The sequence below is a fragment of the Cupressus sempervirens genome, chromosome 9 (assembly GCF_028749045.1).
Source record: "Cupressus sempervirens isolate cs-2001-9-10 chromosome 9, ASM2874904v1, whole genome shotgun sequence".
Lineage (NCBI taxonomy): Eukaryota > Viridiplantae > Streptophyta > Pinopsida > Cupressales > Cupressaceae > Cupressus > Cupressus sempervirens.
This window is the reverse complement of record NC_143126.1, coordinates 386,011,658-386,155,836: the sequence shown is the minus strand read 5'-3', so window position 1 is coordinate 386,155,836 and position 144,179 is coordinate 386,011,658. Positions and strand designations below refer to the sequence as shown.

The 144,179-nt window shown below is 35.1% G+C and overlaps 1 protein-coding gene and 1 long non-coding RNA gene across 5 annotated transcripts; one reads left to right on the top strand and one right to left on the bottom strand.

Annotated features, from left to right (window-relative positions):
• Positions 1-42,144: 42,144 nt before the first annotated feature.
• Positions 42,145-102,112, bottom strand: LOC149538883 (potassium channel KAT3-like). The gene is given in 14 exon segments (XM_089800255.1): positions 42,145-42,249; positions 42,251-42,366; positions 42,480-43,250; positions 43,517-43,592; positions 43,677-43,871; positions 43,995-44,180; positions 44,452-44,484; positions 44,588-44,686; positions 44,963-45,202; positions 45,316-45,633; positions 45,781-45,838; positions 45,945-46,103; positions 46,333-46,548; positions 101,524-102,112. Coding segments are annotated over 14 exon segments (2,757 nt in total). The 5' UTR covers positions 101,757-102,112; the 3' UTR covers positions 42,145-42,192.
• Positions 102,113-130,739: 28,627 nt separating this feature from the next.
• On the top strand, positions 130,740-139,052 carry LOC149538882 (uncharacterized). Of its 4 annotated transcripts, none has more exons than XR_016355859.1 (4): positions 130,740-130,901; positions 131,036-131,280; positions 131,397-131,641; positions 138,658-139,052. It is a non-coding gene; the product is annotated as an uncharacterized LOC149538882 (long non-coding RNA). The 4 variants fall into 4 exon arrangements; XR_016355857.1 differs by having other exon boundaries at positions 131,397-131,651; XR_016355860.1 differs by lacking the exon at positions 138,658-139,052 and adding an exon at positions 132,018-132,383.
• Positions 139,053-144,179: the final 5,127 nt, after the last annotated feature.

The following is a 144,179-nucleotide window of genomic DNA, read 5'->3' as shown; positions in this document are numbered from 1 at the left end:
CTTAAATTAGGGATTTTTGTGGATTGGGATATTTAGCACAACTGCTACAATCATATGAGGCTCCATATCGACTATGTTGTGTCCATGTAACCAACCATGTATTTGGACTTGCTAACCTTTTTTGTAGGCTTATGCACTGTAACTTGTGCTCTGTAGGTGTATAGGGCTCATTTGTTACTGTATTGAGTACATGCTTTTGGTAGATTCAGAATACCTATAATGTATGATATTATCATATTTTTGATTTTAGTAGATATCTACTAGTAACTATGATATCTAACATATATTTCAGAATTATTGAAGAGAATAAGAGAAATGCCTTCCTCTTCATTCTTTGGAACATGATGAACTTAAGCGTTCCATGATTAAATCCTTCCATTGAAACTTGCCTTAGAGCTAGGCTTATGCATCATAACTTGTGCTCTTTAGGTGTGTGTGGCTCTTCATCACTATATCATTGTATTGTGTATATTCTTTTGGTAGATTTTGAATGCCTATAATGTATAATATTATCACATTTTATAGTTTAGAAGGTATCTACTTGTTACTATGATATTTAACATAAATTTCATAATTACTGAAGAGAATAAGAAAGTTTCTAGCCTCTCTAGTATTTGGAGCATGATGAACCTAGGTATGACGTGATAAAATCCTCTCATTAAAACTTAGTGTAGATCCTTTCCCATGATAAATATTGGAAACCTAAGTATCATGAAGGTCTAGCCTCTGGAGTCTAGACATAATGTTATTTGAAGCATAGTGTTATTGTTGAATATACAGACTCCATTGGGAGAATAATGAGGAATGAAAGGTTGCACATAAAAATTTCTAAATTCTATGATCTACTACCACTCAATGAATGACTACACTCACCAATTGGCAGGAGAGAAGTTGAATGAATGTAATAGTTTAAATACACTAAGATCTGCTTACTCTTGTATAACTAAGAGATGTATTCAAGAAATATAGATAACTGCAATATTGGTAAAGATTATCTTTTAGTTTGGTCCATTTAGCATCATCAGTAACCTCTAATAGTTAGGTCACATCTCTAAGAATAATTTCTCTTAGCACATAATATGGGTGAATTTGAGTGAGTTGACCAATTTTTTCTTTCAAAATGATATGTGTAGATATATATATTAAGTAAAACATGTCCAATAATTTTGCAGATATATTTTCCTATGAAGAAAGACTACACCTGACAATATGAACCCATAACAAAATAATGAGACAATTGCTAGATTGTGGTCTCAGTTCCAAAGAAAAGTTGATAAATGTACTTTTCCTTGCAAAAATTGTAAGGGCTTAAAGAATCAAAGAATTCTAATCACAACAATCTAGGGTCATTGTAGGAAACATGGTCACATTGAAGGAGGCCATGATTTTTGTCAATTGGTGAATGTGGATTTTCAACTGGAGGACCATGAAGGTGTGAATATCCAAGCTGAGGATAACACTCCCATGGAAGAAGATGATAATGTGCTAGAGAACATGATTGAAGAAGATGGTATTGGCACAATTAATGAAGATGTTCATGATGATGGTACTATCACATCTAATAATGATGAAGAAGATGGTCTTGATATACCTATACTTGAGAAGGAACACATGCCCCTACTTGAAGCTTATGAATGGTTTATCCAATGTAGCAATGTCACATATGCTTAGGTATGCCAATTTTTGTCATGTTCAATGTTAGCATACCATTATGAATCAAATTAGAATGAAGTATTAGATAGTACATGCATGTCCCAATGATCACATTCTATATATATCATAAACAACATGAATTTGCAATAGAATGCCCTAATTATCATATTAGTAGATATTAGTTAAGATCAAATAACAAAAGAGGCACCTCACAAGGTTCTTCAATACATTCTCATTATTCCATGTCTTGAACAATTATTTAAGCGCACTAGCTTGGCACAATGTATGGATTACCATGCACGCAATAGAAGTCAAGATAGCATTATATGAATGCTTGTGCATGGTTGTACACTTAAAGAGATAGAAGAAACATGGCCACACTTTAAAGAAGAACTTCATAATCTCAAGCTTACTTTGGCAGCAAAAAATGTCAATCCATTTAAAGATATGAGATTTTTTTACTTAGTGTCACCTATTTTTGTTATTAAATAACATTCCTCCTTGGATGTCCATAAAGAGGGAGCACATAATGTTGTCAATAATTGTACCAGGTATTTTCATTTAATCTAAATTAATTTATAAATAGTGCATCAAAATAGTCATAATAATTATGTAATGTTTATATTCATTCAATTACTAGGTAAGTACCAAGTTAAAGATACGAACGTGTATATTGAGCCCCTTATTGATGAGTTGTTGAAGTTATGGAATGGGGTCACTATGTATGACATATCTAGACCAATAGGACAAAGAGAATTTTAATTCCATGCAATTCTTGTATGGATAACACATAATGCCCCTAGGCTAACTCATTTTTGTAGTATGTTATTCTTATCTCTAAAAGTTGTGCCTTGACTAGATTCTAAAATTTAGTCACTTCGAGTAACATGGAAACACTCCTAGGTAGTGAGTGAACCATGGTTAGGAGTGAATATTTGGGTTCTAGGCCGGTTCCTTAAGATACTTCACCTATTTTTTATTCAAACATGAAATTAAAACCTGGGAGGGAAAGGGATAGAAGGATTTGCATGATGTAAATGCTAAAAAGTAAACTTGAGGTGATACACCAAAACATTAAGATTAGAATATTGTTGGCTTAACATGATGAAGCATTTTTGAATAGTTAAGGTGATACCAAAAAACTCATACATAAATATTTCACATGACACCTATATGAATATTCCAAAACTCCACTTGCAAATAAAACTGAGACATAAACTCTAGGATTTAAAATAAATCGCAAAAGTTATATTAGACTAGTAATTTAAGAAGCAAAATGAAAAAAAAAGAAGGGCTTCTAAATTGTTCCTTTATTCAAACTTCAAAGGTAGTTCCACAAAATTTATCAAGACTGGTTACAAAGTAATATGCAAAAAATGCTATGAAGGACTCTTAAGAAATCATGACAACACTATTTTTTGTGTAAAACTCCAACCTTACTGTCGATGCTCAAAAATAGTTTGCATCTATGATTTCATCACATTTTCATACCAACTCATCCCATTTTCTCATTTTACCAATTCTGATCTTTTGGCCAACTTGATTATATCTCAACACTATTCTTCATCATTCACATCTTCTTTCATATCAATTACAGATCATTTTGGAACCATTTCAACATCATCAAAATCATATCAAATCAACTCAAAATCATATCAAATCAATTTGAAATCTACCTAAAATCACTCATAATCAGTCCTAATCAACCCATAATATGTTAAACATCCCAAATATACCATTATTTGTCCAACCTTAGGCATTGCCATGTCTATCAATGCCTTGGAAATCTATTAGCCTATCAAACCTATCAATCTGACCTTAGCACTATCATGGCTCTCAGTACTAGGTCAAATTGTCATTCATATCATCTAATCTTCAACATTTTTGAGTCTCTCAGCATCTAATTGTCACATTATCATATCAATTTAATAACATTGATAGTGTTCGTCAATATTATTATGATCAACCCTATCAATCAATCTTGATCATGTAGCATTTACAATGTTAGTTAAATGTTACATTTCCTTAATCCATTCATGTGTCCTTTGCATGTTATCAATCCTAATTAGCCATTCAATCTAGCCATGGCTTCTGTCTACCCATCATCATCCTAGTTGATCTACATAATCGCCACATTTCATCAAAGGATATTGTCGCACTTATCTAATTAAATTGGTTAATTATCTACTAATTTTCTCTATAGTATTAAATAACCCATGATTTAATCCTATGTCATTAAAATAATTTTTTCATCTCACATTACTAATCATTCTTCTTAACTAAAATTTTAAATTAATTGATATTCATTAGTTAATTGATTCTCTGCAAACTATGGAAATTCTCAATTTCCTAGGTCACATTTTCCATCTCTAATTTCCAAATTACTAAATTCCATTTGTGTGAATATATGAATTTTTAATTCAAATATTCCACATAATCTTGAAATCATCATGACACATGTACATCTTATATGATGGATTCTATCCTTACACTTGGCTAACAATTGTCATAATCCATGTATTCTTATTCCTTAAGCATATCTAAATTTAGCCGCTATTGTCATAGATTCTTGGCTTTAAGTGGCTTTGAGGTATCACATGACACATCATAGATCCTCCACCATTTTTAGCCATGTTGACTTCTATGCATCATCCAATCTTACATTTGGCATCTTGTGTCATACGTGTCATGGATTTCCAGAAGGAATCTCTTGCCAAGTTGCATATCCTAGGTGACAATTCCAATTCTCTCCTCTTGCATGATGACTATAAATTGAGCATTCTTTCTCTCATTTTTGGTCCTAATGCCTAACTCCATAATCATCAAGATTCAAATAACTCTTCTAGTACTCTCATAGCATTATCATATCATAAGCTTTTGCTTCCAATTGTGTGCATTATAAGCAATTGGAGCTACATTGCATGGAGAAGAAAGGACATGGGAGCTAGAACTAAAGAGGATATTTTAATTTATGTTGCTTTCTTTATTTTGGTTGGATTTCATGGTAGAATAGATGGGTTTTTAGTGTATTTTGATTGACTTTAGTGATTTGTCATTGTATGCTAGATGTTTAACCCATTTTACGGTGCTACAATTGGTCAACTAGATGTGAAGATCATGCTTAACTAACTTGGGTTTCTTATTTTTGTGCTTGTAGGTGCAAGGAAGGAGCTCACTTGGAAGGGTGTAATGGCTATCTTCTCTTTCTTATCACACATAGTTTAATTAAGGGGCATAGTAATATGATTTTAAGATTTCATTTATGCATTCTGTTAGAGTGCTACTATAGGGTGCACTCTGCTCTATTAGCGCACACTTGGGACATCTAGGAAGTAGTTTTAGGGGCCTAGGAGTCATCATAACCCCAATATACTATTCAAAGATTACCAATTGTGCCCTTCTAGGCCCCAAGTACACCATGGGCATAGTTAGCACTATCTAAGCACACTTGGGGGCTTCCTGAGTGCTTGTCCAAACTCTTTATGTGGTTTTTCTAGATTAGATAACACTTCATTTGGTGCACTAAAATGAACTTTCTATATTGTTTGGTGTCTATGCATTGTTTAGAACCCTAGGAGTTTCATGGATGTATCCTCTCCCCTTGTTATTCATGGATCTTGGGTGCAAGAGAAATCCATGCAATTTCTATAGAGGCCTTCCTTGGACCTAAGAGTCACCACTTGGTGAGCCCTAGGGGATGACCTCAAAGTGACAATGGGCCAAAGCCAGGTCAACATTCTAGCTGCTATAACAAAATCAATATGGTTAATACTTTGTCAGTGGTATTTCTATGTGATAGCTCTCCTCTAGTACCCTTGTGGTGTGTCAAACCCCAGTTCTCAGGACTAGGAGACCTTCTAAGGAAGTTTATCATTCACTCACTGAACATAATGCCTACACTAAATACCTTGTTTTAGGGGCCAAAAAACCTTTTTATCCATTGGCTTAGGGAGTCACCCCTGCCCGTGAAGACATCCCACATTCTCACAGTCCTTAGTAGAGACAAAAATCCCTTGGGAAGTAATGCCTCTTGGGAAGTGGATCTTGGTAGCCTTGAAAAGTGAGTGCACTATAAGGGGGAGCCCATGGTGCCAAAATTCTAAGTTCTCTAATCTAGATAAGCATGGCTAAACTTTAGTTCAAGTAGGAATTCAGTGGATATAGTCTTAAAGCCTAGGTTGTGGTGTGTCTTTTCACTTTTAAAATAGATGTTCTTGCTTACTATGTCTTATGTTTGTGTAAAACATTAATCAAGATAAAGCCAGCTTGCAAATTTACACCTTAGATACTATTCAAATCTTGTCAAAACATTATACATTTTCAAAACATTACACCTCTTGTCAAAATATTGAAAACTTTGTCGAAAAACATTCAAGACTTTGAAAACATGGAGAACTGTAACCTTAGGAGTGCTTGACATGACTTAGATTCAACCTTTGCATAGTATCCACTTGCATTAACCATATTTTGAGCTTCATACTTGCATCATCTAGGCCCCATATTGCATCACTTTAGTCCTTATTATGCACCCCTCATCTTTCATATTACATTCATTAGGGTTTACTTTGCATCCCTTAGTCTTTTCATTTCAACCCTAAAATATGCATCTTGCATCTTCCATCTTGCATCCTTGCATGACCAAACCTAATATTTCATACTTTAACCCTTATTCCATGTGTTCTAACCATCATTTTGCACCTCCATCCTAGTCTTAGCACTATCCTGTACCATTTGGCTCTCTAGAACATCAATATGGAAATAACAAAACCCAAAAACACCTTAGTTTCAACCCATCTTACCATTTGCTCTTTGAAACTACCAACTATTCTCTAACTAGCCCCAAGTTCACCATGGGTATATTTGGTTCTATCTAAGTGCACTTGGTAGTCTAAGAACCTAGTTTTGACTTCCAGGTAGCATTTTGGGACTTTAGGTGTGTCATTAGGTGCCCCTTTCTTAGCATGTCCTAAACTACATTCTAAATCTCCTAACCTTCATTTTATTAGCTTTATGATTCATTCCTTAGGTCATAACTCTCATTATACATCTTCAATCTTGACTTGACATCATCCCCAGTAACTTATCTCTCTATCATATCAATTTGACAATCACCCAGTCCAGAATCAACATACATTCAACCTAGTCTCCCAGCTGCACTCAAACTAGCCCCAAGTGAACCATAAGCATATTTGGTGTTGTTGGAGCACACTTGGTACTTTTAGAGTGCACTTGGTGACTAGAAAGACCATTTTGAGCCTCTAGATTGCATTCTAGGACCCTAAATCTGCATTCAGAAGCCTTTGTAGGTCCTCATTCTGCACATGACCCAAAACATAATCTTGCACCCCAAGCTTCATTTTTCATCTTAGGACCTTTTCATATTGTATATTCAATCAGCATAACCATAAATTTTATCACCCTAAACCTCATTTTGAACACAAAACCTTTGCACTTAGTCAAAAATCAGAACACAATATGAGTCCTAGAGTATCTCCTAGTGTTGATCGATGATGGATCTTGACTAGTCATTTTTTCATTTTTATCATTTTTCTTTGGTCAAAATATATCTATGTCTTGATAGATTTGACCTTGTCACTTTTATCAACTTGATCTTTTCATCTTTTATCTCTTTTTGGTCAAGATCCAAAGTCCATTTTCACAAGGTTAAACTCTTAGACAAAATACTTTCCAAAGATTTGATCCTAAGTTCAAAACCTTACATACACCCTTTTCATAGCATTATCATATTTCTAGTGTCCCTAAATATCATTTTGACTTACCCTTGTGGTATGTCCCTTTCTTGCATTATTCAAAACCCTAGCATTATTTCCAATATCAAACCCTATCAACTTGTCTTCCTGATCTCAAAATCTCATTTTGCATATCCTAAACGTCATTATCAACCTTATCAAACCATCCTTTGCATAGTCCACCTTGCATACATTAACCTCCAACATCATTCTCAAGTCTAAAGCCCAACCCTAATCTTCATTTTACATACCACGGAGTCATATTTATCCCCTTTAGTCAAAATTGAAAACATCATTTAAATTTGCATCTGCATAATTTCCCTAGGACATTTGCACCTTGCATATCAAAACCCTAGTTCATTTGGAACTTCCTCACATTGCATAACACCCCTTGCATACTCACTTCTAGATTTCCAATTTTTGTCCTTTTTTACCAACTATACACTTTAGGTGCACAGTAAGTAGTTTTAGAGCACACTTGGTAATTAGGGATTTCATTATCGGTTCTAGAACCCTACTCTGCACTCTTATAACTTGCATTGCATCCCTAAACCCTAGAAACCAACCAAAACACTCAAATCATTCACATTTTGCATATTAGTCACCTTAACACCTCTTTTTACCAACTACATACTTTTTGCTTACCAATTGCTTACTTTCAGGTCCCCAAGTGCACTGAGGGTGCAATTGATATTGTTTGAGCATAGTTGGTAGTTAGGTGCACACTTGGGAGGAAGAGTGTCCATTTAGGGTTTTCTCCATCACATTTGTATCTTTAGGTATCATGCCACCGCTTACAAGGACACAATCAGCTCAAAGACTTGAAGAGCTATATCAACCTTTATTTTTTGAGGTACAAATACAACCTAAAGTGCAACCTAAAACTTCTCTAAGACAAAAGAAGAACAAAAAACCCCAACAAACATTTAAACAAGACCAAATCAAAGCATCACAACCATTACTTGTGGACTCTTTAAGCATGTATCTGGAAGATCATAACCACCAAGGAATGACACCACCAACCCTAAATAACATGCCTACTATGAGATTTCCTTCAAATACTTCCCCATGGAATGGTTCAACAAAGTCCTAATTTTGAACCCATATTTGTATATATACCACTTGGATGTGGAAGTGTATGTACAACTCCCAAAGATGAAGAAACTCACCCATTCAAATTTAATCAACCTAGCACAAGTACCTTCAACACCTATAACATAAAAGGTATTGTACACCTAAATGATGACTTTGACATAGATTACAACATCACTAATGAAGAAATGGGTAAGGCTTTCCAAGATAAGACTTTTCTCAAAGAGTTTAAACTTTTGACAGCCTAAGAAATTTTCAAATTTAACCCAAACCTAGAGGGACCTAAGTCCAAATATCAAGACACCCCAACATTCAAAACCATACAACCCATGATTAATTTGGACTTGGACAAGGGAAAACAACCTTTTGAATTTTCAAACATACATATGACACCTAGAAGATCTCACCAAGAATCAACCTTTGAAATCCTCCAAAATAATTTTGAACACATCAACATAGATCGCTCGTTTGATGAACCTCCATCTATCAATGGCAACAAGACTCTTCCTAAGTATCCCAAGAGAATACTAAGAATTTATCTTAACCAAATAATTCAACAACAATATGTGTCTAAGGGGACTTACACTCTAGGGATGCCAAACATACCTCCTTTGGAGGAGAATCAACAAAGCACACCCTTGCTCCTAACTTTACCAAATGTTATGACATCAAATATTATGGAGCCTCCTATGAGCACACCATGTGAAACATCCATTGAAAAAACCCCTATTGACATACAAAGGAAGAGCCTTACCAACATTTCACCCATTCCCAAAAGAAACACATCTCATTGCCAAATCAATATGATGTCCCAAGGAGAAACATCTAACACACAAAAGTATAAAACCAAAAACCCAAACATGGTGTTCAATCCTCAAGGGCATAACAAAATTCAAAAACAACAACAATTTGTAGTGGTACAAGGACTTAACATTTCGAACACACAACCAAGTCAAAATCCACTTAATATGCATACAACATATCAACAACAACAACAACCACAATAACAACCTCAAGTGTTGCAAGGATCCAATGTCCCTAATGCACAACCTAATGTAAACCCACTTGACTTACATGCATTGTACCAACTACAATTCCAACAACAAGAGCAACTAAAACAATAGTTGGCATACCAAAGATTCCTAGAGAAACAAATTGCCTATCAACAACACTTGTTACAACAATAACATATGCTATAACAACCTCTACAGATACCTCTACAACTACAGTCACATACATGGTCTGGCATGCAATTGACAAAGGTATGACAACAACAACTATAACCAATGGCACAATGACAACCAGAACAAGTACACCAACATGTACCACAACAAGGACCCTTTTGTCTTCAAGGTACTAACATACCTCCACCACCTAGTGAAACATCACTTGACTCTTTAGATACATACATGTTAGAACCAAGTAGATATATTTCTCACCATAGAAAATGATCTACTCATAGACATAAAATACTCAAAAAGAGGATTATCACTCAAAACCCTAATGAAGAGTTACTACAACAATTCAAACAACTTACTAAAAAAGTCAAGGCATTAGGAGTCAAGAAGAAATAGGCTCTATACATAGAAAGGGACTTACATCCTAATCCATTTGATAAAAGTCTATTTATGCTTCCATTCCCAAAACATTTTGAGGCTCTAAGATTCAAAAAATACCAAGGAAAAGGAAACACCATTGATCACATCAAGGAATTTCATGCCTCTTGTACTGAACTTAGTGATAAGCCCATCCATCTCATTAGACTATTCCATCATTCTCTAAGTAGGCCCACACTCTAATGGTACTCCAAACTTCCTGGTAACACAAAATCTTGGTTAGAATTAACAAAAAAATTCATCTCCCACTTTTCCTTCAACATTACAAACGAGGTGACCCTTTCTAATTTGTGCTCAACTAAAGAGAAGATGGGAAAACCATTTTTCACATTCTTATTATGCTAGAGAAACTTAGTCAATCAATGCTCACTAAACATTCCTAAAGAATAACAAGTCAATTTGTGCATTGAAAATCTAGTCCCTGGCTTTATATATGAACTCAAGATCAAAAGTTCAAGCACCATTTCCAAGTTGATGAAAAAGGGGGCTAGTATTGAAGATGCCCTCATCTATAAGGGTATCCTTAAATCCAACAAGGAAAACACCAACACCAACCCATTTAATGATAAGGAAAAAAATTTCTCCAAAATCAAGAATGTAACCAATGATGTTATTATGGATGCATGAACAATTAGCTCAACACAACCTCAATTGACTCTAAAAGGTTCAAACCCTACAAATTCACAAAATCCAAATTAAACAACACCTCAACAATAGAAATATGAAATTTCCATGTAAGATACACCTCAAACCAAAGATAGAAAATTCAAACCCTTTGGGATACCTCTTGAGACTGTACAACAATAATTACTTAGTAATAACTTCCTACAGTTATCCCTAATCAAAGGTGAACCTTTAACTAAAGCTTCTTGGTGAGATGAAAAAACATTCTATGATTACCATTGCACCAAAGGTCACAAGACCTCATCATTCTTTCAACTAAAAATGAAATACAAGATCTTATTGATGAGGGTATAATTACCATTGATCCTTCCTTACTAGCACCCAATGTTGATCATACCATATTTAATGATGTTTTGGGTAATCATGACAAAGAAAAGGCCTCCAGTTCAAACTCAAAGTCACAAGCTAATGTGAACTACACATGCACTAGATATGACTACACCATCAACTATTTTAATGATTCTAACTCCTGCATATCCACATTCACCTTAAAAGATGAGGATCCTCATTGTACTGTCACTATGCATTATACCAAGATCACCCTACCTGGAGCTCCTTCTAGACCTAATGCCTCTACTATACCTACACCCCCTAGAAGACCTAATACTCCTACTTCATCTAATTATAGCCTTGTTGACCAACTCAGCAAGATCCCAATGCAAATATCCATCTTGGACCTACCGCGTGCATCCCCCAACATCAGAAGATCTTGGATCAAGCCCTCATAGAGTCAATAGTACTAGATAAAATTGATGTTTCCCAATTCTAGACCATGGTAGGGAACCTATCTTCATCAAAAAATATCACCTTTTCCCCTTAGGATATTCCTAAAGATAGACCAACCACAATGATCCCCTTCATCTCACAATCTTTATCCATAATGCCAAGGTCAAACATGTTTTGATAGATGGAGGAATACCCTTAAAGTTATCAAGGGTTTGGGTTACATTGAAGAAGATGTAGATCTCCCTCATAGAATGACAATAAAGGCGTATGATGATGGTGAATGCTTCTCCAAGAGCATCATCATATTACCCATAAGAGTTGGTCTAGCTATTGAGAATATATTGTTCCTAGTCCAAGATATTGAAATGAATTGCAACATGATATTAGGATGCCCTTGGATCCATGCTATGAAGCAGTGCCCTCTACATACCACCAATGCTTAAAATTTTCCTATAACAGTGTAGGGGTTACCATCCTTGGTGATCCAGACCCATTCCAATTCTATGCCAATGTTAGAGGAACTACTACATACCAAGTCCTAAAAAACCGTGCATAAAATCCACTCGAGTCCTCCAAACATGTTGGTCCTTCCAAACTCTCATCTGCATTCAAAGGAAAGCTCAAAACTAAAGACCAAGGTTGTAGTGAGTATTCTATGTCACATGCCTTTCACATTGGGAAACTCCCTCTTTCTCCCAAGTCATATGGTAAACCACAACTTATGCAGACTAAGCCTAAGTTCACATTTCAAAAGAAACCTTCCATGAATTTCACTAGTGGAGGTGGCCTACATGAAGAAATTGTTCATGAAAATACATCCACATGGATTGAAAAGGCTAAAGTAGAATAAGAACCTACTCCTATATCCTCATATTGGTATCGTCTTGGATTCACCATCATACAAAAAAAGGGATATGATAGATGTAGTGGCTTGGGACCTCAAAAAAAAGGTATTATTCAGCCTATTACTATAGAAGGATGACCTCATAGCCTAAGACTTGGATTCAAAGCATTTTTTTTGGGTCTTCCTAATACTGAGTCATCCTTGTCTAAGAATGTGAATGCTTCAACCAATGAAAAGGCATCTGAGAACACCACACCTAAACCCATAGAACTTGCATCCAACATTGATGACCTTGATACCTCCTTTGGCCTTGACCACATCTTTCATCCTGGTGAACTACCCATATAGGATAAGCACATCACTGGCAATTCTACTAGCCCCTCAATTCATCCAAAATCTTGTGAGGAAATGCATTGGGACCCAAGCCCTCTCTCCTTTGAGCCTAGCCTTTATGATCCCTTTGTAGTGATATGAGTATCCTTGCCTTTGACCAAAGCTTATACAATACCAATGATGGCATTTCCCTGGTTTACCCTAAACTCATTGATTGGGACCAACAAGGACCATTGACCTTTGATAAGTTCAAAAATGACAATGCCATTATAGAATTCTTTGAGCTCTATGTAGACCTACCACAAGGTGATCACAAGTTAGGATTAGCCATTAATTTAAACATCATGGCATACTTTGGGGAGTCAATTCCATCTTCTAGTCATAAAATTGAAAAAATAGAAAAAAAAGACAAATATAGGTCTCTTGGTGAAAACTGAAAGGCACCATTAGACCATGAAAAAAGTAAAAATAAAGGACATATCCAATGGTGAAAACCTCTCTAAGGTTCCTGAGGATGGAATATTGGACATACCCCCACTAAAGGAAAGATCATGATTACTTATGGAAATGACAGAAGAGATAAATCTGGTCTTATATAGACATGCCTATATTAGATCTTGAGCTAGTCCTTCATCACTTGCCATTAAAACTAGGATTGAAACCAGTAAAGAAAAAGTTGAGAAAGATGCATGCTCAAGTTGCTCTCCTTGTCAAAGCTAAATTGAAGAAATTATTGGATGTTGTCTTTATTAGACCCATTGGCTATGCAGAGTAGATATATAATCTAGTACTGGTAAGAAAACACTTTGGGGGCATCTAGATATGCACCAATTTCTGTGATCTTAACAAGGCATGTCCTCAAGATGATTTCCCATTACCAAATATAGACATCATCATAGACATGCCAACTGGATATGAGATGCTATCACTGATGGATGGATTCTCTAGTTATAATTAGATAAGAATAGCTCCTGAAGATCAACACAAAACAACTTTCACATTCCCTTGGGGAACATACTGCTGGAATGTCATGACTTTTGGCCTTAAAAATGCTAGGGAAACATATTAAAGAGCAATGACTACCATCTTCCATGATTTCATGCACATCCTCATGGAAGGTTATGTAGATAATTTACTTTGTAAATCCCCCAAAAGAAATGATCATTTGGGCATCCTAGATCAAATATTCAACAAAATAGAAAACTATAAGCTTTGTCTAAATCCTAAAAAGTGTGTATTCAGAGTTTTTTTTGGAAAGCTCCTCGGGTATATTGTTTCTCAACGAGGCATCAAAGTGGATCCTAAGAAAGTAAAAGCAATACTTGAAATGCCTCCTCCATGCAATCTAAGGACATTAAGAAGTCTACAAGGGAGATTACAATCTATCCATAGGTTTATTGCATAACTAGTAGACAAGTGCCACTCCTTTCAACATATATTATGTAGGGGAGTATCTTTTCAATGGAACAACTAGTGTGATGAGTCTTTTCAATAGATCAAAGACTATCTTCCACATCCACCAATTTTAATGGCTCCTATTCCAGGAAAACCACTCATTTTATATACATCTGCTACAAAGTCAGCATTAGGAGCTCTCCTAGCACAAAATAATGAACAAGGGAGAGAGAAAGCCATTTACTACATTAGCAAAATACTTTTGGGGTATGAACTAAATTATTCATTCATTAAACAAGTTTTCCTTGCTATCACCTTTGCAGCCCAAAAACTAAGGCATTATGTACTCCGTCAAAAAAAAATGCTTGTCTATAAGATTGACCCACTAAAGTATCTGCTAAGAAAGGCCACTCTCATAGAGTGCTTAGCCAAATTGGTTATGATCCTTAGTGAATTTGACATCAAATATGTCAACAGAAAGGCAAATAAAGGGCAAGAGATAGCAGATCAACTAGTAGAAGCACCTATGACAAATGATCATCCCATGTTGATAGACTTTCTAGATGAAGCCATATTTATTATGGACATAGCTAATGAATGGAAGGTTTTTTTTTTATGGATCACATACAAGAAATGGTTTAGGATATGGCATTATGTTTATCACTCCACAAGGAGACATCATCCCAAAGTCATACGAAAAAGCATTCAATTATACAAAAATCATAGTAGAATACAAGGCAATAATCATAGGACTCAAGCTTGCTATCCAATAGAACATAAAACATTTACAAGTTTTTGGTGATTTCCAGTTAGTCATCTACCAATTCAATGATGACTATGAAACCAAAGATGATAAGTTAGTGGCTTACAAGCAGATGACAAACTTTCTTAAATCTAAATTTTTCACTATCTCTTTTTGTTAGCTACCAAGAATACACAACAAGCAAGTTGATGTTATGCTTGTCATCGCTTCTATGATTGATATGCCTCAAAATGTGGAGCATTGTGAGTTCCTTTTCGAGTAACTTTTGATCCCAACATTTGAACTCTCTCAATCTAAGTTTGTGTGCAAACTTGTTTGTCCTAATTCCTCTTGGTATCAAGACATTTATGATTACTGACATGCCCAAATCCTACCCCCTAACTTATCCAAGAATGAATGTCGAGCCTTTATATGCCAAGATGCTAGATATGTCATTGTTAGTGACACCCTTTATAAGATATTCTTTGACCAAACCCTTCTTATATTTCTTGACTTGCAAGAAGCTGAAATTGCCTTATATGAGGTTCACGTGTTACAAGTTAGAGTTTTCATTGCACCAAAAGATCAACCTGTTAATGCCCGATACAACCACTAGACTTATAGAACACAAGAGGTGGTTAAGCTATGTCATGAATCCCAAAAGGGAAGGCTGGTAATTGTCCAAAAATTCCCCCCTCAACATTACTCAAGGGGATTCGAACCTATGATCAAGCTCTGATACCACTTGTTACAAGCTAGAGTTGTCATTGCACCAAAAGATCGATCTGTTAATGCTTGATACAACCACTAGACTTATAGAACACAAGAGGTGGTTAAGCCATGCCATGAACCCTGAAGGGGAAGGCTGGCGATTAGTCCAACATCATGAAGGTATATTGTGGAGGTCATTTCAATGGTTAGAATCTAGCCGAGAAACTTGTCAAAGTTAGATATTATTGGCCCACCATAGAACAAGATGCTTATGATTTTGTCAAAAAATGTCGTTAAGTGCTAGATACATAGTAATCTAATCCATGCACTAGCACAAGAACTGCAACTAGCCATATTTCCATGGCCCTTCTCATAGTGGGCATTTGATCTTGTTGGAGCTATCTCTCCTCCTTCCTCTGATGGCCATAAGTTCATCATCAAAATAATAGAGTATTTTACCAAGTGGGTAGAAGCTATCCCTCTAATTTCACCACTAGAAAGCAGATTTCAAGGTTTATTCTATACTATATCATATGTCAGTATGGAATTCCCTTGGCTATTATTACTGATCATGGTAGTTCATTTCAAAATAAGGATGTGGATAATATTTATAATAAATACAACATCTACCATGGTTATTATAGTATTTACCATCTACAAGGAAATGGCCAAGTAAAAGCATCTAATAAGACCATTGTCAATATTTTCCAAAAGATTGTCAATGATTCTAGTTAAGACTAGCACTTACAACTAAATCCAACTCTTTTGGCCTATAGAACAAGTGTTTGTGCTCCCACTGGCACAACACCATACTCTCTTTTCTTTAGAACTAAGGCAATACTTCCCATTGAAGTTGAAATTTCATCGTTAAGAGCATCCCTACAAGATGAGGTTGATAATGAAAACTACAAAATATCTAGACTCCATGAACTCAAGATGCTTGATGAGCGGAGGCAAGTTGCTTTGACACATATGTGAGCTTACCAAAATTTACTCAAATGAGGTTATAATAAGAAATTTTTATGTTGTCATTTTGAGATCAGTGATCTAGTCTTGAAGATGAACTACAAGACTCAACAACATAGAGAAAAACTAGGCAAATTTGAACCAAATTGGGAAGGACCTTATGTAGTTATTGTAGTAATTGAGTCTAGAGTATATCAACTTCTGACTCTAGAGGGTGAACCACTGCTTGTATCCATCAACAACATGCATCTCTACAAGTACTATACTTGAATTATGTCTAAAAGTCTTGAAAAAACTATTTTAAAAAATGGTAAAAAGTCCTTAAAAAATATCAAAAAAGGAAAAGGTCCTACAAAAAAAGAAACCAAAAAGTGAAAAAAGTCATGAATTAATGGATGTCTTGATGAAAACCTAGCAAATAGGCATCTTGGCACAAAAATTTGAGTTAAGAGAAAAATTTCATCTAAAAGTGAAAACCTGGCAAACAAGCACTTTGGACAAGTATCGTGGTGAAAACCTAGCAAATAGGTGCCATGCATAATTAGTTATTTCTCCTCCATCTATTGGGATTCCATCTAGTTTTTACCGCTTCTATCATTCCCTGATCATATCCTTCATATTGCAAGACATCCCTAGTTCTTGATCATGACCCATGAACTGGTTAATGTCAATTATTATCTTACCCATGTGTCATCTGTCTATACATACTCTATCTTTGGCCTTTTTACATAATTTGCATCTTGTCTTAGGGCATATCACCTACACAATGTGCGAGTTTGAACTTGAATTGGGGGCATCTCCCTAAGCACATATTATCCATTGGACTTATCGCATATCAAATTGGAGCTAACCCTTGTGACCCAATATGATCTTGAAAAGAATCCTAAAAATTCAAATATAATCCTCAACAAACTCCTAAAACAAAAAATTCAAATATGATCAAGAAAAAAATCCTAAAAATCCTAAAATGTGTTGAACAAATCTATAAAAATTGTAAAATGTCTTGAACAAATGCATAAACATCATAAAACATCCTACACAAATCACTAAAAAAATTGTAAAACGTCCTAAACAAATTAATAAAAATCATAAAATGTCCTAAAAAAACCACTAGACATCAAAAAATGTGCTAAAATAAACACTAAAAATCGTAAAATTTCCTGAACAAATGAATCACACAAAAACATCAAATATCCTCAAAAATCCTAAAAATCACAAAACCCACCAAAAATTTGCAATAAACCTTGTAAAAAACTCACTGTGGATAATCAACCCTTTTTATTAAACACTCATACCTTCATAGAATGAAACTCAAAGCACAATACTTCCATGATTTTCACACTATCTAAGCAATGTGAACCAACAATCAATCCAATGTGTCACTATGAGCCTATCAACTAAATCAACAATTAAACCTATCACATTATCAACCTGTCAAACACTATCTAGAAACCTAAAACACTAAAAAGAAATTAATAATGGTTCATAATAGCTGTTGGATCATGCTATTTAGTGAGTGATTTATTTTTGCTTTATTTTTCTTTGATCATGTTCCTATGTCACCCAATTATATGAAATAATCCATGAGAGTGGTCGGAATGGTTCATGGTCATATTTTCTTTTTTGTTTGTTAAACAATGTATCTTTGAGATTCTTGGGCACATATAATGCCTCAGGAAGGATGAGGTCATTTTCTATCTACATTGTACTTGTTTATGCAAAAGGTTTCCATTTGCGCTCTGGCCCTTTATGCCATGATGCATTACATTCCCTCTACCACATGAAAATAAAGCCTCAATAACATATAATGCACATTTTTAAAGAAAAAGTCCTCACCTCATACTAACTATTCTTCATCTCATTTCCTCTATCTTCTGCATCTCTTTCATCTGTCACCATGGTCTCATACTTTGATGCATCAAAAAAATTGTCATCCTGCATTCCTGCATATGTCAAAAGTCTAGAAAAACCTACAATAATGCATAGCTACATAAACATGGCATTCATATCATTGTACATTTCATTTGCATTCATTCCATATCATTTACATTTCATTAGACATTCATTCATGAGAAAAACATGTGGCAACACTAAAGATGTCATTTCCTAAGAGAAACATGTGATAAATCAATATATGATGTCATCATATAAAAGTCCACATAGAAAAGCATAAATGCATCCATATAAATCATATAAACACATACATAATCCATATCATATAGTTATCATAACATAGCTACATCTCATAATTTTTTCACAAAAGTATCAGAGTACATGGCCATTGTTTACATCAACACTAACTACCTATAGGCATGAACCATGAAAGAGCATAACAAAAGAAAAAGAAGCCCCTCTATACAAGAGCGTGTCTATGTCAACCTATGTTGTATTGAGCCTCACAAACTCTGTCCAGCCTCAAGAACGAACCCTCACTTGTCTATGGTGGCCTCATTAGACCCATCACCACTCCACTTCTTTATGTCATATGTGTCTATCAAGAGTGAGTCCTCATTGATTGATAGCTCTCTACTCTCTACCCTAGTGGCACTATTGTCTCATAGTGATCCCTCCAATAATATGGTTCTATATGTGTTGCATCCATCATCATGGACATCTCTTGGAAGTTTGGATCTTTGATGTTGCTAATAAAATCCTATGACTCTTGTACTTCCCTCTCTGCCATGTGCTCTGCTACATCTTTCTCTACAATATCATGATCCCTCTCTGTCACCACTACATCTCTCCCTGCTATCACCACATCCCTTTCCACTACAACCTAGTCTAACTCTAGAGCCCTCTGATCACATCTATAAGCTCTAACTAGCTAGGCCCTTCCTATACTAGAACCAACATCCCCCCTGTGACATCCACAAGACCCCCCTTAACATCCGTCACTGTCACATCCACACCTATGTCATCCTCATCATCTCCCCCATCACCATCCCCAACAACATCCTCCTCCCTACCATTTTACTCCTCTTCTCCCTCATCCTCATCTCCCTCATCCTCTCCCACATCATCCTCATCACCACCCTCCTCCTCATCATCCTCATCCCCACCCTCTTCATCATCATCAACTACATCATCATCCCCCACGTCAACATCCTCCTCTCTATCCTCCCCCCCCCTTCCCCTCCTTGTCCTCATCTCCTCCCTCATCATCATCTCCCTCATCCTCCTCCTCCTCCTCCTCCCCATCATCATCCTTACCCTGCTCTACTTTTGATCTCGCTTGTGGTACTAAAAGTGTCGGATCTGTCAATGGCCTCAGGCAATGCTGCACAAACCACCTATTATATGTTGTTGTCATACTTGTGTCCACTACATCCTCTTCTACTCCCCATACCCTCAACTATAACTCCTCCAACTATGTGTAATCCACCTGTGTCCTGATAGGCACTCCTCACTCCCAGATCTCTGCTCTAGACCATGCAAACAATGCTAGACTTGTCAACACCTCATGTCTCTCCCCAAACTATCTGCATACCCACTCTAGTAGGTACATCTCTATCATTAGGTGACTAATCACTATGAACCATATTAGATAGTGCTCTTTTCTATAATATGGTAGGTGGATCTCATCATCATCCCACCCTGGGAAATTTCTATATGGTCTCTAGATGAGCTATGTCATGGTATCTAGCTAATGCTTGAAGAACTAAGTATACCCTAGTAGTCCTAATGCTGGTATGCCTCTGTAGCTATATAAATAAGGCATATCCTTGACTAACTCTCTCTTTACAAGTGTTCTAAATACTACAATATGCTCATACACCCTGGTCTATAGTAGTGTACCTCCAGTACTGAATGTCAATCCACCTCTATACAAAACTTGATGAAGATAGTAGTACACCATACCCAACATATACAATCCCCCAGGCAAATATAATCATGTCTATGACCATCTTCTTGAGCAGCCTGCCCCATGCGATAGGAAATACATGTCCATACCAATCTAGTATCACTAGTCTACCCACCACCCAATAAATTACTGGAATAAAAAACTCATATCATTCCACCAGTAGCTCTCATCCGATCTCATAATCTCAGACCCAGCTTCACATCTCCACATCCAAAAAATTGGTATAGTGACACTTGCCCAATCACTAGGTTGTACATAGCTAACTCTCCATGAATTAGAATTCAAAGGATGAACCATATATCCTCTAGGGTCATAGTAGCCTCCTCTGCTAGCAGATGGAAAGAACTCTCAATTCTATCTTTTTGTCAGTGCTATTAGTAGGGCTTTGTTCCCTCTCATCTCCAATATAAAAGTAATAATATGGTACAATTCAAGTCATGCCAAGATCTCATGTTCACTAGAATTCATCTAATGTCACAACATCAAGCTCTGAGGCTTGTGTCACCTCATCCACAACAAGGGCAGATCCTCCTGCATAACCATGTAGCTTATGTCAACCTTTTGTGCCTTTATACCCAATTTATCCTACATTTGACCCAAGTTTGACCTAGTTTGACCTTAGTTTGACTAGTTTTGACATTTCTAGAGATATTTGACTAAGTTGACCTATGTTATCAACTCTTTCTAGGGTATTGGACATGTCTACCAAATTTTAGGTTAGTTTGAGCTCATTTGCATCATTCTGACCCTATGCCTATCCATCTATCAAAATTTCCTTCCATTTGAGCTAGGTTTGACTAAGTTTGACTTTTTCTTACAATTTTTTTCCTAAATTAACCTATGATTTGAACTTCTCCTTGGATTTTCAGCATGTGGTCCAAGTTTGGAGTTATTCTAAGTTCATTTGCACCCTTTTCGGCCCTATCCATCTCTTCGTCTTCATCCACCTATAGCTGATCTACATCTACCCCAAGTTTAACCAATTTTGACCACTTTGGCCATGTTTGACTAAGTCCTACCCCTTTTCTAACATCAACGCAGGGTTTTCCTAGTGTGTCTCAAGTTTTGGGTCAATTCAGGCTCATCCAGACCCTTTTCAAAGCTCTGAAGCATCCTAGGGTGTAGTTGGGGTCCCTAACTATGCTAATTATGCCCATGGTGCACTTGGTCATGCCAAGTGCACTCACTATATAGTTGGATGCATTTTGGGCACAATTGGGGTGTTATGATGCCCTAAACTAACTCTGAGACCTCGAATTGGCCCTGTTTGACCTCTGATTGACCCTTAAATGCATGAAAAGCATAGCAAAGCACAAAAAGCACAAAGACAACCTCAATGTGCTCACTAGAGGTCCTACATCTTCCCTTCATTAGTAGATATGCACTCATTCACCACAATGTTGCTCCTTGGGTAACCAATCCATTATGCTTTCTCTAGAGCTCTTTTCTACCAAATGTGAGGGTGAAAATGGCTTTCAAACCCCCTCCAAGACCTTTTATAGTTTTTTGATGTCTAAATGGATGCACAAGAGGCACTTTATATATTGGTCACGATTCCTTGTTGCACTTTGGACCCCATAACTTTCATATTTTAGCTCCAATTTGCAATCTATCAGTTGCTATGATTTTGTCTTCTCATTGTTGACAAATTGACCTATCATATGCCCATGTTGTTCAATTTATCGAGGGGGCACCCATATACACCACCCCTACTAGGGCATGCCTTTATTTTTTTATTGTCAATGTTCTTTGACATGATGCTCTAAATTGCATTGTATCAAAGAGGAGAAAAATGTAGATGCTAAAAAATGGTTTGTGTCTATGATTTCATCAAATTTTCATACTAACTCATCCCATTTTATCATTTTACTAATTCTAATCTTTTGGCCAACTTGATTATATCTCAGCAATATTCTTCATCATTCATATCCTCTTTCACATTAATTGCAAATCATTTCAAAACCATTTCAACATCATCAAAATCATATCAAATCAAACTAGAATCATATTAAATCAACTCAAAATCACCCCAAATCTACCTGAAATCACTTAGAATTAGTCCTAGTCAACTTGGGATATGTCAAACATCCCAAATATACCATTATCTATCCAACCCTAGACATTGTCATGCCTCTTAGTGCCTTATAAATATATCAATCTATCAAACCTATCAATCCAACATTAGTACTGTCATGGCTCTAATTGTCATTCACATTATCCGATCTTTAACATTGTTGAGTCTCTTAGTGTCAGATTGTGGCATTACCATATCAATTTAATTGTATTGATAGTGTTTGTCAATGTTATTATGATCAACCCTATCAATCAATCTTGATCTTGTAGAATTTAAAATGTTAGTTAAATGTTACATGTCCTTAATCCATGTCATGTGTCCTTGGAATGTTAGCAATCCTAATCAATCATTCAATATGACCATGGCTTTGGTCTACCCATCATCATCTTAGTCAATCTGCATAATTATCACGTTTCATCAAAGGATATTTTTGCACTTATCTAAAAAAATTGGCCAATCATCTACTAATTTTCTCTATAGGATTAAATAACCCATGATTTAATCCTATATCATTACAATCAATTTTTCATCTTGCATTACTAATCATTCTTCCTAACATTCTCAATTAATTGATATTCATTAATTAATTGATTCATCTTTCCAAACTATGGAAATTCTCAATTTACTAAGTCATATTTTCCACCTCCAATTTCCAAATTACTAAATTTCATTTGTGTGGATATATGAACTTTTAATTCAAACATTCCACATAATCTTGACATCATCGTGACACATGGACATCTTACATCATGGATTCTATCCTTACACTTGGCTAATAATTGTCATAATCCATATATTCTCATTCCTTATGCATATCTATATTTAGTTGTCATCATCATAGATTCTTGGCTTTAAGTGGCTTTGAGGTGTCACATGACACATCATAGATCCTCCAACATTTTTAGCCATGTTGACTTCTATGCCTCATACAATCTTACATTTGGCATTTTTAGTGTATGTTGATTGAAATTAGTGATTTCTTATAGTATGCTAGATGTTTAACCTAATTTCTAATCCTACACTTACCAGTCCCCTTTTCCACACCTTGGATATCCTTATAAAAAGAAGGATTGTAACACGCTTTAGATGGGAGGGCACATATCGAGAAAAGTTACATTTGTTACATTTTTTGTATTCAAGTAAAACTAAGAAGATGGTTATGAGATTGGCCAGGTGTCAACTATTGTAGGAGCCTTTAACTAATTTTGTTAGTCCTCTAATGCCTTTAACCATGTAAACCTTCAACTGACTCTGCTGATAGAACTATAACATCCTCAACTACTTCCACTACTTCATGTCTTTTCTAGGGCCATCAAAAATATCTGATTTCATCTAGACCTCTCCTTATACTTTACTCCATTCAAAATCAGACCTCCACATCTCCTTGTTCTAGCTCTACAAATTTGAAACTTGATTCCATTAGTTTCTGCCACCTTCAATCAATATCTAGTTGACTACCTTAGTAAGAGCCATGTGTCACTATTTGATAGGCTAGACTCACACCTTGTCACTTTTTTGCATTTTTGAAACTATATTTCCTTGTTGACCAAGTTCACTTTTGATGATGCACTTACTCTTCATTCTAACCTTTATCATGTCTTCACTATTATTTATCTCTTTTCTTTATTATTGGCTATGACTATATGAAATGGTTAAATATTAACCTCTCACAGCTTCACACATATTTTCTATAATTGTAAAAGTTCAGCTTGCAATTTTGTGATCTCCTTATTTTCATGCTCTATCACTAGGTCACTGACTTCCTTTCTCTTGTGCTTCTTAACCACCCAACTAAGTGAACAAAGGTTTTCATGAATGCTTATGGCTTATTCACCAGGTTGTAGCTTGTTTTAGATGTCATCTTTTTAACATTGCAACCCTATAACTGCATGAAAAATACATTTTACATTGTCATCATAGTTTGGGCTTAACAACCCTCTAACCGTGTGAAGTTCCAAAACCATTCAATTACCTTTGTCACACCTTCATAGCTTAAAGCCAAGTGTGACATGAAATGCTTTCAACATTACAACCTCTTAATAAACTTAATCGCAAGCATATCTTTCACACTATCATGGCTTAAAGCCTAACTACATCTTTAATACCTAAAATGGTGCGCCCAATTTTGACCTCCACTTCCTTGACCCTTTTGTAAGCTTGCAACTTAATCTTTAACTTGACCATGTACTCTTGCAAATGATTCATCAAAGCAATCACTACATCATAGCCTAAACTTCAGTTAAGCCTTATCCTCCTATGATGATGTGATGAGTCTTTTCACTATGTCACCACTCTGATTAGCTTGACCCTTAGTGACATTGTGATTCACATGATCGTGAATTAAAATCTTTGAAGCCCTTTGATTGAATGCATTGATTCAACTAATCTAATTTCATTTGATGGATTCCACTTCAAAATTGACCCTTGCAATTCTATGACTAAAGGATTTCAAAAGCACTTGTCCCACTATTTTGCAAGCTCACAGCTTAATATTTAACTTGACCATTAACTCATGTGAATGAGTGATCAAAGAAATTGCTGCATCATAGCCTAAACTCTGGTTAAGCCTTATCCTCTTGCATTGATGTGATGAGAGTCTTTTCATTGCATCACTACTCTGACCCTCTAGTTATCTTAAGCACCTACGACTGTGCAAAAATGATAACCTTGACTACTAAGAAGATCACTTTGCAACATCACCACCCTTTTGACAGTTAGGCCAAAATCAATTGCAATCATGTGAACAAGCATGAAACACAAGATAACAACTTAGCTTTGTTTAAGCATAAAACATGCAAATATAAGGGGTTAGAAGACTTAGGGATATAAGAGTTAAATTAAGACCAACCTTATATGTATCCCTCTCATGCATGCATGGAAATTATGAATAATACAAGAATGTGGGTTAGGGCTACCACCCTAGATGTCTAATACTGGTCAACATTTCTACCAATTTGCACAGTGATAAAAATTGGTAACATTTTTGGTGACTTCTACTATATAGCTACCTGCTAGACATCAAACCAGGCTTAGATAGTCTATTGGGGATAGAGTCAATTTTATGTGATAATGGGTTTCAAAACTAGGTGCTCATGTTTAGATGTATGCATTTGGGCTTGTACATGGGCTACAAAAATGGCTATGAATTTGAGGACATTGTTACACTAGTATGCATGAAACATACTTTGCTTGCTTATCTCTTTGGAAACTTAGGAACCTTTTATTGAAAGTAGGAAAACTAAAACTAAAGGATACCTATGCTAGAAAAAAACTTAGGGAAAAATTAAAGTAGGAAAAATATATACAGGAAGAGATCTGTAGATCATACCTCAAAGAAAAGCTTGAGGTGCATACCTCAAAGAAAAACTTGAGGTGTATCCCATTCATAGGGATTGGGAAAAAATCTCCCTCCATAGTTGATAGTTGGTAGGCATTGTGCTATTTACACACTGAAATTATGAAAATGGCCCTACCCACATGTGATTAAACTTGTTATGGTGACCCAATTTTCTTTTCAAGACATCCTAGCATAGAACCATATCTCCTTCCTTAAAAATTTTAAACTTATATTTCTTGTCAAAAACCTTCTTGGTTTAAATCTGTTGGTACTCCATTATTTGCAATGATTTATTCCTTTCTTCTTCTAGCTCTAGTAATTTAGTATACCTTAGCTTTAATGGATCATCCTCTTCAAAAAGCATTAGATTATTAGGCAACTCCAATGAGGGAAATTCTATAGAAATATGTAGATTGGCTTGTTTCTCGTATACTAGAACATAAGGTGAATTGCCAAGAATTTTTTTAGGAGTGATTTTATCAAGCCATAAGGCTAATCTCAATTTAGAATGCCAATCATGTTTATTGTCTACCAAAGTCCTTTTTAGTATCCTAAACAAGTTTTTATTTGTGCTTTCAGCTAAACCATTGCCTTGGGGATAATAATTCAATGAATTATTGAGGTAGATTTGATTTTTCAAGGCCCATTCAGTTATTCTTGCCCCCCCAAATGCTAAGGCATTATCAGATATAATGGAGTCAAGAACTCCAAATCTGCAAACTAAATCATCATAGAAGTTCAAAATAGTAGTTTCATTGGCCTCCATCAAAGTTATTGCTTCAGTCCAGCATGTGAAATAATTTGTGGTAGTTAGGACCCATTTGTAGCTAGCACTAGAATTTAGATTTATAGGACCCACAAAATTGATACCCCATTTCAAAAATTGCTGATCAATTAGAATAAGATGCAAGGGTAAGGTAGCCAACTTTTCCTTTCCAAAAAATAATGCACATTGCTTGCATTTTCTTCCCAGGCATGAGCACCTTAAGACAAGTTGGGCCAATAATATCCAACCCTCATAATTTTATAGGCTATTGTCTTTAGAGAAAAGTGACCTCTTGCATCATGGAATTGCTCCAAAAACTTATCGATTCAGTTATTGTTGATACACCCGAGGAGGACTCCATTCATATATTTTTGAACAAAAGGCCATCAAATAATATGTAAGGTACATATTACAACCTAAAATACCTTTGCTTGGCTCTATCAAGCATTGGAGAACATTCTCCAATTTGTAGAAAATGAACCATCTCTTGTAGCCAACTCTTTGATTGGTCTTATTCAAGAATATATTGATTACAAAGGACAATTTCTACTATATCATATGTAGTTTGAGCCTTCTCATTTGCTAGTTTCTTGTATAAGCCTTTTTCCCTAACAAGCTTGGTCATCTGAATATCTACATCATATTCCATAACTTAGGTTATCCAACCAACCCTTGTCTCATTAAGATCCTTTCTTAGCAAAAATTCCTTCATGCTAGGATGAGCTACCATAAGATGAACCTTGTTGTTAGAAACCAAATGTCCAAACTTTTTTAGGCTTTTGACCACAACAAGCACATGTTTTTTAATGAAGTTGTATCTTTATTCATACCCCTCTAAACATTTACTGAAGAAAGTAATGAGTTGTTCTAAACATAGATCATTTTACTGAAACGATATTGCAGAAATTGTATCCATATTACCATATGCATACAATATGAAGTCTTTTGAAAAAATAAGAATTATTAAGGTAGGAGCAGCTGATAATGCCTCTTTTATTGCTCTAGAACTACATTTGGCTTCTTTTGACCAGCTAAAAACAACATTTTTCTTAAGCATTGATGTCAATGGTTTCAATAAGCTAGCAATATCTGGAATAAAATGTCTTACAAAATTGATTCTCCCAATGGAGCTTTGTAATCTCTTTTTATGATGTGTCAAGGGAAACTCTAGAATGGCTACAACCCTTTTAGGATCAATAGAAATGCCCTACTTGGATATCATATATCCCAATAATTTACCCCCATGGACAATAAACACACATTTTTTTGGATTGAGAGATATACCAATTCCATACATTTTTCTAATATTTGCCTAAGATGTTTGATGTGATTTGTAACATGCTTGGAGAAAACTATGATATCATCTAGATAGATTAGCATGAATTTGTAAATCAAATTACTGAAAGCCATTTCCATGGCCTTTTGAAAAGTTTCCCCCACATTAGATAAGCCAGAAGGCATCCTTCTATATGCGATAGTACCCCACTTCATGGTGAATGCAGTTTTGAACTGATCTTCCTCCTTAACTAAAACTTGATTATAGCCAGAGTATCCATCAAGAAGTGAAAACCTCTCAAAACCTGAAACATATTGGAGCATTTTTTCCATAGATAGAAAAGGGTGGCAATATTTGAATGACACTCTATAAAGGTCTCTAAAGTTAACACACAATCTCAACTTCCCATTCTTTTTTCTAACAGGAGCCAGATTTGACACCCAACTGGTATGCTTTATAGGGAATATTATACCACTCTCAATGGCTTGAAAACCTTCTTTTACATTAAGGGTTCAAGCTTTGGGTTGACTTCCCTTTGCTTCTACCTTATGGGTTTGGAATTGGGTTCTAACTCTATAGTGTGTTGGGAAAGGTGTGGACCAAAACTCTTACGATCTATATATTCTCAGGCAAAAACATCATTGAACTCTTGGAAAAGATGCACCTTGTGCATTCCAACGTTAAACTTTTAGCTCAAAAAGCTCAAGATTTAGGGTTGTCTCCTCCTGTCACTAATATAGAACATTCTTTTGTTCCTTTCCCTAGTGTTCTTACCTATACTCCTTCTTTAGTGACTATGACGGTTCCCTCTATTTCTATGAATGTTCCTCCTATGTCTCATCCTACTTCACAACCTACTTATCATAATTTTCCTTTTTCTTATTCTACTCCTTTTCAAACTGTAGTTCGTAGTGTTCCTCTAGTTGTGTCTTCTATTCCTGTAGCTTTGTATACTTTACCTAGTGTTTCTAATGTTTCTTCTTCTCCTATTTCTTCTCATGATTCAATAATTATCAATTTGGCTCAAACCGTGTCATCTTTACAACAACTTGCATCTTTGACTCAAAACAAGTTTGGTATCCCTACTTGTGACATGGAAAGTCCTTTATCTCAGGATATTATTCGTATTCTCATTCCTCGACAAGTCGATATGCCTCATCTTGAGAATTATAATAGTAAGGGAGACCTTGTTCATCATGTTAAAACATTTCAAATCCTTTGCAGTGATTATGCTCATGATCATAGGATTTTCTCCAACTGTTCATGACAAGGCCTTACAATGGTTTTGGTCTTTGACTCCTTATTCTATTCATTCATTTCCTCAACTTGCTAATGCTTTGTTTTTTAAAATTTTAAAGCAACATTGGCTCACAAGTTTCTTTGACTGATTTGAAGCATTGTAAACAAAATTCTAAGGAAACATTGATTGAATTTATTGGTATATTTAAGCATTTGCATGCTCAGATTTCCCATCATGCTCCTAATATTGATAATCAATGTATGTTTATTTCAAATTTGCAAAAGGATATTAGAGATAAGATTTTTCTTATTGAATTCACTTCTTTTCAATAACTTTATGTAGCACTTCATCATTAGCAATTACAAGTGAGTCTATTTGAGAGCACCACTCCAATGGCTCCTATTCGTGTTGATAAAAGTGATGCTACTCCTAATCCAAATAAATTTAAAAAATGTAACAACTCTGTCAAGATAAATAAACACGCAAATGCAGTTGTTGATCAAGTTGTTGTTGCATCTCATAATGCCACATCTGCATCCACTGCTTTTTGATTGAATCATATATTTACTCCTCTCTCTAAATCTTTACATTATATTATGAATAGGTTGTTAGCTTCTAATATGATTACTTTACTTCCTATTTGGCATCTTTTACCTGCTACAATGGCAACTAAATCTTTTGATCTGAAATCTTTTTTTCAATATCATCACTGGAATGGTCATGATACTGAGAAATGTTATTCTTTAAAACATAAGGTTTAGGACATAATTGATTCTATTGCTTTATCTATTAATAATTTTGATGGTAGTGAGAATAAGTCTATTTCTCCTCCTAATCAAAATTTTCAAATCTATACGAATCCTTTACCTACACATGATACTAATACTATTTCTCAACCATCTTCTATGGATATTGTGTATGATTCGAAGATGGATGATCTTAATCTTGTTGTTGATCAAGTGGAGCATGTGGTTCAATCTATATCTCCATCTCAATCTCAACCTCCGCTTCAATCTAAAGTTTTAGCTCCACCTCAACTGAAATCTAAGCCTAAATTGAAGTGTCAACCTAAACCTCAACAACAACCTAAGAAAAAATGACCTCAAAAACTTTTGATTACCTTCGATGATTTTGAGACTGTTAAAGCTCCTGATGGTCCCTTTTATATTTATGCTAAGGTTTTTGATATACCTACTCATGGTTGTTTTGTTGATCCTACCTCCTTAGTAAATGTTATTACAGAAGAAAATATTTTTATAAAAAGTTTCCAATGTGATTCTTATGATAAATTGGATGTATGGATTCAAACTTTTAATGGTTTTCTTTATTCATCATTTGGTTTTATTGATATACTAGTTGAACTTTGTGGAAAGATTGTGAACACCACTTTTGTTGTTGTTCCTACTTCTGATCAATTTTAAGTTAAGTGTGGTTTACCATGGTTAAATTCCATGCATGTTGTTGCTTCACCTATTCATAAGTGTCTTAAGTTTTTTTTATGATGATGAAGTGAATATGGTTAATCATAGCTTATACCATCCTTGTTGGTCTAGGGATGTTTCTACCATTGACTTCTTTTGGCCTTCATTACCCAATTCATGTCCTACTCGACCTGATCATATTTTCCATTCATATCAAGTCTATAAGCAATGAAAGATTCTTGAGTTAAGTTTACCTCCTAAGGATCTTAACCACGGTCTTTTTCCTATACCTTCTATACCTCCTTTATCTATGTCTTCTACATCTATTAATCAAGCTCCTCGTGTTGCTTGTCAATTTTCTAGTAATCATATTAATCCTTCTGTAGAACCTATGAAGAATCATGTAATTTTTCCTCCTAGTTCTCAAAAAATTTCAAGTAAGAAAAAATGTAACTGATCTTCTATAGAATGTTGTACAAAGTGTCATTCTCAACCTAAAGCTTGTAATTCTATTCTTCAAAAATCTTTATCTTCTTTGGATACAACTATGCATGATGTGATAGAAGAAGTTGTTACTAATAATGATGTTAAGTTACTTGATTCTAATGATTCTATTTATATCTTAGATCCTATTTTGATTAATCTAGATGATGAAGATACTCTTGATGATTTTAATGATGAATATGAAGCTATTGACATTGATTTTGATTTACTTAATATGCTTTCCTCACAATTAACACTTACACCTAGTATTGAACATTGTGATTCTGAAGAGGATCCTTGTTTGGAACTGGTTATCATTTCTACTATGTTGGATATAGTCCCTCTTGCGAGTTACCCACCTTCCCTAAATGATAAAAAATGAGATGGGAAAGTAGGGAACACGCTTGATTGTCTTGTCTTTCATGGTAGTCTCTTTTGTGTGTTTGTTTTTTGTATCATGCTTCTGCTGTAATATGTTTTCTAAATGTTGTTAGATTCTTTTATATGATCTCTATTGCTTTGTTGGTGCAAGGTGATAAAGGAATTGAACCTATTGTATTATTCCTCTATATGTATCTCTATTCTTCCATATGTTGTTTTATGTTGTACCTATGCTATTGTTCGTACATGTTTCCTTGTGTAATTTGCTTGGATTCACGGCTTGGTAGCACTGATTCTTTTTTATCCCTAGGTCATGGTCTAAAAAGATTCTTCTTTGTATTTCTTATGTGATCTTTCCTCCTTTGTGATTGTAGTTCTACTTTCTTTGGGGAATGATGTTAATTAATTTACAATAATATCATATACATACATACATACATACATACATACATACATACATACATACATACATACATATATATATATATATATATATCTTATGATCATACTAATCCCATAGTAGGTAGATCCATTCTATGTTCTCTATATGTTTATGTGGTATTTCCCTTGATTTGTCTTCATCTAGGGGCATCTTGTAGTGGAAACATAATTAGTGGAGTTGTTTATGTTTTCATCAAATTCATTGCTCATGTTAAAGTGTTAGCAATGACTTTAATGTGGGGGTGTATGCTCTGCTCACTTATTGCGCACACACACACACACACTTTTCAATACATATATATTATTTTGCAAGATAACTTTTCTCCCTTTTGGATTATTGACTAACCCTTAAAGCATAGATTTGTATTTTAGGATCTCTTGATCCCTCTAGTTTCAAATATTGTTGATCCCTTAAGGTCAAAGGTGTCCTTAAGATTGAATCTCTTTTGCTTTTTGGTTTTACTCTTATAGAATAGAATATTTTTAAGGGTGAATCCTTGATGGGTTGACTAGTGAGTAGCCTCATTCACCAGGCAGTTTAATTCCATCTTTCCAGTTGTATAGTTTCCTTGTGTGGTTCACAATGGGACATAAGTTCTCATTGGGAAATATAATCACACTCTTTTTCTTTTTCTCTTTTTTCTAGAGATGTCTCTCTTATTGTGATCTTGGAGTTGATGAAGACTTGAGTCTCTGGGGGCTTCAGGATTTCTTTGTCCCTTTGACTTTAATAAGATTATCTTTTCATTATGATCTACTTTACCAAGAGTTTGTATCAAGTCCATACTCTTGCTAAAGTGGGGGCTTAACACATCATTTTAAAATGGAAGCACTTCCATGTTAAGAGTTCTTAGCCCTCTGAATAAGTGGTCTAGGGTCATGTCGAGTGCCTTGAATGGGTCTTTGCATGGATCTTACTGTTTCCCCCTATTTTGCTTCTCTCTCTCTCTCTCTCTCTCTCTCTCTCTCTCTCTCTCTCTCTCTCTCTCTCTCTCTAGCCTATTTCTGACAAATTACTTTGTGAAACTTAGGACTTTGGCCTCTGCGTCAAGGAAGACCTTTTGAATCACGTTTAACCTCGAACCTAACCTAGGTCAAGGATAACCTTGACCCTGACCTAGGGCAGGGTTGACCTCATCCTTGACCTCGGTCCTATTTTCAATTTCTAGGAGTTTCAGGATCTTAGACTTCAGAAAGTTTCTTTTCCAACTTTCGAATCAGTTGTTTCAGGTTTCAGAATGGTAGACTCCTAAATTATATTTAGTCTAGGTCCATTTCTAGGGGTTAATGTTAAATGGGATTTAATGCTCCTATGTCAGCCTTCTCTAAGAGTTAGTGCCCTAGATCTCTATATAAGGAAGCCTCCTTCCCTCATTTTGACATCTACTTTTTCATCCATGCATATCTACAAGCCATCTACAATCTACTTATGATCAACTAAATGAAGTTCTATCAAGCATTCAAGCATTCAAGTGTTCAAGCATCGAATTCATCAAGGAGGTCCATTGCTAACCATTAAAGGATTCAATCTCTATGGAGCCCTCTTGTTGAAGATTTCTCCATCCACATTCATCCAAGCCTTCTTTTATGCAAATATGCATTCAAGATTGGTGTTAAAGATCTAATGACATTGATTTGAGACATCCTACAAACATTTCTATGTACATTTGGAGCATCTATACTTATGGATTCAAGGATTCGAATCCTCCACAAGGATTTCCACATGAGCAAGGTGAATAGCTCCATTTACTTTTTTATGCATATTATAATCTCAATTATCTTTCAAGGTTAATTCCAAACTAGGGTTTGACTGAGGCAAACCCTCCATCCAACAAACAAAACCATTTTTTCTTGCAAATACAGGTGTGGAACAATGAATTGGAGAGCATAATTGGATACCCTTTTCATCGAACATGCAAGATCTGTGAACAAAAATTTTGTTGGAGTAGTGCAGGTCAAGGTCAACTTTTCAGGGTACAATTGTGCCCCACCAACAGGGTCAAGGTCGACCTCCCTTCAAAAAGACAAAAGACTTTTGGGTTTTCTCCTTCTTGACATTTCCACTTCGGAATAGATTACAATAGATTGAAAATTTTCCAGAAACTACATACAACCATTAGAAAATAACAATTTCTAGATTCAAGGTTAGTATTTGTTTTTTAATCTATTTCAAGATTTAAGCACATACCCACCTCATTATAGAAAGATTATATAACCTCCTTTCTCCCTATTTTTCATCACTTGCTCCATTTCTGCATTGAACACTTTCTTGTGCTTAATAATTTTGGATCATTCCTTTTGGAAATTAGGGTTTAGAAGAGGTTTCCATTTTCTTCCTATTCAGGAGAAATATTTTTACCATAATTAATACCCTTTCTTGAGAATAACCTTTGCATACTAACCTTGCTTTGTTTCTTGAAACTTCTCCATCTTGATTCAACTTATTTCTAAAAACCCACTTTGTGCCAATTACATTCTTATCCTTGGGTCTAGGGACAAGAGTCTAGGTCTTCTCTCTATCTATTCTATCTCTTCATTCATAGCTTCAATCCAACTTTCATTATCCAAAGTATTTTTTAACTGATCTAGGTTCAAATTTAGTAAGAAAATGTGTACCTTTCAATTTTTTTCTTGGCATTGTACCATTTGACTTGTCTCCAATGATTTGATCATGTGCATAGTGCCTTCTGACATATCTTGCTAACACAAGTACTTTGGATTCAAAAATTGTTCCACTAGCCTCGCCATGATCTTCTATATCAAGCTTAGGTCCCATTGTTTGTGATATGTGACTCGAGTCCTTCAAACTTTGTTTGCTCTAACTACAACTCGGCAACCCCTAATTGTGACTTTGGTCCTTCAGACTATGACTCGAGTTGCACTGGTTCCAACTTAGGTTCTTCTACAGATTTTGGGGACTCAGGAGGTGAAGTCTCCTGACTTCTAATTAGATTTGACAATGTATTAGGTTCAAAGTAAATAAACCTTCTGTAATCCTTAGGTTTTTTGTTGCTTTCTTCTTCACTCTTTTCTGTAAACTCATCAATTCTCACATGTGACCTTTCTATGATCTTATGAGTGAATAAATTCAAACATTTATATGCTTTACTTCTGTTGGAGTATCCTAGGAATATGCCTTCATCACCTTTGACATCAAATTTACCTTTCTTAGTCTCTTTCAGAATATAACATTTGCTACCAAATACTTTCAAGCAACTCTTTTTCCTATCATTTTAGGTCTTCCTCTTCTTGTAGCTCTCCATTTTTCTTACCCTCTTTTCCCCATTAGTGTAGATCAATATCTCTAGGTGGTTTCTAAGTATATCCCTTCTCTTTTGTTATGTTACCTTTGTTTGATTTGTTGACCCTTCTAATCTTTCTTTGACCCTTGTCTGACTTGTAGCTATCCTTTGGTTTTTCTTGGGTCTATTTTATAGCCTTATTTTAGTCCCATGTTTCTTTTCTTTCTTACTCCTTTATAGGTTTTCATATTTGGGTTATCCTACTAGACTTGTATAGCTTATCTCCTTACTAGTTCAAATATACTTGAGCTACTTATAAATCATATCTACTCTTCATGTACTGATAATCTATTTTTGAATTAACAATGATGTTTCTAATAACTCCTAATTTGGTTTTGTTTAATTCTTAAAAGAGTTGTATATTTTCTTTCTACTTTGCAAAGTAATGTAGAAGTCACTATATCACCATGGTTTTATAGATAGATTTATATTTGATTGGATTCATATAGAAACTAAACTTCTAAATGTATTATGTATCTCCCTTTTTTACTTTGGGGATCATAAACTAATTTCTAGAAAAGAGAGATTAATAGACAGTATTCTAATCCTACAAGTTCCTTTTAATTATTAAATACACAATTAATTTAATTAAGGAAGGAGTAATCTTAAGCAATAAGTGGTGGTTTATTAATATCAATGGTCATTTTCTTCATTTTGGTTTTACTATAATCAAGTCAAAGAAGTTTGCAGAGGGAGCAAATGTATTCTTCTTTAATTCACTTATATTTTGTGGTTCATAGTTTCATTAGCTTCCCTCGCATATGGTTTAACTATATGCTTAGGCAGACTTACTAATTTCATATCTACAATGAATCTTGTATAGTACGTTTGGCTTTGGGATGTATTAAACCATTTGGTTAAAAAGTTAAAATATTTCATTTACCATTTTGGACTAAGATTACAAATACAAAGAGGTGGATGGGAAGTACGTCACTAATTAATATTTAATATTCTATCAACCTTCTTAATTTCATTAGTAAATAAACTCTTTAATATACATTAACTTCGAGATATTAATTAAAACCCAGATATTTAAACTACTAAGTTAATGCATGTCTCAAACAAAATTCTATTCTACTGAATTTAAGAAATGCTTATCATATGAAAGGAAGTAGTAAAGGTCGACTATAATAATTAAGAATTATTTGTACTATTATTTTCAATGATGAAGAGATACTTTGAACTTCATATCATGTTTATTATGTACTTTGTAAGGATAACTATAACTAATTTAAAATAGGCATGCCACATTCGAAGCATATCTCATCCCAATCCCAAAAGGTATGATAGCTATCTTTTTTGTCACTTCTAGTTGAGGGAATCTTCCATATTAAATTTTTTTTTTTTTTTTTTAAATTTAAAAAAAAATCTTAAATAATACATATATGGTTATCTTATTCATGTACTTTCTCATGATAAATTATATACTCTAACATTAGATCATAAATTTAAAAAAATTATTATTGATTTTTTTAAATCTAGTTAAACTCTTAGTTGGATATAATTAATTATATATATATGTATATATATATGTATATGTATGTATATATATGTATATATATGTATGTATATGTATATATATGTATATATATATATATATGTATGTATGTATATATATATATGTATATATATATGTATGTATGTATATATATATATATGTATATATACATATACATATATATATGTATATGTATATATACATATACATATGTATATATGTATATGTATATATACATATATATATACATGTATATATATATATACATATACATATATATATATACATATACATATATATACATATGTATATGTATATATACATATACATATATATACATATGTATATGTATATATACATATACATATGTATATATATGTATATGTATATATACATATACATATGTATACATATGTATATGTATATATACATATACATATGTATATATATGTATATGTATATACATATACATATGTATATATATGTATATGTATATATATATATGTATATATATATAGATATACATATATATACATATGTATATGTATATGTATATATATATATATATGTATATATATGTATATGTATATGTATATGTATATGTATATGTATATGTATATGTATATGTATATGTATATGTATATGTATATATATATATATATGTATATATATATATATATATATATATATATATATATATATATATCGATGCAAGTGTAGTTATAAGTTAATAAATATATATTTGTAATTTAGTCATATTTTAAGAGAAGTTATAGTGGAGTTCACTATATAATCATCTAGTTATGATTATTTGATACTACGAGTGAGGTTATAAATAATTTAATTAAAATAAAAAATTATGTTTGAGTAATTTGTAGTTGCATTATGAACTAAAAGAAAAGTAATATTAATAGTGGACTTAAATGGAAGTCAAATTAATATTGTAGAAACCGAAATGATAATATTTAATCTAATAATATATACTTATGTTATTAGTTAAGTCATTTATAATTTAAGATCATTTAAATTAATAACACGATAATATTATATGACATTTTATATACATAGAGATTTGACATATAAATACTATCCATTTATATAAGTATATTAGCCTAAAAAATTATATAAACATGTCTCTAGCCAAAAGTGGACGTTAGTAAACACTTAATTTGTTTTATACATTTGAGATTAATTTTGTTTTTTTTCTATCTAGATGTATTTATTGTACTATTTGGTGTTGTTTACATAGAATTACGTCTACTTTAGAAGTGGTACCCCAGAGACTTTGAGGTTTTTTTGTCTATGTGACATTAATACTTTCAATATTTTTGTTATGTTGACTTGGTCATGGTTATTCTACCCAACTAGATTTCTCTTACTCCATATTTGATGAAAAAAATTTAGTCTATTTTATGATGTTACGGTTTGAGGACCAACATGTACTTATGAGATTTTGGTTTGAGGACTAATATGTGCTCTAGTTATCTTTATATGGAATTGAATTTGATTATTTTTCTTTATGTAATTGTTGAGATTATTTTGATATTTTGGGAATTGGTGTGAGTTTGTCTATTATGGAATCGAAATTGATTATTATTCTCTTATGGTATGGGGCACAATTATGATTGTGATATTGGGGGAGGTTGTCTTGGTATTTCATAAGGAGTGTATTGCAATTAGAGTGTGGAGCCCAAAGTGTGCTAGGGTAACCTATCATAATAAAAATATTTTGACAAATATTAAAAAGTTAAATAGAGATGTTGTATGGCCCATGCCTCTAGTGCTTGTCTAGGCTAAGGGTGCAAATGGGATTATACCTATTGAGAGGCATGTCTAGTGTTCCTCGTCTTCATGAGAGGGTATTATAGTTCAGCTTGTCTCATGTTGAGGGTCCAATGTCTAGAGTGACCAACCTAGGGTAACTCAATGCTTGAACATCTAGGGTCTAGTGAGAGACTACTCTAGGGTAACTTAAGTAATTTGACCATATGATGACACTCTATAGTATATAGCCTAAGTCTCCTTCATAGATTTTGTATTTCCCTTTGGTGGGTGTTATCTATTGTTGGTGGTTGATACTTATTGATGATTGTTATTTATTATTCTTTTAATGATTGCTATTTTGATTTAGAAGTTCATATTCTTTCACTAGTTGTTCTTATTGGTTTTAGTACTTGATTTGGAGTTGGTATTTGTTTGTGAATTTTGGTATGTGGCTTTGTTGTTGGTTGGTTGTTTTTATTTTGATATTTGTTATCTTTTCATTATTGGTAGTTTGTGGTACCTTTGTGTGTGTGTGTGTGTGTGTGTGTGTGTGAGAGAGAGAGAGAGAGAGAGAGAGAGAGAGAGAGAGAGCCCTTATGTAGGAGTGGTTTTTTAAATTTGATATACCTTATGTACATTATCTCCCCAACATGGTGGGAGTGGGTTTGATCAAGTTCCCACAAGGTTGGGAGGTAGTGATTCTCTTACCATTGGAGTCCCCTATAAATTTGCACTATAGTTGGTTGATCCGTTGATGCAATTGTACCAATCTTATTCTTATATCTTGAAGACTTTATGTTCAATTGTTATACCTATGTATTCATGTATCTTGCACTTGTATTGTGAGATCCTACAGGATGATGTATTGTATTCTATTATATTTTTATTATCATTATGCACTTTATGACACGTGCAATGGATGCTATGTATTTGGATAAATTTCATTGTATCAATTGTACTTATGCATTATTTATGAGATTATGTATCTATTACTTTATCTATGGACATTGTACTCAAGATTAAACTTGATAATAAAACTTTCATACGTGTGACTCAACATGAAGGAACTCTGAGAAATGGAAATTATATTTTTATTGTTTATGTATATATGATGTTTATGAGTTATATTGCTTCTGCATTGTTAACTTGATGTTGTATAAACTTTTTAAGAAAAGAAAAAAGTTCAATAACATTGTCACATAGTAGGTAAACTTCTCTTGGGTTCCCTTGCAGCGTTACAAGAGTGCTAATCCAAGTGGATGACATTTTCCATGTGGTAGCACCATTATACAAAATCATAAATAAGTATGACCATTCAAATTTGCAAGGTCTATTACCCATAATCCTATAAACCTTGCCTATTATCTAGCTTACAAGATAAAAAAGAAATAATTGATACTGTTTGTGACTCCTATTACTTCATATTGAACCATTTGAACTTTTTTGAGCTCACTTTTTTCATCAAAGCATCTAAAACATTATACACAGTATCCACAGTCTCATGTTCTTGTCCTTCAATGTGTGGTGAATACAATGGGACTACATACCATATTGCTTTGTCCATAAATGAATTGCAAATATATTTGTTGAACTAATGGAACTTCATGTATCAATCAACTTGTACTCCATACTAACTTAGCCAAACATCGAGACATGTCATTTGAATCTAGATTGGCTCTTAACAAGTATGAACATTTGCCAAATTGCTTTAGTTATTCAATTAAAAGATCAACCATTGTTTATCACTTATCCAAGTAATTTCACTACTAAATAGGATAATGTTACCAAATAATTTTGACTAAAGTACCCTAAAGATTTCTAAAGACCCTTTTTGCAATTCATTATTCCCTACTAAGTTTTTACATACCTACACAAGAATCCTACTACTCGGGTATAATACAAAACAATTATTATTTATATACACTAGCATACTACAAAACTTCCCCATTGTTGAATATACCAAATATTAAAATTTGATTCATTTACTTCATATTGAAGTTTATCTTGTTGAAGATATAATCTTTTTTAAAATAGTGTTGGTGAAGATTTGTTTGTTAAAAAAAATATTATAATTGTTGCTAAAGATGCTTTTTACTAAAGATAATTGTGAGATTTGTGTTGTTGAAGATCCTTGAGTAAATAGAGTAGTTTGAAGTTCTCAATGGTGTTAGACACTCTTCTATAATCTACATTTCATTATTGAGATTTTCCACACTCAAGACTCATTGCTTGGGATCTATATAGAACAAATTATACTACAAGTGAAGCTATCAATTATACACATAATGAACATGCTTTATTTCCTCCATCCTAATTGTTGTACACTATTTGACTATAAAACTCCATTCTCACTGTAATAGAAATGCTTATTAATTTGTAATCTTGTATGCCACACCACTACAATGTAGATTCAACATACTTCCTCTAACTTAACCAAAATATTATGTTGTCTTTATTTGCCTCTAAATCTTTCATTTGAAATTTTAAAGAAACCTTTATAAAAAAATTATCATTACCAAACAACATTTTTCAGTGTTTTTGTACCCCAGAGTCAGCCCTTGTTCTTTTGACATTGGCTGCTATCAAATACTTCAAAAACATGTCCACATAGAAAATGTTATATATCAACTGAAAAAATATGAACCTTATAATTTCTTTATCATTACCAAACAACATGTCATCAAATTGAAAATGTTGAAAATCAAGTAATCACGGGAAATTTTTTTTTTTAAAAGCATATGATTGCCAAATTCTAGAGAAATGTAAAAGACCATAAAGAAAGTTTTATGAGTGGAAACTTCTTACCCCTTAGTCGTCCCATGTAATGCTCCCACCTCTTCCTCTAGATCCTCATTCCACAAAATCGCCGGAAATTTTATTTTCTCAAGCTCGAGGACAAAAGAAAACAGAAATAAATATTTATTTTTGAAAACTCATCTGCAACCAATAGTATTACTCCCCTCGTGATCTGTTCTTCTTTACTGCTGCCCCCTCGTCTTCATGTCCATCTTCAAGGATTTACGATCTCTCCAAAATCTACATTTCCTTTTCCACACTTGTAATCATAGTAGAGAAAGAGTGTGGCGGAAATCAAATTTGCAATACAAATCTGATTGTGTTGGTACAAGTTTGTTCTGCATGTATTGGAGCGAGTTCGATTAATGGAACTTGTTACATTCACGATAGATTTATACGTCACCGAAGGCCCTTTTTAAATAGTATTTAGAATTGTATATTCGAAAAATGATAAAATGGAAGACCAAACAAATCTTTCCGCTATTTTTCAATTTTCATTTTCTATTCTTCATTTTCCATTTTCTTTGTATATGGCCACTACGGTTATGCCTGTATCTGTTAAGCAAATCATGGATCAGAATCAATAAGATGAATTCAATTTTTCAATATAATGACAAAAAAGCAAAATTCAGCTAATGTTTACTTGGAGCAGCTGAGGAAGCTGATGGCATCTTTACTGATTCTTAAACAATATTTTCTTTAGGTACTTGAGTATGCCAAAAGTAGCACATAAATTGAATAATGCTAAGATATCTAACAATCTGACAGGCATGCAACTAGACACCATATCTAATTTAAGTCTTCTACTTACTTTGTTGACTGAACATTCCAAGCTATGTTTCTTGAATGCCTCATCTCGAGGACATGTTTATGGTGGCTTTTGCTTTAAATTGATTGTTTTCAACTTGTGAGCTTCACTCCTTTCTATTTTAAAATGAGAAGTTGTTGCTTTTTTGTTTACTTATAAAAAAATCGAGACATGAATACAAAGTAGTTCTAAAAATAACTTTATTGATCTTGAATATGCTGAAATAATAAATTACAGAATATGTTTGTCAGACGTGTTCTCATTTATCCTCTCTTTAGTTGTCCCCTTCCAGGTCTTCCCTTTGCGCAAGGAATAGATGATCGCCATCTCTTATGACATTGATGTCATCTATTTCAGCATAATCACTATTCAAAACTTTTGTAGGGAGGTAGCCAAATCTTTCGCCTGGATTTATGGTCATCATTTGATTAAAATTCATTAGTCTTCCTTATGTCCATGTCAAAAATTTTTTTTACAGTTTATTGTCCAAGATAAGCAAGAAAAATAATTATACTCACTGGCAATTTTAAGGAGGCCCTCCAGTGATTCTGGTAACATAATCAGTTTTCCTGGTTGTTGAATTGATCTCTTGGACTTTGGATGACCACCATGAATTGTCACTCTAGCTGAATTATAAGGGTTTAGCCTCAAATGTTTGTTTCCACAGGTATTTATGCTGCCATCTGTAAGATTGTTATGAGAATTTCTTGCTATTATACCAAATAGAGTGTTATCCAAATTATGGGTTCTTTTCTTTCTTTCTTTTAGAACTGGTGCTGCTGAACTTGAGTGCTTAACAAGTGGTGTACTAGTCTTCGCCATTTTTTGAGGGAGATCTTTCATGATTATATTTTCATCCTGTTCTGGATAAGATTGGGGAAACAGGTATTTTTTCTGTAAGTGAAACTCAGGACCGGTAGCCTCCACTTCTTGGAATAAGGCAGAAATTTCCTCATGACCTTGTTGTTGTGCCAAAGCCTTAGATGTCCAACCATTGCTGTCAATTTTATTCATGTCCGATCCATTTTGCAAGAGAACTTTCACCGTGTCTAAGTTCCCATCACTTACAGCCACATGAAGGGCTGTCCTCCCATCTTTACAAATTGAATTAGGATCTGCTCCATATTGGATTAGGTCATTTAATATGTCAAGACTACCTTTTTCAGCAGCTATGCACAAAAAACTGCCAGCATTGGAATCTAAAGATGCACCATTCTCAGAGAGGAGTTTGGCAACTAATTCATGCCTTCCAAGAATAGCCTCCCACAGAGGAAGGCTCCCATCTTCATCTGTTAGTTAAAACAAGTTGACATGTCAAGAATCATTTTTTAAAATTATATTAATAATTTGAAGTTCATAATCTTAAATATAACAATTTTAATTATATTTTTGATGAATTACATTTCCTGCAAAAATTTCCTAAATTCCTAACTAAAAATATGATAACAAGCCTCTTTTCAGAACAGGCCACACAATCCAAGTCCTAAAAACACAATACAAAGTTAAAGTAAGTATGCAGAACATAGTTTCAAGCCCAGAATGATAATGACCATGCCTTTGCAATTGACATCTGCCCCAAAGCTCAATAGAAGGCGCACACAATCTATGAATCCTCTTGCTGCTGCTATGTGCTGTTTTCAAACACAGCAGAAACTGCTTGGAATAAAAAAATCCAGAAGGAAAAAAGACTTTTAATTTCAGCTTACAGCACTTACAAGTGGAGTTCGACCAGAAAAGTCTGTTTCATTAGGATCTATTCCTCTGTTTAAGAGTTGTTCCATTATCTGTGCATCCCCTCTTGACGCAGCAAAACAAAGATTGATGGGCAAGTCTAGTCTTCCTCTTGATACTAACCAGATCATCTCAGCTGCAAGCTCATTAAATGTTGGATCGTTTGATTCCTTCAAATGCTGCAAGCTAAAATGTAAAGTTTGGTAAGCCAGTGATGGCATATTTGACAGGTGGTCCTGAAAACATGTAAATATGTAATGAATTTTATTTAGACATTCTGTAAGAAAACAATGGATTGTAACCTGAAGAAGATTGTTCATAATGGTTGTTCCATCTCCAATATTTGTTTGTACAATGCTCATAAATGAACTTCTGTTTAAGCGCAAAATCTGAGAAAGTTTCTTTGTACGGACTGTGTAAGGCTGTGGTCGATAACAGAGCACACCAATTTCTCCAAACACATCTCCTCTATCTGCAAATCCAATTATCTGAAATGGTAAAACACCATCATGAGTAAATTCTAGAAAAAAGCTCATTGCATGCAATATCACATGACTGTTAGTTTCAAAGCAGGGAGAGCTTTGCCATGATGTATTTCAAACTTCCTCTTGATAAATTGTGGCTAAAATTAACATCTTCGAATAAATGCATCATTTTCTGTATCACCACATTTTTATATTCTTGCTTTTTGATAATTTTTATATTCAATTGAAGTGATCAAAATGTGATCACTTTTCTTGATTAAAAACCTCAACTTGCCTGCTCAGTTCCATCTTTGAATGTTATTAAGTCCTGGAAAAAATCAGAACTGGTAGCATCAAATTATTTAAATCATAAGTAGGACAAAGAAAACACTCAACATAAACCAAGTTTCTTAATATTGAGAGATATATACCACAGTTCCTGACACTAAAACATAAAAATCTGTAGGCGCTTCATTGTGCAAAATGATATCTTCTTTTGGAGGGAAGTATTCTGCCTTCATCTCTGACACCTTTTATGGGGCAAAAAAAGGATAAGGAATTTCAGTAATGTGTCTACCTCTAGGTATAAACTGGCTGCACTTCATTTCCTAGAAGAACTCGAAAGAAACTTGAAATGCTAAACTTCCTTATTATAAAGGAAGCGCCTCTATTGTTAAAAATTTGCTTGTAAGGGGCCTGTCTGCCACTAATTCTCAAAAAATCTCAAGAATGAAATCATACTTAATTCATTAATGAAATTGCAAAAGAGAAAAGAAACACAAAAAGTCTGTTGCTAGATAAACTACCAGCTGGAATAAAAAATCATATGAGACTCCTCGGAATAGGTACACTTTTTCAACAAAGGAGAAAAAGAGATATTGTGCAATGCTTGAGCGGATTGCTTTTGGAAGATCATCCAAAGTTTCCTGCTGTTGCATGCCCTCTGTTCTGAATTTTAAGCATATATGTGAAAGCATTTGATCTTGTAAATGCAAAGGCAAGTGATTTCGAACTGCAAAATTTGAAGCTGCTTGAATTGTGTCTCTCTGTTAAGAATAGATTTAAGTCAGTTCCCAGTATCAAAACAAATATATCAAGATGAAAAGTTTGATATACCTAGATTTTACATCTTTATGTGGCTAGCACCCAAGCAACTTACAAATTTTCTTGTTCGGCTTGTACCATGAACGACAAGATTTGTCATATTTCCAATCAGGTATGCTGTGAGGCCGAGATTAAATAACATGTAAAAAATATCAAAAATCATTTCTCTTGTGTTTTCAGCATGCAGATCTCCATATCCAACTGTTGTCAGAGTTGTTATAGACCAGTATATAGAAGTAACATAACGGATCCAAAGGCTTTCTTCTCTAAAATTTGGAATAACTGCACCAATCCATGTCTTCCGTGGATCAGGGTATCTGTCTGCAAGCAGATAATAAGAGCAAGCAGCACAGTGAACAGCAAACACTGTTACCTGCAAGTCAATAGTTTGAATGGTTGTTAACTGGCAAATAATTACAGTTTTACTGGAATTCTTAGTACTTCATATTTTTCATCTGATCAGATAACAGAAAACATTACTACCCTAATCATCAACGTTATGTCAAATTAGATCCCTTACACAAAGAAGCTTTGCACAGCGTGTCCAGAAATAGTTGAAACGAATATCCTTTTCAATTCTGAAAACAATTCAAGTGGACAGTTATCTGAAATATCACTCTAAATTGATTCAGAAGAAACAACGTATCAATTCCAAAAATAGAATAACATCCTTCTTGCACATACCTTGCAAAAAGAGAACTAACTCTTCTCAAACGCCAGAGACGTAACATATTCAATAAGCCAAAAAAAAGGCCTTTTCCAAGCTTCCCTGTAAATATAAGGGCTACCACATCAAAAGGCACTGTCGAAGAGATGTCAAAGACCAACCATGTAGACAAATACCTGGTAAAGATATTATAGCATAACATTGCAGAAAAGTTAGGAAACTAAAACATGGCTAACAGCATCTATAAAATGTCTCATTCAAATTTGAAGAAAAATCTTAGATAAAGATGTTATGGTAAACTATTGAACTTTTATGATGCAAAGAATTGCCTAATTATTAGTAATTACTTTGACAAGTGACATGTATATGAGAATGAAACAACTTATAACAGTTTAGAAATCTTACCGAATAGCAATAGATTTGGGACTATCTACAAGCAGATATGTCTTTTTGTCAAGATATGCTACGAAAAATGTGATAAATATGTCAACCGCAAAAAATCCATTTACAATGTTGTCGACTCCAAATAACCATCTTGATGGCTTCTTAATAAATCCAAACTCGAATGGTGAAACCCAGGCAGAATAAATTACCAGCAGAATCAAGAATAATTCCCAGGCCCTGCAGAAGCACATACAATTTTTTTACTGAACAGTTTTTAAAAAAAAACTTGCATGTAATTAGTTGCATTCGCGTTGCTATTCCATTCAGAACTTCAATAAGTTATAAAATATCATTTCTTCCTCAATTGGAAAAGATCATGTATTATTGTTCATCATGTTTAGTAAAGAGTTTGTCTGAATTACTGTCTATTCAAAACTTTTAAAATGCACAAAAGTTACTTTCTCCAAGCAAAGGAAAAGATGATAGTAGTTCAATAAATCATGTGGTCAATTTTAAGATATGTTTGTTATGCTGGTTATGCTATGCTATACATTGTTTAAGAGAAAGCTCAACCTCAAAGCCAGATACTGTGCACAGCATGCCCACCCCCTATCATAATATTTCAAGAATCAAAATAACAGCTAGGTATTTACCCAGCTGACTGAAAATGCATAACAAAAGCTAGAATGCTGCCAGTAATTAAATTGAAAACTTAATACAGAAGTTGCAGCCAGATCATTAATATGTTACAGGAAAGTATAACATGTCATGATAATAGTATTACAGGTAAATTTGTTAACAGGGATCACTTTCTGCAAATGTACTAACACTGCCATTGTTATTGGTATATTGCAAATGCAGATCTGAAGACTTATAAATATGAGGAGACATGTCTCTACAGTTAATCATCATTAGACAATAATTATATATATATATATATATATATATATAAAAGAGTATTTGTCTAAATGATGATTGACAATCAACAATGTATCTCACGATCGAATCAACCCAACTGAAGCTACAAACTCAACACTCCCTCTTAGCTAGGGAGGATTGTTATAGAACACATTTATGCTCTCAAGCATATGGAGAAATATCATCTCAATATGATAATCCTGGAATGGCATATCAACATATATCCATCAACTTAGATGTTATCCTTCCATATAACCCGAAATATGATTCAACAAGAATTATCAATCATATGATATTCATCATACTTATATTGTTTTGGTATGTGCACGGGCATCAAATCCTTGACGTTATATCTTAGAAAGATGTGTGTTATCTGATCTCTGACACTCATATGATATTCATCATACTTATTTTGTTTTGGTATGTGCACGGGCATCAAATCCTTGACGTTATATCTTAGAAAGATGTGTGTTATCTGATCTCTGACACTCCGGGACAACAACTGAATGTAGTCTATCAGATAACAGAACAACACATATAGTATCATTAATGTCATGAATCCATGCTTGATACATGAGAGGAACTATCACAGTATATATATTAATATATACAGCCCGATCATGGCATGACCATAAAGTATCTAAATAGCATCAAATATCAGTATGTTTAGTAAATCAAATGTATATACATATGTATATGTATTTACATATGCATGTATATACATATACATACGTATATGTATGTTCCATATATTGATATCAGATCCAACTGAAGCTATTACTTTAACACTCTCTCTTAGCAAGGGAGGCTATGATCAATTTCTTAATCTCAATAATCTCATATTTGAGTTTGCATCAAAAAATCTTATACATTTATATCCCTTTAAGAATATATACTATTTGATTTCCGGCACATTCCGGGACACATGCATAGTTGATCAAACAATCAGTCTTGATCTCATGATTTCCAGCTCAATCCAGGATTATCATGATTTAATTATTGTCATGACTTCCGACACAATCCAGGACATCAAGTTGATGTAGTCTATCATGACAATGGATCAAGAATACAACACAACAACCACAATATCAAGATTTCCGGCTCATTCTAGGACAACAATTTAATGTAGTCAATCATGATACATTTTGTTAACATGATTACTGGCACATTTCCAAACAACAACTTAATGGAGTCTATCATGATAACATGGTCAAGCTATTGCTACAATCATCACCTTACAATAGCGACCTTACACATATACCAAATGAAAGATCGTCACCTTTCATGACATAAATCACAACAACATCATGTAGTAACTCACATGATATCTACCATGAACTAAATCAGAGGGTGGACCCACCATAGCTTCTAGAGAGTGGAACAAGAGTTTTCACCTCAATCTTCTCTCTCAAGGAATTTCACTTCAAACTTTTCTTTCATAGAGAACTCATTAACAAGGAAGTGCACCTCGTAATTATTCCTCAGAACAACAATCTTGGGAAGTCAAGTCATGTAGTTACTCCCTTATAGACTCTCTTCGCTCAAGGATGCCTATCAAACTCCCTTTGAATCTAATATCGATCTTCTGACTTTCTAGTGATAAGTCATTATTTCCTCATGATATACACAGGGGTAGGCCCCTCATACATGTGTATTTTAGACTTCGTCTAAGTATCAATCTTCTAAGCTCCTACCTTGCCTTTGAAGAAGTATCAAACTCCCTCTTAATGTAGAAGTATACTTATCTGACATTGTCTTGCACTAATGCCTTGGCAGCATACCTAATGCCCCATTCTTCTCAACTTGCAAGAGCATCCCTGGAGACCAACAAATGGAATAAAAGTACATCAAGGCACAAGACTCTTATTATTCATACAAATAAGGGAGAGACTATGATAAACAAATAAGTGTAATACTCAAAGATATTAAATACTTATTTGTACATCAACATCCTTGATATAAGTCGTTCCAATGAAGGTCCATATACATCAAATCAAAAATTCCTCCAATGGGGAATGAAACATTGGTTAAGGTAATCATTCACCCCCTCACTGTAGAATTCCCACGTGGTTCATTATTATTAATTTGAACCATCAAATAGTCTAGTTCAACAACTTTGAGTTTGAAAAGATCATCACTTCCATTTGTCGATGAATTATATTCCTATTCAGTCCTCTCAGAATGATCCTTGTGTTTCTTCTCTGGATCTATACCCATGTTCCAACATAATAATCTTCCTAAATGACTGAAAATTTAACTATCCTCCTCAAACTTATTTAATCCTTGTATTGTTTATTAATTTAGCAATTCCCTTCTAGATTTTGATCTTCATATATGTCTAGAGTATGAACAACAAATTGAATGATGAGACAGATTAACTTTGTTTCGAAATCAGCACACACTCTGGAAAATCAAGATGGATCATGTGTTTTGACTATAAAAGATTCTTGAATAGTTCTCTATATTTTAGTGACAACATAACCAGTGGTAATTTCTGGGACAAGCTTCCATCTAGAAATCTCCTCAGTGATTAGGGATTTACTTATAAATCTTTCCTCATAAATGAAATATTTCTTGTTTAATCACATTTTGCGTCTCTTGGTCATTCTATAATAAAGCAATCATATCTTATTCTTTGAGAAAGAAGCTACATCTCGCTTTACATGACAAGAACCATCCTCAAACTCATACACTTCAGACCCATCTTTCTCTTTAGAATTATATTAGTAAGGAATCATTGCCATGTTATCATTAGTACCAATGAAGAAATTGAACTCGTCATCCTTGAACTTGTTACTAGAACCTTATCATAGGAAGATTGCCAATAATTAACTTGGTACAAAGTATTGATTATCTTCTTTAAATCTTGCAGATCGTAATGATAGGTTGTTTCCAAGAACAATGCCTGTTCAAAATTTCTTCTTTTCCTTATATGTTAGTCATATCACTTGCCAATCAATCGAACAATTGTAATTTCCAACTCATTGATTAATGGCAATCTTCCTTGATTAATCATTAATTAGTTAGTTATTGTAATAGTTGCCATTCAACTTTATGATCACCATCTTCTCTATTAAAATGATAAGGAGAATCATTATACAAGTCATCATCTCTCATTTAATGTTCAATTGATACTTGTCCAACTTTGTCAAGATGCCTAGCAGATCTTTCCTTATTCAATCTTCTTGTTATCATATTTGATCTTCATATCTTGATAAATATGTCTCTTAGCCAACATCAAGAATATATTTGACTTCTTTATATATATATATATATATTCATATTCTTATTTCAAGTAAGCCCTATGTCTCTTGGTACAAAGAGACGTGTATAAAGTTCATAACTCTTTATTAATAATCACAACTTTTCTTTCAAATGGAATGTAGGGTAATTTCATAAAATAATGTTGATGGTAACTTTAACTGTCCTTTAGACTATATTATGCTCTAGGACCTTTACAATGCCCAATTCAGTCATGGAATCAACATATCTTTTGATTTTTTTGGACAAAATTCATTGGATTTTCTCATGTTGGTATAATGATCCCTCCAGCTGATTTTATCTTGTCTCACATATGCCTTATGAGTTTCCTAAAAGATTGGCTGAGCGACAAATGAGAAGTCCAAATATCATAAACTGGAGAGGAACTAATGTTATTATATTTACAATTTACAAGGTCTCTAACAATGAGTTTGTGATGTCCCCTTCTAGCTAGGGACCATCATTCTAGTTTTTGATTAGCCTATCATTGGACCCTTATAGGTTAATACATATGGATATGGGGTCAATCTGTGCATAGGAGAGTTTGGTTGTTTGGTGATTTCTCTTCCTCAGAGCTCAGTGCCTTTTAGTTGGGTTAGAGAGATGATTTAGATTTCTATTTGATGGGTTTTGCTATTTTTAGCATTTTCTATTTTTAGCAATTTCATTTTGGTCACATGGGAAATATTTATGCTAACTCCCGTTTCAGACAGTATGGCCAGATTCTCAGTTTTGAGAGTCATTGCATTTCCAGTGGAATCCAACATAATTAATAATTAATGATTTACTATTAAATTTTAAATTAACTTTATATTAAATCACTTAAGTATGGATCTATTTCTCATCGAATGGGGCCAATTGCTTGGATTTAATGGAGGAGAAATATTTAATAGCATTCCTATGTTTAAATCATTAAATACATTTAATGATTATTATTTGCCAATTTGATCATTGTGGTTTTGAGCTCTGAGGAGGGTTTACATATTTGCCATTGGAGAACGTAGTTCTTCTATGTGTTCATCAGGTGAGCTAGTGAAATATCTGGTGAATTTGATAGTCGGAGGGGATTCCATTTAGAGGTTTTGAATGTGCTTCAGAAATGTGATCTTCAGCAGTAAGAAAGGAGAAGGCAGCATTTTCATTTCAGAATAAGGAAGAATATTTTGTAGGCTTGGATCATCAATAAAATTGGAGCTCCATCATTAAATTTCAGCTATAGGCATGTTTGGTGCTAATTCCTAGAACCAACGATTTTTGTAAAATCAATCATAATAGATTCAAGAAAGTCGTGTTTGCTGGTCTGAGGGTTTAAAACAGCAAATTGCATCCATTGCCAGTGCATACCAATTCATAATATTTGTTTAAGAATCAGAATCAGGTTCTTTATTGTTCTAACACTTACCTTTCACTAGTATTTCATAGAAAATAAGTATTCATCGTAATTGTCTTTTTTATAGTAATATCAATACAAAGTTGTAGCAGTTGTTTCCTTTGTTTCAGAAATTCAGAAATTAGATTATATTTTCTTTTTGTCCTAAAACCCTTGAAAATTCCGAATAAAATCATAAACTTGCAAAACAAAATTGAGACAACAATGGCTACAGTAGAAGAGACTGATTGAGGTTCTTACAGAGTTAGAACCAAATGAGAATGTGGCAAAGGAAAAAGCACACTGACCTAGAAGGGATGGACATTTCTGTCCATCATCTCACTTCTACTAGCTCACAGAGCTTGGGGGCTCCAATATGGTATGTGTTTGAGAGATTTCAGACTAATTTTAAGTGCTTGATGCGAATAGATAAATAAAAACAATAAAGACAGCTCATATGCTAAAACTGATGAAAACACAAATAACTTGAGTAGACCATTGGAAGAAAAAGAGTTAACCATGAGAAACAAACAATGAATTTTGGAAGCTTACAACCCTTGACACCAGCACGAGTTGTGGAAGACAGTGTGGTTATGTGACACCAGCATGGTGCACGTACATCCCGTATGGACAAAGTACAAAGACAACGACAACAAGCTAGGAGCTAAACTAGAAATAACACTTATAAAACTATGCTAATAACAGAGAATGGCACAACATTGATTACTATGATGCTTAAGAAAACACAAAGAAAAGTAAGACAACCTCACAATAATAACCTCGAGTTGATGAAGTCTCCCATTGAGCACTTCATTTTCACAAACCTACATGCATAAAAATGGAGGAAAAATGTTGGGTGGTAGTTTGGAGACCTGCCTTAGTCAAGTCTCTACTTTGGTGTTTCCGCCTCCATAGAAATCAAATAGACATGATGAAATGGTAATAGATAATTGTATTATTAATTTCTATGATTTTAATTTAGTTTTGCAATTGCTTTTAGCATTTTTTCTAGGAGGTCCACATCTACTCAACCATGGCCTCCTATCCCACCTTTTGTGAGCAACCTATTCTATCAATGCTTGCAAAAATTGTACTTCCTTGGTCTCAAATGATCTCATCAAATCATTCTAAAGTCATCATAGAGCTCCTAGTGATCTACAAGAAGACATCGAACAAAACTTTTCGGCAACCCTAACTACTCGCCTTTCTACCTGTTGGTTTGACAACCTAAGCACAAACAATTGATAGATTTACCTTCACAAAAAATGGTAGCATTCTCACCCACATATCCTCCGACTACTGGAAAAAGTCCCTACAAGCCTTTGTCACCACCGTGATGGAGAGCCATTGGAATCCTCCAAACATTTTCAACTAAGGGGCAAAGCGAGTTTCAATATAAAGTGCAAAAAAATTCTATATTACACACGAGACTCAAGAAACCAAAGGTGATAACTTACATGTAGAAACACAAGACTACAAAATTTTGTCAAGCATCAATCAAACACAACATCAATGAATCACAATCACCCATGTATCCTCTAGCTTTGTGTCGTGAACCATTGAGATAGCGGCTATTATGCAGATTAACATCAATGCTTGTGAGTCCAATCACAAATTGCCACATAGCACATCCATATTTGATGCATGTTAACAAGCAACACATCCCACAGTCCATGTTGAATCTCTGTCATTGGGCCACATCAGAGAAGTATGCCCTGTCAGCATTGGACATGTCATACAAGTCCAAAGTACAAGTAACATTATCATTATGTAATTTAGTTTGATGCGTGTTTAAATGTCATTTTAAGGCATAGTTGTCTTTTTTGTGACGGCCATAGGGTTGCCAAATTAACCTTGCATTTTGCTAGAACCAACAGGGTTTGGAATTTCTCCCTATTCAGCATTTGAGTTTAATGATTTACAGTCCAAAAATTCAAGGCTCATATCTTCCTCATTTTAAAGTCTTTTTTGAGCAGTTATTTTATTTTAGGTAGAAATTTGGAAATGTTTCAATGGTGGTATTATTTTTTATTTTGGTAGACAAATTTTCCCGAATTCTTAGTTTTTGGCGACTATTCCTATTCAATCCTCAATTCTACAATTTTTGGGGCTCTATTCAAGCTCATACAAACAAATTTTGTGGTGCCATTTTTTTTAAGTGCATAATTTTTTGTCTACTACAAGAATTTTCTATTAGTTTGTAGCCACTGTAGGCAAAATATCACTTTTAGTACTTAATCATTTTAGGCCATTTATGATGTAATGCTAGAATTTCAGTTGGATTCTTAGCAATATTGATTTGAGTCTAATTTGGCTACATTTAGGCAGTTGTAAGTATCAAATTTATAAATCTTCTTATCTATTATTTGGCTAGTGGCAATTGTATACACACTACATACAAAATTCCAGTATCATCATGTTGGGGGATTCTTTGGTGGAGTGAAGTGGGTGGAGCGTATCTTGTGTCATTGTGCTCTATTTGTTCTAGTGCTCTTTTGATTTTTGCAATATGGCTTCTCCTAAATTTCCACTTTTAACTCCGCATAACTATACACCATGGAAAATTAAAGCATGGAGTAAAATGATGGAAAAAGGATTAATATTGACGAATGTGCCATAGTCAAACTGGGTTTCGAATAAATTTAGTCATTTGTATGTCAAGTTGATGAGATTAGAGGATATTAGCTTCACAGTGATATCATGAATTTGGATCCCAAAGGGTTTTGATACAATCCAAGACTATATATCACTAAAGAAGATGAGTTAAGAGCGAAGCTCAAGGACTGTAGAATTGACAAAAAAGATGCATAGTTAATCTACAATTTGTTGGGAAAGCTTCCACCAAAATACGCAACATTTGTTTGTAGCTTCCAAACCCATAGGTTGACAATGGATCTTCATGCACTATGCCCACATTTGATGCATTCACAAAAATGTTGGTGTTTAAGCAATCGATGTTGATAAGTATGGGTATTCTCAAGTCTTCAAGGTCCAAGGCTTTGGTAGAAAATCATGGGGATCAAGGGTTTGATTCCTACAAGAAGCGAGAATAGTGTAAACCAAAGACACAACAAGATAGAGCACTTCAACCTCCACACATCAGGGCAATGCTTCAGTTCCCAACAAGAAGGAACATTTAAATATGAAGGAAAAGCCAACTTATTGTTATAGAAAGAAGGTTAGTTGCAACAAGCATTGTTGTCACACTAAGAGGATTGATCAATTGAAAGAACATTATAAAAAAGAACAATATCAATTTGAAACATGCCCATAAAGAGAAGGATTCACCTCCTTCCACTTCCTCACCTTCAAAAAAGGGAAAAGGGAAAGTATTTGTGGCAACTACATGTTCTTCACAAGAATGGCTGCTTAACTTGGGTGCCACTCATCATATGGGTTCTACAAAGGAGAACTTTTCTTCATTGGAGCCTACTAAGGTACCTCAGATTTTGATAGGAGATTGATACTCATGGAAGTTGAAGGAAAAGGTTCAGTTGCCATGGATGATGGATCATTCGAGAATGTTCTCTATGTTCCTTGATCACTAATCTACTTTCAATTTACCAAATCACTCATTGTGGAGAAGAAAATGAGAGCTCCTACCTGATTCAATTGTGGTAAAAGATCTTAAGGATGATGCTTTGGTTGCAATGGGATAACAATGCTTTACTCATTCTCCCACTTTGTGCCTCAATCTTCTTCTACTACCTTTCTCACTCAATCAAATTCGGAAAGCAAGTTACTACATGAGCCATAAATGTTTAGATGGTGTATGCTCAAGGTGTTCTATAAGAAAGCATCCAAAATAGAAATTTGATAAAGGAAAGCTTGTAGAGCTTCAAAGTTCTTCAACTAGTTCATAGTGATGTAGTGGGCCCCTTTCTAGTGTCATCTTTTGCTAAGGCTAGCTACGTCCTCACTTTCGTTGATGGCTACTCGTGATTCACGAGTCTACTTTCTAGGTCACAAGAGTGAAGTGTTTGACAAATTTCTATCCTTCACCACTTGTGTTGAGAAGCAATCAGGAAAAACAATAAGGTTCTTCACACAGAAAATAGAAGGGAACATGTGAATAATAGACTTGAGGACTTTTGCACATTTGAGGGAATGGTTCTTCAACACTCGGTTGCATACACTCAATAGCAGAATGGTGTTCAAGAAAGAAAAAATATAACCCATTAAAAGATGGCTAGTTATGTGATTCATGTTAAGTCTCTTGGTCCAACTTTTTGGGCAGATGCTATAGGTTGTGGCACACATGTCCAAATCAATTTCACTACAAAGATTTTAAAGGTAAAAAATCAGTTCTAAGACACTCTAGAGTCTCTGGTTGTTCAACTTGAGCACAAATATCTCAACCGAAATGCAAGGCATTTGTAATGTCCCCTTTTTAGCTCACCATGGTTGGTGATTTAGTTTATCCTATCATTTTCCCTCTTAGCTAAGCCATATAATTAGAGGGTCCCAATTGGCAGAACCAAGAGGCTCTTTCCCTACGAGAGGTAAAAAGTGTTCAAGATTGCTCTTTGTTTGGGTCAGTGTGGTACACTTACTGTATATACTAAGTCAATCCAAAATTTCTATATTTGGCAAGACACCTGGACTAGTCTCAATTGCAATTATAAACCCTAGCACCTTGGTTTGATCAGATGATGAGGGACTTACTATTTTTAGAAAGTTCATTTTGCTAATTACTACTTTTTGAAGGGCACTTAGACATCTGGCTTTTGCATGTGTATGGATTTATAGTTGATTTCTTGGAGGAGATTTTATAGCTTGTGATAAAGATTATTTTATTATTAATAAGTATAATTTGAATTATAATGGCTAATTGTAAGGTTACTAAGTAATGGGCCAAAGTCGTTATTAATGAGTATTAAATATGCTTTAAAAGTTGGTGACCAAGGTCAAGGATGATAAGTCAAGTATGAAACAAAACAAATGCTTTTAAATTGTTAATGTGACTTACTGTAGAAGCTTCATGTGTTGGCGCAATTGACGATGTGATGATAGTGTGAAGAGTGATGATTTGATTGTATGATGATCACTTATTGTGTTGTCATTCATGTCAACTATTGACCTGGTGTTCCTAGTATGTTGTCAAGCATAATTATGAGGAATTGAGTGTTACAGTAAGGATTAGTGTGTATGATCATTAGGAAAGAATTGTGGCTATCTCTTGATATGCATATGATGATTGTTGCTAGTGAGGAAGACCATAGTTTTAGGAGGTGCAAGGACGACACATTCCACATTCAATCCTCATCGAAATACCTTCAAGGCAACTCTCAATGGCAATTTGGACATTTCTACATTCAACTCTCAATTTTTGTCTGCATTCAATCCAATTTGTCTACATCTGAGGGCAACATCTACAACAATTTGGAATTTGAACAATTTTTTCTCCAACGATTTGGATTCTAGAGTTTTGTTTGATTTTCGTAGGTTGCAGACTTCTCAAGTCCTAAGTATGCAGTATTTTCTAAATGTTTTTGTAAAATTTTAATAGATTTTATTATTTTGTTAGTAATTATTGTTGTTTAAAACATAATTATTTCATAAAATATATTTTATTTTTGTAAATGATTAAAAATTTAAAATACAGTCTTTATTTTCATATTTTATTTTTTTATTACAATTTAGATTTTATATATAATATATAATTATTATTATTTAATATTTACTCTAATACTAATTAATTAATTATTTAATAATATTTAGGAATTTATTGCAATTCAAATTTACAATATTTTAAATTTTCTATTATACAATTTATAATAAATTACTAATACAGTTTTTTTCTGCAACTATTATAGCACTATTTATTGTATTTTACAGTTACTATTTTTAAACAGGTTTATAATTAATAATAAATATATATTTAAATAGATTTTAACAGTTTTTGATTTATAATATATATTAATAGATTTTGATTCATAATAGAATTTTACTAGATTTATAGAATATTAAATTTGATTTATCATATACATTCTAAATTATAATTATAAATCGTTGTTTTTTTGTTAGGTTCTCAACGTCTACCTACTTCTTCACAAGATGACTGGTGGTAGAGGTAAGGACCCTTTATGTAAACATGGGATCCCAGGGGCAATTTATGGACACATCCAATGTATCCATTGGCTTAAGCATATGACTTCAGGCATAAGCCAATTGAAATACCATCTTGCGAAGATTCCAAACAATGACATTACACCATGTTTAGTAAGTTCGGAAGAAGTTACACGAGAGGCTTTGACAAGCCTACAAAAATATGTACAAAGCAAGAAAGCAAAAAAGAGGACATTCCAAGCCATGCCAGCCCCAATGGGGACTTTGAGTTCTATAGGATCAGAAATAGGTGGAGAGGGTTCTTCTATTGGGCCTCATATATGAGGATCGAGAAGTGTGTGTGGATCTTTAGCAGACTTTTGGGTTCCATGTATTACTCCAAGTGCTCAACCTGACTTGTGCATACTACATGGAACAAAGGTGGCAATTACAAGATTTTCAATCCACAATGATATTCCTTTCAATGCTTTATGTAGTTGGTATTGGGATCAAGAGGTAATTTCAATTTCTTTGTCTTGTAAGGGGTTCAAGTCCCCAACTCCTTATGAGGTGAGTGGATTGTTGTTAGATGGTGAGGTAAGAAACATTCATTAGCTTGTGGAAGAGAAAAGAAAATTTTGGGCACAGTTAGGTTGCACTATTATATCTGATGGGTGGACAAATATAGGATGCTCATCAACTTTATAGTTGCTTCAGGGGGACAATTGGTATTGGTATTTGTAAAATCAATTTATGCCTCAAATCAAGTAAAAAATGCAGAAAATTTGTGCAACATGTTGGATGAGGTAGTAGTAGAAGTGGGAGTGGCTAATGTCATCCAAATTATGACTGATAATGAAACTGTGTATGTGATAGCCAATAGACTTCTAATGGACAGATATCCCACATTATTTTGGAGCCCTTGTGCTACCCATTGTCTTGACTTGCTTCTTGAGAATCTTGGAAAATTGAGCTAGGTGGAGAAGGTGGTTGAAGATGGAAGGAATATTACGAAGTACATCTACAATCCTACATAGGTATTGAGTCTTATGAGAGAGCACACTAGTGGTAAGGATCTTGTATGAGCAAGGGTCACATGCTTTGCTACTAATTTTCTAAACTTGCAAAGCATATTTGAAACATTTTTGGACTTGAGGCGCATGTTTCTAAATGAGAAATGGTTAGAGAGTCCTTATGCTAGGAAGCCTAAAGTAGAGAAGATTGTGAAGATTGTTTTTGATGCTAGCTTTGAAAAGCTAATGGAGGAGATCCTCAAAGTAAGTTTTCAAGTCTTCATTAATGATTTAGTATTTAATTTTGAATATATTTTGGTTGGCTGATTTTTGCATTCTTTTAATGTCCAGGTGTCAGAACCATTGGTGAAGGTTCTACAAATTGTGGATGGGGATAAAAACCCCATGGGGTTTCTATATGAGGCAATGGATAGGGCCAAAGAGGCCATTCAGCACTTGTATAGGTCAAATGAGACCAAATATAGACCCATATGGAACATCATTGATCGGAGGTGGAACCAACAACTCCACCAACATATTCATGCAACTACCTACTACTTGAACCCCAAGTTATATTTCAAGTCTACATTGATGATTTAGTATTTAATTCTGAATATATTTTGGTTGGCTGATTATTTTATTTTATTTTTATGTCCAAGTGTCAGAACTGTTGGTGAAGGTTCTACGAATTGTGGATGGGGATAAAAACCCCATGGGGTTTCTATATAAGGCAACGGATAGGGCCAAAGAGGCCATTCAGCACTTGTATAGGTCAAATGAGACCAAATATAGACTTAAATAGAACATCATTTATCGAAGGTGGAACCAACAACTCCACCAACATATTCATGCAGCTACGTACTACTTGAACCCCAAGTTCTATTTCTCCAACACTTTTAGAGCAGATGCAGAGGTTCAAATTGGATTGGACACGTGTATTCGAAGATTGGTTGCTGATATGAACTTTTGAGACCTCATACTTGATGACTTATAGAGCTACAAGAGGGAAGAGGGATCATTGTTTTCTTCTCCTAATTGCAAATGTAGGAGATACACCTTGCAACCAAGTACAAAAGAACATGTGTTTAGTTTTATCTGTTGCCAAAATTCAGTCCTCCTCTTTTAAGCTTCTAACCTGGTTAATTTTCATTGTATCTTAATCCTTGTCTAGGTATCCCCTAGGTGGCTCCCTTCTCATCAAACACCCCGAGGCTTGCCTTTTAAGACTCCTCAGGTTCTCCATGCTCTGCTTCCCCCAACACCTCTATGCAGGATTCCTGCTTTTTCCTTACATCAAGGGCTTAGGTGATTTAGGATGGGTCGGTTGTTGTCTAAAACATCTTCCTGATGAGAAGGAAGCTTGTTATTGCTTTGCAATTAACTCCTTCAGCTGGCATAGAGTTCTTTTCAAATTCCATCCCGTGCTGTTGAATCCCCGTTGCTAGTGCCCTCCGTAAGGTAGTATCCCGAAGAACAAAGTATCTTGACATCTCCAAATGTATTTAAAGGTTGACTTATGATGAGGAGATCAGAAGAACAAGGATCCATAGCCATGGAACTATCACAGTACCAATCCGAAGTCACAATATGTTTTTGTGTTGAAGAGCGGAGTTCCATTATCTGGGTGCTTTCCCTTTGGAAGTGCATGTCTTCGAGTTCATTTCCTAAGCAATATTGAGAAAAGAAAAGAAATACTCCTAGTTGTTCAAATCTTCGGAAAACATATGCCTCGATGATGCCTTCCGTCTAATAGGAAAGGATGGAGTTTCTATTCTGGATGATATTAAATCCGGATACAAAAAGCATTTTTGGAAATACCACAGTGTTGTTTCCAATGGAGTAGTTCGTGAAGAGTGAACCCGATTAAAGAAGATAAGAGTCCAAGCCCTTAAGGTGGAAATTTCATTTCGTAGCTTCTCCAAAGAATGAGCTAAAATACAAATGAAAGCTTGGTGTGGAAAAGAAAGCGATAGGGGATGTCCAAGGCACTGAAGGAGTATTGCTTGTGTCACAATCCCAAATCAAAGGAAAAGGCAAGCTTACAAAAAGGTAAGTTTACCCTTCCGTTCCCCGCACATAAAGAATTGTAATGCAAACCCTTATTACAAATTCCAAAGTGAAAAGGGTAATTTTCATTAAGCCAAAATCAACTAATTCGGTAAGTAGCTAATCTCGCTACTATAGGAGATTTAAGTGAATATTATGTTCATCGGATTTATGAACCATGATATGGGTGGAAGTAAAATGTTTTAAAGAGTCAAATATCTACTTACGATGTCACAAGATCCCCATTAGATGTCGCACGATACTACTTACAATTTGACGAGACACCTTATTCTTTCTCGACAAACCTTACGAGCCATGCGATAGCAATCATACCCGCAATGCTTAAAGAGGTGAGGATCGTTAATATGTCTATAATGAATCACATTGGATCCCTTCCTCTCCCTCCCTTCCTCCGCTATGATCCATTCATATGGTGCAAAGTTTCATTGAGTCACTCGACCAGATTTTTTAGGCAGTGTCTGAAGAAGGGAGGGCACTTGTCATTCCATCCCCCCACACACGACTCTTCCTCTACCTCCCCACCCGCAAGCCCAAGGCTTCGTAGACCTCGAGCCAACAAAGGACTGGTGCATGCATGTAGAGTCGTATATTGCAAAGGGTGTTCTAGCATGTTACACATAGAATCGAGATGCATGCAAAGGTCCCCCTACTATAGCACTAGGTCGAGCATCTAGAGTTGAGTATAGAACCAATGGCAACTACCTTCGAACTATAATGCCCCCCACCGTGCGAACATGCAGGGGGGGGGTTGGGCTAGAGAGAGCCCTATCAGAATTCTACAACCCCGAAAAAGTCAGTTCAATGCCTACTGTATCCAAATGCTTCTCAGTGAGAGCCTTGTGGGTGCCATACAGTAGGGGGCACCATTTATTGAGGGGGGAATTCAATGTAATTTATTTCATTCAAAAAAAAGTAAGATGCCAAGGACTCTTTTTGGAATCAATTTAAAGAGAGAAATCATGGATACCTTGGCACTATTGCTAAGATTAAAAGGGAAGAGATCTTAGATCTCATCGAGCATCACTTCTACTTAGTCCAAGTCATTTGTGCTGAGGTACTGAAGATTGATTGGGCTCAGATTATATGTGAAAAGCTTGCCTCTTAGCTAAATTCAGCTAAGGCATTCAGGCAGTTCTAGATGTCGTCATATCTGATATATGCCTTAGCCACACATCATCTCTAGGCGAGTCTTCCTAGTATTGAAGACTATGACGACAACACCAAGGTGTATGAATTTTACCCTCATCTCCAATTGCAGAGAAGTGTTGAGGCATATGTAAGGGTAAATGATGCCTTCACAATGAGGCTATGCCGAGAACTACAAGGATTCCTTGAGCGAAGGTTCTCACCAGAGGCCATATCAGCAGTCAGCCAATTTGAATGTTGTTTCATCCAATTCTCATCTTTCTCTTACCTAAGGATTGGTGCATTTGATGGTTTCTCAAAGAGGCTCCCCAGGTATCTTGAAGACAAGGTTGTTCTTGTTGAGCTATGTAGGAAAACACTAGAAGTGAACACCTTGTGCTCCAATGTGAAAAAGATAGCCGGGATTCCTTTTCCAATAGTGGTAGGACCTTACTCTTGTGCCTCTAGATCTGATGCTCGAAATCTCGTCAAGGCCTTTGAGAGGAGAATTAAATTGGTTGATTGAGGTAATAAGGCCTCAATATGACCTAGTGAACTTCGTAAAAGATCATCTGAAGCTAGGGTATGCTCATAGGCATGTCCTATACATTGAAGACTATTGGGCTAGGTGTTATAATGAATACCAAACCAGAGAAAGGTACTAGTCTAGATTAACAATAGATGAAATTAAGTTGTATAATGATACGGTTGATGTTAATGATCTTGTAGATAATGGCTTCTACATGCATCCGACTTACGAGCAAATCAAGGGCACTCCTATAGTGTCAACTCCGCTTGAAGGTCCTGTTAATGACACAATGAAAGTCTTGATGCGTGTTATCATCGAGGATGGACAAATGGGTGGAGTGGACTAGAGCAAGGAAGAAGAGAACTAGAACGGCAAGTTCTACTGGCGGAGCAGCTTCTGGGACAGCTCAATCTACTGCTACTACATCCACAATGCTGCTATATCAACATCAGTTGGACCAGCATAATATGTTGGTGGGGGAGGAGACCAACCTCCTGAAAAAAATGTTCAAATCACTCCAACCTATGGAGGAGGAACTCTGCTAGACACAGGAAAGTTTGGGGATGAAGAGAAAGACAAGGAAAAAGAAAAGGAGGAGAAGTCAGTAGCTAAGCTCTCCTCTCCTATGCCAGTCATCAACCTTGATGGTGAAAATAATCCTCTGGATGGTCAAGAGTGGGAGGCATCTCAGCAAGGTGACACTCTAGCCATCTCAGTTACCAAGGTAACTGCCAGCCAAAGCAAAGTAACACCTTCAATTGCAAGTAAGCTTTTTGATCCTATAACCTTGCAGTCAACAATCAATGTTCTTTCAATTGAGTCATGGTTGGAAGAGATTATTGATCGGAAAAAGAGAAGATGTGAGGAAGTTGCTCCATCTAAGGACCTCATTGTGCAAGCAACTTTAGTTCAGCCACATCAAAGAAGGCAAAGAAGCAGAAGACTATGGCAGCATTGGCCACAGATTCCTCTACTGGTCATATGTTAGTGGAAATTGCAGAACCTTAGGAGGGAAAGTTCCATGAGCTAACTACTAATGTTTTTCATATCAGAACGGTTGACATAGGCATTCCAATGTACGATTCTATGGTCAACATCTAGAAATCAACAAATGAGAAGATTGAGGATAGACTGGAAGAATTAAGGTCAGAAAAAGAGGTACTCAAAGCCTCAAATAAGGAATTGATGGATTATATCAGAGCTGCACTTGGAAGCACCTTTACAAACACAATCGACCGAAGTGAAAAGGAGAACAAGAATTTTCTACTTAAGCTACACCAAGAGAGGCAGTTTAGTCAAATTGGTCGTGCTTGGATTGATGAGATGAAGGCCTAAGGTCCCCCTCTCATTAAGAACCTTGTAAATATGCTGTTAGATACTGACAAATTGAGAGAAGCGGTGTCAAGCCATCAGACTTCAATGCACAAAGCATCAGAGAGCCTAACAGAACAATTGGTCTTATTGCAAGAGGTGATTGACATGAAAGCTAATGTTGCTATGACCCATAGGATACTCAAGATAGGCCAAGAACCATTGCTTCATTGGAAGCAATCATTGGAATTCAAAATTAAGAGCTCAATGAAGTCTGAAAATGAGCTAGAGGATGTACATGATCTAGTGAAGAAAGTCATGGACAAGATATTTGAAGATCTAAAGGTTTTGCACACTCAATCATTTGTTACCACTAATGCTCAGTTGGTAGACATCGAAATAATGAAGACTAAATTTTTGGCATTTGTTGGCAAGGCTACTGATCCATCAAACTTCCAGGTGGCAAAAATCTCGACACTTCTAGCAGTGGATTATGTTCTGAAGCGTGCAGCAAAGAAGCTCCAATCAAAGATTTCTAGAGTTGAAGAATTAACGGAAATGCATGATTATTGGATGATTAGAGATGACAACATTCTCATTCCAGTTGTCCATGAGCTGAAGAGTGTGACTAATGCAATGAAAGCATACAGAGCCAAGGCTGCAACTCCAAAGAAAAATTGATGCCCTGGCAAAAGATTACACTCTTCTTGCAAAAGTATGACAAGTGTCACCTCTTCTCTCTTTCTCACTTTCTGATATTGTAGCCATATTTGGCAATTTCCTCGTAGGTTAAAGTTTTGTAATGGATGACTAACCAATCAATCCTATTATTAGAATGATTCAAAGATGCTCTATGGAGTAATCATGAAATGTAACTGGCCAGCTCTAAAGGGCCTATATATATAATTTTTTGAGAAGTAAATAAGATTGGCAAAATTTGGATTTGGGCAAACCTCTATAGCTAGGACTACTGTGTGAGGCTCTGCATCCATATTTTAATTTTGTTGTTCATATTAGCCTAGTTTTAGTTCTTGTATGGTGGTTGGAATGAAATGTGTTGTTAATAAAATTGTGGGATTGCAAATGAACCGGGTATTATTTCTTTCTTATCAGTGGTTATAAGCTTTATGTCCCTTATTTGCAGTATATCTCATTTCCTCTATTTTATACAAGTTACTTCATTTGCATCTTCATGGCTATGTGGGGAGTTTATTAATCTAAGATACCGAGTAAGAAACAAGCAATTGTTGTAAAACCTCAATAACTTAGGCAATCTGGGCATTGCTAAGTCAATTATCCTTCTTCTTATTCAATATGCATTATTAGCTAGTTTCGCATTGTTGCATCTTGCATTCAGTAGGTTAAATAAGCTCCATTTAGGTATCAAAGGAACTTAAGGTGACTCATATGCATTCATAGTTATGGAGCTTCGTGAGCCATTATCTAAGATTCACCTAAATTGTTTTAAAGCTTTGGGCAATCTAGTCATACCTCTTCTGCTCTCTGGTTAAGAGCACACACCTAAAATCCGGCTGATCTACTAGAAACAACATTCATTGGAAATCTTAGCATACAAGGATGTTGTACCTTTTAGTTTAGGGGTCCTTGATAGAACACCTATATTGACCCATTATGTTGCTAACTTCTTTGTCTTCTACTACATTGAACACATTAAGGGTCAAGGTATAAACCAAAATCCAAGGAAGACAAACTGTTAACCAACATTATCATACCATTTATTTTACTTATGAAGTTTACTATATGTTTTACCACGTCATAAATGGTTTTTTTTAATCTTTATAGATCTGTGGTGGGAAGATTATGGCACCATAATGCCTAATCTTCAATAGCTTGCCATCCAAATTTTATCACAAGCTTGTAGTGCTTTTGGCTGCAAGAGAAATTGAAGTACTTTTCAAAACATACACACAAAGAAACTTAATAGGTTGGCTCAAAAGTACCTAAATGACTTAGTTTATGTCAAGTACAACCTTCTATTGCACGAGAAGAAGGTGAAAGGCAAGCTTCATATGAAGCAGTAGACTTGGATGATGTTGAACCATATTCATTAGATTGGATTGCTCCTCCTGGTGGTGAGGATGCAAATGCACGGATGTGGGTGAACCTTTATTTACAGATGAGCAACTAGCTGAGTTTGAGATAGAGGCAGATGATTGAGATGCGGATGTGGCAGCACGTGAGGAGAAACATGAGCTTGGTCATCCATCAGAGGCTTTTGTCGAGCGCGAGGCACCTATTAGGGAACCTATTGAGCATGTTGCCACAACAACTACTTCAACACCACCCACCCAGCAACAACGATCTCTTTTGAGTTTTACTCGTAGACGCAATTTATGATTGCTACTTTTAGTTTGCATTGATACTGAAGCTTGAACTTAATATGTATTCAGAAATTGTAGTTTCATGAAGTTTGACTTCTCTACGTATTGAATTTATTTATATTCAGATCTTGTACTTTGTTTTTGGTAATGATTCTAGCACTATGTTAATCTACTAAGTTTTAGTCGCTATGAATTACTATTTAACTCAAAACTTTGATTGATATATGGTGGATATCTCAAATCATCATATATTCTACAATTTTGGTGTGTATGTATGTGTTTTTTAAGAATATTTAAGAAATTGTATATTTTCAAATGTTCGATAAAAGTGTTGATTTATTGCTCAATTTTTCGCCGAGTTTTTGTTGATTCCAACATTTCCAAAAAAATTGGGCCAGCCGAGATATTGTCAATGCCAAATTTTTTAACTATGAGGACAATAAGATGATTGGTGAAGTGTGCACCTACTAGAACAATTTGTGAAAAGCGATAGGTGATTTGATTGGTTTATCAAATTTATGGTGAATGGAGTGAAGCAATCACAAGAAGTTCACTAGATAGTGAAGCCAATAAGTTGTGATAGAAACTCATTAGAATTGATAAGTAAACCATTTCTAAGATGAAAAGGAGACAGGTGAGACAGTTTCAAGTTGGAGGCGATCGGTGAAGCTTTAACAAATAGGTGAAGCATGGACAAACAAGTTAGAGAAGAGTGAGTTCTCGAGTGACGATTGGTGAACTAGTCATTAGTGACAGGTGTTTAAGGTGTGATGAATCTAGATGAATCAGTCATGATCTAGTGATATGGATGCACACATGGAAGTGATGATCTGGCATTACAATGATCAGGATTAGATTTGTGGAGAAAATACTAAAGGAAGCTCATGACAGGTCAAAATGTGTTTGACTTCTAGCACAAAATACTAAAGAATCAGTCGGTGTGATCCTCTAAAGTGTTTGGTAACATAAGATATCACATTATGGTGGTTGGAATTGAGCAAGATATTTGAGTTTCCCATCAGTAATACATTTAGGGTTTGGCTAAGTGAAATCCAGCCAAGAAGAAGAAAACTGAGTTAAGAAGAGACAGAGAGCTTGAGTGGATCTAATTAGGATAATGTAGTATTGTTTTATAGATCAATCTTGTTATTGTTCCCTAACAGTTACAACAAGTGAAATCCCTTAACTGGATGGATCCTAACAAGTCCTTATTGTAAATCCTTTAATAGGGTGATACTTTAGCTAGTGTTCAAAGTCCTTTAACAAAGCTACTCCTAACAGGGTAAAACTACTAATAGGGCTATTAGTAAATCCCCTAATAGGGCGACACCTAACAATGTCTTTGTAAACTCCTAATAGGATTAAGCTCCTAATAGGGCATACTTCAGAAGAATACAAATTATTTGTAGATATTAAACCCACTGTGGTCTCAATCCAAGTTGGGTTTCTACATAACCAAAATATTTGTGTCAAATATCTAAATGATTTCAAATGATGGATTCTTTTATTTGTTCAGTGTTGTTTGTGTGGCTGATTACTAATTCACCTCCCCCCCCCTTCCCAAGTAATCTAATCACTTAGGACCAAGAATTGGTATGAGAGGTCTAGTCTCTTGTTGTGGTGATAGCTTAACAACTTGAGGAAAAGATCCAAGATGATGAAGAAGGAGGCTCCTAAGTTCTCAAGAGGAAACTAACTAGTATGGTGTAGAAGGATGCAACTCTATCTCAAAGGTATGGGAGAGTAGTAACGAAATCATGTAGTCACACAATATGTTACTCCTGCAAGAACTTTGAATGCAGATCAGTTGAAGAAACAACAAGAGCACACAGCTACAATGAATGCAATAGTAAGCACTAATCCGGTGCAGAATACATAGATATCAAAGACCTTGAGACAACCTATGACGTGGGAGAAACTGAAGACAGTCTATGGAGGAGATGCACATGTGCAGAAGGTAAAGGTGGACAAATTGAAAGGAAAGTTTGATAAAATGAGGATGATGGTGAATGAGAACATTGAGCACTACAGCCAAAGGATCAAAGATGTAGTTGCTTCTATCAAAGGTGTTGGTGGAACCCTTGTAGAAGATGATGTGGTAAGTAAAATATTTAGAACCTTGTTGCCTCTATATACTATTAGAGTCTCAGCTATTCAAGAGGTCAGATCTTTAGGCACTAGCGTGGTCACTTTGGATTCATTGATAGGAAAGTTGACAACATTTGAGTTGAGTAACTCTGATAATAGTGTGCCTAAAAAGTTGCATTTAATGCATCTATGACTCATGCTCTTGCAAGAAGAGGAAAGGATGGTTCAACTAGTTCACCTGTTTATGGTTCTAATGGCTTGCTAGAAGGTTGCCTAGAGGAAATGGAAAATAAAAGGTATATACCTGATGGAGCCCTAATTTTTGCAAAAAATTATAGCCTCCATATGACGAATAATGTTGGAGACTTGATAAAGTAATGTCATTGATGTATATAGAGAAATATGGCATGGATAAATGAAGATAATTGAAATATATGAGTATAATTTATAATAGTGATATGTTAAATTGATAGTATATATAAACACCACAACAGGCATAGATATGAGTTTAAAGATAATCTTGAACAAGTCTGAGTATGGATGCCACAAGTTCAAAATATCATCAAACACAATGAAAAGATGTTGTAAAATATAGGTCTTTTTAAAAGAACTACTTAAAAGAAATATTTTGATGGATGTTATGCTTGATCCTGCAGCTATACAATTGCTTTTTACTCGAGAAGAGATCCAACTTCTGAAATCTTCGAAACAGAAGACTAAGACTTGCATTTTATTTGAAAAGCGCTCTAACATCAAAAATTTGGTCCCTCTAACAAGAATGAGAAAGCTAGCAAAAGAATTATGAAAGCTTGTGAAACAAGTGATCAAGGAGATCAACAACAGAGGTTCAAACTTTGACAAGAAGCCTATGCGATCAAAAGTAAGGAATGTAATTTCTGAATTTAAGAATGAAATAAAACAAATTGGTGCACAAAAGAACACACAATCAACTTCTTCAAAAGGTTTCAATGAATTGCTTAAACCAAAGATAGAAGGGTCCTTGATGGCAATCTTACTGTTACAAGCAGCAATTATAGTAGTGCTAGTTGGACCCCTGATAGCGACAACTAGCTTAATATTTCAAAAATGCTCTAGCATTGATACTAGTCTCAACTTGTCTACCACACAAAATTCGAGCAAAATTCGAAGTCAAGATTATATTATCAAATTGAAGGACTCTGTGAAGCTACTACATAATCATGGTAGATTTCCAATGTCTACAATTCAAGAAGATGATTATATTTTACACGTAAATGATGAAGCAATCCTGATGAAAAAACTGAGGCTTGAGAATCGAATACAATCTGTGATCGATACGTAGTTTAGAGGAACAACTAGCACACAACAAAAGAAAGAAACCTCGCAAGCCTGCAATGAAGAGTGGATAATTGTGAGTGAGAAAATTGGGATGAACACTCGACTGCCAGAATTGAAGACAGGAAGCCTCACATGACAAAGAAGCCTGCCATGTCAACGATGACGAAGTTTCATAGAAATCACAAAATATCAACCAGAGCTATCACAACCATGAAGACCACAAAAGACAAAAAGGAAATAATAATTGAAGTCGAATAATATTTGAATAAGCTGTGATTAAATATTGCATTTGTTAACAAACAACAAAAAATGCAATAGAGACTGCCGGATATATAAATAATTTAATCTTTTGTTAGGGAAAGGTATTGAGACATGACCCTTGACTTGAAAAGTTACATTTTCTTATATAATTAAATATAAATAAGGAATGAATCATTCTCCAAAAAGGTAGCAAGCAAGAAGAAGAAGAGAAGTACAGAGAGAGAGAGAGAGAGAGAGAGAGCAAGAAGATGATGAAATAGATATTTTTATAAAGTTTGGTATATTGAATATTGTAAATGAAGTACAGACTATTTGTACTCATTTTTCTAATTTAATGCAAGAGCCTTGTTTTCCTTATTCACTTTGAAAATTGAAGTTCAAATATTCTGTTTCAGATTTACCCCCTTCGATATTTGATTAGTAGCAAGGTTTTCCTCTAATCCAGAAGGATCCCACTTGATTACAGTTAAGAGAAACTTGAAGATATCTCAAAGGAACTAAAGAATATGGATTGTGGTATGGACACAAAGGCGATTTCACATTAAATGCATATACTAATACTAAATGGGCAGGTAATGTGGATGATAGGAAGAGCACAAGTGGTGGAGCATTCTTTCTGGTTAAAGATTTGTTTCCTGGACAAGAATGTATCTCAATCAATAGCTAAAGCTGAGCATGTGGTTGTTGCAATTAATTGCACACAGGTAGCATGGATTAAGAAAAATTTGGATGGACTATACCAGAAGATAGCTGAACCGGTGGTTATCTATTGTGATAACACAAGTTGTTACATCCCAAATTTTGCCCTTAGTTTTAAATTGATCATAGTCGTTGGTTTAACGAATTATTTCTTTCCTGATCATGTGAAACAAGTTACTTAATTATAGACGTTGTATCAGTTTATTTCCTTCCTGATCGTGTGAAACAAGTTAGTTAATTATAACTGTTGTATCAATTTATTTATTTCCTGATCATGTGAAGTGAGTTAGTTAATTATATATGTGTACCAACTAATAACGAGTTATGTGAAATGAGTTAGTTATTATAGATGTTGATGAAAATAATCAAGCAACCTATAACTGTCATTAGATATTTGTTTGATTGGAATTAACGATCAATATATCTTTGAATTAATGTCTTGGCAAGACTATTTTGCTTGGGTGATTGTAGGAATAAGACTGAAGAAAGGGGAAGCATTGCTAAACGGGATAATCGGAAGGGGACGGTCGATTGGTCCAGTCATCAGGATCAATAGGTATAACCTAAGACTACCTTAAAAAAGATATGAAGACTTGACAACATATTGCATTATGGGACTGCATGAGCTATTAAGAAAACAATATAATAAAACTTAAATAATCTAAATTAAAAATATAAAATTCATACCTTAAAAGATTTATTATTGAAATCTCTTATTTAATCATTATTATCCACCCTTAAACTACAAATGTATATAAAAATGAGGTGACACCAAAAAATTATAAGTTTATAATCTAATGATGTCACATCACCAATATTTGCACATGAACGTGTATAAGAGTGCATAATAATAATTAAATAAAAATTAAAACTCTTCACCTCCTTATTCCTTTCCCTCTTTATTCTTTTTCTTTTATAATTCAAATTTGTGATGCATTTGAATGGCCTTCTTGATAACCGAAGGTAGCCAAAGAGCCAAAGCCGGCCATTTAAAAGAGCATCATTGATCGTATTTGAAACAATTCTTCCTCCCACTGCAAATTCCACTACCATTCCATTCACCTACTTTTTGTGTTAAAGCAAAACCAAGTGGTTCTGAAACATTACCAGTCTCATAGCTTGCATTTCGTCTAATTCCTCTTTCACATTTTTATCCCTCAAAGAGTATAGAGCAAGGAAGAACGCGGGAGTTCATCATTTCCGGCCACGGGAGAAAGGAGCATTTAGCAACAGGTCATGTGAGTCATGCTAGCTCTATTTCAATGCGTATATGATCTGCTTTTCTTTCTTTTCTCACTGCTATACCAAGTCAGTGTCCTGTCATGTTCGTCTACCCAAAATAATGTTAATACAGCTGTCCAATGTATATATTGTTTGAATGGAATATGCGTACATAAATATAGCTTCTTAGTAGGAACATCATAGGATCTAATATCATGCCACCTGCTGTAATATTAACCATGAGATTGTCCTAGTCATAGATATGGAAGATGGAAACTATAATGATAACCATGACTCAATGTTCCTATCCGAATTTATTTCTATTTCTTTTTATACATCATGCAGAGGTGTGAATAATATCATGAAGTCCAAACCTTGAGGAATTCACCGGCAAAGATGCCAATAATGGTGAAGAGGTGTAAATCAAGATAGAGTGGATATAAACTCTCATGCACCTAGGACTCACTGGCATGGAAGCCATAAATGGTGAAGAGGTGAAGATAACCTGCAAGAATTAAGATTGAAATCAAATAACTAAGTAACAAACATATATAATAGCTCATGCATATCCTAATGATGAAACTAGTTGTCAAGTCTAGTGGTGGAGATTGGGTTTATGAACAAAGTTGGCCAAGGTAGATATAGGCAGATGTGACGATCATGAGATCTTTTTGTTTGTCCAGAAGCTTCAGTTATTTAGGAATAACTGATGAGGCACTCAAACCACCGAATTACTCGGATGGCTGGACTTAAGAACATCCCAAGCCCGATCCCAAGGTAGGAAGGGTCATTCTATTGAGCTAGGATGTGTGGGGATAAGTATGGTCCGTGGTTGGGAGGTTAAGCCTATGTCAATGCTTCTCTCACCAATGTCGAGGCTTGAACAACATGACAAAGAGATTTCTCCATTAATTTCTGTATGTTCCTTACACCCTTACATTCAGATTCTTAGAAAAATAAATAGATAGATGTCACTTTATTTTCAGATTGAAGATATTAGTTGTTACTTTATTTCCAGCTGAACATGTTATCAGTTAGATTAAAGATATTAGTTAATAGTTGTACTTTACTTACCAACTGAACATGTTATCAGTTAGATTAAAGATATTAGTTGATAGTTGTACTTTACTTACCAGCTGAACATGTTATCAGTTAGAACGATTAAAAATGTTAGCAGTGTATTCATTCATTTATTTAAATTCAATAGATTATTATAATTTGTAAACCGAATAGGAAGCAGTTACTCCCTTCTAGTTAAGAAGAGTTAATCTTTTTCATGTAAATATAATTAGTTATTAGATCATTAGGAGTTTTTAATTGGTTAAGAAAATTCATTCATTACATATGGTATCAAAGCGCTGGGTTCGACACTAAACCTAGGGCACACTACCTTCTTGAAACCTGAAAGAATTCTAGACTGACTATAGGATGCAAGTACGCAAAACACCCTACAAGAAGACTTGACACCCCATCTTTCCCTATCTCATTAAAAACATGACTAAATATGATTACACCTATTGTTCTATACCCCGAGATAATGAAACTCTAAATCAGGCAATTTAGTGAATGAAGAAGGAAAGAGTCAAGTGGACTCCTGCTAGCAAAGCAACACATAGAAACAAGTTGATTCAAAGTTGGAACGCTAGGCAAAGCAATCCTCTCTTACAGTTTCATAGATCCTGGATGGTGCGGAATATGTACCAAATTGAACCAAAATTAAGTGATGCAAAGCAAAATTAAATGTTATGTTGATGTAAACATCCTCAATAGAGGAAATTTTGTAAATAAGGTTGCTCTAAGTGAAGCAACGAAATAATAAATTAAATTAAGTTATTTGAAAATCATGTGTTCGTAAGACTTTTCTTTTTGTAAAGATCTCCTTTTCTTTATCTACATAATTGACACAACTATAAATTAACAGGTGGGAACCATAAACATAAAAACGAACAGCAACGAGAACAATGAAAATCAAGCTATAATACGTGAGAACCCTCAATCTTCTAATCAATTGCTACTCCAGATCTTGCAAGAAACACAACTAGAGTTAGAAACCATGGAAAAAAAAGAGTGAAATGGCAGCCTAGATAGGGCAGAACCACGAGGAAACTCAAACCACCACCTCCTAGAGCAGAGATAGAAGTCTCTGAGCATAACAAAACTCCCTCTCCCAAGCAATCGAAGAAACAAAAGAAGAAAGAGATAGTGGCTGATTTATCAGCAGACATTAAGAAACTAAAATCACCTAAGTTTTCGGTTTTGAGTCTAGGGAGGAAGCCTAAGCTTGGTTAACTAAGATGGAACAGTATTATGAGATTAGAAATTTCTCTGAAACATCAAAGGCAATTTGGGGAATATATCATTTTACCGGAGAAGCTGCAACCTGGTGGGGAAACACCAAGGTTTAATAGAACATTAGAACCACTGAGATCACCTAGGAAAAATTTGTGAACATATTCCGGAAACATTGGCTGTCACAAACTTTTTATGATCAGAAGCTTTTAGACTTCCAAAACTTAAAACAAGGAGACATGTCAATACATAAGTACTGGGAGAAGTTCACTCGATTGCTAAAATACGTGCCACCATATCAGCAAGACACCAATTTGAAGGTGAGAAAATTCATCATGGGATTGAACAATAGGATAGGAGGAGCTATTGATGTTCTTGCTCCCTGAACCATGGAAGAGGGGCCCTTGAGAACCTTGTTCGACAAGAACACAAGATCAAAAAAATGACTCCATCCGAGACAACAAGAGGAAGACAACCTAGAATTCAAATAGTGCTGATTTCGGGCCTCAGAAAAAGCAATTTAAGGACTACAAATACAGCAAACCAAAGTTAAAGGGTAATGGAGCTAAGGATGCCAAAAACGTTTATAATACAAGTAAAAACAATAGGAATAATGAAAAGAAAGGAGGCATGTCAGTACATAGGTACATAGGGCAATGGAGCTTTTTGACTTCCAAAACTTAAAACAAGGAGACATGTCAATACATAAGTACTGGGAGAAGTTCACTCGATTGCTAAAATACGTGCCACCATATCAGCAAGACACCAATTTGAAGGTGAGGAAATTCATCATGGGATTAAACAATAGGATAGGAGGAGCTATTGATGTTATCGCTTCCTGAACCATGGAAGAGGCCTTTGAGAACGTTGTTCGGCAAGAACACAAGATCAGAAAGGATGACTCCATCCAAGACAACAAAAGGAAAACAACCTGGAATTTAGATAGTGTTGATTTCGAGCCTCAGAAAAAGCAATTTAAGGACTACAAATACAACAAACCAGAGTTAAAGGGCAATGGAGCTAAGGATGCCAAAAACAATTATAATACGAGTAAAAACAATAGGAATAATGAAAAGAAAGGACCGCCAAAAGGATGTTTTAATTGTGGAGGAAATCATTATGTAAACCGGTGCCCCAGTAAACCCAACATCAACCAGCCACAACGACTACCTTTACCACTGTGACAACAAGTCTTTCAGCAAAGGATTCACACAATTTTGGATAATAGGCAGGCAAAACAACAGATAGGCCCCATTGAAACTCTGGGTAAGATTTACGAAAAACCCTATGTCCATATTAATTGATACTCGAGCATCTTAATGTTTTATATCACCTACACTACTAAGTAGGTTTTCAAAAAGATCTAGTTTCATGGCAAAACCATGGACAGTCGAATATGCGAACTAGTCAAGGGTTAAGGTAGAGCAATGCCTGTTTGAAGCTCAGGTTGACTTCCTGAATTTTTCAACGGAACTGAACTTATATGTAGCAGCCCTTAGGTCATACGACATTATCATAGGAATTAATTGGCTCAGTGAACATAAGGCCAAAGTAGATTGTCTTGCCAAAACTGTAAATTGTGTGGATGATCAAAGTAGACCAACAAGCATTTCAGGCATTAAAAATGAAATTAGATCAAAACAGATGTCTGCAATGCAACTTAAAAGATATGGGAGAAAGGGTTGTGAGATTTTTGCAGTTAGGATTGAGGACACAAGGGAACCTAAAACCACCACTTATGGAGATGACTACATTTATGAAGATGGGGAAATGAAATAAAAGTTAAATGAGTCCTTCGAAGAAAAATAGCCTTATTTGAAAAATTATCAAGATGTGTTCCCTGAAGAACTTCCAGGATTACCCCCTTACCGAGCATTTGATTTCACCATAGATTTGATACCAAGAGCAGAAGCCATATCTCGGGCACCATATAGGATGACAACTACAGAATTAATGGAATTATAGATTCAACTTCACGATATGCTAGATAAGAAGTTGATCCAACCTAGTGTCTCACCATGGGGAGCCCCAGTTTTGTTTGTGAGGAAGAAGGATGGAACCATGAGATTATGCATAGATTACAGGATGCTCAATAAAGTCACCATCAAAAACCGGTACCCATTGCCAAGGATCGATTATTTTTTTGATCAAATGACAGGAGCGGCAGTATTTTCAAAAATTGACTTGAGGTCAGGATACCATCTGCTTTGAATAAAGGATGAAGATATAAATGATATAGCATTCAAAACCAAGTATGAACATTACAATTATACTGTGTTGCCATTTGGGTTAACCAATGCCCCAACAGCTTTCATGAATCTAATGAACAACATATTTCAGGATTGTCTGGACAAGTTTGTATTGGTCTTTATAGATGACATCTTAATATATTCTAAGAATGAAGAAGAACACTAGAGGCACTTAGAAATAATTCTACAAAGATTAAGAGAACACAAACTATATGGGAAATTATCTAGGTGCGCTTTTTACCAAAAGGAAATTCAGTATCTAGGGCACATTATATCTACTCAAGTTATAGCAGTGGATCCGTCAAAGATAAAAGCAATTAAGGAATGGCCCATACCTAGGGATGTATCCGAAGTTAGGAGCTTTATGGGGTTAGTAAGGTTCTATAGGAAGTTTGTCAGAAATTTCTCTAGGATAGCCTATCTGATCACTTCACTTCAGAGGAAGGGAAAGAAATTTATCTAGACAGAGAAGATTCAATCAGCCTTCGAGTTTTTGAAAGAAAAATTGACTACAACATCTATTCTAAGGATACTTGATCCATAAAAGCAATTTGTAGTTATAACAAATGCATCCGAAGAAGGATTAGGCGGTGTGCTAATGCAGGATGAATAGGTTATTGCTTATGAATCTAGGAAATTGAAAAACTATGAACAGAATTATGCACCCCATGATCTTGAATTGGTAGCAATTGTGCATGTTTTGCAAATGTGGAGACATTACTTAATCGAAAAACCTTTTGAGCTTAGATCTGATCATCATAGTTTGAAGTATATTTTCACTCAACCAAATCTTAATGCTAGACAAAGGAGGTGATTGGAATTTTTAGCAGATTATGAGTTCGACATAAGTTATATTAAAGGTAAGGAAAACAAGATGGTTGATGCCCTAAATAGAGGAAGACACATTTCGGCAATAACTACTATAGACTTCAAGTTGAGAGATCAAATTTTATGACACTTAGAGCATGATGAATTTTATGGAGAAATTAGCCTAGCTCTTGTCCGAGACCCACAAGATCCTAAGTTTTCAGAGTTTAGCTTAGAGGAGGATGGATTATTAAGATATCACCATAGAATCTATGTACCCAACAACCCTGAACTCCAAAGACTAATCTTAAGTGAATTCCATTCAACCCCATATTTAGGACATCTGGGAGTAACAAAAATGTTATCTAATATAAAACCTCTATATTTCTAGAAGGGGATGAAAAGGGAGATAATTGAGTTTGTCGCAGGATGTTTGGAATGCCAAAGAGTAAATGCAGAACCCCAGTGAGTTGGAATCGGTTGGAAGATAGAATCATTGTTGGGCCTGAATTGCTTCAAGAGATGGAGGAACAGGTAATCTAGATTAATCAAAGATTAAAGGAAGCTAACAACAGACAGAAAAGTTATGCTGATGCTAAAAGAATACCTAGAGAATTCTTAGTAGGGGACAAAGTATTGCTAGGAATAAAACCTCAGAAGAGTACTATCAAGTTTGGCAAAAATGCTAAGTTAGCCCCAAGATATGTGAGACCCTTTGAAGTTCTAGAAGTTGTGAACCAAATAGCTTACATGATTGCTTTACCACCAGCCCTTGCCAGGATGCATGACGTCTTCCACGTGACATATCTTAAAATGTATATTACCCACAATGAATTTTTTTTTTTATTGGAAATTATTGCACGTATGAGAACTAGGGGTGGTAGAGGTAAGACCACTCAAAATACTTGAGGTACATAAGCTACGCTTACGAAATTGAGAAGTGACTCAGTGCAAGGTTAAGTGGGACTAGTATGCTAAGGACAATTCCACCTAGGAGGATTATCATGACATTTTGCAAAGATACCCCTATCTTTTCTTTGAAAATTGAAAACTGAATATCTCTTTTTCTTCCTGTATAAACTGACTAAGTATTACTTAAGTTTTGTTATTATGTTCATCGAGGACTATGAAAAATCTAAAGGGGTAGGTATGTTACATCCCAAATTTTGCCCTAAGTTTAAAATTGATCATAGCCGTTGGTTTAACAAATTTATTCCTCATCATGTGAAACAAGTTAGTTAATTATAGACATTGTATCAATTTATTTGCTTCCTGATCATGTGAAACGAGTTAGTTAATTCTAGACGTCATATCAATTTATTACTTTCCTAATTATATGAAGTGAGTTAGTTAATTATATACGTTTGATAACGAGTTATGTGAAATGAGTTAGTTATTATAGACGTTGATGGAAATAATCAAGCAATCTATAACTGTCATTAGATATTTGTTTGATTGGAATTAACGATCAATATATCTTTGAATTAATGTCTTGGCGAGAATGTTTTGCTTGGGTGATTGTAGAAAAAAGATTGAAGAAAGGGAAGCATTGTTAAACGAGATCATCGGAAGGGGATGGTCGATTGGTCCAATCATCAAGATCGACAGGTATGACCTAAGACTACCTTGGAAAGGATACGAAGACTTGACAACATATTGCATTATGGGACCGCATGAGCTATTAAAAAAACAATATAATAAAACTTAAATAATCTAAATTAAAAATATAAAATTCATACCTTTAAAGATTTATTATTAAAATCTCTTATTTAATCATTATTGTCCACCCTTAAAATACAAACACATGTATATAAAAATGAGGTGACACCAAAAAATCATAAGTTTATAATCTAATGATGTCACGTCACCAATATGTACACATGAACGTTTATAAGAGTGCATAATAATAATTAAATAAAAATTAAAACTCTTCACCTCCTTATTCCTTTCCCTCTTAATTCTTTTCTTTTTATAATTCGAATTTGTGATGCATTTGAATGGCCTTCTTGATAACAGAAGGTAGCTGAAGAGCCAAAGCCGGCCATTTAAAAGAGCATCATTGATCGCATTTGAAAAAATTCTTCCTCTCACTGCAAATTCCGCTACCATTCCATTCACCTGCTTTTTGTGTTAAAGCAAAACCAAGTGGTTCTGAAACATTATCGGTCTCATAGCTTGCATTCCGTCTAATTCCTCTTTCACATTTTTATCCCTCAACGAGTATAGAGCAAGGAAGAACGTGGGAGATCATCATTTTCAGCCGCAGGAGAAAGGAGCATTTAGCAATAGGTCACGTGAGTCATGCTAGCTCTATTTCAATGCGTATATGATCTGCTTTTCTTTCTTTTCTCACTGCTATACCAAGTTAGTTTCGTATCATGTTCATCCACCCAAAATAATGTTAATACTGTTGTCCAATGTATATACTGTTTGAATGGAATATGCGTACATAAATATAGCTTCTTAGTCGGAACATCACAAGGTCTGATATCATGTCACCTGCTGTATTATTAACCATGAGATTGTCTCGGTCATAGATATGGAAGATGGAAACTATAATGATAACCATGAGTCAGTGTTCCTATCTGAATTTATTTCTATTTCTTTTTATATATCATGTAGAGGTGTGAAAAATATCATGAAGTCCAAACACTGAGGAATTCACCGGCAAGGATGCCAATAATGGTGAAGAGGTTTAAATCAAGATAGAGTGGATATAAACTCTCGTGCACCTAGGATTCACCGGCATGGAAGCCATGAATGGTGGTGAAGAGGTGAAAATAACCTACAAGAATCAAGATTGAAATCAAATAACTAAGTAACAAACATATATAATAGCTCATGCATGTCCTAATGATGAAACTAGTTTTCAAGTCGAGTGGTGGAGATCGGGTTTACGAACCCAATTTTGAAATCCTTGGCCAAGGTAGATATAGGTAGATGTGTCGATCATGAGATCTTTTTGTTTGTCTAGAAGCTTCAGTTATTTAGGAATAACTGATGGGACACCCAAACCACTGGATTACTTAGATGGCTGGACTTAAGAACATCCCAAGCCCAATCCCAAGGTAGGGAGGGTCGTTCTATTAAGTTAGGATGTGTGGGGATAAGTATGGTCTGCGGTTGGGAGGTTAAGCTTATGTCAATGCTTCTCCTCTCACCAATGTCAAGGCTTGAATAACATGACAAAGAGATTTCTCCATTAATTTTTGTATGTTCTTTACACCCTTATCTTTAGATTCTTAGAAAAATAGATAGATAGATGTCACTTTACTTTTAGATTGAAGATATTAGTTGTTACTTTATTTCCAGCTGAACATGTTATCAGTTAGATTAAAGATATTAGTTGACAGTTGTACTTTACTTACCAGCTGAACATGGTATCAATTAGATTAAAGATATTAGTCGATAGTTGTACTTTACTTTCAGCTGAACATGTTATCAGTTAGAACGATTAAAAATGTTAGCAGCGTATTCATTCATTTATTTAAATTCAATAGATAATTATAATTTGTAAACCGAATCGGAAGCAATTACTCCCTTCTAGTTAAGAATAGTTAAAGGTAATCTTTTTCATGTGAAATAGAATCAATTATTAGATTAGTAGGAGTTTTAAATTGGTTAGGAAAATTTGTTTGTTACACAAGTGCCATAAACATCTCAAAGAATCCAGTGATGGACTCTAAGACTAAGTATTAAGTATTATTATCTTATAGAATAGGTTTAGGCATAGGAAGTAAAGTTGGATTATATACCAACTAAGGAATAGGTAGTAGACATATCCACAAAACTACTACCCAAAGATATGTTTGAGTACCTAAAGGGAAAGTTAGGGGTAATACCCTCACCAAAAAATGAACTAGAAGAAGCTGCAGCTACATCAATTCAAGCACACTCATTGAATATATTTCTTATTTGGATTGATGTTTGGAGGCTACTCCTTAGGGGAAGCACTTGCAAATTGAAGAGGTGTATATTGAGGATCAAAGGTTACAAAACAAATAACATGCGTGCATTAACACCTTTGGCACTATTGTCAAAGAGGGGGAGAGAGTAACTTTATTACTTTATTAGGTCAAACGTGAAGAAAGTGATTAAGAGGATGTAATGGTATGGTAAAAGATGATTTGTGCAAACAAAGAATAGAACGTGTACGAATGGAGTTGTATAGGGAAGTGCAGTGAAAGGGGGAGAATCCATAGAAGACAAAAGTGGAAACATTTTTTTTTCTAGTGATTGTTGCTGAATAGGTTTATGCATGGAGCTTGTTGACATTACTGATGATATGATGATAGTGTGAAGAGTGATGATTTGATTGCAAGATGATTCATTATCATGTTATCATTAATATTAAATATTGACCTAGTGTTCCTACTATATTGTCAAGCATAATTATGGAGAATTGAGTGTTGCAGTAAGAATCAGTGTGTTTGATCATCAAGAGAGCACTAGGGCTCTCTTCAGGTGCATATGATGATTGTTTCTAGGGAAGAGGAGAGTAAAATAATCGGTGAGGTGTGCAACTACTAGAACAATTAGTGACAAATGATAGGTGATTTGATTGGTTTATCAAATCTATGGTGAATTAGTGAAGCAAACACAAGATGATAATCACTAGATGATGGAGTTGATATAGTTATGATAGCAACTCATTAACATGACACGTAAACCATTTCCAAAATGAAAAGGTGATACGTGAGACAATTTCAGGTTGGAGGTGATCAATTAAGCTTTAATAGATAGGTGAAGCTTTAACATATAGGTGAAACTGTAACAGACAGGTGAAATTGTGACAGACTGGTTAAAGAAGAGTGAGTTCTTGAGTGACGATAGGTGAACTAGTCATCACTGACAAGTGTTGAAGGTGTGATGAATCTAGATACATTAGTCATAATCTAGTGATATGTATGTATATGTGGAAGTGATGATCTAGCATCACAATGATCAATATTAGATTTGTGGAGAAAATACTAGAGGAAGCTCATGACAAGTCAAAACATTTGACCTCTAGCATAGGATACTAAGAATTAGTTGGTGCGGTCATGTAAAGTGTTTTGTAACATAAGATATCATCTTATGGCAGTTGGATTAAGTGGGATATTTGAATTTCAGATTAGTAATACAATTTAGGGTTTGGCTAGGTCAGTGGAAGAGAAATACCAGTATAAACAAGTAAAAGAACAGGTTTGATGTTGTTGATCATGATCCAATTTGTGTGAGTATAGAAGTAGAAGGTGCAATCCAGCCAAGAAGAAGAGAAGTGAGTTGAGAAGAGATAGAGAGATTAAGTGGATATGATCAAGCTTAGGTAGTGTTGTTTTACAGAACAATCTTTCTATTGTTCCCTAACAGTTACAATAGGAGAAATCCCTTAACTGGATGGATTCTAACAGGTCCTTATTGTAAATCCTTTAATAGGGTGACAGTTTAGCTAGTGTTCAAATTCCTCTAACACGCCTACTACTAATAGGGCTAGAGATAAACCCCTAAAAAGGTGGCACCTAATAGCGTCTTTGTAAACTCCTAACAGGGTTAAGCTCCTAACAAGGGGTACTTCAGAAGAGTATAAATTATTAGTGGGTACTAATCCCCACCACAATTTTGATCCAAGTTGGATAATGAATTTCTGCATAACCAAAATATCTATGTCAAATATGTGAATGATTTCATGCAAAGGGTGCTTTTATTTTCTGTAGTTTAAGTTGATTATTAGTTAGATGTTAAAGAGGTTGAGAAAGTTGTTTTTTTGGCTGATTACTAATTCACCACCCTCTCAGTAATCTAATCACTTAGGACCAACATCATGATCAAGCTATATTGAGGAAATATCAAGCCCAAAGGAAGGAAACCAAACTCATCATGCATTGGATATTTTGGCTTGTGATAGAGAAGTGCAAGGGTTTCAGCATTCTTAGCTTGGAAGAATGATATTCTTCTTGAATTGCAGCAATCAGAGATAGTGAAACATCCATTGATTTTCGCAATCAGCTATGGCTTCATCCAAAAGCCATTATTATGATTAATTGCATTGAAATTGAAAAAGTTTGAATAGGTTTAATCAGCTATAGTGCAGAGATTGAAATTCGTGATTAGCAAAAAGGGAATGCAGTCTCTAGAGCACTAATCATGGTGTTGTGAAGGTAGCCGGGACAAAAACCCAGTCACATGAGCCTTCAAGCAATGACGTCCAACCTTTGGGATTGATCACATGGTCCCATGGGTTGGTCTTTCATTCCAAATATTGACACCTAAGGGGTTATTAAAATTTAATCAAAGATTGTAATCATTTTGAGGCAGATTAGAGAGCTGCAACTACATACCAAGTTCTCATTATTGTTGTTAACATCATTTGGAATTAAAAAAAGAAATGTATAACTTTAACGTTCACTAAAATACCATTTAATTTCTATGCTGCTGTCATTTGTTAATCTGATATATATGCCAATCTGATTATAAGCAAGTTGGAAATCAAGTGGTTTGTATGATATAAATATTGCCATGGCTCATTTCCTAAGTCTGTAAGTAGCAAACCTTTAAATCCAAGCTCGCAATAGAGGAATTCACTTGTGTCAAAAGGTGGTACACCAAGTGTTTGACAAACTATCTCCATGGTGTGGTATAAGTGATTGCTTCAGCATGTTATGACCATATAAATGTTTGACAGGATTTCTATGCATAGCACTCGTAAGTTGTGGGGTGTTTCGGTGACACGAGAACTCAGAAAATTAGAATAAAATTTATGCCAATTGTTTGACAAAATTCCTCCAAGATATTGAATATTTTAGGACAAATATTGGGTAACCCGTTGGGGTCATTACATTGGAACCTCAAAGTAGGCCTTGCATATTTGTTGGACATCCTAAAGGTATTAAGCATAGTTTGCAAACTCTTCGAGTACTCTCTACTTTTTTGCTGGATGAGATTTCACAAGTTTAACTCTTACGATTTTCTTTTCACATGTTATTTTAAATATGAAACCATGCATTTCCTCTTTCAAGTTGTCAATTTTTAATTTGATAAATTTTGTAATTGAATTTCGCAAAAAATAAATGTTTCTTTAAGAGATTTTATTGTTTAGTCCTTTTTAAGTTGCCAAGTTTATGCTGAATTTTAATCCAGTATTTGCCGAGTTGAAGATTTTGGGCTTACTAAGTACTCTCTGAGTCCTATTCTACAAACTATGGTGTCAAGCATATAGATTTATGGATTCTGAGACTCATGAGATATTCATTGAGAGGAGTGTTCACTTTGACAAAAGCTCTCCTAGCTTAGCCTCTACTCCCCTTACTTCATCCATTGTGGAAATTAGTGTTAGTGACTCAAAAGATGATTCTACCTCAACCTCAACCTCAACTCACAATCTTACACATTCACAAGGTCGCTTGCAGTTGAGGATACTCCATCTTCTACAAGACCTTGTTAAGCTCAAGAGACTCTTGATCCAGCAGGTTCTCTTGTAAGGTATCCTTCAGACACTCCAAGGACAAGGTCACAACATCTACATCTTCCATATGCAATTTCAACTGCTTGCAATTCAGTGCAACTGAATATACATTGTCTTCCAGACATAGCTTCATGGGATGAATACTTGAGAAACATTGTAGGTTGGTTTGTAGAGTCTTGCATTGCAGATTGGGATAAATCATTGATGAGATTCATCTTCTCATTAATGAAGATGATCATTCTTTAGTTGTTCCGAGGGAATACTTTGATCCTCTTTTTCATTCTCGACATGATAATTATTTTGAGTTTGTAATGATTGTGGATTACAAAATTTGGAGGTCTCCTTATCTTTAGAGGAGACATTTGGTTCTTTGGATCATGTTTTACATTCATCCTCATTAGATCCTAACTTGTCTTGTTCAATGGTTTTGGAAGGGGCATTGACATGGAGACACTTGAGCAATTTTCAGAGACTCCATACACCTTGAGATCTCTTCCTACGGATTGGAGAATCATTACTCAAATACCTTTGTTTCTCTTTCTTCCCAAGGGGAGGAATGTTATTCGTTGTTCATGGACCAACTTCTACATCCATCTTGAAGCATCTATCATTGGTGTACATTCTACATTTATGAAAGGGTACTTGGTCTCTCTTCTCTCTTATGCGGAGAGTGTTTTCCTCAAATGGGCTTTTGTCATTCTCCCACTTAGTGTCATTTGATTTCCACAATCCATTAGCAATATCAGAATTTTTCTAGAATTTGATTGTGTTTGAATTTTTTAGCGTCAACGTTTCGCATCACACACAGTGATCCATCATCAGGATGAAGAGCAAGAGAATAGGATCCATCATCCGGATGAATAGACTTATTTTTCTATTCTCTTGCTCTTCATCCTGATGATGGATCACTGTGTGTGATTCGAAACGTTGATGCTAAAAATTTCAGACACAATCAAATTCTAGAAAAATTTTGATATTCTCCCACTTCTTTGAGAGTTCTTTTATGTTTTCATCTCTCTTTTAGGGGGGAATTTTGTCCCACTGTGTTTTCTCCCTTTATCCACTATACAGGGGAATGCATTTTCATACTGTACATGGGTACCTAATAAAGCCTAGTAGTTGGAACTTGTCTTGCATTGTAAGCTTAAGTTTACATTCTTCTAAGTTGCACTTAAGGAGGGGTGTTGGTGTGTAATACCCCGGTTGGATATCGGTCTTAACCCCTCAAAGTGAAACCACAAAATAATGAACAGCAAATGCATGTAACAGATTTTACCAATTATTCAACCCAAAACCAGCAATTTTACCAATATCAAAGATTAAAACAACCTCAGATTTGTTATTGCATTATACAGCAGCAATACAATAACTCTTATTACCACCCAAATCCAATCTTACAAATATAGATACAGTCAGATTGGAAGTACTGAAAATCAGAGATACAAATAAGTACAAGTGGGGCACCTAAAATGACACCTCCACTACGATGGGTTTTCATCCACCATCTTCGACTTGTGGGTTTTCGTCCTCCAAACAGGCTGAAAGATGGAGCTTCCAATTGACTCTCCAAGAGAGCTCAATATCCAAATCAAATCCAAGAAAATATCCAAGCATGTCCAAAATGAACACCTGGATGTCCTTTTATAACTATCCCCGTGTCTCTTCATTTTCCCCTTGCTTGACTCCTCATATTTCTCCCTCTCTTATTATTCCACTTTTAATTAATGTCTACATGTAATAGGAAAGTGGCATAATAAATAGTTTAAATGCATCTCTAGCATTAAAAATGAACAACCAACTGAATTTAGAATAGCAGGTGAGATAGCTCAATGGAAAGCTCTTGATGAACCAGTCCAAATCCAATACTTGAATACCAAATAACAGACCCCAACTGACTTACTATAAATAGTAAGTGTCTAAGAAACCTGGCTAAAACACTCATTTTCCTCCTGCTTGACTCTTCATATTTCTCCCTATCTTATTATTCCACTTTTAATTAATGTCTCCATGTAATAGGAAAGTTGCATAATAATTAGTTTAAATGCATCTCTAGCATAAAAAATGAACAACCAATTGAACTCGGAATAGTAGGTGAGATAGCTCGATTGAAAGCTCTAGATGAACTAGCCCAAATCCAATACTTGAAAACCAAAATAATGACCCAACTGACTTACTATAAATAGTAAGTGTCTGAGAAACTTGACTAAAACACTCAGCCTAGCCTGAACCTGCAAGCACCTAGACCAAAACCCGCTTTGATACCTCAAAGGTTTCCTGGTTAGCCCACGATAGCATAGCAAAAAGGGCTAAGAATGTGACAACAATAATGAACCAGAACAGGGGAGATTATGGTGTAATTAATTATTCACCTAATTACACTCTACTTAAGCTTACTTAAGATAATGCATACATAGTAATTTGCATTTGAGACACTTAGAAATTTAAACATTTAGTTGCACATGCTGTATGAGAAATTCCACTTTAGGTGGTGATCGTTGTTATCAGATTTTCACTTTATGTGTCATCTCCACCTTTAGTGCACTTATCACTTATCATCCTCCACATGTTGTACATACTTCTTTGCACAATGGAGGATGATCCACCTTTTGGGGACATGCGATTCCACCTTCTGTATGTGATAAGTTATGTTCTTATCATGGTCTCTTATTGTCTTTCCTATATAAGCAGACGTGTCTACATTGTACTCATTGATCAATTCCAATTGAGTTAAGCTATTGCATCATTGAGGAGAATACAGTTTATTCTTGTTCATATTGCCTCTCTTGCTGTTGTTCATAATGCTTTTGTTCATTGTGCTATTGGTTGGAATTGATCCACAAAGCATTTTTATTTATTGTCTTGCAGTTTTAGTTTGCTAGTATGGTAGGTGTCATTGTGCACCTATTATAGATGCTACATCAAATTATGTTTTAGTTGCAATTTCTACTTTCAGTGGTAGCAGCATGGTCCAGCATAACATTAACAGTGTGATAATATATTTTGATATTAGTTCTTAGAGTGTTGATGAGGAGCAGTACTCTAGAGAGCGATAAACTAATTTTGTTTCTTGTCCCTCAATTGATGGAGGGGGAGGTAGGTCTTAATAATCACTTTGCAAGTGGTTCCTTATTGTAATTGTGGTATTTTCGGTTGACTAATCAAACCAATCTGTTGGTAAACTTATGTGTGGTCTCAATAATTGTTGATGCTGTTATGTTGCTTGTGTATTGCTAGAGGTACACAAAATCACCTCGGTGATCATTGAAGTCAAGGAATGACATATTTTAATGACACTACCAATGGTATGGATTGTCATAGGCATATTGTTATGGACTTCAGCAAAATCATGTCAAGTAGTGTCGAGAAGAGCCAATGGATTTTCAAACTACAGAAGGAAGAAGCATAGTGCATTTAACGCATGGTATTGACAAGGATTGCTCAGTAAGGATTGTAGTATAAAGGGTTAGGCCTTAAGAAAATAGGTAAAGAGATGGTATTGGTTGATCAGTGCAAGGAGAATATGGACCAAATTACAACGTGGCAGGCTTAGGTGGTTGACTAGTTTTACAGATGCTTCAGATCTTCTTTTTCCCTGTTTGGCAAGGGGAGGTTTTTTGTGTTTTGTCCCCACCAGCTTAGAGGAATCACAATTCCCAAACCCTATTTAAAGGCAGTATCCTCTTAGTGGCTGACTTAGGTAAACACCAGAAAGAATATTTTGAAATAAAAATGACATATTGGCCAACCTTCTTGTGTGAGCACCCAAATGGAATCAAGGCAGACCTAGCTATCTACACCCATACTTATGCAAGGCGAGTAATAAATATTATTCTAAGTATACTGGCCAAACCCTTGAAGAAGTTCTCACTCCAAGGGACAAATTGTCCAACTTTGAAGAGACACCATGTTTCCATGAAGAGGTATATGTGTGGTATAAAAAGGGAAATTGATATAACAATAAAAGGGAAATCACCATTATGCACAGAAAAAGATATAATACACTATATATATTCAAAAGACAAGCAGTGAATAGAAGAAGAAAGGCAGAAATCTATTAATCCAAACCAAATAGCAATTGAGTGTCATTCGAGGCAAGCTGCAGTTTAGGAGCAACAAACTGTAATAGCAGCAGACAGTAGAAATTGGGTCACAAGAATAATGATAATAAATAAAGGGTTTTCCTTGAAGTAAGAAATAAGAAAAATCTTATGATAGTGATAGCATTTGTTGAGGAACAGATTTATTTGAGAAGCAAAGGCAGCAGACTCATATTGGCAAAAGCAAGGGGTATGACTTATGGTTCTTTAGGGTCACTTCTCTTGGAGAAGGCTCTTCATTTGTGATGAGGCGTGTCCTTTAAAATACAATGCATATATCTTGGAAACTATAAAGGGGAAATGGAGAGTGGAAGGAGGAGGAAGCAGATCAAAGGAAAAGTTGATGGATCGGCCCTCTATGCAAACAGCAAACTCAGAATTTATATAATCAGAGGTCAGGATGACAGAACCCTTAGCAGATAGAATAAGAGAACATGATTCTAAAATCTATAATGAACACAATACAAAGAAATTAAGAACAGATCTGATTGATGTGAGCCTGGTTCATGATTGAATGCATCACTTATATTAAAGAAGCAGGAAACACATACAGCAGAAAATAAGGATTAGAATCATTGCTCATTCAGCGTAGATCAGTCAAAGCTATCCATCATTAAAGAAATCAAATGCAATCAGAAGACATTTATCAGAACTATCATTTATGCACTTAATAAGACAATCACTTAATAAGACAATTACAATTGTCAAGAAAGATCACAGGATTCAACATAAGAGCACTTAAGTCTAGAACACCTTCTAGAGAGATGAAAGCATAGTAACGAGAATCGAGGCGATTCACGTGATTCGGCGATTTGATTTATGCCAAATAATTTTTTGTGAATCCGTGAATCAAATCAGCGATAAAGAGTTTATGAAATAAGTTGCTCACTAAATTTCAAGGGTTTTTTTAATTCGATTCATGGCTGATTCATGGCCAATTCATGATTTGATTCGGCCTTGCCGATTCCGATCCGATTCCGATTCTTGTTACTTTGGATGAAAGCACAAGCAATCAAGCCAGCAAGGCAATCACATCAAGACAACAAGCAGATTGGCAAAGAGATTTCAAATTGAATATCTATTTCCTTAAAGCATACACCACTCAAGCAGCTAAGTACATTCAGCAGGCTATATCATAAGCAATTGAACATACTCAGCAGTCCATTTTAGTCTACAAACCAAATATCAATAAATATAGAATCAAGTCAGCACAAACAAAGGACTAAGTGCAGTTACACCATGTAAGGAGGCCAAGAGGGCATTTACATTGTGTGAGGCCAAACAAGAGCACTTGCATTATGGAAGGAGACCAAATAAAGGCACCTGCATCATGTAAGAAGGCTGGGAGAAGCACTTGCACCATGTAAGGAGGCCAAAATGGCACTTGCATCATATAAGGAGGCCAGAAGAATCACTTACATCATGTGAGGAGGCCAAGAGAGCACTTGCATCACGTAAAGAGGCTGGGAGAAGCATTTATGCCATGTAAGGAGGCTGACAAAAGCACTTACATCATGTAAGAAGGCCAAGAGAGTGCTTGCATCATGTAAGGAGGTTGGGAGAAGCAGTTACACCACGTAAGGAGGCCAAGATGGTACTTGCATCATCTAAAGAGACTGGAAGAAGCAGTTCAATCATCTAAGAAGGCCAAGAAAGAACTTGCATCATGTAAGAAGGCTAAATGAGCATTTACATAGGCTTGGGAAACCCACTTACAGCCTTAACCTGAATTCAGCAAGTGTACCTGTGTCTTTAGGGAGGAAGAGACATTAAAAGGGAAAGCAAGTACAAGCAAACCACTAAGCAAGAAAGAAAAGGGCTTTCATATACATCCACTCTTGGGCCTAGGGTAGAAATGACTTCTGATGTGCCAATCATGTCTCTCCTCCAATCTCTTTAATATGCTTACAAAATGGTATTGATACATTATGACTTTTATAGTATGATCTAACAATAATCATTGAAAGGATCTATAGATGTATATTGTATATGTTTTCTATATTTTCAGGATCCCAACATTTAAAGGCTAAGTCACAAGGTTCGAATTCGAGTTCGAGTTCGACAACTATAAAATTCGGATGAAGTTCGGCAAAGTCCAAAAATTCGGAAAAAATTCGACAATAAATTCGCCTTGTATAATTTTAAAAAAAAAAAAGAAAATTTATGATCTTTTCTCAAATTAATAAAAAAATTACTTTAATTTACTTATTTACAAATTAATCAATAAATTATATTAATAATAATTAAAATAAACTATTTATTACAATATGATTTTTGTATTTAGATTAACAAGTATATTAAAATAATACTAAATATTAGATATTAAAATTAAAAAATATAATATTGAGTTAAACTTTTAACTTATAAAATAATAAATAAACTTAAAGCGATGTAATATTAATAATAATAATAATAAGTAGCAAACAAATTAAAACTTTAAATTATAAACATTAGTAACTCTAAAATAAACAAACCGAAAAACCTAAAATGTAAAGTTTTATATACATTGAAAAACTTTAGAAATTTAAAACATTTTAGCTCTGCAACCATCGGCCCGTCGTTAAAGCTTTGGCAGAGATAAATGACTTCGGCAGGTAGTGAATTGGCAGGTTTCAGCAACCAACGCCGACGCAGGGGTTTCGAGGAATGTTAAGCCACGCATAGGGAAGCAACCAGAAGTGACGGATTCCACCAATGAAGCAGCCGTTAAAGCTAACACAAACAAGAGACGATTTCCAAGAACACATTGATAAATTTTGCCCTTGGCCATTTTTGCCGTACGAACTTGATGCGAACTTTTCCGAACTTTAATATTTTTTTATACATTCGCCGAATTTCGAACCTCATGCCGAAAATTCGGCGAACCTTGTGACACAGTTTAAAGGAATATCTACTTGGTAAGATGTAACCCTAACCCTAATTTGTGTAATTGTGATTCTAAGGAAAATTCTAGGGAAAATTAAGAAGGGAACATCACATTTTGGCTTTTTGTAATTCTTGTGATCCAAAACTGTATTTTAGTGTGTTAATAATGTTATTAGTGTTATTTGTTAATAGGTAGGTGGTTCAGGCAATTATGTGGTTCATGCAAATGAGAGGTTTATTAAATACCTCTACAATTCTGATGCTTTGATATTTCAAAAATTTGTTGACCCATCCTTTGCCCAATCTAGAAGGCTAGTTTGAGTGGAATTAAATTTGTATTTTCAAAACCTTTAGTTGACAGGCTTTTTGCAAAAATGAGTTTCTTGGCTGCCACTTGATTCCAGGGCTGTTTCTTGGCTGCTAAAATGAATTTACTTCACTTTCAACTACATAGGCATTCATTCTCTCTAATTGTTTCTTCCCATCAACAATAAGTTAAATTTCTAATATTGCACTCTGCCAAGCTGCCTGCTGTAAAATGTTTTCAACAGCACTAGCTTCATCTTTTGTAACATATAATTCTTGAATTGGAATATTAGTTTTCCACAATCCATGACAGTTGATGCTAATGTTTCTGTTTCAGATTTTGTGTTCAATTTTTCTTATCAACGTTTACAATCACACTTTGTGTTCCATCATCATGATAATAGAAAAAAGGAAAATAAAGAAAGCTCAAGAAGATGCTAATGTTTCTTGTTAAGATTGTGTTCAATTTCTCGTATTGACATTTCAGTTCACACTTGGTGACCCATCGTCGCGATGATAGAGAAAGAAAAACAGCAAGAACTTGTTCTGATTTCTCTATCATCCTGATGATGGATTACAGAGTATGATCCAAAATGTCGATACAAAAAATTGAACACAGTCTTAACCAGAAAGATGAGTATTAGCTTGAGTAAGAGTTATTTTTGTGGCTATACCATATAATGCTTGACCTGGAGTCATCATGTTGACTACAACAACTACACTTACTGGTCATGTCTTTCCTCCCAAAACTGTGATTCTATTCAATGGTGTATATGCCCTCTTGAATGCTTTGCTACTCAAAATGCCAATCTGTGCATTTTAATCTTCAAACTACCATTTTTTTCTCCATGCATATTTGTTTCACTCTTGAACTATGTATTAAAAGGACTAAACACAATTTTATCCAATGGTTGTACTATGTGGCAAGTCCATGCTGGGAATGTAACTAAATTAACCCCCAAATCAGTTTCCTTTTTTATTCCTTGCAGTGCAACATGGTTGCTATGGTTGCTATTTACATAGAATGAGTGAATTTCTGTTTTCTGGGAAAACTCCCTGTGGAACAGATATTGTAAAATGATGTAGCCAATTTAGAAAAATGTCTCTAGTCATCCATGTGTATTCTTGGACAGCAATGCATGCTCCTCGTTCACAGACGAAGACACAATTCATTATTGTTTTTATTTGAAGTGGCAGATATCAGGGATATATTGTTCTGCTGATTTGGCACAAGCCATGATTGTGAATTATTCTTTACCCTTCAACATCATTTGCAGCATGTTTCTGGCCCCATTCTGCAGTGAGTCATATGTCACAATTCCTTTAAAACTTGCATTCTTCTCTCACTGCAATTCCCATATATTGTGAGGCCCATACCAGTTTTCTGCGTATTTTTTCCTCGAGGTCTCATACAATTCAACAATTATGGAGATTCTAAGAATAATAGCCATGTGCCTACCAAAACACTTGATTATTCTCATTGGCAAATAAGGATACCTTTTCTGAATCCCGTCTACCATTACAAGGCAACCATTGTTGAAAGGACTGGACCTAAGCTGAAGTGAGTGGACTATATGTGCTTTCAACAGCATAATTCCCAGACATAGTGGTCAAGTCCTTTCAGGATTGCACAATTCTAACTACTCGCTAAATAAACCAGTGGGTGGCCCAGTCCTAATCGGTTGATGTGATCCCTCCAAGAAAGTGCAACAAAGTGCTTAGCACGATGCTCCATTTCTTGATTGTTGCTTGAGTTGAGTACCCATTTCTACATCCTGCATATCCATGCCATCCTCGGTCAGCTCTCTTGCAAAGGAGACCTCCTTAGCAACACAAGTGTTTCCTACCACTTGCATATCAGGTTGAGCCTTTGGTTGGTGACAACATTCTGTTCTTCAATGGTTTCCTGATCATCTACATGAACCAATCCTACTTCCCTATTCTTCAATGTTGCACAAGGTTTTCACCTGTAAACTGTCTATCTATCGGTATTCATCATGATAAAATTAGAATGTAGCATAGTAGCATAAACACATTTAAACAAAAACGCATAAACAGTTAAACTTGTAATCATAGTGATCATAACATCGTATAGTTCAATCAACTTCAACATCAAAGATTCTGAACATTATAAATATCAAGTTCAAATATCATTGTTTCACGTTCATTGTTCAACTAATGAAATGAAAATCAGAATAACCCGTTTAGAAACATAAAATGACAATTAGAGACCACCAAAAGCAATTCATAACAACTTAAAGGGTTGTGGACACCAAAAAGCACTTTCCAGCCATCCGCGGGGCACAGTTTGCTGCGGGTTCAAACTAGGTTCGAACTTTTTGGTGTTGGTTTTGCCTGGGTTCGAACCCGATCATACCTGCAGGGGAAAAGACAAACCCTTCCTGAACTGGACTGGTTTGAACTTTTCCTGGTACGGGGGGTGGGGGAGGTACCATGGTAACTTAGAAGAAAGTGAATGTTTCCCATCACATAGTTTTGCAAAAACTATACTAGTTCTGACAAGCATGTATGGTTGATATTTGTAATTAAATATACTAATGAAGGTTTGTAAGTGTTTTATAATTAAATAAAGAGTAGACAATGAGATTCAAATCTACATACAAAGTGGCTTGCAACTGATTAACCAGAAAAGCCCCAGAATTTATAAAATAAAGAATTCATCTAATTCAGCATTCCTAAAAGAAATTTGTATGCTACAGAAACGCAAAACAAATCAAATATTTTCATTTGCTGTCCTTGTACAAACAAAAGAATGAATTTGAGCATTCGATCCAATGCCTCAATTATATTAGCATGCCATCAGAAGCTTAGGATGAAAACTTTATTTCTGATTTTATATCAGCTGTCAGCAAAATGTAAAGGGGTTTATGGCAGACCTATAAAAGCTTGACAGAAATGAAGAGATAAACATCATCCAGACGATATGAGATCATGTAAACATAATGTATGTTTCTGTAAGTAAACTGAAAACATCCCATATAATTTTTTTAGCCATGCAGATGGATGGATTCACAGAAATCCCTCTCAAGTAAGGCTATATTGTTTGAATTTTAAATCAATTGCCATAGAAAAAGATGGTATTTATCCCTTCTTATGTTCATGCGATGCCAGTGGCCCATCCCACTATATTTCTAATAAGAGTATGGTTCATCAGCGACATTATTAAAATAAAAAGCCATGACCTCTAATCCACATACAAAGCACATTATATTCAGAAAATATAGTGATGAATTACACGTTGCTAAAAGCACAACTCTGTGTGATGAAAATAGCCATAAACAAGGATCTGGGCTACAAAAGATAACAAATGTTTCTAGACCCACATAGGAGTACATTAAATACAGCAAACATAATGGAGCATACTAAATTGTTAGCACAAAAATGAAATCTGTGCTACCTAAAATTTTGCAGAAATTCAGGGTTACAGTCTTTGTGTTGACAATGGTAGCTGCGATAGAGATTTTTATCTCTGAAAATATGAATTTTATTACCGTTATTGTTACGTTCATCTGAAAAGGACACTTAAGTTTAATTTGTAATATTAAATATAAATGACATGTGTCATTTACATGCATTGAGGCATGAATATTCAAAGAGTTATAATTTATTATAGGAATTATGAGAATCTCAAGAGACCTTCTGTTATAGTGTGAAGAGTCTCTCCTAAAGATATATATATTGCATCAAGCAATAGGTATTGTACACTTGAATTTCTATTATCAATAAAGATATGTTTTTGTTATGTGGCTGGGTTTTTCCCTTCATTCTAGAAGGGTTTTCCCAGGATATTTCTGGTGTTCCTTGTTTCAGTTTTGTCTTCATACATTTTCTGGGCTATAGTTTTAACATGAATTCGGAGCCAGGTTTGATTATAGCAATGATGAAGTTTTTTAGTTTGTATATCTATTGAGATTTGGTCAAGTGTGAAAAATAATTTATTCATACTTTTTGTTCAGAAACTGTGGAGGAGTATTCTGATTTCTTCTTTTGTATATGCATGTGTTATCTTTATAATGCATTGTTACTTATCAGTAAATTTTCTTTATTAGTAAATTTAATATTCATTCATTGGAGAAAGGGCAAGGATTAGTGGCCATTTTAATGCAGAATCCAACGATATGGATATTTGAGGTTGCACGGTATTAGGCATGGCTGGAGGATTCCATATTGACATCTCTTCTTACTCCTGTTGATCAAATTTTCGTGCCGACAATGTGAAGCTCCGTCAATTCTCTTGTCCATGTTTTTTTTGGGGACATCAATTTCTTCGATCTTCAAGGCTTGTTTTTCTTTCCCGTCTGCAAGTTTTGATTCTCTTGTTTTTTATCTGATCGTGTCTGATCATGTGAGAGACATTCTTGTCTTTTCTAAATCTAGAGGTCCAAATTCCGCTTACTATGATTTTTTATTTTTTTATTTTTTTAAAGGATTTTGATTGTGCGAGAACCAATAGTAGATATTATTATGATTCTACATGTCACTGTGTGCCGTTTCAAATTGTGAAAGCCTGACATATTATTATCTTTTGTCAATTTTCTTTTATTATAGCTGATCATTTTACTTCAAGGTATTGGTTTCATTGCCCTCATGAAGGAGATATTATGGATGCCCACATGGATTTTTTAAGCTTCCTTTGTATGTGTGAAAACCATTGACCGACACAACCCTCGGGCCCGTTTTACTTCAACTATAATGGTAATCCAGAGGCTGTGCGTTCTGCCTTAATTGTCATTTTCTAGTCGTGGCTAGATAAAGAGAAAGAAAGAAATAATTTCTATTGCTGTTATGGTGCTAGTCTTTTTTGGGTTTTAAGATTTCATTTGGTTCTGCCATTAAATGTTATTCGTTATTCCTGAAGTGGCATTGAAGGCCACGGTTACTACTCTAGAGCTCACACAACTCGGTTAGGATTTATTGTTGCCGAGGAACACAAACTGGACAAAAAGGAAGGTCAGGGGCAGTGGTGTGGATCGTCGCTTTCACTCCATTTCTCTATAGCTCCCATGCAAATCTCCATTCAAAGAAATTAAGGCATGGAACCAAGGGATTTGAAGGTAAAAGGCGGGAATATGATAGAAAGTGTGACAAACCTTGATTAGCTGGCCAAACCGAAAGATCTAATTAATGCTGATGGAGATCTGAACTAATACGCATACTAAGGATTGTGTGGATGTGGCGACTGGAAGGTCGCAGTTGGCTCTTGGCAGAATGAACAGGCAACACAACCAATTCATAGCTTTGCTTTCCTGTGTCCACATCGAGGGTTTATTTTTCACTATTTCCCGTCCTTTTAGAGAGGCAAAAGCTCAAAATCAATCGGCACAAGCTCAGTGCTCGAGACCCATGAAAAGTTTGAGGTTTCCCAAATTGAAGGATGTTCACAACATAGCTTCCTCAGATCAGGAATGTGATCTTGCATGCATCGAGGCATCTCTAAGGGAGAAAAATAATTTAAAAAGGGGAAACATTTCGCTCTTGAGATGTCGATGATGGTGACTGCAAAGGTTATTTAATGGATTATGGTTTGGCACCATCATAAAGATAAGTATTTTATTTTTTATTTTTGATCATAAATTGGTATTTGCATCTTGATATATTGGGTTGATCTCTCTTTGCTACAGGATAAAGAAATGAGATGAGGTTGCTTTGAATTCAAAGGGAGAGGCTCAGCTTCAGAGGGAGGCTTCATAAGCTACCTCCTTGTGAAAGTTAAGAGGGAGTAATTATGGAATCTCCTTCATTGTCATATATGCTTGTGATGCTTATGATATTTATTATATTCTTGTGATACTTGTAAAATTTGACTTAAATGGAACTAAGTCTTATTTGTTATGTCTATTTGTGTGAATAAACAAGATTGTAAAATCAGTTATGATAACTCTTTCACTATGCGATAGTGAGCATCATGTTGAGAGAGTCCATGATGTCATCACGTTGAGAGAGTCCATGAACATCATGTTGAAAGAGTCCATGATGTCATCATGTTGAGAGATTCCATGATGGGAGTAAGATTTCATGTTGAGTGATTCCATGAATGTGATTAGTTGTTACAAAATTTCATGTTGAGTGATTCCATGAATGTGATTGATTGTTACAGGATTTCATGTTGAGTGATTCCATGAATGTGATTAATTGTTATAAGATTTCATATTGAGTAATTCCATGGATGTGATTAATTGTTACAAGTTTTCATGAATCTTATAGGATATATGGGATGAGATTTCATCATTAACATTTTGGTTGCAGTCTTGTGTGATTGTTCAGCTAAAGATCTCTTTGGCTAAGAGGGAGTGTTGAAGATGGTAGCTGTGATAGAGATCTTTATCTCTGAAAAATATGAACGTTATTACTGTTATTGTTACGTTCATCTGAAAAATTACCATTATTGTTACGTTCATCTGAAAAGGACACTTAAGTTTAATTTGTAATATTAAATATAAATGACATGTGCCATTTACATGCATTGAGGCATGAATATTTGAATAGTTATAATTTATTATAAGAATTATGAGAATCTCAAGAGACCTTCTGTTATAATGTGAAGAGTTTCCTCCTAAAGATATATATATCGCATCAAGCGATAGGTATTGTACACTTGAATTTCTATTATCAATAAAGATATGTTTTTGCTGTGTGGCTGGGTTTTTCCCTTCATTCTAGAAGGGTTTTCCGAGGATATTTCTGGTGTTCCTTGTTTCAATTTTGTCTTCATACATTTTCTGGGCTGTAGTTTTAACACTTTGTTTACAATGATGAGCTTTTACATGTCCGAGCTCATTTCATAGAACCAACTGCATTGATCTATGAATTTCCATCACATTGGTTCTCACTTCCCTTGCTCCTCCACAAACATCCTCATAAGGAATGCTGGGTAGTATTTTAATAACAATCATTTCATCAAAGAAGATGCTTACTATTATTTGAACAGGTTGTTTCATGTCCATTATTTCTTCAGTTTAGAGAGAATGAGTTATAACAATCAGCAGCCAGCCCCTGTTAGAGTTCCTCCTTCACAAGATATTCCTCGTCTCATTTTTTGGGTATTTTTATGTTCAAACTTTTCCATTGTCATTTGGGTTGTTTGACACATCCAAGATATCAAATAAGATTGCTTTGTTTGATTGATCTGTAGACAAATGTAGTTTGAAATCTAGAAGCAGTCTTATATAATATACATTGACTATCAAAAATTCATTGATAACATTTAATTCAATTTTACTTCTCTGGATGGAAGATTTCATATCATTGCACAATTCTAACTCCTCTTCACTAAATAAACTAGTGCGCTGTTGTGATCCCTCCAAGAAAGCACAACAAAGTTCTTAGCACAACACTCTATTTCTTTGTTGCCACTTGAATTGAATACCCATTTCTGCATCCTGCATAGCACATTCCATGTCATCCTTGGTCGGCCCTCTTACAAAGGAGACCTCCTTAGCAGTTCAAGTGTTTCCTATTACTTGCACATCAGGTTGAGCCTTTGGTTGGTTTAAACCATTCCGTTCTTGAATGGTTTCCTGATCATCCAGATGAACCGACCTTAATCCCTGTTCTTCAATATTGCAGAGGCATTTCACCTGTAAACTAGGTCTATCTTCGATATTCATCATGATGAATCTGGAACATAAAACGGAAAATGGCAATTAAAAGTCATTGGACTGAAGATTTGTTTATGTGGACCTGCAATTTGTGCTTCTTGCAGAATTTATACCTCCACAACAACATGAGTGAGATAGAATAACTAGCAGCTATATTTAGGATCAATGAGATGACAAATAAATGATAAAACCTTCAACTAAGGAGATCGCCAGTGGAACATAAACAAATACAGCTCGGAGAAAAATGTTTGTAACAGCACTAAAAGATACACATAGGGTAATTCAAACGTCAAGATTTTCCTCTAGACATTCCTCAAGGTAAATCTCATCAAAAATAGGTCAGGTCTTCTTTCTAATATCTATCAAATGAAACTATCGATAATGAATGGCCTTCAATATGGTTATAAGGTAGGAATTGCATTGGCAACAGCTTTATCATGCTGCCTTAGGATCAACCTATCTGTTCTTGGAAAAACGAAAGTAATCTATTTGTATTAAAAATGACCTCAGGTGAGCAATGAGGCATGGAAAACCGAAATTACAAAATAAGTAAATGTTTCCTAATGCATATTTTGGAAAAAACTCTACTAGTTCTGACAAGCATGTATGGTTGATATTTGAGATGAAAATACACAAATGAGGATTTGTAAATGTTTTATAATTATATAAAGAGCAGACAAAGAAATTCAAATTTGGATATAAAGTGGCTTGCAACCGATTAACAAGAAAGCCCTATTATTTTATGAAAATAACTTCATCTAATTCGGCATGGCTCTAAAGAAATTTTTATGCTATAGCAATGCGAGGCAAGGAAAATATTTTTGTTTTCTGTCCTTATAAAAAAAAAAGAATGATGAATTTGAGCGTTTGATTCAATGCCCCAATGATATTAGCATGCCATCAGAAGCTTAGATCAAGAAATTCTTTCTGATTTTATATCAGTTGTCAGCAAAATGTAAAGGAGGTTTATGGCAGACCTATAAAAACGTGACAGAAATGAAGAAATAAACATCATCCGAACCATATGCCATCATGTTAAAATAGATGTAGTTTCTGTAAGTAAACTGCAAACATACCATGTATTTTTATTAGCCATGCAGATGGGTGGATTCACAGATATCCCTCTCAAGTAAGGCTATATTGTTCAAATTTAATTCAATTGCCATCGAAAAAGATGGTATCTATCCATCCTTAGGTTGATGCAATGCTAGTGGCCCTTCCCGCTATATTTCTAATAAGAGTATGATTCATGGGGAACATTATTACAATAAAAAGTCATTACCTCTGACAAACATACAAAGCACATTATATACAGGAAATGTAATGATGCGTAACACTTTGCCAGAAACCCAACACTGCGTAAAGAAAATAGGCATAAACAATGATCTGGGCTACAGAAGAGAGCAAATGTTTCTAGACCGACATAGGAGTGCATCAAATACACAAAACATAATGGCGCACACTAGATTGTTCCCACAAAAAAGAAATTTGCGCTTCTTACATTTTGCAAAAAAATTGGGTTACAGTCTTCGAAGTACTTTGTTTACAATGAGATGAGCTTTTACATATCCGAACTCATTTTATTAAACAAACTGCATTGATCTATCAATTTCCATCACATTGGTTTTCTATTATTGACATGAATTAAATTCGGATTTCTATCAGTTGTCATTGTTTAAATGCGTCTTTTACTTGTCGTTAAGGTTTGTCAATTGTTTAAACATTGAAAATTTTGCCTGGACTGGGCATTAACAGAGATGATTATTTCATGGTTGGGTTTACAACCACCAAGTTATAGCGCGTTGATATCTACAAAGAGGCCGAGATAGGTATATTGTCCTTTAAGTAGTAGCAAAACTCTAGGAAAGAGTCCGACAATTGGCCCCTACAAAAGCTTTTTTTCGCTCAATGTGAAATAAAATCCTGTTATTCAGAGAGCTACAACTGTAAGAGAAGGAGATGGGTACCTGTATCGAGAATCATAGGGGGAGATTATATATTTGCGAAGTCTAACTTGACGACTGCTTCGCGCCCCAAGAGATGGGAGCAAGCCGCTAGACAAGCTGTAATAACTGTCATTAGCTGACATTTGGCTCTGGCCTCCTCCCCATTCCCTTCCCCTCCACGCCATAGGCACACAAGTCCCCATGTCTCTACACGGGAAACCAGTTATATGAGAGAAAAATATCTTGCTTCTCATGAAAAGCACAGCGCATCAGAACTTGACTGGGACCAATTGCTCGTTTCCAGAGCAACCCTAAGAATAAATTGAACCTCTGTACAGGTGAGAGCAAAGCCCATTACCTCAAAATCCAGGTGCTCACAAGATCAAGAAGAATGAATGTAAGACAAAGTTGACTTTATGATATAGATTAGTGGAGATCTCCGAATGCGAGAAAGAAAGTGTTGAAGGTGGCCAAGATGTAATATATTAATTTATGAACTGGTTGTTGAGTCGAAGTCGGGATAGGATTCCAATGCATAATTGATATTAGATGTCAGCGATGACAAATAATGTTTTTAGCCGTATATGATTTGAGGACGCGCATGCAAAGCAAAAAATTTCTCTATGGAGAGGGCTTTCTTTGTTGAATTTTTTAAGGAATATTTAATGACAAGCTGTAACTGGTGGTGAAGCTAGCGGTGTCATAAATTTTAGAGGGAAGATAGTGTAAGATTTTAAATTTGTTATTTAGTTTTGATGAAAAAATAATAAGCAATTGTGATAAAAAAATAAATCTAAAATTCAAGGTTATTTTAGTTCCACCCCCTTTTTATGTCTTTATATTAGAGTTAAAAAGTTATAATTTTTATTACATAGGAAAAGATTCCAAATAAATATGTAGCCACAAATTTTTTGATCATGAGACCTTAGTGAAGGAGCACCTAGACAATCCAATAAGTCTATGAGACCAAGTGGACGCAAGAAAACCAAGGAGAGAACTAAAATGATCAATGTGAAATTTTAAAGTCAATAATGGCCTTTGGAGATATTAAAAGTGATGTAAAATTTAAAAGTCCTAAGGGTCCTTATAAGGATCCTAGAATCAAAAATGATTGTAAGTGGGCCAATAGAGCCTAAAGGTGTCTTATGGGTTTATAAGAATTAAAATAAAGTTGCTTGGGGGTTGGTAGTGTTTAGAAATCATTTAAAATAAAGTTACAAGTTCAAAATTTTGAATTGTAACGGTTAGTTACAATTAATAGGGAAAATAAGGATTTTAATATTTTTAACTCTTTTTAATTAAAACTAGCCAATGGGGTTGGTTGGATCAGTTGGGATGAAGGTATTAAAGTTGTTTTTACAACTGTTTTTATTGTTGAAGGCATAAGCACGTGTTTGTACAAATTGTTGTAGCAAATTGTATAAAAAATTCAAAGTTCCTTGTAAAATTTGGTTGTCTTGGATGCATTCTGATTTTTTCAGTGTTGGGTGAAGTTTTGTGGATGACCAAATAGACAAATACAATATTCCATATATGACTTGCATGATTATGTAGGTTATTTATATTAGATTTTGCAAGTTTGTTGTAAATAGACATTTTGGGACATTAAACTAATCTATTTTTTTGTCTTTTCAAGGATGAAATGGGTCATTCAATGAATATATTTGTTGTTTCTCATTGAATGGAGCCTATGTAACATATAAAGCATGTTACTCTCTTGATTGATTGCAAGGAAGAGTTATCGAGTGGGTGTATACCTTGGAAATGCTCATGAAAGAGCACTAAATTGATGCATAATATGTAGCAGTAGTAGATCTACCTTAAGGAGGTAGTAATTTTATGTGAAACAACAAAATTAATTGTTGCATAGATGTTGTAGGAACTCTGGTTGAGACCCATAAGTGAAGGGAAGTTAGATTTCTAAAATACCCTAGTTTTTGGGCCTTTAATGTGAAACAACAAAATTAATTATTGAATACATATTGTAGGAACTTTGGTTGAGATCCATAAATGAAGGGAAGTCTGATTTCTAAAAAGCCCAAGTTTTTGGGTCCTTTTGGTGACTGTTTTCAAAGTAGCCTACTTGGAGAGTTGTTGGGTCTAAACTAATTAGAGAAGCCTTGGTTTGGGATCATTTTAGAATATTGTACAAAGTTATATGGTTCATGATAAGTATTTCTTATATTTCCTTTGTAAATGTAGGGGTTTTTTAATTAAATAGAGGCCCATAGTGATACAATAGTGACATGGTCCAAAACAACCATATCTAAGATTTTCATATGTTGTAAAGAAATCAAATTAGTATCCAAATATATAATATTTTCCTAAGTTTTTGGTAAATTTGCAAGAAAATGCAAGAGGACAACATTGGAGGGCTCAATGGGGCTCATTGGCCTAATAGAAGCAAATTGGAGATTGGTGATAAACCCATTGCCTAAAATCCTAAAACCTTTTAACACTTCAAACCATACATATACAAGTGATCCAAGTCATTTTGGGCATTGGTTAAAGCTTTGTTCAAGATTTGACCTCTTGGAGTCATCTAGGTGTCATTAGGCCTATTAGGTGAACCTTGTATTTCCCTTGTAAATCCATATAAGTATGGTTCCCACCACATCAATCTACATCAGACCTATTACTGTACAAAAATAGAGTTTGAAACCCCTCTTTGGGACCCTTGCCTAACTAGACCCAAGCAAACATTAGGTACCAAGAAATTTAATATTCACATCCTAATTCCAAATTTAGGCAAAAACTACCTTGATGCAAAAAATGTCATTCATCTATGGTTAATATGTATGTTGAAAGAGCATAACATGGAATCCACGTGGTATGGAAATAGATGACAGATTAGACGGATGACATATTTAACAGAGCAACATAAACAATTATAGAAATTGGCAAAAACAAAAAGAAACATCAAAATTTTGAATTTTAAATTCATCTTGCCGAATAGATCCCACCTTATAATATATGTATTTTAAAATCATCATGCCCAGAATCATCCCACCTAATATATTATTTGTATTGTTGTTGGTTTCTAGTTTTGACAAGTGTCAATGGTGGATACAACAACATAAGATGAAGCAAAATATAGGCTTAGTATATGCAATTGAATAAAATAAGTATGGGTAATGCCACCTAGCTCCACTTTTTAGTGCTATGAAATTATGGTAAATATGTTAATTTTCCTCCTCATTTTTTTTATAACAATGAATTGTAAACAATTTTCTTGGTATTCAAGTTCAACGAATTGATAAATTGTAATTAATTATAATTGCCTAGTTCTATTTGTTTGAACTTTTTCTTAGATTGAAGCATTGATGAATCAAGGTGTTGATCTTCAGATGTCCCTGTATAATTTCATTCGAGGTCATTTTTTTAATAAGATTTTTTTTGAAGGTTTTGGGCCAATTGGCTAATTCATTTCTATGGCCCATCAATAATCACCAAGATTATAGGTAGGTTAAAAATATCCATTTTAAAAAGTATTTAATTGTTTTTAGTGAGAGTTGGATTACATTAGTTGTACTCTATTTGGGGAAGTTTTGTTTGATGTCCTTAATTTTAATTTTTTATTTGCATTTACAGGTAAAGAATAATTCTTTTCCCTATATCCATTGAGTTGGTAGAAATGGATGTTAGCCCAGGTGTTTGTTGTTCACTTGGCTTTGATTTTAATATTTAGGATTTTAGTCGTAGTTCGATACCAATTAATGTTTGTTTATTCTTCCAAGGCCCCATTTAAATTGAATTATTGAAAACATTTAAGCTTATTGCAAGTATATACCAATATTTTTCTCATTAATCATAACCTCTATGGTATTGTTGTCCTAAAGTGATTGAGGTGCTAAATTACACACCTAGTAGGGGTCTAATCATAAGTAAGAAAATAATGTGTTGAAAATGTTTTTTTTTTATCGATAAGAGGCTGAAGCTAAGATTCATTATTATTATTTGATGTGATTAATTATTATTATTTATTAAGCATGTGTAGAGTTGAACCCAAGACCTCTCTGATAAGAGGCTCACAATTTACCATTGTGTTGTAGGCTCTTGCCTAATGTGTTGAAAATCTTGTTGATTGATGCAATGTAAGATTTTAAAAATAATATTTTTTATTTTTATTTAAGTCCTTGTTGTTCACCATTGAAATGTAAGATTTTTTTTAAAAAGTCTGGGCTTATTGTAGGTATATGAACTAATGTTTTTGTCATTGATCAATAGCACCTATAGTAGTGACAAAATTATCCCTAACAATTATATTCTAAGTGAAAAAATCTCTTAAAATGCTTGGGAGATGTTAGTAAAGGTTCAAAGGAAGGAATTGCATGAGAATTAGAAAATGAAGTTTTGGAGGCAATCATACAACATTTTGAAAAAGGAAATGTTAAAGATTTATTTTTTGATGTTAGACTTCAAAAATTAATTTTAATATATATAAATGTGAAATACATTATTTGACAATAATAAATATTTTTTAGTTGGTAAATGTGAATCTTTTAATTGCAAAGTAGGGGTTTCTTAGACTAAAAAGAGGCCCATAGTGATACAACTATGACATGGTCCAAACAAACCATATCCAAGATTTTCATATGTTGTAAAGAAATCAAATGGGTATTCAAATATATAATTATTTTCTTAATTTTTTGGTAAATTTGGGAGAAAACGCAAGAGGACAACATTGGAGGGCTCATGGAGCAATTTGGAGATTGGTGATAACCCCATTGCCTAGAATCCTAAAATCTTTTAACACTTCAAACCATACATATACAAGTGATCCAAGTCATTTTGGGCATTGGGTAAAACTTTTTTTGAGATTTGACCTCTTCGAGTCATCAAGGTGTCATTAGGCCTATTAGGTGAACCTTGTATTTCCCTTGTAAACCCATACAAGTATGGTTCCCACTACATCACTCTGCATCAGACCTCTCACTCTACAAAAATAGAGTTTGAGACCCCTCTTTAGGACCCTTTCCTAACTAGACCCAAGCAGACATTGGGCACCGAGAAATTTAATATTCACATCCTAGCTCCAAATTTAGGCAAAAGCTATATTGATGCAAAAAAATGGCATCCATTTATATGTTAATATGTATGTTAAAAGAGCATAACATGGAATCCACATGGTATGGAAATAGATAACAGATTAGACAGACGACATATTTAACAAAGCAACATAAACAATTATAGAAATTGACAAAAACAGAAAGAGACATCAAATTTTTGAATTTTAAATTCATCTTTCCTAGTAGATCCCACCTTATAATATATGTATTTTAAAATCATCATGCCCAAAATCATCCCACCCAATATATTATTTGTATTTTTGTTGGTTTCTAGCTTTGAGAAGTGTCAATGGTGGATGCAACCACATAAGATGAAGCGAAGTATAGGCTTAGTATTATGCAATTGAATAAAATTAGTATGGGTAATGTCATCTAGCTCCACTTTTTAGTGCTATGAACATTATAGTAAATATGTTAATTTTCCTCCTTGTTTTGTTATAAAAACAAATAAAATGAACTATAAACAATTTTCTTAGTATTCAAGTTCAACGAATTGATAAATTGTAATCAATTATAATCGCCTAGTTCCGTTTGTTTAAACTCGTTGTCAGGTTCAAGCATTGATGAATCAAGATGTTGATCTTCATATGCCTCTGTATAATTTCATTCAAGGTCGTCTTTTTTATAAGATTTTTTTTTGAAGGTTTTGAGCCAATTGGCTAATTCATTTCTATGGCCCATTAATGATCACCAAGATTGCAGGTAGGCTAAAAAAATCCATTTCTTAAAGTATTTAATTATTTTGAGTGAGAGTTGGATTACGTTAGTTGTACTCTATTAGGGGAAGTTTTGTTTGGTCTCCTTAATTTCAATTTTTATTTGTATTTATAGGCAAAGAATGATTTTTTTTTCTATATACATTGAGTTGGTAGAAATGGATGTTAGCCTAGGTGTTTGTTCATGGTTGTTCACTTGGCTTTGATTTTAATATTTAGGATTTTAGTCACAGTTGGATACCAATTAATGTTTGTTTATTCTTCCAAGGCCCTGCTTAAATCGAATTATTGAAAACATTTAAGCTTATTGTAGGTATATACCAATATTTTTATCTTTAATCACAACCTCTATGGTATTATTTTTTACTAAACCTCTATGGTATTGTTGTCCTAATGTGATTGAGGTGCTAAATTACACACCTAGCAAGGTCTAATCATAAGTAAAAATAAAAATGTGTTGAAAATATTGTTGACTGATACAATGTAAGATTTAAAAAACAATATTATTTTTTAAAATTTAATTCATTGTTGTTCACCATTGAAATGTAAGATTTTAAAAAAAAATTGTCTGAGCTTATTGAGGGTATATCAACTAATGTTTTTGTCATTGAGTAATAGTACCTATAGTAGTGACAAAATTAACCCTAACAGTTATATTCTAAGTGACAAAAGCTCTTAAAATGCTTGGGAGATGTTAGTAAAGATTCAAAGGAAGGAATTGCATAGTATTAGAAAATGAAGTTTTTGAAGGCAATTGTACAACATTTTGAAAAAGGAAAAAAAAATGTTACAGATTTACTTTTTGATGTTAGACTTCAAAAATTAATTTTAATATATATAAATATGAAATATATTATTTGACAATAATAATTATCTTTTAGTTGGTAAATTTGAAGCTTTTAATTGCAAAGTAGTTAACGACATGTATTATTTTTCGAACATTTAATTTAACCATGAATCATCATTGTGATGACATTTGTTTTATCATTATTTTTTTATCTTATATTTATTAAAAATAGTTTCAAGTAGATTTTAAAAAGAAAATATAATTAACATAAATATTTTATTTTATAGACTTCAATATAATTAATAAATTAAAATTTTATTATTATAATGTAATGAACTTTATATATTCATGTCAACTTATATTTAATTTTGATGTATATTTAAAGAATTGTTTAATACAATTATATAGTGAAAAATACTCCAATCATATGCAAAGTTAGGCTTATTCTCATCACCTCTTTCTATTCACACTCATTCCAACATATTTGATCCATATGTCATCGCTATTCACATAGATCATAAAAATATCAATTATCTATGGAACATTTCATATAATGAAAAAAAAAATATTACTCTAGCTTTAAGGTCAAGTTCTATAAATTTTCCAAGAAAGTGTGTGTGTTCATTCATTACATTCTAGTTGATGATATGGTGTTTACAGGACAAAGGTTGTTAGGATTCATTATCACAATACCTTTTTAAACATTTTCATGTCATAATAAACCCATGTTATTAATATCATTGAAGTAAGATAGTTATCACCAAGAAATGTAATTCAAATGTATGTTGGATTATCAATGAGGAAAATATTGGAAACTATTTGGAAGAGATGTAGTCAAAGAAGACCTAATATTTGGAGAAAATAAGAATGAGCTTGTCCAAACCAAATATCATAGCCTTTAAGTATAATAAAATGTTGAAGAAGCATAAATTGACTGCCAAATTGTCATGTCATGTATCATGAATATCTATATACATTGTTTTAAAAATATAATGTCATTACAATGCCAAAAAATGTTAAACCAATAGTTGCAACAAAGGCTTGCTACATTGGTAAGCTAAAAAAGTTGGCATAATAAATTTAAATTGAGATGACAAACAACTATAGATAATCATCCAATGACAACATATGTTTGAAAATCCTACAACATAAGATGTGCATTATAATTTTGTTGGGGTGTGCATGCATCTCTCTAACATAAAGAGGATTATTTTGATATTCAACCATATATTTATGATAAGATTAAATGAGCATAAAAAGACATCTTACAAACCAAAAACTAACCTTGACAAGTTTCAAAACATGATGTATGATTTTTCTAGCAATTTATTATTTATAATTATGTTCTATTATAGCCCTATATTCTATCATAGCCCTACACAAACAAACTATAAAAATGCACTAACCCTAGCCATAATATTAGCTATGGTGTAAATACTTACCCTAATCATAGTCATTACCCCAACCCTCAATCATAACCCTAACCATAGCATTAATGGTGATGTAAACTTTAACTCTAACCAAAATCTTGTATCATCTTATAATGGAAGCACTTCCATGTTAAGAGTGTTTAGCCTATGAGTAAGTGGTCAAGGGTCATGTCAAGAACCTTGAATGGGTCTTTGCATGGATCTAGCTATTTCCCCCTTGTTCTACTTCTCTTCCCTTGTTTCCAACCTCTTTCTAACAAATTTTTTCTAAGAAACTGAAGACTTTGACTTTCTGGGTAATGATGACCTGATGGGTCAAGGTTGACCTCGACCTTGACCTAGGTCAAGGATGAACTTGACTCTAACCTAGGGCAGAGTTGAACTCAACCTTGACCCCAAGTCCAAATTTCAAGTTTCAGAGGTTTTGGGATATCGGGTCAAAAAGTTTCATTTTCCTACTTCCGGCTCAATTGTTTTGGATTTCAGAATGGTAAACTCTTAAATTGCATTTAATCTAGGTCTATTTCTAGGGGTTGAGATTAGTTTGGATTTAATTCTCCACTGTCAACCTCTCTAGAATTTTGTGGCCTAGATAACTATATTTTTTTTGAAAAAAGAGGGGTAAAAACTTTATTGCAAAAAAGAACAAAGCAGTACAAAACAGCCCAGGGCCTAAACCCCAGGAAACACTAGAAACCACAGAAAAACCGAAGAGGCAAAATCACCTTTCCCTTATTCTACTTACATCCTCTGTCAACGTTCTCTCCAAGTCTTGACGTAACTCACCTGTTAGCTGCTCCCACTCATCAATCCGCCAACCATCTTCATTTCCAGATGCCCACTTTGCCAAACTATCAGCTACCCTATTCCACTCCCTTGGAATATGGATATAAGATACTAAATCCATCATAGAACTAACCTGTAAAATCTGTTGCACTATCAAAGACAACTCCCAACTAACATCTGAATACTTCCTCTCAAGAAGAAGATTCACAAGAACCTGAGAGTCAGATTCACAAATCACCTTGCGCCACCCCAAAGCATGTGCCCTCTGCAGAGCATAAAGAATAGCCATTCTTTCCATTCGATTAACAGTTTGCATCCCTTTATTGACGGAGAATATAAAAACCACCCTACCAGTAGAGTCCCTACCAATCCCACCTATACCAACCAGCCCTGGATTACCCCTAGAGGAACCATCAGTATTAACTTTTAAAGTGCCAACCGGAGGGGTCTTCCACTTCCCTATCCTCTGGACTTTATGTTTCGCCCTTTTGCCTCTCCTAACACAGGCAAAATCTGGAGAAATTCCTTGAATTCCAAACCTGTCAACCAATACAGCATCATTCCTCTCAAGAGGCATCACCATCTCACTTTTAGCTAAGACTGTATCCTAGATCATACCCAAAATTCTATTCCAGACCTGCTGAATCCCCAAAGCTTCCCCCCTAAATATTCTCTGATTTCGTTCTAGCCAGACTTGCCATAGTAAGAAGGTAGGTCCAGAATACCAAACATCATGTAAGAAGGGAGCCAGGGATGGGGGCCTCCCCAGTCTCAACCAAAAATCCGTCAGAGAGGAGGCGTGAAAGCACGAGCATTTCCAAACCTCCCACCAAAAATGCCATAATTGTAGAGTGAAAGAGCATTGGAAGAATAAATGCACAGAGTCTTCTTCCTCACTATTACAAAGGATACATCTTGACGGACCAGAAAAACCCCTCTTCCGAATATTGTCCCAAGTCAGGCACCTGTTCCAAGCCAAGGTCCAAATAAAGCAGTTACATTTTGGCCAAGAAAACTGACTCCAAACTTTCTTCCACCATTGAACCTCCCCTCCTACCAGCTGTTGGGAGAGCAACTCCTGATAACCAGAGGAAACAGTATTAACGCCCTTGGGATTATGGGACCAGGCCAGCACATCTTTACCCCAAGGGTCATTACAGTCCCGCCCCGAAAGAATGAGCTGGAGCTCAGCCCGCTCCGCTTCCGAACAAAAGTAGGCCACTCCCCCGGAGTCTTCCACCTTGCCTCCACCAGCTAACCCTGAGGGGAAAAGGATTTAAAGTCGCACACTCTTGACCATCCAACATTACAGAAACTCTGAGCCAACCTGCGCAAATGAGGATACTGAACAACCAAGGGAGGATACCCATCCCAAGCGTCATGCCAGAACTGAGCCTCTGAGCCACTTTTGCAGATCCAATGTAAGCCACCCTTAATGAGCGTCGCTCCTTTCTTGAGAGTACTCCAAATCACAGAGCCTTTCCCACACAAACCATATCGAGGAATATCAATATGGGGGATCCCTGGAAGGTACTTCAGAGACAAAATTCTAGCCCAGGCCTGTTCCTTTTCCACACACCAACGCCAATACAATTTAGCAGCTAGAGCATTACCAGTTAGCACTGATTGCTGTAAACTAAGACCACCAAACCGTTTTGGGCTACAGACAACCTCCCATTTGACAAGACTCCACTTGGTTGCAGATAGATTAATAGCCCATAAAAATTGTCTTGCTAGGGAATCCAGTTCCCTAACAAAGCTCAACAACGCCACTTGAACCATACTCCTATAGAGAGGAAGAGCTTGAACCACAGATTGAATCAGTTGGACCCGCCCAGCAAAGGATAGCTAGCGGTGGGTCCAATGATTAACTTTGGCCTGGAACTTATCAAGAATGCCCTGCCATGACTCCTTAGAATGCCTACCACCAGAGATAGGAATGCCGAGGTAGGACATCGGAAGACTTCCAATTTGGAATCCGAGTATCTGAACTATTCTCCTCTGAATAGAAAGGGGAGTATTAAAGAAATAAATGGAAGATTTGTCCTCGTTAATCATCTGACCTGAAGCAGCAAGATAGACATCCAACACTTTGCGTATATTAGAAGCCTCCCGAATGGTAACCATACCCATCATGGCAGTATCATCCACAAACTGAAGGTGAGATTGCACAAGAAGCCCTCCTCCCCATTGCCAGCCCTGAATAAAGCCCCCTTCAACATTCTTTTTTATCAACCGCCCCAGACCTTCTGCCAAAAGAAGAAACAAATAAGGAGATAGGGGATCGCCCTGCTGTAATCCCTGAGAAGCACCAAAGAGGTTAGAGTGTTCCCCATTAATCAAGACTGAGAAAGAAGTCGAATTCACACAACTCATAACCCACCGAATCCATTCCTCCTCAAAACCAAAGGCACCCAGCACCCTTTGGAGAAAAGACCAACGGACTCTATCATATGCCTTAGCCATGTCCAACTTAATGAACATACCCTTGTCTTTGGAATTGGTCATAGAATGAATAGTCTCAGTCGCCACAACCACCCCATCCAGGATCTGGCGCCCCATCACAAAGCCACTCTGTTCTTCAGAAATTAACGTTGGAAGCCACTTTTTTAACCTGTTAGCTATCAGCTTAGATATAATTTTATAAATAACATTGCAAAGAGAGATAGGGCGGAATTGACTAATCTGATCAGCCCCTTCCCCCTTAGGGATGAGAGCAAGGAAAGTAGAATTCAGAGCTCGGAGCATTTGCTTGTTCCTTTGGGATTCCTGAACAACTGCCAGTAAATCTATCTTGATAATATCCCAAAATTCCTGGAAGAACTCAATCGGAAAGCCGTCTGGACCTGGAGCTTTTCCTTTTTTCATCTGGAAAACAATCCCTTCTAATTCCTCCAAAGAGATGGCGCTCATAAGATGCTCTTTCATTTCCAAAGAGACTAAAGAAGGAATACAAGAAAGGACTTGGGCCTCTTCAATCGAGTCCCCCTGTGAAGCCTCCCTAAATAAAGACTCAAAATACTGTACAGCTTCGCTGAAAATATCCTGAGAGGAAGAGAGCATCTCTCCCCTATCATTCACCAAGGTAGATATGGAGTTACCAAGTTGTTTGGCCTTAACTGAATTAAAGAAGAAAGCAGTATTCTTATCACCTTCTTGAAGCCATTCAGCACGAGCTTTTTGTTTCCAGTAGATTTCCTCTCTCAGTTCCCACTCCTCCAAAGTTTTCAGAGCCCTAGCTTCCTCCCTCAACAAATAATCTGACACCCCTTCTTCCCTTAACATCTTGGTAATATCATTCAACTCAGCCTGGGCCGCATATTTCTCTTGGAAAATATTACCAAAGCAATACCTGTTCCATCTTTTAAGCTGATATTTAACATATTGTAGGAGTTTAGCGAAGATATATATTGCTGTCCCAAAGGCAGGTCTACCATCCTTCCACCACTCAGCTACATAGCCATATAGATCTAGGTCCCTTAACCACATAAGCTGGAATTTAAAAGGAGGCTTCTGAGGCAACCGATTGGAGGAGATAACTAACTTAATGGGCCAGTGATCCGACCCTCTCCAATCTAATATCTCAGACCTGGATGACCATAATCCACCCACCCAAAACCAGGATATCATGAAACGATCTAGTCGCTCCGCAATGCAATGATCTCCTATTCTTCTATTATTCCAGGTGAACTGGCCATTACTAGGCTTGATATCTACGAGATTGAGTGCCGAAATGTTATCCCGAAGAAGCACAGAGGAGGGCTCAAGTCTTGCCATACCCCCCCATTTTTCAGAGAGGTCAAGAATAGCATTAAAATCTCCAGCAATAATCCATGGCAAATAAGGGAATAGCCCACGAACAAAATGAATATTATTCCATGTAAGGATCTTACCTTGGAGCTCAATAGGGGCATAGACGTTGGAGAGAAGAACAGACTCTCCAGACTCGTAGCACAGAGAGACCAGGGATACCAATGATCTAAAAGATATCCACCACATAGGCTGAATCTTACGAGGGTTCCAGAGGCAAGCTACCCCCCCTGAAGATCCCTGAGCACCAATGCACTGACATTGACCATTCTTCCACAATTTAGGAGCTATACTCATCATACTCTCAACAGAAACTTTGGTCTCCTGCAGAAAAAGAACATCAGGAGAATGAATTCTAATCAATTCTCGAACAACTTTTTGTCTAGGGCCGCTGTTCAAGCCCCTTGCATTCCATGAAATAATGATCATTTCTGGGGAGCCGAGAAATGAGAATCCAAGGTCTTGACAGCTCCTGACTCCACCAGATTCTCCCCAATCATTTTAATCTTCTCCATGTCCTTCTTACGGCCACTTTTACCACTTTTCTCAGAAACCCCCTTCTTGCCATCCTTTTGAAGAATACCCAAGAGAGGAGAAGACTTGCCACGCTTATCTGTATCCGAAATTACCCTCCTTGCAGGAAGGGCCACATCCCTTGCATCTTGACCTCGATCAACATTTAACCCCGAAGGCACCTGAGCCCCTGCCTGCCCATCAGTGACCATAGGCATAGCAGGTTCAACCTATGGAGCGGGACGAGGGTCGGAAGAGACAATCACATGATCAGGCTCCACAACCAATTGAGCCAAGCTACTAGATCCCAGAATAACTTCTTGCTGCCCTAGTTCATCTAGGACTTCAAATCTATTAAAGGTATCCTCATCCTGTCTCTCCATCATAGTCCTCTTATGACCTCTATTACGATTGCGAGCCTTAACCTGTACAAAGCCCTCAACATCCTTTTCCTCGCCAGAATTTGGCTTCTTCCCTTTATCAGCCCCAAAATTGTGACGAGGAGGGGGCGGAGGCTGCTGATCGACCGACTTGGCCTTCGGGCACCTACGCAGTAGGTGACCATATTCATGACAAAGTCAGCACCGGAAGGGAAGGGTCTCATAATCAAGTTGCTGCACCCAAGAATGTGGCCCTGTGCACATTTCAACTTCATCTGGCAGTGGTCTACTCAAATTGAGCTCCACACAGATTCGAGCAAAAGTCATGACCCTCTTCCCAAGGGTTTGGGTTGAGGACCCTACCGGTTTCCCCAACATCGAAGCAAGCATATGGAAAACATCCTCCCGAAAACACTCTATTGGAAATCTGGGTAGCCGAACCCACACTGGGACCCGATTCGAAAGCTCCTCAGAAGGGTTAAATCCTGCATGCCATGGCTTGACAAATAGCCCAACCTGGTTGTAAAAATATGGCCCTCCTTCAAATACCCTATTACGATCTGACATGCAAGTGAATGTAACCATGAAAAAGTTGTTTGCAAGCAACGTGACATCCATTTCACCCTCCGGCTCCCAGATTCTCTGAGCCTAGTTTTCTAGAAATTGAATGGATACTCTTAAACCCAGAAATTTACAGTACAACGAATGCTTTGAATAGTATTCCACATCCTCAACAATCATCTCTTAAGGGATTACCAATTTAGGTCTTTCTTTACATCTCTCCAGGCACCCGTTAATCTTTGTGATCCGAGAACTGCTGGATGTATTCGGTGTTGTAACCCCAGAATTCTGAGCTAAAAGGGCATTAGTAAACACCCTCGCCCCTTGATTTGGCGGATGCATGTCCTTCGCATCATGCAAAATGATGTCCGGTGAGACCCCAGACGGCTCACCCCTCGACATTCTTCCACCAGCCTGGAGTAAACACCGTGGGGGACCACGAACCAGGCGCCACACAACCCCCAATCCTCTCTTCCCGCAGAACAACCCAAGAGTAGAAAACACCCGGCCAAAATGGTGTTACAGGCCAAACACCAGCCCTCCCGCCGACTGAAACACTTCCCCCCGTAGGTGCACGCACCGCCTAGATAACTATATAAGGAAGCCTTCCTCTCTCATTTTGATATCTACTTACTATGAAATTTGCATCGACTACCTACTTTTCATGAGGAGACAATCCAAAGATAACTTTCTATGATCAAGCATCCACATTTGACCATTCTAACATTCAAGTTTTCTATTAAAGATCAAGCATACAAGCATTCAAGCCTTTGAAGGGATTTGGTTCAAGCATTCAAGATTCATCATTCCAAACCCTAGATCTAACCATTATGGTGGTGTGATCTTCCTTCAAGATCCTTTGTTCATCTTTAAGATCTATTCATTCTTCTCTCAAGGTGGATTCCAAGCATATAGTCATGGAGGTTTTGATTTACATTTGCTAATGTTATGTTCAAGATTTCATATAAACATACTTGTTTACATTTCAAATATAATTGCATATCTATCAAATATCATAGCTTCATTGTTAGATCTACTTTTTCTACTTGCTAGCATTCTTTATTTTAATTTCATTATTAAGGTTGATTCCAAACCAGGGTTTGACCAAGGCAAACCCCTCATCCAAACAAAAAAACCATTTTTCTTGCAGGTACAAGTATAAGACGACAAATTGAAGTGCAGATTTGGATACCCTTTTCAGTGAACTTCTAAGATCTGCGAACATAATTTTCATTGGAGCAATGTAGATCAAGGTCGACTTTTTGGGGTAAGATTGTGCCTTGCCATTTAGGTCAAGGTTGACCTACCCTCGGAAGGACAAAATTTTTTTGGGTTCTCTTTGTCTCATTATTTCTAGTCTGTAGCAGGTTGTAGAATTCCCCAAAACTATGCATAGACATCAAAAATCAACATTTTCCATATTTTCGCTACTTTAAGGTTAGTATTTGTCTTCTATTTTTAAAGTACATACTTTCTATAGTAGATTATAGTATTTCCTCCTTTCTTCATATTCTCCATTGTTTGATTCATTTGTGTATTGATCACTTCTTTGTGATCAATCAATTTGGATCTTTCCTTTTGGGAATTTGGGTTAAGGATAGGTCCTATATTCTCTCTCTTATATTATACCTACACACACATATACATATTTTTCTCTATTCACATTCATCATCATTTTTCTTTCTATTCAAATCCCAATAATGATCCTAACCTTAAACCATGATCCTAAGGCTAAACTCCAATCCTAACCATAATCCTAATCCTAAACATGATATAAACCTAAACCCTTATTAAACTTGAATTTAAACCTAATTAAAATCTTAGCTCTAATGACAATAATAAATGATATAAACTATATTATGAAGGATAATCCTAAAAGCAGACTCTAAACCATTATCCTAATTGTAACAAAAAATCCTAATCTTAATGAAAATTGTATTCATGTTGTAATAGTAACCATGATTTAAGCCCTACATTTATTGTTTATCAAATTCTATAAAATCATTAGATGTGAAACATAGTTTGTTGGGGTGCACATACTTCTCTTCACAAAAGTAGGAGGTTTGTAATATCTATCTTTCTCTTCTTCTCCCTTATCCTTAGTTGTATATGGACATGGGAGGGAGAGGGAGAGAGAGATAGTGGGGACGAAGAGGGGGAAAAGAAGATGGAAGAAATGGAGAGGGATAAGAGAGAGAGAGATATGATTGAGAGGGAGAGGATGGTTAAAGAGAAAAAGAGAGAAGAGGGATGGGCGAAAGGGAAACAAAAAGGAAGATGTGGGAGAGAGGAACATGAAGGAAAGAGGGTGAAAGAGATAAGAGGAAAGGTAGAGTTGGAAAAGGGATTTGAGAGAGGGAGAGAGATCAAATGAGTAAAGTGATAGGTCCCATTTCACTTTCCCTTCTTTCTCCCTCCCCCACCCTCTCTCTCTCTCTCTCTCTCTCTCTCTCTCTCTCTCTCTCTCTCTCTCTCTCTCTCTCTCTCTCTCTCTCTCTGGAGATTTACATCCTTTTATACAACTTAAATTTTCTTGAAGGTGCTTATCTATTAATAAAGAACTATTACTTGGGGTGTATAATGCATTATATTTTCCCTTGCCTCCACACCTAGGTGGAATATTTTATCTTCTAATCCTCCTCTTTCTTTCTCAAAATATACTTTCTTATCATAATGATATATTTTTTTTATCATGTAACATTCTTTTCATATAAGGGTCTACTAGTTACTTTAGGTAGGGTTTCTTCCAATGTCAAAGAAATTGGCATAACTTTTTCAAAACTCTAATAAGGTCAACACATCAGGTTATCTCCCACAATGGGTCAACATCTCACATTTTCTAAATTTCATAATTTTTCAAGGGGGAAAAGACATCTTTGCAAAATGGTCACATATTTGTCCATTTCAAACTTAACTTTAATGATCTGAAAGAAAGAAATGTGAAATGGGGGAAACTTTGTGTGCCTTTTTGCCCTTGTGAAATTGACAAAACATGACATATTGGCCAATCTAGGAAGATAACATGATGTGTTTTCCATGAAAAAGTATAAGCCCATGATGAAGATGCCCTCGATTGGTTATTTATGTTGGGCTTTATGGTGAAAAAACCAACCAATAGTTTCTAACATGTGTAATGTGTATACATATTAAATATTGTTATTATTAGTTTTAAAAAGGTGATGTTAACATTAGTTGAACAATTATTTGAATACGGGGAAGAAATGCATGGGGTTCCCTTTCTCATTCTCAACTTAAAATTTACACATAGAAACTATTGGCTATTTTCTCCACCATTTAGCCATCACAAAAAATCTATCTGAGACATTATCATGGGTGAAAACTTTGTTAGGGCCAACACATCATGTTATATTCTCAAGTGGGAAAAAAAATTATATTTTCCCAAATCCATAATTTTGCAATGTAAAATGGCATCTTTATGGAATGGTGAAGTTTTTCTCCAATTCACACTTACTTTTGTTGGCTCGCCAAAGTTAAATGCAAATTGGTGAAACATATTTCCATTTTTTTAATGACGTCTTTTCACTTTTAAAATAAAAAATTATGAAAATGTCATGTGTTGGCCCTTTGGGGAAGATAACGTGATGTGCTAGTCCATGAGGGTAGATAATTTGATGCATTGGCCCACTAAGGAAGATAACATTATGTGTTGGCCCTAACAAAGTTTTGAAAAAGTTATGTCAGTTTCTTTGAAACTAATAGAAACCCTATCTAAAATAGGAAATATTGAATATTATTTCATGTCCTCATAAATATAGTAACCCTAAAATAACAAAATTATAAAATTAAAATAATCTGTCACAAATTACTTCTAATTTTAACTTACTATAATATGTATTTTTAACTTTAAGTGTAAAAATGTCTTACTTAAATGAGTTAAAAAATATTTTTATTAATTTATAATAAATAAAACTATTAATAATTTTCATATAAAATATAATTATTAATTGTATAAAATAAATAAATGATATATATATATATATATATATATATATATATATATATATATATATATATATATATATAATCAACCTTAATAAATTTTTTGTGCTCTACAATTTTGGTGTTTTTTTGGCCTAATTCTAAAGCTATATCTCTTGATGCTATTATTATTCATGGAAACAAATCTATTGTGCCTCCTAATCAGAATTTTTAAAATTACACTAATCTTTCCTACTAATACCATATTATTTATGATGATAAAGTTGAAGAATCCAACTATCTTGAGCATATATGACATAAACAAAAACTTGAACCTAAGAATCAACTTTTCAATACCTTTAATCATGTTGACATGGTTTAAGCACCTCGTGTCCTCTTTATATTACTACTAGAGTAACTAGTACTCCTTGTGGTGTTATTATTGATCCCTCTTCCATGGTAAATGTCATAATTAAAGAACATATTTTAACTAAATATTTACAAAAGTATTTCTATGTTACATTTTATGCTTGTAGTCAAGCTTGTAATTATGTTATTTATCGTCCCCATGGTTCTATCTATTTTCCTACATGACTTTGTAATAAAGTTGTGGATACTGCTTTCCATGTTATCCCTACATCCAATCAATTTCAAGTTCATCTTGGTCTTAAATATCAATAAGAATCTATTAATAATTGTTAAATTATGTATATATTGAAAAGTATTTTATATTTTATATGGTTCACCTATATAATCACAAGAATGAAGTATGAAAGGTTAGAAGATTTTATTCACCTATATGACATATTTACATAGATTTAGGTTACGTTTTATGTTTTCAAGTGTGTGTGTGTGTGTGTGTGTGTGTGTGTGTGTGTGTGTGTGTGTGAGAGAGAGAGAGAGAGAGAGAGAGAGAGAGAGAGATTAAAAATAGAGCAAGGAGAGGGGGAGAAATAGATAAAGGTAGTGGGAGAGACAAATATAATAAGGAATATGAACAAACCAAATTCAACTAAATATATTGATAGAACATGCTAATCCTATATTTATCTTAACTTAATTCTACCACAACCTTAACACTATACCAAATTAAACACTAAATATAAACTTAAACAAAAATTAACCCTAAAAATAAACTAAATTGTATCATAATCTCAAAACAAGAACAAAAATTAAAGACCTAAAGATGGAGTAACTCTGGTCTGCAAGTTTTTATACCACATTCTCAGTGTTGTCAACTCCATTTCCCATGACATCCATCTTTTTTTGCATATCCTTCATTATTTTTTTCATAGCTCTGTTCTTTGCTTCCAAAGGTGGCACTCTCTTCATTAAATTCTTGAATTCTTCTGCATTTCCAATAACATCAAAAAGTCTATCCAAATGCTGACTAAGAGTCTTCTCACCTCTAGTAGTCCTACTTAGTTGATCAAAATCCCTCCTGATATCTTGCATTTTTTCTTTCATACTGTTGATATTCCTTTTCATCACACCTAGGTTTCCAATGATTCCCTTCATATACCTTGTTCATCATGGTCCTTTCTTTGATTCAAGTTTTCCTTGTCCATATCCATAGTAGGCCTTTGTCCTTAGCCTTCCCTTGAGATAGCACTTTCTTACCTCTTAGCTCATTTTTTATCAGAGGCTCATCATCTGAGGGAACGTTCATAACTCTGTCAGTCTTCTTCACCTTGGTTTTGGTAATAATACAAGTTTTTCCTTTGGATTTCTTCCCTGTAACCTCCTCAAGATCCTCATCAGATTCTGTCTCCATCTAATAATCCACCTCCTTATTCTTCCTTTCCTTTGTTGACGAGCTCCTAGGTGAAAGGTTTTCCCTCTTCTTGTCAACCATCTCATCTTCTTCCTCCTTTGTTTCCTCTTCATAAAAATCATCTTGATCACTCCCCTTTGTAGCACACTCCAAGTTATTTTTACTAATATAGGGTATGTCCACTTTTTTCGCGTTAAGAAGATTCATGATCAGCACCATTAAACCCTCATGACAAGTATGATCCCCCTTAGGGTCATTCTAGATAGCTAAAATGGTATTATCCAATGACTGCCTCAGGTAGAAAGGGAAATTAATTCTAACCCTATGCCTAAAATGATTATCCAGCATAAAGTGGTGCCCAAAAATCTTTGTAAAATGACCTAACCAAAATGACCATCAAAGGTTAGGTATTCAATCACAACAAACATAATAAACCTCCATGGTCTGGAAATGGAATGAGGGCTAAAATAGGAGTTGCCAATTTTGACCAACCTGTTTCTCTCCTTGGTCATCTCCGCAAACTCATGAACAACACAATTGAACAACTTCCTAACCCCGTGGAAGTTGATCCCATCCATATCAAGACTAGTGGCTTCAATTATAATGTCATTTGTGACGTCCATTCCCTAGTTTCCAACCAAGATGCTTCCATTCTTCCATGTCTTCATAAAATAGTAGGTTATGGATGGATTACTGCCCTTTAAATTCTCCATGAAGCCTAAAAATTGACCCTATTCTAAAATATCCCAAATTTCAGTATTCTGCTTCCATTCCTTACAATTTGTGGGCTCAACCATCTTTCTCTTACCACCCATATTTCTAAAATTGTAGCAATTCCTCACAATCCTAACAAGCTCAAATGAAATGGAGATCTTTGTATCAAAATAATAACAAAGTTCTCTCTTAGACAAAAATACCCACAATCCATGTGGTAATGAATGAGTTGTCTCATTAAATATAATCATAACCCACAACTCCCTATTCCTATGTAGATCATTTTTATTCCTAAATTTTGTTTCCATCATTATTAAAACTCTTTTTCATACTTCTTGCCTTGTCATACTCTATCAAAGATAGATCATCAGTAGGGATGTTGTCACCATAATTCCATATCATCTTTGTATGGCTTTTGCATGCTACGTTTGCAGCCCAATCGACCACTTTGTTGGTTTCTCTATAGTTATGAGTGATAACACATTCCACAAAGGAATTAATCAAATTACTAGCCTTGAAAATAATATTATGGATGGTCCAAGAGAGGTTATTAACTTTATTAAGACAATTATAATATTAAGGGAATCCCCTTCTAGTCAAATTTTCTCCACATTCATGCTCTTGGCAAATAAAAGACCATAGAGAGCCATAGTAGCTTCCACAACATGATTGGTTTGATCCCCAATAGGAATAGCCATAACACCCGAACTATCCTCATTTTCATTTATGATAATAACATCGCAACCCACTATCCGTGGGTTGCTGTTTGAGGCCCCATCAAAATTAATCTTATACCATCCTTGTAGTGGACAATCCCACCTAGCCAAATTTCTAAGGTTACTATCATTCTGAGAGTATCTGATCACTTCCGAGTTCCAATTTTGAATCACTTTGGCTTTCTAGTCATCCTGAGGCTCTTAGCCTTTCCTGGTTATCCTAATATTCTCAATCACCATATGCTTGATCTTATGAAATATCTGATTGGAAGTAGTCTCTTACCCCTGAAAATCCTATCATTTCTTTCCTTTGAAACACCCCAACATAAATACGGAAGGATGAAATCCCATAATAAGCAAAGTATTACAAGAAGGAGACTTCCAGGCTAAGAATAAATCTTGAATATTGAGGGGGAAAACCCACTCCACATACAAAAGTCTACAAATCCTCTCCCACAACCTTCTAGAGTAAGAGCAATGAATGATCAAATGATTGACTAACTCTTCCTCTTCCTTACAAAGATAAAATCTACTGATAAGACACACAACTTTCTTCATTAAATTGTTGGTAGTAAGTATTTTATCCTACAACAAGATCCAAAAAAATATGTTCAGTTTGGGTGTCAAGCCTTTAAACCAAGATTTAGCCCAACAAGGCACATGATAGTCTTCAAAAGTATTACCATATAGAGATGAGATAGAAAACAATCCATTTGGATTAAATTTCCATATTAAAGCATCCTCTTCATGAACAATAAAGACAACATTCAACATTTTGTTAAGGTCATTAAGATGCTCATCCACTCTGATAAGGTTCACCTATTTATCTTCTTCCTAATAATTAGCAACGTAAGTCCCAAAAATAGTCTTGTATTGATCCTTATACCCATTCCAGTTCTGATCTAAACTTAGAGCATGATCAAGAATCCATATGTCATCCCAAAATTGAATAGTCCTTCCATTTCCAATGTTCCATAACCCTTTATTGATAATCTGCTTGTTTTTCCAGAGCCTGCTTCCAAATCACAGAACCCCCTTGAGTAGTCTCACTGCCAAGGAAAATATTAAAGCCTTGATTCTCCCTATTATATTTATCATTCCATATGTCTTTCCATTCTCCATCTTCATTATATAATTTCCAAATAAGCTTAGCAAGTAAAAAAAACATTCATGCTATTAATCTTTCTTAGCCCCAATCCTCCTTTTTTGATGGGGCATACAAACCTTATCCCAAGCAATCAAAGCCATTCTTTTCTTCTTTTCCATACTAGTCCATAAGAATTTTTTCAATTGCTAAAGCATGCTTCCTAGGTATCTTAAAAACACTCAAAGCATACAGGGGCATGTTCTGTAAAGTGGATTTTAGAACAATTATCTTACTAGCCTGGCTAAGGAGGGATCCTTTCTAGCCAGCTAACTTTGAGTGGATTTTGTCAATCAGGGAATTCCAGAAGGACTCAAGAGGGTCAAGACAAAGAGGTACACCAAGATATGACCTCAAAAGGCTACTCAACCTCACATCCCATAATTCTTTTAATTTTTTTTTTGTCTATTCACATTCAAATTAATGAAATAGATCAATCTTTTGTTTCAATTAATAATTTGTCCTATAGCCTACCCATAATATACAAATTTGTATAATGAGAATAGTTACTATTGGTTACTTTTGTGTAGGATGAATGATCTCACATCATCAACTCTCATTCATATGTGATTTGGCTCTTGAAAGCCAATCATTAGTTGGGAAGCTTAAGGGTAGCATTGTGATGAGATAGGGGAGAGACAAGGGACTAAGGAATACAACATATTGACAAGAGTTAAGCCAACAATAACAAATAAGAAGAGGAAATGTGACAGGTTGGTACAACATACATCAATGAACCTCATCAATAAGATAGATACTAGTAAAAAAATGTAAATCTTATCTTGCTAATAATTGATGAGGTTATTGGTAAGACACACTATGATAGATATAAAGGAAGGAGATTCTATTGGTAGTTGTCACAATGATGAAGGTCACCAGTGTAGCAATTAGTAATTTGGGTGTGTTATTTTGGGCTTCCTTGACACCTGATGAACACATCAATAAAGCCTATTACAATAAGAGATGACCAGTAATGTTATAAGAAAGAAAATTAGAATAACTAATACCAATGGTGTAGGGTGAAGGCATCTTGAATAATCATACTGATAGACTCATTGGTGCAGCTATGTCCATTACCATAACATAGTTTGAGGAGCTATCCTATGATACCTAATGAGTCATACCACTAGGTCAACGTACACCGATGAAAGGAAAAAGAAGTCACTGACTTATATTATCCTGATAAGTAAAATAAATCTAAGTTGTTTAGTCATCAAATGAGCATATGTTGATGTATCCAATTCCATTTTGGATAGAGTTGCTTTGATGAATTTTCATTGGTGTGATTATCATCACCAATATATCATTTCAATAGGTCGGTCAACCCTTGATGAACTTATTAGTATTAATTATACCAATTGGAAAGTGACATAAATACTTTGGAGAAGGAGGAAGAGATTTATCTCGATGATTCCAAAAACAAATATCCATCAAAGAGACATAGGTTGTAATGCCCCGCCCGGAGATCCTTGGAAACAAGGATTCAAATCAAGCCAAGATATTTTTTTTTTACAAGTATGAATGCACAAGACAACATCATACAGGGATCACAAAGATCACGACGGAAGACTTCAACACAATCCCGGCAACCAACGAATCTCCAAACGCCACTACCAAACTGACACACCCAAACAAAAGCCAACAACCACCACAACAAGATGAGGGCACAAGAAATGACCACTCATCAACAAAACACCAAGCTAGGGTAAAATGCAGAATCTCGAAATTTGGCTAAGCCTGAAATCCTGAAGCCCTGAAAATTGGCTAAGTCTGGATTTCTGAAGCCCTGAAATTTCCTAGAATCCATAACTTATCTCTGAGAGGTCTGAAACCTATCTCAAACGATTTGTCGCATATATTAAAATATATCTTAAGTATAAGGAACTTATACTTAAACGATATATTTTAAACCCCAAGAGACCAAATCAGAAACACAAAAACTCGATCTCAAGAGAAACCGACAGAATTCAAAATGCAACAGCATAGGGTTGAAGAACGCCCAAAAGGGTATCCAAAACCACTCTCAAAAAGATCAAATCACAAAGAAAAGTGCCCGTTGATGGCACGCGCAGGTTTTTCACAAAAACCGTGCGACACTTTTTACTAAGGGAGGGCGATACTTCTCCTTAAGGCGTGCGACACTCTTCCAGTGTCGTACGACATTTCTCAAGAAGGCATGCAACACTTTTCAGCATCGTACGACATTTCTCAAGAAGGCGTGCGACACTCTTCCAGTGTCGTACGACATTTCTTAAGAAGCCGTGCGATAGTTTACAGTATCGTACGACATAGATTGCATGGGCGTGCGATACTTTTTAAAGTGTCGCACCATGCTGAACAAATGTCGCCCATAGAAACATGAAAACACTCCCAAAAGCAAAAAGGACCAAAATTAGAGAAAAGAACCTCCACACCAGGGAGTACTGGATCCACAAAGGCTCGATGAATGAACACTCGAGTGCAAGAACAACACAGAAAGGAGAACATCTATCCATCTAAACTATAGCAGCAAAGAACACACTGAAAATAAACATCGCAGAGATCCCAAGCAACATCGCAATGTACATAAATACATCTCAGGAACAAAACAACCAAACTAAGTACGCAGTTTCTCCCAACCGTCAATAGCATCATAAGACCATCGTGAGTCCTAGCCATCCCCCGCGCGTAACATCCCAAGCCACCGACCAGATCATCGGTACTGTCGTAATAGGGACGTCACTACTAAAAACATGCAACAATATAAGCATAAAGAAATCTAACATGCTAGAAGCAAAGCATAAGATAATCCTACAGTAGATAACATCACCTATCACATGCTAAATAGCAATAAGCAACAAATATGCTAATACAATAATTCACAGCATCTAATCATATGCTAAACATCATAATAAGGGAATGCGCCAAATAAATTAACATCATCTAAACATGATATACAAGCATCCCAATGAAAGCATAAATCACAAGAAAGCATACTCCGGAACCCGAAGTACCAAGTGAAAACATCCAGCAACGGTCACACTAGGATAAGAGATCGTCTCTGTACACCGATCCCTAGCAGTGGTGAAGGTAGCTACGCCTCCCAACCACGTGGCACCCGTAGGTCCACATCCGCCGTGCTGATGGAGATAATGATCCAACCACAAACACACATAAAGCACAACATCCAAGACTAACGCTCACACCAGACAGTATGATGGCTGAACCAATAACCTAAGACAATGCAAGGAGTAAAGGTCCTAGTCAGACACTCAAAAGGCTACTAAGTAGGGGCTGACATCATGGAGAGTCGCTTGGCATCGAAAAACCCAAGCTTGGATCATGCGTTTCAACTCCTCAACGGAGGGCCCCGCACACACATTTTATTATCTTAAGTTTGATTATCAGTCACACATTTTCTTTAATTATCACTTATTTAAAACTTCCTCTGCCAACCCTATGGGACTAAGGTCACCGGGCTGCAAGATAGAAGCCCCCTCCATATGCTACCCTAGCCTACCCAAGCTCATCCTACGACAAGTGCCCGTGGGCATGCATACTCCCATCCCAACCCCAATGATCATAACTTTCGGCAAATCCACGGAAGATCGGGCCTCGCAAGTCACCCAACAAATGTATGCGTACGTACTCGTGTGTGGCGCACCACCATCACGAAGATCATAACACAAGGACATGAATGAGAACACAATGCAAAGAAAACACCCAACTGAAAGCAACACGGGAAGGACAGATTCTACACGAATCCCAAAGCCAATAAAACCATACATCATAAAATCACTCAATCGGCCTCAATCCGAGAGTATGGATTCTACATGAATCTCAATGATGTAACAAGACCAAACATCGTGAACTCACTCAACCGGCCTCAATCCGAGAGTATGGATTCTACACGAATCCTAGCGTTCACGAAACAAAAGCAAAGGTCCAACAGAATCCATAACAAGTGTAAAATCACTCAACCGAACACATCGGGAGTACGGATGCAACACGCATCCCAATGCAACATATAAGTGCAAAAGTGGTCTGACTGATATCCAAACGGATCATCAAGGTCCATGACCCACATTGTGCCAAGAAAATTCGAGAAAACAGGGCGGCACGCAAAATGAGGTAAAAATCCCAAATTTTTGAAAAACTTCAAAATTAAAACCCATTTGGCCTTTGGGTTCAAAAATCCCAAAAATCCAAAAATAAATGGAATCGGACACCGTATGCAAAAATGGCCAGCATAACGGCGTAAAATCCCAAACCCTCATCTCAAAAAATAAGGAAATGTTCATACCCGCCTAACCGAGTAGAACTAACATACAGAAACGGAGGGGAACACTAGTTCTCAGCCTCCAAACAAACGACAACCAAAAATAGAAGCTGAAACAGAGCATAAACAATAAAACAGGAAAGCCCTACCTCACAGACAAAAGGGCAAAACGGGAATCTGAACCATAAAATAAATATCTCACAGAAGTAGCTGAAAATCGCGGCAATCCAAGGTTTCCCCGAGCTGGATCCAACGAGCCCGACCTCGCGACGATCCCACGCCCGTAGCTCCCACAACGAACAAAACAGTAAATCCTCGTGAAGAGGATTTTTGGGTTTTACTCTCCAACTTTCCAATTTGAAAGTGAGAAGTCAGGAATTAAATTCCTTTTTGGATATTTATTCACTTTTTAGGTGAATAATCGATTAGGGCATTTAACCAGCCAATCCAGTTAAACCTCGCATCGACCCAAACGAAAACAGGCTATTTCTATAAATAGGAATTCATCTATGGCAAAGCTGCCAAAAAAATAAAATAAATCAATTAAAAAGCCCGAAAACCCAAAAACACATAAACCTCCTTAATAACTTTTCGCGACAATGCGAACCTCTAAATGCACAGACACGCTTACTGGTCTAATCACATAATGCAAATGAGTTCGGATTTAATAATCACCGAAAGGTTTAATTTAAACATTTAATTAAGGATACGTCGACCATACAAGGACGACATTGGTAAAATATGAACGGCTGAATCACTACATGTGCCACTGCCAGGGATATAATCCTGCACACTAAACAACACGATCAAGTGCAATTGCATATAATAACATAGCCGAAGCAATAATGCATTAAGTCACCTAATTTAACCATATATTTAATTATATTAAAATAATCTATTTACATCACTCACGTTCGCAAAAGGCATAGCAATGCAGGAATGAAGTAAATAACCATAGCATTAAATCCATCACATAACATAATCAGAGGTATGTCCAAATACTAGATAACCAAATATCATCATAAAACACACTGTCATCTCAAAATGGCATCATCAAGCAATATGATTAACTGAACAACATAGTAGTCTAATGTCTATGATACTGGAATCAAAGAGTAACATTTGACCCTCAGGTCATCTCAAATGTAAAACATCACATGAGTAACAAATATCTCTCAGATCAGAAATATAACAAGGTAAATGCCTGCAGCACATAACCAAATAAATCAACATGAACAATCCATTCTAATTACTTAAGCATTTAATAATGATTGATTACTCTGCATTAAAAAGGCATTTAAAACACATAAGCAAAAACAGTCATAAACATGACTAACCACTGCTACAGGAACCTAGTCCTGTGTAGCATGGTAAAAAGTACACAGTGCAATCTCTGCACACATCTCAGGGTAATCATAGAACAACCTCATGATACCACATCGATCCTGGTAACCACTGGCACAAACCTCAGTGAACCAAAAAATCACATCATTATCTCAAAGATTAGTCAAAAGCATAATCAACGCAACTGATAAAGAAACATAAATCCAAACACCTCAACGGTGTAGACCACTCAGGGTCACAATCATGATCCATCACAACAAAAGATCAGCAAGGGTGCATCCATCAGGACGACTTACAAAAGTCAAATGGGAGAGGCACTACATAGGTTGATGAGGAACCATTGTCATATCAATCCAAAATTCAAAATTAAAATGAAGGATTTCTATTGAATACTTACATTGGGTAGATCCAAGGATTCTCACAAGGCAAATTTATGAAGTACTTATTATTACAAGTTATCACTTTAATGCATTTACCATATAATTAAGATTGTCTGACACAAATTTATAGAAGTAAAGAAGCTTCAGGTAATTTGCAAAAAACATACAAGAAATTGCACTCGAAAAAATAGAGGCATATAGTTCCTTGGGGAAGAAAAGGCTAACGAAGAGTAGAGGGTTTGAGGAAAAGAATTTTAAAACAAAGGAGAGTGCTCTAGTTAGAAAGTTGAAGCAATATATGATTGACCAAGTGTAGGTTTGTGGCCTTAAATTTTGATGGTTAAAGCAATATTTTCTAGAAAGGAAAGTTTGGAAGACAAATTTAAGGATGTTGAAGGCTGTTGGACTATGGTTAGAGGGTATGAGATCTTCCTATTTCATTATTTGAGGATAAACAAAAAAATGTCATTATACAACCTGTGGATGGCTAATTTGAGAAAGTCGATAGTCCCAAATGTCTTTATAAATTTGAAACTCTTAGAAATTCTAGTGAGAAACTATAGTTAAGCAAAAAGATGCATTAAGATGCATAACAAATCTTTTTTATAATTATTTAAGATGAAATAGTTTTAAAATAATATACTAAAAAAATTAAACACAATAACATAATTTTCTAAAACTTATTAATTAAATATAAAAATAATAAATACATTATAGATTTCTCCTAAATCTTGAAATTTAATATATTAATTTTCAATTTTCACATAGCAATAATTTTTAAAAAATAATATAACTTCAAACTAATTAAATAATAAATCTCTCAAATATGAATACTCCAAAAAACTGAAAAAAATATGAGAAGATTTGAATATTAGGAGAGGAGATGGAAAAATATCATAAAACATTCGAACGTTAGAGCCGAGAATTGCACAAATAGCAGAAGTTCATAAATAGTTGCGCTTGTGGTCGTTTTTGTAAAATTTTAAGTTGAATGTAGCCCAAGAGACCCCAACTGAAAAAGTTTGTGCTTAATGAAAGGTCAAATTGGGGCTTTGCCTTGAATGCTGGAGTGAATTGCGTAAGTTGTTTTATTGTGGGGCTATCCACTTTTTCTAAATTTATTTGATTGGCCATTGAATTCTGGTTGCTAATTTGTCTATATCATTCTTTGCTTTTGGATTTGATTTTGTCTGTTTGAATTTCTATCTGTAGGATCATATGGATGATGGTCTATCAAGAGTAATAGAAATGATTTGTGGCATTTGACAAGGCTGCTATAAATTGGTATGCACTCCTCCTTTGGTGGAGGATGAGGAAGAGGTGGAGAAGAGGGAGGTGAGCTTGGGGTTTTGAAAAGTGTTTGGGAAGAGAAGGAGGCTGAGCCTTCTGCCATGCCCATTGCGGGAACATTTTATATGCATGAGAATTGCTTTTACAAACAGTGGGGCGCGACTCAGGTATTGATTCCATGATTAAAATCACGTAGGGTTTTTAATTGATTGAATGCTATCATTTTGACTTTGATTTGGGCGTCCGTTGCTTGCTTAGTAATCTTGATTCATGACACTTGTAGGTATTGGGTAGATGTAGATAAGGCTCACATTGCTGCTCGTCACAGGCGGAAAATGTGGTTCCGGACAACAGTATTTGCCAACAGTGGAATCACAGTTGCAAATAAGTTGACTTTGTTGAGGGGGCAGGCTCGGGAAAAGTCAATCATCTTCGATTGCCCCTTTTCGCCTTCAAATCCAGGCAGAATTGGAATTCCTCAGAAACTCATTGACCCCACATAGCTTGGATTGTGCAAACCAAAAAAAGGTATATTGCGGTGAGTTCTTTTTCCTGTGGCATGCATTTGAAATTTTATCAACAATGTCCTTGGAAATCTAGTTCCAATTCATGTTCAGGCCTTGCATGCTTCATTATTTTAGTTTGGCATGCTGTCCATTATTATTCGATAGGTGTTGCAATTTTTATTGTCTTGGCCGATGGGAAGATGAAATGGGCTATGAGTTACACCCATCGGAAATATAAGTAGTCGATTTTTTATTTTAGGCCAGTCTTGATAGAAAAACTACACATTTATCAATTTTCTACTAATTTTGATGCACAGTTTCGATGGCTTAGTTAATTTGTGATGGATTTTGTTTTGCTAAAAAAGTTTGAAACATCCCATCTTTTGTGCCTTTTGCAGGATTAATCTGTTAACTTTCCGAAACCTTTGTGCTAAATTTAGCTTTATTGATAGCGGCTTGAAAAACTGAAATTTCCCATCTCTTCTGCCTGCGTTAGATCCAATGATGTAAATTTGGACATCACATTAGCCTCTGTTCCAACTCTGTAATTATAGTTGATCATTTGTTTTTAAATCTCACGTTGGCTTTCAAGACCCTGCTGAATTTGATTTTACCAGCAGCAATAATTATATTAGTGAAATTAGAACATTTATTTCCTTCGACATCGAAATGGAAACTTCCTTTAAAGAAAAACAGAGTGGGTGTAAATTTATAATTAGGTACAAATCATCTGATTTATTATTAGTTCTTTAAAATTCTTTAAATATTCTCCCGTTTCTAATTTTTTGATTTGTTACAGGGTCTATCAAATGTCGTTTGTATTTGAATTGTATATTTTTACAACAAACTATTTGAAGATTACAACAACTAGTAGAAATATTGGGAGGTGTTGCACTCATTGTTCTTGAATAATCTTTAAGTTTTCAAATTGAAACAAATAATAATTTTTTATATTTGGTCATCTTGTGTGTGTGTGTGTGTGTGTGGGGTCCCTAGTGATTTTTTTAGGTAGTCTTTCCCATGGGGATGCATGTGAGCATAATGGCGAGAATGTAACTAGGGGTTATAAAATTGTGTAACAAAAGACACCCAATTGTGTGTCTATGTAATGCCTAAGCATGAACTCAAGTGGTCAATCAAATAGAGATCCATAGCAAAGTCAAATGTTTAAACCTTGCCAAATCTATCGACTATGCACTTGTACCTTGCTCTGGTGCAAGTGCTAGTTTTAGGATGTGCCAAAATTTGTGCAAGTTTTGTGGAACATAGAAAGTATTTAGCTAATTACAATAGGTGTATACTTTTGCCAAGCATGAGAGAGCAAGAGCTCCGTGTTGAAAACATTATGTCACAAATTTTGTACTTCTTGCCACAACTCATATTTCAACTTTTGGAATTATCCTTCACTTTCTTGCCACTTGTATTTTATCAAATTATTTTATCCTTTATTAAATTAAATCAGAGCACTCTTTGTGTAAGCATTATTGAGGAATGATTATTAAGGTAACAATTTTGTCAAATGATTACTTGGGCAATAACACTAAATGGTGACAAGGAGTTTCTACCAATGACTAGAACCTGCCTCAATGTTGTAAAATAGTGTTAAAAAACTCGTCACCATACTCTCCATGCTTGGCTTCATATTCACTGCTTTAACGGTTTTGGTTGTGGTTGTAGATAAGTGTGAGACTCGTTGAGGATTTTTTAGAATTTAGTATAGCAACATAACTTAATTTCTATATTTGCCATTGTGGTCACATGTCTTTCATCTAATGTGTCCTCTTTTTTACAAAACCCAAAATCAGAAACTTTGGCATTGAAGTTTTCATCTATAAGAATATTAGTACTCTTCACATCACAATGTATAACTGTGTGGAATGCCCCATAGTGAAGATAGTCAAGGCCCTTTGCTGCACGAATGCCTATTTCGAATGTAGGCCTCTAGTGTGCTATTAATAGCATGGTCATAAATAAGACACATTTCAAAGTTCTCATCATAGAATCCTATCAGGTATACCAGATTCTTGTGCCTGAGCTTGCACAAGAGGTCTATTTTGTTCTTGAACTCGGCAACACCTTTGAGAGATTGGAGATTTTCTCTCTTCACTACAATTTTGATGTTGCCACTTATTTCACCTACCCCAAGAAAAATTAGTTATGTGCTGGGTTACCCCTTTAGGATGAAGTCAATATAAGGAATCAGGATTGGTTTCAAGTTGACTAAAATTTCTTAATTAGCAACCCTTTTCTTGAAGGGGACCTTTGCTTTAGAATAATTCTAGATACAAAGTGTAGGACATGCAAATTGTCGAGGAAGAACTTTTTGGATACTATAGAGAGAGAAAATTCTATTCAAATTTAGAGATTCTACATAATAATCAGTTTTAACTTTTAAGCATAGCTACTTGGAAACTCATACCCTAGCCATTAGTACTCAAGTCACCTACCAAGAACACATCTCTATTTCAAAGACCTATATGGTGATGTCTGTAGACATTAACAAAGCTCAAATCAAGTTTCTTTGTGTCTCCCATAGGCGTCAATTGAAAACAAGGAAACTTCCACCAGAGTTTTCATTGATATGTCACACAAATTACATTGTATAGTTACTTTGTTTCAATAATGTCAAATGTTTGTCTTAAATTTAATCCTAAAAAATTAATGCTTAACTATTTTGAAAATGGTGTACCATTACTCATTCCCATCTACAATACCAGTACCAATTACCAACTCCTTCTAACTATGGTTCTGACTTCTAAGTATACGTGTACCATTACTCATTACCATCTATAGTTTGTTTGGTGTTTTCAAGATACATTTGTGAACTTTTTATTTGTTTGTTTCAGTTTTGAACTGTTTGTTGGTATGAATTTATCACACCGAGCATACAATATAGAACATTGTGACGAAGGGAGCTCCCTTGAATGCCATACATACATAACAACAATAAATAAACAACAATAAATGCAAGAACAAAATATGGACTTCTTATTTGCAACGCAAATGTAGAATTACAAAATTCACAAGTACAATATGCTAACCCACATGAGTGCCTTCATTACAATAATTTACAAGACCAGCTGCGAACTATCACCTAGAGCTGTCCTAGACAATGTTCGGGTCTTTCTTAAATAGGCAATTTTATGCTACATAGGAAGGTTTTAGACAATGAAACTTAATACCTAGGGCTAATAGACCCTAACAATACATATAGAGTCGGCCAAATGCATTTTTGACAATTATTTTAGATATTTTAGGTAGCCCAACTTTGAAAGGCTATAACTCATGAATCGTTGCTTTGATTGGCTATTATAATCAGTTTTCGGAAACACCAGCTCGTGATCTACAGACTTAGAACTGTGCTAGTATCCTTCTATCGAGTTTTTAGACCTTATCCGGGCACTCTATGGGCTCGAACGATGAGCCTAAAGATTTTTCTACAGATTTTTTCCACCAAAAATTTGCAATAACTTTTTCGATACTTATGCTTGAGTAATGAGATTTTTATGGTAGGCTTACAACTCTAAAATGAACTTTCCTGTAGAAAATGAGAACAGTCCAAGCTCATATGAAAAACTTACTAAAAATAGAAAGTTCCCATAAATAGTAACCACCTTGTCTACTAGTCCTTATTAAAATAGAAAAGACTGAAATAAAAATATTTTTGGGTGATGCAAGATTGCTCTTACACCCAGGATGCTCCTGCATCACATTGTTTTTGTATTCACTGTATGTTTTTTTATCCAATTGACATTTTAGATCATTTCAATAATCCATCATCAAAAACATGATAATGAAGTTGATCTATCGTCAAAAAGATGATAGTGAAGGATTGGATTGTTGGCTTAATCTTAAGCACTGAGTAGATGATTGGAAAATGAATAACATGATAGAAGGAAGAGTGGGTACAGATATAGGGAAAAAAGGTAATATTTAAGAAGGAATAATTACATATGAAGAAGTGCATGAATGAATCTTACGAAACACGTACAAGGAAGAGTAAATGAATGGTTGGATATTCCAAAAGAAAACAAAGAAGATAGGAGTGAAAAAGAGTAAATAAAGAGGCATATGGAAACTTCCGGAGCACAGTGAATATTCCATGTAAACAAAAACTTATTGCTAATTTCATCATAGAAATGCATGAATCTAATATAATCTCAACTTAATGAGGGCAAAGCTATATTATTGTGTATTAAGCTCATTTGAGTGTGCATAGAATATATAATTAGGGCATATTACAATTAAATAAGTGAATATGGAATTCTGTTAGAAATCTATTTTCCACAAATAATGGATTTGTCCCATCCTCTGTCCCTCCCCTATAGCTGAATGCTCTCTAGATATCAAAACTGTGTTGCATTGAGATCAAATTTCAAAATTACATATCCATATCCATGATGATACATGTAGATATCAAAGAAAAGGCACCTGGATTAGATCTTTCACTAGTAGGAACTATGGGCATTTCCTCCTATTTGTTTCCTCCTAATACTATATCCAAGGGGTGGCCCTATGATAATCATCTTGAATGGATTTGGAAGTAATTTTGTCCAACCTAGAAATATATCTACTCCTTCCGTGGCTTCTTTCAGCATCAAATATTTCTCAAGGTTGAAACCCAAACAATTTTTGTCCCAATACATTCCTACTCCCGATTTTAGTCAATTTGGGGTAGAATATACAACTGTAGCACCCACTTATGAATCAGTTGTAAATGTGAACACCTTTTTATTTGTTCAAACTAATTGTGGGCTTAACAACCCATGTTGGCTTACCCAACTGCCAAATCTCTTTGAAATGGGCCATGTAGAAGAGTTCAATTCAGTAGGTTAAGAAACAAATGATTTATTATTTTTTTTGACACCTATTAATTTTAAGTCATACGATAACTTTGATCTTGATATGAGCTTAGATTCCTCTCTAGTAGATTCTGAATGCACTAGTCAACTAGGCACATAATGGAACTGATTACTAAGGAACATTAGGTATACAAAACAACTATAGTGATGTGTGTGTGGAGGGAAAGGAATCAAACATAGAAATTAATTAATTTGTCATCATGGAAAAGTAGTAAACTAGTAATATTTCATAGAAAATGCAAGGTCCTGAGGTAGGCCTGATATTAGGCATGGTTTTTGTGATGTGTCTGTTCATATCCTTTTTAAGTGTAGTGACCAAACTTTGCAAGTTTTCTATAGTTTCAGTGAGTTTTGTGCAGTTTTAAGCGACTTGCACAATCTATCCTTATCATTTTATTTGATGTTAATCCTAGATTCGAAGGTTTGTGTTTGTGGTAGAGTTAATTGTAGTCTTTTTATATACATTTTTTGTGTGTGATTAAATACAAGAGTTGGAAGTATTCGATCATAGTTTGGGGTGTTGTAGTGTTGGTTTGGGGTTAGAGGTCTACAGGGTTTGTGGGAAGTAAAGCTACTAGAATGAATTCTAGATTCATTGTAGGTGTAATATTTAAAGGGTTTTTTGTGTGCATGGAATATATTTTGTGTGAAAATATCAAATTGCAATAAAATTGAGCTTCTAGAGTTAATCTGTAAATTGTGTCAATTTTGGGTGTAATCTCCTAATCAAAAAATTTGTGCTCACAATTTTGTAGTCCTCATGTGCTCTCCCCTCTCCCCTAATCCTTGATTTATGTTTCTTTCCAATATTGTGTTTAGAAACGAGTTACTTTTAAAGTTGTCTAGCTATAGGGGTCATGCACTGTTTCCCTTAACAAAATTTCCATTTCCCGAATTAGGTATGGGTTGGAAATATTTTGGGAAATAACACATCCTTAAAATATCTCCTATAGGGATAGGTCATAGCATGTACATATGTGTCCTCAACACATAGACAAAATCCAATACAAAAAAAGTGATATTGAGGGTATTTTTCACAGGCTCATGTTATTTTTATAGAGTTGAGGCTATCATACATTGTGAACTAGTGATATAAGATAAATTTTAATTTCATATTAGCTGCATTTAGATATATGCAGGTGCATCTGGTGAATTTGGTCCCAATTTTTTTTGTAATGTGTGCCTTGAAATTTACATATATTAGCATGTCAGAATAATTCTGTAACATTAGTTTGGTATTAGATTCTATTGAATTTTGAGTGCCTTTTAGAATGTGATGTACTTTTCATGGATGAAGCTTCTCTGTAGTAAATGAATTTTGTAGGGAGTTATGATTATTGTATGGTATTCACCCTGAGATTTAATGAATGATAATGTAATCTAATAGTTCATTTTAGAGTTTCTTCATTCTAATTGCCCTTGATTAGCATGATTGGAATCTAATTTTCCATGTCAATTTTATATCCAATTTTAATCAACCTCAACTATAATTGTTGGATGCAACATACTGCATGTTGAAGTGGCCAAGCTTGTTAATTTTTGTTTTTGTTGTAGCGCAAAAACATTTGTCAAAACATTTGTTTATTCAATATATGAATAAATCCAACAATTAGCCTCATAGAACTCTATACTTTCTTATATAAACTTTGTTTTCTGATGTCCGTGTATCTTGACTATAAAAGTTATATGTAATTAAAGAAAAGTTTTATAGTGATGGTCGCAAAGTATTATATCTTTTACTATGTTATAGGCAAATATAATATATGTAGCATAAACTTCATCGACTGCTAAACTTCTGTTTAGGCTCTTGCCATTCTAAAATGTATTTTTAGATAATGTATTTTTTAGAGATCAAATCGTTTTCCAGTTTTAACTGGGGAATCTTAATATTTTAGAATAAAGAAATAATTTTGTAGATCTTCCTTTATTTAATTATCATGCAGTGTCATAAGAAGCTCAACTCCACAGACATAAAATTCCTTTGTGACGGGTTTTGATAAGTGATATAACTGAAGGCTTAGATTATGACTAACACAAGATTGTATTGACTTGAATGGGAAGCTTGACAAGCTTAACTTTCTTTAAATGATTCATTTTTCTTTAAAGTATATATTTAATACTTGTCTTTTTGATTTTGTGTGCCTGATGAACTTTTTTTTCTGATTTTCTTTTGCAGAAACCTTTGAAACTAGAACATTTTCTATGATGATTTAACATTGGGAAGCATATATTAAGGAGGCCTTTCTTTGTGAGAAGAAGATAGCAAAGAAATAGGTTGAGCTGGATAAGGGCTTTGTCAACATAGTCTTGATAAGATGTCAGAAAGTCCAGTTATATAAGTACCTGTAGGATTATGCTTTTAGAAAGCCAACCTTAATATGTAGGAAATATGAATTGGCTTCTTCCCCATTCAGAAATGTTGGCAACTTTTTCAAATTTCTCTATGGCTGATTGCTTGTGTTGATTACTTCTTTTTTTATCTTTGACTAGCTAAATGAGTTTTGTTGAGAAAAATGTCTCTATGGATGGTTGCTTAATGAGTTTAATTGAGTGAAATTTGTGTTTTAATTCTCCATTTGAGCATATAGTGAATAGTTTGGCTAGCTGAAACTACACAAACTAGGAATAAAATGAGCAAACACCACCAAGAAAGTAAATTTGGATAAAGTTAACTCAATTTGTTTTTTGGTAATATGTTGACATAAATCAAAGAAAACATAAATATAAGCATAATCCAAATTTTGTTTGTCTTTTATTTTTCTAGTCTTGTGTACATAGAAAAGCTTAGCAACTTCATCAGTATACTTGATAAAGATCATAATCATAAACAAAAGGTAATTGATGAAGGTGTCAGATGGTTTGTGACCCATGGAGATTTAAAATACTCCTTTCGTTTTGGTTATCAATGATCAACTATGATTGGCATGCAACTTGGCTACATCTATGGGCTTGAGGTTTGAAAAACTTGTATTGTTATTGTCTTGATAACTAAGATTTGGATGCTTAGAATTCTGAAGATTAAAGATTTTCTTGTTATCTATCATGTATGTGGTTTGATCTTAAGTGCATTCCAATCATCTAATAAGATTAGTAACGTAAAATAGAAAGTCCCTAATGATATCCCACTCAATATTATGGCATGCAACACAAATGTGGACATTTTAAGAATCTCATCTTCAAATCCAATTCAGAAACCATTTCTAATGTAGCAGTAACAATAGGATACTTTCAGTACAATACGATGTAATCTTTATATCTGAATCTTTCTAATCTTTTGAGCCATTTGTAGTGAACTATCCAAACCTGTATAGATTTATGCACCTTTCCCTTTCTTGTAACATTCGCACGAGTCTTTGACAATTTGCAACAAGGTATTATAACATCAATATTACCATCTTGCTTTGTAATGGCTACAAGGCCTCTGCCAATTATCAGACTCAAATGAAAATTCAACTACAATGTAAAAAAAAAGCTTAATCAATATGTGTAATGTCCCCTTTTTTCCAACACATTATAAGTTGATAGGCCAATCCAATATATGACCATTGAGGACTTAATACAAAGTTATTAAGTCAATCTTAATTAAAAGGAGAGTGAATAAGAGATGAATTGGCATAGGGATAGGGACAAGAATACTAAAGCTAAAGAGTCATAGGCTGCCTCTTTAAATGGTAGAAGAGGAGCTCATTTCTTTATGCTTGGATTTGATTTGGATATTGAGCTATCTTGGAGAATCAATTGGAAGCTTTAGCTTTCAACTCGCTTGGAGGATAAAACCCACAAGTTAGAAGACGGTTGACAAAAACCCATAGTGGTATTTCTGGTCTAGTATTTCCAATTTGATGGTAACACTGTTTTTAAGATTGGATTGTGGTGACAATAAGTTATTTTATTGTTGATGTATAATGCAACAATGAACCCAAGGTTATAAAAACTATTATAGTGGATGAATTGCTGGTTAAGTTATTGTATTGTTGATGTATAATGCAACAATGAACCCAAGGTTATAAAAACTATTATAGTGGATGAATTGATGGTTATTTTTGTTGAAAATTATTAAATTCAGTTGCATGCATTTGTTGTTCAATATTTTCTGAGATTTCATTTGATATTTTGAAGATGATACCTAGTGAAGAACTGTGTGGGATAGATAGAAGCCTCAAGAGGTTCCATTCCCACACCATTTAAATGAAAACTATTAAAATTCAGAATTACACACATACTTTTTAGAGTGAGCAACATTAGGAGCTTGATCTTGGACACAGACATATAGGCAGCTTGGAAGAACTATTGGAGACAGATAGAAGCCCCAGAAGGTTATGTTCATTAAAGTGAGGAGCATTAGGGGCTTGATACCAGGGACACGAGTATGTAGGTAGCCTAGAGATGGAGGAAACCTCCAGAGTACATTACCCTATGCACCATTCAACACTAAATTACAAATAAGTCGAATCCCGCATTTTAGGTTTACCTTAAATAAAAAATTAAAACACTAGCAAACCATTTCTATTTTTGAGGTAAAAAAAAAGACCGATGCCTAATAACTAAGAGGTTGTATTGAACTTAGCAATTCTCCCAGGGATCTCACACCTCGTTGCGAGCCCAAAATCCAAGGAAGGGCATAGATCTATTGATTATGACGAGTATGATTACAATAATTAAGCAATATACTTATATATCTCCTATAAAGGACAACAACCTTAGTGTACTACTACTATTAGGGGAGTGTAAACTCTAAGGGCTTAGGGTGAAAAACTATTGTTTAGTAAAAGTCTCTAGCTAGAGCATTATATTACCTATTCACATTTAATCTTTAATCAAAAAAATGTCCGAAGAAGGTATTGATAGCTGACTAGATGCTTGAAAAAGTGAAAGGGTGTATCAAACCTAGTAATTCTCTTGGTGGTCTTACACCTGGTTGATAGCCTGAAATCTAGGGAATGGTGTTGGTCTATTGATGATGATGAATATCATTACAAGACTCGAGCAATATATCTATATATCCTCTTAAAGATGACAACCTCAGTGCACTACTATTAGAAAATTGTAGACTCAAAGGGCTTAAGGAGAAAAAGTGTTGCTTAATATGAGTCTCTAGTTAGGACTTTATATTACCTATCCTATTTGAATGATGCATGCCCATCACGATTGATAGATTGATCACATGAATGGTTTGATAACCATTATGTATGGATAGATGGATATGTAAATATTAAAAAAAAAAAACACTTAAAAGAAAAGTTAAAAAAGAGTGGGTGTTCAACAATGAAGAAATGATGGGGACAAATAAAAGTTGCAAAAGGTTCTATTCCCACACTAGTTACATGAAAACAATTGGAAACTAGAGCTAAATACATATACGTTAGAATAAAGAGCATTAGGGGCTTGACCACATGGACACGAGTATGTATTGGAAGATAGAACTACATACATATTTGTTAGACTAAGAAGCATTAGGGCCTTGATTCCATGGACACAATTATATAGGCAACCTGGAAGTGGAGGAAACCTCTAGAGTGTAGCACCCTATGCACCATTCAACACTAACAGTAAATTATGAAATAGTTAGATCCCGTATTTTAGGTTTACTTTAAGTAAAAAGAATAAAACACTAGCAAACCACTACTAATCTTTAGGTCAAAGTCTCAAGAAGGTATCAATACCTGCATTTGATTATAGATACACGATTTGATGTCCAAAAATTGAGAGATGGTATCGAGCTTAGTAATTCTTGTGTTGATATCACACCTGGTTATTCATAATAAGACCTAGAGGTTGAACTAAAACATGAACTTAGTATTGTCAAGGTTATAGAGGATGTTGAAGGATTTTGCCTAATTTTTTTAAGTGGATGTTCGATAGCTAATAACTATTGGGGAGAGATAGAAGATTTGGGAGGTTTCGTTCCAACATAAGTTACATCAAAACAATTAGATACTAGAACTACATATATATTCACTAGAGTGAGTAGGATTAGGGGCTTGATCCCGTGGACATAGGTATGTAAGAAGCCTAGACATGGAGGAAACCTTCAGAGCACAATACCTTGTGGACCATTCAACATTAAATTACAAAAAAGTCAGATACTACATTTTAGGTTTACCCTAAAGAAAATAGATTAAAACATTAGCAAACCATTGCTAATCTTTAGGTCATAAACAAGTCTCAGGAAGGTATCGTTACCTAACTAGTAGCCTGAAAAAATGAGAGGTGGTATCGAAATTAGTAATTATCTCAGTGATCTCACTCTTGGTTGATAGGTTGGAATCCAAAGAACGGTGTTTATCTATTGATGCTGATGAATATCATTGTAAGACTTGAGTAATATATCTATATATCCTCCCAAATATGGCACCTTTGATGCTTTAGTATTAGGGAAGTGTGGACTCCAATGGCTTATGGCGATAAACAATTGCTTAGTATAAGTCTCTATCTAGATCATTACATTACCTATGCTATTAGAAGAGTGCATACCTATCATGATTGATAGATGAATAACTAAACAGAATGATTTGATCCTTATGATGAATACAAATAGGGTGTGGATCTATTAAGTATGATGAATATGATTACAAAAATTGAACACTATGTCTATATATTCTAAAAGAGATGGCAACCTCGATATGCTACCTATTAGGGGAGTGTGTACTCCAAGGGCTTAGGGTGAAAAATTGTTGTTAACTATAGTTTTCCTTCCACAACATTATATTACTTATCTTACTTGAAAGATGCACACACATCGCGGTGAATAGATGATTGCTTAACGTGAATGGTTTGATGACTGTTATGTATGGATAGAGGGATATGTAAATATAGACAAATGAAAACTTACGTGAAAAAAATTGGAAGGTAGAACTACATGCATATTCATTACAGTGAGGAGTGGGGCTTGATCCCATGGATACGGGTATGTAGGCAACCTAGAGGTGAAGGAAACCTCTAGAGCACAGTTTCCCGTACACCATTCAACACTAAATTACAAGAAAATTGGGATCCTACATTTTAGGTTTACCTCAAATGAAAAGATTCATTCACTAGAAAACAACTGCTAATCTTTAGGTCAACAACAAGACTTAAGAATGAAGCAATACCCAAGTAGATGCGTGATAACTGAGAGGTGGTATTGAACTTAGTGATTCTCTCAAAGATCTCACAGCTGGTCAATAGCCTGAAATACAAAGAAGTGTGTTGATAATTGAGAGGTAGTATAGAACATAGTGATTCTCTCAATGATGTCACACCTGGTCGATAGCTCGAAATACAAAGAAAGGTGTGGATCAATTGATTATTATGATTATGATTACAAGAATTGAACACTATATTTGTATATTCTAAAATGAACAATAACCTTGATACACTACCTATTAGGGGAGTATATTCCAAGAGCTTAGGGCAAAAAATCATTAAGTAGAAGTCTCTTTCCATAGCATTATATTAACATTAAGTAGAAGTCTCTTTCCATAGCATTATATTAACTATCTTACTTGAAAGATGCACGCCCATTGGGATTCATACATGGATACCTAACATGAATGGTTTGATGATTGTTATGTATGAATAGAGGGTTATTTAAATATGTAAAAAAATGAAAACTTAACTAAAGATGGTATCTTGCATTAGTCAAAGGGTTATGCCTTACAATATAACTTTTGACCTGAGTACTTATGATTATAATGATATTATATCATCCATTATACC